The following is a 144,179-nucleotide window of genomic DNA, read 5'->3' on the forward strand; positions in this document are numbered from 1 at the left end:
GTGGCAGTGGGAAGGGCTGTATGTCTGTGCAAGTGGGAAGATGCACAGTGCACACAAGTACAGAAGGAGCGAAGGAGATGAGACCAAAAAGACAAACGCTTATTAAAACGTAAAAATAAAAACCCCGATTCTTGCGACAGGCATTAGGAACATCGCGCTAAAACAAATTTGAATGAATTCGATATATCGCCCAGCCCTACTAACAAGTGGACCATCGATTGGTCTAAGGCGGGGGGTGAGAAAAAATAAACAGCAGTAGCTTGCTTATTACAGATTCTCCTGACAGGGTAACTGAGCGAAAGCTTACCGATGCGTCCAATTTTCATGCCAGAACGAGCCAGGGCACGGAGAGCAGACTGTGCTCCTGGTCCAGGGGTCTTGGTTCTGAAAGGCAAATGTTCACACTGAGTAATGTTGTACACAAGACTAATACATAGTCCATTATAGATAAACCCAGCCAAAATAGACTGCACTTAAAAACGCCCACACCAGTAGAAATCCACTTTTTCGAGCTGAAAGAATAGTGTTGCACAACGATTTAAGTCAAGTCATAGCTTTAGTCAAAGTATGATATATCTGGGCTTGAAGTGACAAATCCAAACTGCCCAATTAGCACAAATCCGTGTGAATGCGTTGTCTTCCTATGGATATACAAATTCTTTTCAGCCTACGTTACGTTTCAGGGATGGGTTTTATTTGAATGGGACCACCCACCAGCATGGCATTGTTTATTCATCAGAAACAGCTGCAAGGTGATTCCTCTACGCAACTGAGATGAGCCAAACAGCCTCGTGTCCACTTGGCTACATGAGCAATGGAGCAAATTTCCTCCAGAAAATTATCATAATCCATGGATAATTTGCAAATGCTTTTATATTTTTTTAGCTTGTCTGTATTCAAAATATATACAGTGCAGTCAGGAAGTATTCAGACCAATTCTCAACATTTTGTTACGTTACAGCCTTACTCTAAAATTGATTAAATAAATTCCTCAATACTCTATGACAAAGCGAACCGGTTTCTATACAATTTTGCAAATGTATTAAAAATAAAAAAACATAATTTTACATAAGTATTCAGACCCTTTACTATGAGACTCGAAATTGAGCTCAGGTTTATCCTGTTTCCATTGATCATCCTTGAGACGTTTCTACAACTTGATTGCAGTCCACCTGTGGTAAATTCAATTGATTGGACATGATTTGGGAAGGCACACACCTGTCTATATAAAAAGGTCCCACAGTTGACAGTGCACGTCAGAGCAAAAACGAGGCCATGAGGTCGAAGGAATTGTCCGTAGAACTCCAAGACAGGATTGGGTCGAGGAACAGGTCTGGGGAAGGGTACCCAAAATTCTGCAGCCTTGAAGGTCCAAGATAATGCAAGACGTTTGGAACCACCAAGACTCTTCCTAGAGCTGGCCACCCGGCCAAACTGAGCAATCGAGGGAGAAGGGCTTTGAGTCAGGGAGGTGACCAAGAACCCGATGGTCACTGACAGAGCTCCAGAGTTCCTCTGTGGAGATGGGAGAACCTTCCAGAAGGACAACCATCTCTGCAGCACTCCACCAATCAGGCCTTTGTGGTAGAGTGGCCAGATGGAAGCCACTCCTCAGTAAAAGGCACATGACAGCCCGCTTGGAGTTTGCCAAAAGGCACCTAAAGACTCTCAGACCATGAGAAACAAGATTCTCTGGTCTGATAAAACCAACAGTGAACTCTTTGGGCTGAATGCCAAGCATCATGTCTGGAAGAAACCTGGCACCCTCCCTACGGTGAAGCATGGTGGTGGCAGCATCATGCTGCGCTGATGTTTTTCAGCGGCAGGGACTGGGAGACTAGTCAGGATCAAGGCAAAGATGAACGGAGCAAAGCAAAGTACAGAGAGATCCTTGATGAAAACCTGCTACAGAGTGCTCAGGACCTCAGACTGGGGCGAAGGTTCACCTTCCAACAGGACAATGACCCTAAGCACACTGCCAAGACAACGCAGGAGTGGTTTCGGGACAAGGCTGTAATCGCTACCAAAGGTGCTTTAACAAAGTACTGAGCAAAGGGTCTGAATACTTAACTAAATTAGCAAACATTTCTAAAAATATATATTTTCTTCGTCATTATGGGGTATTGTGTGTAGATTGATGAGGGGAAAAAAACAATTGTAACCATTTTAGAATAAGGCTGTAACGTAACAAAATGTGGAAAAAGTCAAGGGGTGTGAATACTTTCCAAATGCACTGTATCTGACAATTTTATAAAATGGTATAATTGTGCGATATGGCATTTAGCTCCTCCAAGATGAATGTTTTCACCACTGAAGTTTCGCTTCACTACAGTGCTTTGATAGGTGTAACGTTAGCTAGAAACCATCCAGATAATGCAAAAGTTACATGTCATTTGCAGCGTGCATGATCATGAACAAAGACAATAGCGGTTATTCCCTGGTGATTATTTCCATACACATCATTGTCTCATATACAGGGCCCGCCAACACCCGCGGGTAGATTTTGGCATTGGCAGGTAAGATGTCTATCTCACAAGCCATGTTGGCGGTGGTCAGGGCTCCACAATGTGAGCATTTCACTCGCATTTGTGAATAGAAATAGTCAAGTATGATCACATTTATAGTAAAAGTAATGCTTCAGTAGCTGTTTGTATTTCCGGTTTTGTTTCATAGCTGGTAAATTAATTGCACAAAATCAAAGAGCTACGAATCTATATAGCCTATTCCACCTCGTGCTGCAACACGAGGTGGAATAGTTGGTCTCTTTACTTGAAACAAAAGTCTACTGAAGTGAGACTTTGTACTTGTGTTTCTTGGCTATTTACATTGTTTTGTTCAAAAGCTTGGTTGTTTTTCTAGGTTTGAGTTTCAACTGCAAGGGAAGAGAAGACAAAGCTTCTACTAAATAAATAAATAAATAATTGGTCATTTAGCAGACGCTCTTATCCAGAGCGACTTACAGTCGGACTCAATCTCACAGGTACAAACATGACTAGAGTCGCGGTAACTCCAAGCCCTAAAAGGGACAGGTGAATATTTGTCTCATCTGTGATAGTGGTTAAAAGACTCAGGTCACAAAATGAAATTAAACAATATGCCACATTACTTCTTACCAGTAATACATGTATTGTTTTAGAAACATTACAAAGCATGCTTATCTTTGTGTGTGTGTTGTTGGTGTAATTTCAGCAGGGGGAGAAATATTTGGGCTGGTAAAAAAAACTGAGTGGCTGGTAGATTTATTTTTATTTACCTGCCAGTGGCTGGTGGCCCAAAAATGTAATTTTATGCCCTTCTCATAGTTCTGTTGGCTGGTATTCTGACTACCGGAAGGGCCCAACAGTGGCATTTATTTGTATATAAAAGCACTTCTCCAGAAACTCCCATACTACCGCACTTCTAAATTGGAAATCCAGTTCATATAACACTCAAGACTGGTTGGTTCTAGAGGTTCCGCAGGTCTCCTCAGTTAGGGAAGACTACTTTCAGTTACTATGCCCCTCAGTCCTGTAATGACCTACAGGTCCCAACAACTTTAGTCTTTGGTCCCAAAAGGTGAATTTAGGGCTCTGATAAAATAAATGTTTTGATTGATTGTATACATTGAAAGTAACTAATGTTGTGGTGAAAATGCTTGAATTGTTGCTCACATTGGAAATAAGACCCTGAACTTAATGGTTTCCCCTGGTTATATAAAAGTGAATAAATTAAAAGTAAAAGATAGGCCAGCGGTTTCCATCTGTGGCGAAGTTTTCCCTAAATCAATGCTTACTGCAAATCCATCTCCAGCCATAGAGCCAGCTTGGCTAATCTTTTGATTATGATGTAGTAAAAAAATAAACTGCTACAACGATAACATTAGCAAGATACTGTACATAGACATCTAACTATATAAGGTTAGCATGCTAGCTAGCTACACTGAGCTGTCAGTGACCTATTTGTGATGTTTATCAACTCCACAGGAACTTCCCACACCAGCATTTCCTCTCTAGGACAAGAAATTACATTGTAATAGTGGTCCTTTAATTGCATGGTATATTTACAGATGCAACAAGAGTAGTCAAAGGACAATGTACCAGAACAATTTAGCTGCATCATGCACTGTGGATGTACCAAAGACAAGGTCTGATGGAAAAACACCAGATTGTGCTTCAGATCAGTGAGGGGGGTTCCTTACCTGTTGCCGCCAGTAGCCCTCAACTTGATGTGCAGGGCAGTGATTCCCAGCTCCTTGCACCTCTGGGCGACGTCCTGGGCGGCCAACATGGCGGCGTAGGGGGAGGACTCGTCTCTGTCGGCCTTCACCTTCATACCACCAGTCACACGGCAGATAGTTTCCCTGGAGGGGACAACACATTTGAAACCAATTCAGACAAGGCATTTGCTCTCACAATATGATCATACGACTGATTGCTATTGATGGATAGCAGTGAGATGCATGCACCTTTTACACGCATTAGTTTAACCCAAAAACATCACTGTTCCATTGTATCCAGTACTTACTTGCCCGAAAGATCAGTGACATGAACGAAGGTATCATTGAAGGATGCAAAGATGTGGCAGACTCCAAAAACATTCTCGCCTTCGGCAACCTGGGGTCCCAGGGCAATGACCTGCTCTTCCTTCTTTTCCTTACCCTTACGAGGTGCCATAGCTGCAAAATAGACATTGGTCATCATTGATGGCGTCAGACAAGTCTGGCATTAGCATCCATTCAAGTGCCCCAAATTGGGACCAGGTGGAGTGAGTACCATTGCTAACTAGTTAAGTGAATCACTGTGTATCATATGGACCACCATTAACTAACTTATCGCAACTGACCAATAACCAACTAACGTAAGCTAGCTAAAAAAAACAACGTTTGATACAAAAATCACATGGCACCACAGCAAGTAGCTAGACTAGTTAGCTAACGTTATATCAGATTGTACAACACGACACAATTTCAATACAAAAATAATCCATGTGTGATTGTCACAGCAATGTCAAGACTAAAAACTGCAGTACCCCATCGTTAGCCAACAACTGTAACGTTAGCACTGAATAACCACGACATCAACCTAACTAGCTAACGTTACACTCAACATGTCCCTTCGATATAATTTTAAAGGAATAGGAATTCACAGCAGCAAAAATGCACAAGGGGGAAGACAATATAGTTAACATGGCAAATCACAAAACCCACTCAATGTGCTCCATCCAGTAAGCGAAATTCAGGCCTTCCAATTATGGAAACCGCTGCTTCCAGTCGACACTAATGCGGTCTAATCCAAACTTCTATAGCCAATTTCAGACAAATAGCACATTTTACATACATATCAAAGCTCAGTGTATCAATTAAAAGTACAAAGGGCGCTATATACATAGAGTGAAATAGGATTACTTTGGATTTAAATTCTGCGATATCTTACCTCAATGTGTCTCTTCTAAAGCCGAAACAGGAAAGGAAAGAACAATCGCAACCGGGTTCAGAGTTCAAGCTTTCTTTATCCGGAAGTGGACCATGCACTTCACTACCACCAAGCGGTTCATATGTAGCCTACACAGCACCCCAAAAATATGGTACAGCAACAATTTGCACAAATTTCAACTAGTGAAATTCTGTTGTTAAAAACAAAACAAAATCTGCTATTTAGTCCTGTCATATACCGTACCAAATTATACTATTTATTTTCTGCATTAAAGAATACAATGCCAAATGTCAAAATCCTCTAACTGTATAAAAACCTCCCCCGGAATGTAGGCCTATACAAAGTTGTCATAGTCCATCCCGGAGTCGCCTCTACACTGTTGACGTTGAGACTGGTGTTTTGCGGGTACTATTTAATGAAGCAGCCAGTTGAGGACCTGTGAGGCGTCTGTTTCTCAAACTAGACAGTTTAATGTATTTGTCCTCTTGCTCAGTTGTGCACCGGGGCCTCCCACTCCTCTTTCTAGTTTGCGCTGTTTTGTGAAGGGGGTAGTACACAGCGTTGTACAAGATCTTCAGTTTCTTGGTAATTTCTCGCATGGAATAGCCTTCATTTCTCAGAACAAGAATAGACTGACGAGTTTCAGAAGAAAATTATTTGTTTCTGGCCATTTTGAGCCTGTAATCAAACCCACAATTTCTGATGCTCCATATACTGAACTAGTCTCAAGAAGACCAGTTTTATTGCTTATATAATCAGCACAACAGTTTTCAGCTGTGCTAACATAATTGCAAAAGGGTTTTCTAATGATCAATTAGCCTTTTAAAATGATAAACTTTCATTAGCAAACACAACGTGCCATTGGAACACAGGACTAATGGTTGCTGATAATGGGCCTCTGTATGCCTATGTAGATATTCCGTTAAGAATCAGCCGTTTCCAGCTACAATAGCCATTTACAACATTAACAATGTCTACACTGTATTTCTGATCAATTTGATGTTCTTTTAATGGACAAAACTTTTCTTTTCTTTTGAAAACAAGGACATTTCTAAGTGACCCCAAACTTTTGAACGGTAGTGTATATGTACAGTTGAAGTCGGAAGTTTAAATACACTTAGGTTGGAGTCATTAAAACTTGTTTTTCAACCACTCCACAAATTTCTTGTTAACAAACTATAGTTTTGGCAAGTCGGTTAGGACATCTACTTTGTGCATGACACAAGTCTTTTTTTCCAACAATTGTTTACAGACAGATTATTTCACTTATAATTCACTGTATCCCAATTCCAGTGGGTCAGAAGTTTACATACACTAAGTAGACTGTGCCTTTAAACAGCTTGGACAATTCCAGAAAATGATGTCATGGCTTTAGAAGCTTCTGATAGGCTAGTTGACATCAATTGAGTCAATTGGAGGTGTACCTGTTGATGTATTTCAAGGCCTACCTTCAAACTCAGTGCCTCTTTGCTTGACATCAAGGGAAAATCAAAAGAAATCAGCCAAGACCTCAGAAAAAGAATTGTAGACCTCCACAAGTCTGGTTCATCCTTGGGAGCAATTTCCAAATGCCTGAAGGTACCACGTTCATCTGTACAAACAATAGTACGCAAGTATAAAAACCATGGGACCACGCAGCCGTCATACCACTCAGGAAGGAGACGCGTTCTGTCTCCTAGAGATGAACGTACTTTGGTGCGAAAAGTGCAAATCAATCCCAGAGCAACAGCAAAGGACCTTGTGAAGATGCTGGAGGAAACAGGTACAAAAGTATCGATATCCACAGTAAAACGAGTCCTATATCGACATAACCTGAAAGGTCGCTCAGCAAGGAAGAAGCCACTGCTCCAAAACCGCCATAAAAAAGCCAGACTACGGTTTGCAACTGCACATGGGGACAAAGATCTTACTTTTTGGAGAAATGTCCTCTGGTCTGATGAAACAAAAATAGAACTGTTTGGCCATAATGACCATTGTTATGTTTGGAGGAAAAAGGGGGTTGCTTGCAAGCCAAAGAACACCATCCCAACCGTGAAGCACGGGGGTGGCAGCATCATGCTGTGGGGGTGCTTTGCTGCAGGAGGGTCTGGTGCACTTCACAAAATAGATGGCATCATGAGGAAGGAAAATTATGTGGATATATTGAAGCAACATCTCAAGACATCAGTCAGGAAGTTAAATCTTGGTCACAAATGGGTCTTCCAAATGGACAATGACCCCAAGCATACTACCAAAGTTGTGGCAAAATGGCTTAAGGGCAACAAAGTCAAGGTATTGGAGTGGCCATCACAAAGCCCTGACCTCAATCCTATAGAACATTTAAGGGCAGAACTGAAAAAGCGTGTGCGAGCAAACCTGACTCAGTTACACCAGCTCTGTCAAGAGGAATGGGCCAAAATTCACCCAACTTATTGTGGGAAGCTTGTGGAAGGCTACCTGAAACGTTTGACCCAAGTTAAACAATTTAAAGGCAATGCTACCAAATACTAATTGAGTGTATGTAAACTTCTGACCCACTGGGAATGTGATGAAAGAAATAAAAGCTTAAATAAATCATTCTCTCTACTATTATTCTGACATTTCACATTCTTAAAATAAAGTGGTGATCCTAACTGACCTAAGACAGGGACTTTTTACTTCGATTAAATGTCAGGAATTGTGAAAAACTGAGTTTAAATGTATTTGGCTAATGTGTATGTAAACTCCCGACTTCAACTGTACTTATATGTGTGGATACATATATCTGTATATATGGGCATAATAATTATATGCTCATATACAGTACCAGTCAAAAGTTTGGACACACCCACTAATTCCAGGGTTTTTCTTTCTTTTTACTATTTTTCACATTGTAGAAAATCCCCAAACCATCACACCACCACCACCATGCTTGACTTTTTGTATGATGTTCTTACTGTGGAATGCAGAGTTTGGTTTTCACCAGGCATTACTGGAACCATGTCTTCCAAAAAGACTGTCCATAGAACGTTCTTCCCAGAGTCTTGATGATCATCCAGGTGCTTTTTGGCAAACTTGAGTCAACTTTTTGGACGAGATGGGTCCCATTATGCCTGGCGAAAACCAAACTCTGCATTCCACAGTAAGAACATCATACCAAAGGTCAAGCATGGTGGTGGTGGTGTGATGGTTTGGGGATGCTTTGCTGCCTCAGGACCTGGACGACTTGCCTTAATAGAAGGAACCATGAATTCTGCTCTGTATCAGAGAATTCTACAGGAGACAGTATCCAGCAGATCCCAACATTGCATCAATGGCACTGCCCGTGCGCTTACCGACTCCATTATGAGACAGATACAATGTTGCGATCTCTATACATCTCTATGCACTAACAGGACAGATTTTGAGGAAGAGGCTAGAATCTCGTTTCTTATGATTATCAGTCAATTTTACCTTCAAAAATCTCCAAACTGCACACATAGAAATGGTTTCCATGAGTTCGTCTGACTCTTGGTAAGTAGAGTGAAAAAAGGAAATCTGGAAATCTCGCAGTATCCCTTTAATCCATATCAGTGTCTGCGATAATATTCACCATTCTTTCTGCCATGAGTCATTTATAAGTCATATTCTTTTAAAAACAATATCATGAAGATACCCGCACACTGTCAAATGCTTATTTGTAATCGATGAAGAAAAAACCTACTCACCGGGTATTGTTTCAGGATCCAATTTGTCTTTTAGCTCCCCACCTTTTCTCCTCTTTTAGCTTTGCCACCTAGAATTGTTCAAATGAAATACATTCAATGTGTCATAAATAATTCCCCAAAGCCAAATATTTAAATTTGAGTTAGGTCTAAAGATCATGACTCTGGTTTAGCTGTACAATGCTACAAATAATACATATGTCACGCTCTGGTTCCGGGACTTGGTATTTTAGCCAGAGTGTGTTAAGTATTGTTGTGTTTGGGTTGGTTGGGTGGTTATTGGTTGTTTCTGTGTTTGGGTGAGTGACTCCCAATCAGTGGTAACGAGTGTCAGCTGTCGGCTCGTTATCTCTGATTGGGAGCCATATTTAAACTGTCATTGTTCACCTTGGGGTTGTGGGTTTTTGTTCTATGTTCAGTCGGTGTAACTGAGGACGTCACGGATCGTGTTTTTGTTTTGTCGTGTGTTTCTACATTAAAATCATCATGTTCACTCCCAACGCTGCGCTTTGGTCGTACTTCATTGGCGCCCGTGACAGAAAAACCCACCACAACGAGACCAAGCAGCAGTTGGATAACGAGTGGTGGAGCCAGAAGAGCGAAGGTTGGGAGAGGACTATGGAGGCCTGGTCCACCGAGAGGAGAGACCCCCAGAAAATTTTTAGGGGGCTCACGACGTCGGGGCAGAAGGTGTACGGCCCGGAGGAGTGCAAGAGGTTGGCAGATATGGCCGCCAGTTTAAGGGGGCCACTGGTTACGAAGGGGATGGAAAGTGTGGAGGCACGGCGAGAGGTACTGGGGGGTGTTTCCAGTCCGGTCCGGCCCGTTCCTGATCCCCGTGTAGGGCCAGGGGTGTGTGTCCCCAGTGCGGTTCTGTCTGTTCCTGTTCCTCGCATTGAACCTACGGTGCGCGTCGCCAGCCCGACTCGGCCCGTTCCTGCTCCCCGCACCAAGTCTGTGGTGCGTTTCGCCAGCCCAGCCCGGCCTGTCCCTGCTCAACGCACCAAGCCTACGGGGTGCGTCGCCAGCCCAGCTCGGCCTGTTCCTGCGCCCCGCGCCAGGCCTACGGGGTGCGTCGCCAGCCCAGCCCGGCCTGTCTCTGCTCTACGCACCAAGACTACGGTGTGCGTCGTCGGCCCAACTCGGACTGTTCCTGCCACTCGCACCAGGCTAAGGGGGCGAGTCGTCAACCTGGTTCAGCCTATTCCTGCTACTCGCACCAAGCCAGGGAGGCGAGTCGTCAACCTGAGGAGGTCCGTTCCGGCTCCACGTACCAAGCCGAGGGTGCGTATCGTCGGCCAGGTCCGGTCCATCCCTGTCTCACGCGCCAAGCTAGGGGTGCGCGTCATCAGTTTGGATCCAGCCAGCTGGGTTGGATTGGACCGGGGCCATTACGGGGGGAGTTATGTAGGGTGGTGGTCAAGCCCGGAGCCGGAGCCGCCTCCGAGGAGCAACACCCACCCAGCCCTCCCCTATTTGGGGTTTTGAGGCGCGGTCGCAGTCCGCGCCTTTGGGGGGAGTACTGTCACGCTCTGGTTCCGGGACTTGGTATTTTAGCCAGAGTGTGTTAAGTATTGTTGTGTTTGGGTTGGTTGGGTGGTTATTGGTTGTTTCTGTGTTTGGGTGAGTGACTCCCAATCAGTGGTAACGAGTGTCAGCTGTCGGCTCGTTATCTCTGATTGGGAGCCATATTTAAACTGTCATTGTTCACCTTGGGGTTGTGGGTTTTTGTTCTATGTTCAGTCGGTGTAACTGAGGACGTCACGGATCGTGTTTTGTTTTGTCGTGTGTTTCTACATTAAAATCATCATGTTCACTCCCAACGCTGCGCTTTGGTCGTACTTCATTGGCGCCCGTGACAACATACATATATATACAGACTATACCACAGCCATGGATGTCAATCAAGGGAGCCCCCCACACCTCTCTGATTCAGAGGGGTTGGGTTAAATACGGAAGACACATTTCAGTTGAATGCATTCAGTTGTACAACTGACTCTGTATCCCCCTTTCCCTTTCCATAGTCCCATAGAATTAGAATGAGTAAAACGGACATTCCCATCAGACAGTGTTGGTTTGCGTGAACAGCAACTAGCCTCTTTTCACAGGCAATGTGCCTCCGGTTACCTGTTATCCTTATATGTTCATTCTGAGATGGAGACCCCCCAAAAATGACCCAATGTGATTGGATCTTCTTCAAACTTGGAGACTACAAATTCGACTGAGCCTGAGAAAGCTTCTCCATCACCCGCAAGGCCCAGCCCTTCCATGATCTAAGGGCCTATGCCCCTTATAGTAATTCTAATTCTACGGTCTATACGATCTCTGTACATACCTCTCAGGTTGCTTTTCAGCAACATGTCAACATCAAAAGCACCCAACAGCGCTCTTGTCATGGCAGTGGAACTGTTGGCCTGGTTGCATTAGCGCCCTCCAGGCGTTCTTTGGGACCATAATGTTTGAGCCTGGGTGAATTTTGATCTGCAAAACATGAATAATTCAGTCAGATGCTGTAAAAGACTATAAAGTACTGTAAGTAAAGTAACATAATACATTACCTTTATTTAAAATAGTCATGCTAACTTGACTTGTATTTAAAATATACCATTATCTTAACCTCAGATTATATAAAGGTTAACAATCATGTACTGTTTCAATAAAAATAAATACACATATAAGGAAGCCTGTTTTAACCTTTATAGCTAAATAAACCATAAACCAAATCAGCCATCTCAATACTGAGCCAGCCTACGGTAGCCACTAAGCTAATAGCAATAGACTTAGTGTATACAGTAAATTGTTTTAATAATAATACAACTCTGTAATATATAACACTTGGAATCTGGAGATGTCAGGGCCTAGAAAATATAAACGGAGTAGAAAAGAAACCACAATATTACCTCAGAGGAGCTATGAATCAATAAATTCAAACCAGAATATTAGCTGGCACCATTTCTTCATGTTATTCTATGGGCTAGGCTAGCTTAGCCGCAAACCCAGTCATCTTTATGTCAAGATCGCTTATGGTTTTCACTCGATCAGTTTACACATTTAAACTTTACAAGTTCAACATAAAAGGTAAATATCACTCAGAACACCATTTAAACTCCATCATTTTCTATAGATAATGTGCTTGTGTACAGTAGCGGTGCGTGGGTAAAATCACTGTGGAAGCCAAGCCAGGAAAAAAGCCATATTACAACCTACTGTATGTGTTGTGATAACTGCGTTGTTTGCTCTATAACCTGTTAGTTAATGTGCCTTGCGACCGTGATATATAGGCCTAAGGCCGAGACAATAAGAAGACACAGTGTTAGAATAAATTCAACCACACCTTTGTTTCATCACAAAACTGAAGTTAGAAGAGCAACCTCTGTCCGGTGAAGTCCATAAAGCATGTTGCATGTAACAAACAGTTACAAGACCTACAGTATGGTCAAGCAAGCTAATGTTTACGACATTTTCGGACTACTAAACAACTATTGATTTAGAACCATGGAGAGTTACTGCAAGTCGCAATGAAAACAGGAGCTACCTCCACTATTCCAGCACCATTTCATCTTCAACATTTCAACATTAACAAATCACCTATGCTTAGTCTAATACAGTGAGAACTAAAAGATACCAAAAACAATTTAGTCCAATCAACGTCAGCTAAATATGATGTGGCTGTCCATGGTTCTGATTTCTCTGTGTGCGAGTGTGCGTTCGTGCAAGTAGAAAAAACATGTTGACTCACCCTACTTGTAGAGAAATGCCAATGCCATCCTCCGCTCTTTCATGTTGACGAAACGGTCTATGACTCTGTCATACAGTACATGCTTTTATTTTTTGTTGTCCTAGGCTACCTGGATAAAATGCTTGCTCGCTAGGCTAACTTATTTTCATTGTTAACATTAGCCTTCTACATCTAGCTACATACTTAACTTCCATCCTCTCAGGCCAGGGGCACAATGTATGAATTTATGGTTGGATCAGAATCGACGTTACAATCATTGGCCAGGACAGAGAATTAAGTAAAACCACAAGTCCAAATCCCTATCTCCATCCATTGCTAATTTAGGAAAGGGACAATCTTAGCTAGCTAGCCACCGGAGGACAACAACACAATGAGATGCAACAATTCAAGTTGTTTCTGTCAATTATGTATTGCTCTCTATGTCATGTGATTGGAGTGAAGCCAAATCCAAACTGGCTTCCCTTGACACTTTTTTTTGGTGCGCCAGCACCATTCACAGTTGAGCTCGCTCAGTTTATCTCAACGCTGATTGGCTATTATTTTATACTTCTTTTATCAAGGGAAGCCAAATGCTCGCTGGCTTCCCTTGCATTCAATGCTACAATGTCATACTCTTTTTGACCAGACAGCATCAGATAGATAGCCTACACATACAGAGACAGAGGGGCACTGTTTTGCAATTATAAACCTACAATAGTTGTCTGCCACATCTCAACATGAGATGGCAAGTATCATCTACGGTAGCTACAAGAAACAATAAAGTAGCAATAATGTTGCCTAACACCAAATGCAATGACTAAATCATGAATCCCTACATGTATGTATGGTTTTTAAATATATGTTATGTAAAAAAAAAACTTTTATGGAATACATTTCAAAGCAATAAATGCATTGAACAACAAAAAATATGTTCTGCGTACATTTTGCATGATGAAAATATATATCCATATTATAATTATTTTATATGGGGTTGTGAGATTTATATATGCGTTTTAAATACATTATCATATATTTTAAAATATATGTCACGTTTTTTGATATATATGGCCATACATTACTTTTCCCTATCCTGTTCCGGCAGGATCCGGCTCAAATTAAGCACTGGATTTACTGTTATTTGACAGCTAAGAAGAAAATGTACAGTCACTCACCACGTTTCCATCCAGTTTTTATGCAAGTAAAGTCATACCTTATAAAAAAAAAAAAAAAAAAATGACTGAGCTGTGATGGAAACAGGTAGTTTCAGTACAATTTTATAAATGCCGACAGATTATTTGTTTGTTCGACATGGGATCTTTTTGTGTCAGTGAAATTGAGTATGACAAATTGTGGTGGAAACGCCTTTACGCGCAAATATTGATATAATAACCATCACTTAGAAGTAAATTTGGAGTCACGCGATTATATGTGTGTGGTCCTCCAACTACGACTCTATAGACACAATACAGTTTATTAGGCTACAGATGAAATAAGTTATGATGAACTTCACAGGGTGGTGAAAGTGCAAGATGATCTTAATGCTCCTTTCCCATAAATATCAAGGGTCTTATTCTGGTGACATGATTGATGCTTGCCTGCCGTTTGACAAATAAAACTATTCTCGCTCTTATCCATAATAATCTCATAATGTAAACTAGCCTACCCGCACTGTATCTGCGAGCTGTTCGATAGAGCGCAAATGCCAGGACCAGAGTAGGGGCATTTGCTATTTAACGCAAAAGTTTGACAAACTATCAGTAGAATTGAAAATGCGATGGAAACACATTGAACTTTAATGTTTTATTTGGTACATGAAAATGTAAGCGAAAAAAACGTGTGCATTACGTCATCACGCACTGACTTAAATCCGCAACGAATCTGTTCCGTGCGAAAATGCGCATATTTTCTTTAGGTGGGTTTTACAATATTCACATGAAAATCTGTCGCCAATTGGATAAAACCTAGTTTATGAGCCACATTGGTTTACACAGCTTTCAGGGTGGCTCCCTGTCCTGCTCTTATCACATTACTTGCTCCAAGAGATCGTCATCAACTACAAAATTAAAATGCATGACAAAAGTTAAAAAGACAGTGGTTTCTTTATTTGGAAATTAAAAATCACAAAAATATTAGCTACCAACAATAAAAAATATTAACAACAATTGGTTGATTGTACAGTCCAGATGATTATCATTTCCTTATAGTTAATTAATTATCACTACTCAATGTCCAACATTATCATACAGAGTGAAATTCACTGGGACTTTTGCTGAGTGAGTGGGGTAATGAAGGAACTGCCCACAGACATGGGAACGTGCTCGGCCCATCTCCTGACCATCGTGTCTATAGGCTCAAACAACAACACAACACCCTCCCTGATACTCTGAACCAGAACACTTGTACCATATATTGCATTGTAAAACAGCTCAAAATCAAAGGAAATGACAAGACAAAGGAAATGACAAGACAAAGGATTTGTGAATATATCACAGCTCCTTGAGCAAATTGAAATGAGAGCAGCATTTGTGCATGCGTGTGTGTCACCACACAAGGTGCATGATTCAGTACCTTAAATACAATTAACCTAGAATGGTCCCATAAGACCACACTTGTTTACACGAGTCCAAGTAATACACAATGCTAAATGGACCCTTGTTTTCTGGAGCACTGCAAAATCCCTCAAACAAACAAGGACTGTTCTCTTTAACAGGAAAGTTGTACCAAAACCTTCTTCTTTCACTTAGTGTTGAGAAATAAATATTGTGCTTCTAGGAGAGCATGGATTCAGAGTAGATCATGTGTCTGTACATACTCAATTGTAATACAACAAAGAAACATTAACCTCCCAGATATGTTCTTATTATTTGTATCTGTCTCCATAGCATCTAACAGGAGATAAAACGATGTGAGTTTACATTCCTCTATCCTTGACTAATAAACTGAGAAATGAAAAGGCTCTCAATGTGTCCTGTATAGAAAACTCCAGTTCCTCCAGAGGGTGGGATTAACAGTCTTGAATTTGCAGCTTCAAATCCAATTTCACCTCTTCATTTTCCCCAAAGTCTTTGCAGAACACACCTGATTGGACACTTTGAAATGGGCTAGGGCTATAAGCTGCAGTGATGAATAATGTATGAGGATGACATGGTGCAGTGTGAACCTTTAAGAGCCATCCTACATGGAAGGATACGGACCACTTCTTACAGGCGGCCATTTACACTACCATCTGATTCAGTGGGCTTGCGTTCAAAGGGCATACTAAATACTAAATCAACCACTGCAGAGCTAAATGCTGCAGAGCTAGATACATGTTGCTGTGACCTACGCTCCTCTGGTGTGTTGGTTTGACAACAACATGTGGCAAAGCCATTCCAAGTGAAAGGGAAGACGGTGTTGTCTGTAACTGGACATCACGACACTAGGGCTAAGGGTCCCAGTATACTTCCCAAGTGGAGCCGATCAAAAGATATCCTTCTATTCTGCTCTCACCTATTGTACAGGCACAATATGAGGAACAAATCAGGTGACAGAATGAATAGGGAGGTGATTAAGCTGGAGTCAGATGAGTTGGGAAAGACCATGAGTCAACATACTGCTCTCCTTGCTCTATTAGAGGAAATCAAGAGATGTGCTCGGTACAGTAACACGTTGGATGGCGATGATGATGCCCATCTCCTCGGAGTGATAAATTGCAATGTCCACCTTAAGGCCTTTAAACGTGCAGCTAAATTTCTCATGCCACATTTATGTTCAGTTTGCAGTGTACTCTACAGACATGGTAGGGTCAGCTGTATTTAGGAATGGGTTTAAATATTTCATTATTAAGGCAGTTACAACCAAGGACAAGCGGGAACATTCCACTGACCAATGCAAAGCAAGCTTGTCTCGTTTGGAAATATCATTACAGTTTTCACTTTTTTAACCCACTGTACTGTGGATTCATTAAATTGAAGGCCTTAGAGACCCAAAGGTGATTTGACTTGACTGGATAAAGGTCAGGTGGTCTGTGGGAGCAATACATGGACTCCAGTTATGCTTTCAGATGAACACAGATTAAAAACATGGAACAGTTAAAAGGAACATACAAGTCTCGACAGATGCATTATGCAACCATAACAGCTTGGAAACAAATACAGACATCCAGCAGTATATGAGTGTTAATTATTAAAATATAAATTCAGAAATACTTTCAAATTAACATTCCACTCTGGCACTTGAATATCCATTATTTGCTAGTGTATTTTTCATGACTGGCACAGAGAAACAAAGTCTTTCTCCTCCCTCTGCAAAGCGCACAGAGAGTGAGTGTGTCTGTCTGTCTTTCTGTGTGAGAGACCGAATAAGAACATTGGTTCTCCTTGAGGAAATGATACATCTCTTTGATTCCTCCCTCTTCTCTCTTTGCCCCAGTGTTGCTGTGTGCATGTGCCCATGGTCAAGACGGGCACTTTGTCATTCTTTCTGAGAAAGAAATAGAACAATCCTAAACACAGTTCACGTCTCTCCTTCACCCCTGCCTCTTTTCCCTTCTGAGGCCCACACCCCAAGCTGGGGTCCCTGGTCCCTGGGGGCCACTGGGTTGAGTGGGCATGGAGGGGCTGCTGTGTCTCTCCTACTTCCTCAGCTCCTGGTCACCCCGTGTGGCGGTGACTGGCTGGAGCAGAGGGGAGAGTGCATCCCCTCTGTGTGGGCAGGTTGGGGTGGCACCTCTGTCCTTGTGTCCCCGGCCATGCTGAGGCTACCTGGTGTGGAGCAGCTCCTCCCTGAGCCAGCTGGGCAGAGGCTGGCCCATCTTATAGAGCAGCTTGGACAGCTCTATGTTGTGGTCCCTGTAATGCTCCCTAAGGAAAGAGCGAGACTGCCACAGGACAAGAGGGAGAGAGAGAGAGAGAGAGAGAGACAAATATAGGGTCATATAGTTACAAGAAAAATTCTAATAGACCAATACATCATTTGTAGCTTCCACCCTAGATTCCGTAGTTGCCCATTTAGATGGTGTTCAAATTATACTAAAATCTTCAATGTTATCATGAATATCTAACTCTATGCCCAGGGAACAATACCACATTAAATTTTACATGATCTGTCGTTAACTTAGTGTGCAGAGATTTTTTGCCCAGATACTGAGCAACTCAGGCAGCGGGCACTGCAACTCTGCTCTGTGAGTCTCATGAGCCCTGCCATTCTGACTGAAGCAGAGAGAGAAAAATCACCCGCCATTACCCAGCTAATTACCTCCGAGGTGTCTGTGCCAAAACAGTCAAGGTAACTTCAAGGACCTGAGCTCAGTGCCCACTGCCCACCTTGCCCCCCTCAAAACCCCTCTCTGTCTGCTCATTAGACACTCTACCCGATCTGGTGGCTTTCCAAACCCAGCCTGAAAGGAGCCGAGTCTGTCACAGACAAGCAATGAGATGATAAAGCAGCACTGACTGTAGGAAATACATATTTTTTTCTTCTTCTATAAAATCTATTCTAGGAGAGACAATCCAACTATATAAAAATACTTGCTTTTCAAGGTGACAAAAGTGAAATAAGTGTTGAATAATTTAATACACTTTTATGTTTAGGGAAAGGTTAATAATAAATTACATCTGTGTCCATGTCAGGGTATTTCCGTCCTTTGCTCTTTCCCAAGCATTTGGTCTTCCCTCCATCTAACAACTGGCACCAGAACCCTTTTTTGGGATCAAACCTGGAACAGAGGAACACAGACCCATAAAATGGAGGCGGGCCAGTCAAAATGATGAAAATAAATTCTCAACAAAATCAAAAGGGAACATCCTGAACAGATGGTTTGCGGCTCTTCGTGTTTAGAGAAGAGACACGGGACAAAACATATCCATTGTCTACAGAGGATGTGGCTGACAGATGTTGCTGTTTACGAGGCTGGCTGAGTGATTATGTGGTCAAGCATCAGAGGCAGAAACAGAGATATGGGGGCTGGTGAACAGGGGGAGGCAAAAGAAAGGGTATCGGTTGTCATGGTGATGTCAAAGCGATGGTGATCCCTCCACATGGGAACATTCTGAAAATCACATCAAAGCTGTTCACAAACCAAGCACCTCTGCTCCAAACAGGAAAGATGGGCTCCTCCACAGCCACACTGGTGTTGGCCAGCTCAATACATTAATCTGCATAATGTTACATTTCAAATGGTTAGGGAAACAAAAGCCTTCATTTGCCAAGTGTTGGCTCTAGCAAGTGGGTCTACAGTATTTCCAAGGCCTAATAAGACACTCACGCTAGAATATTGTGGTAGTTCAGTGTGTTTGTCAGCCCAAGGAACTTCTGGATCTTGTCCATCACGGCAAAAGGCTCCGTCCTCAGCACCTGACCATCCAGAACCAGGATCTGAGGAACCAGTTACAACACCACAGTAGGTCAGATAGACAAGATGAGCTGTCTCAAATACAACACCAACAGTCTATACACACCTATACACACACAGTACTAACCATGCTCATACAGTATACAGTGAGGGAAACAAGTATTTGATCCCCTGCTGATTTTGTACGTTTGCCCACTGACAAAGAAATGATCAGTCTATAATTTTAATGGTAGGTTTATTTGAACAGTGAGAGACAGAATAACAACAAAAAAATCCAGAAAAACACATGTCAAAAATGTTATAAATTGATTAGCATTTTAATGAGGGAAATAAGTATTTGACCCCTCTGCAAAACATGACTTAGTACTTGGTGGCAAAACCCTTGTTGGCAATCAGAGGTCAGATGTTTATTGTAGTTGGCCACAAGGTTTGCACACATCTCAGGAGGGATTTTGTCCCACTCCTCTTTGCAGATCTTCTCCAAGTCATTAAGGTTTCGAGGCTGACGTTCTCAATCAGAAAGATTTCTGGCTCCCAGGTGTCTTTTATACAGGTAACAAGCTGAGATTAGGAGCACACTCTTAAAGGGAGTGCTCCTAATCTCAGTTTGTTACCTGTATAAAAGACACCTGTCCACAGAAGCAATCAATCAATCAGATTCCAAACTCTCCACCATGGCCAAGACCAAAGAGCTCTCCAAGGATGTCAGGGACAAGATTGTAGACCTACACAAGGCTGGAATGGGCTACAAGACCATCGCCAAGCAGCTTGGTGAAAAGGTGACAAAAGTTAGTGCGATTATTCGCAAATGGAAGAAACACAAAAGAACTGTCAATCTCCCTCGGCCTGGGGAGATCTCACCTCGTGGAATAGCAATGATCATAAGAACGGTGAGGAATCAGCCCAGAACTACACGGGAGGATCTTGTCAATGATCTCAAGGCAGCTGGGACCATAGTCACCAAGAAAACAATTGGTAACACACTACGCCCTGAAGGACTGAAATCCTGCAGCGCCCGCAAGGTCCCCCTGCTCAAGAAAGCACATATACATGCCCGTCTGAAGATTGCCAATGAACATCTGAATGATTCAGAGGAGAACTGGGTGAAAGTGTTGTGGTCAGATGAGACCAAAATCGAGCTCTTTGGCATCAACTCAACTTGCCGTGTTTGGAGGAAGAGGAATGCTGCCTAAGACCCCAAGAACACCATCCCCACCGTCAAACATGGAGGTGGAAACATTATGTGTTTTTCTGCTAAGGGGACAGGACAACTTCACCGCATCAAAGGGACGATGGACGGGGCCATGTACCGTCAAATCTTGGGTGAGAACCTCCTTCCCCCAGCCAGGGCATTGAAAATGGGTCGTGGATGGGTATTCCAGCATGACAATGACCCAAAACACATGGCCAAGGCAACAAAGGAGTGGCTCAAGAAGAAGCACATTAAGTTCCTGGAGTGGCCTAGCCAGTCTCCAGACCTTAATCCCATAGAAAATCGGTGGAGGGAGCTGAAGGTTCGAGTTGCCAAACGTCAGCCTCGAAACCTTAATGACTTGGAGAAGATCTGCAAAGAGGAGTGGGACAAAATCCCTCCTGAGATGTGTGCAAACCTTGTGGCCAACTACAATAAACATCTGACCTCTGATTGCCAACAAGGGTTTTGCCACCAAGTACTAAGTCATGTTTTGCAGAGGGGTCAAATACTTATTTCCCTCATTAAAATGCAAATCAATTCATAACATTTTTGACATGCGTTTTTCTGGATTTTTTTGTTGTTATTCTGTCTCTCACTGTTCAAATAAACCTACCATTAAAATGATAGACTGATCATTTCTTTGTCAGTGGGCAAACGTACAAAATCAGCAGGGGATCAAATACTTTTTTCCCCTCACTGTATACAGACTGAATAAATAAATGTTTGTTTCCATTTAACCACATGCTTTTGCCCAATCACTTACTGACAACTGTAAACACACATGACTATAAGCATGCACACCTGGGACCCAGATGACCAAACGTACCTGGCTGGGTTGGTAGTGGTTGAGCCAGCGGTCCAGATGGGTGGCATACCAGCCCGGTACCATACAGCGGTTCTGGAGCACCCGCAGCTTGATGGGGGCATCGCGGCCAGCAGTGATGACATCATGGAAAGTATACTTCAGGGCGACTGAGTCGCCATGGGCACGTTGGTGCTGGGGCAGAACAGACAGATATGACATCACAGTCAGCCCATCTTGCCAGATTCATCCACAGCTCTGTGTCCTTGCAGAGGGCATTCCAACTCATTTCACACTCCTACAAACCGGTACATCACCTATTTCTATACCAGGATATTAGATAATTTATTTCCAAGCTCAAGGGAAATCATCAATGCAGCTGACCTGGAAAAGGAGTGAAGCTACCCTCAAGCCACCCACAACATTTCACCCAATTGCTCTCCCTATAATAGAGTCTGATGTTGGAAATGGAACAGTGGGAAGTGTTTTTTCTCTGGGAGGGAGGCTCACCTGGTACCATGAGTAGGCCCTGTCTGCAGGGTTGATCAGGATGGTGATGATTTTGGCCTTGGGCAGGAGGGCGGCTGCCCGCCGTGCAGCCACCTCTGAGTCAAAGTAGTTGGCACTCTTCTCAAAGTAGAAGTCTGAGCTGGTGTTGGAGGGTAGGGGAAAGTACTCCATGTACCTGTTCCAGCGAGGAAAAACAGACAGAGCGGTTTGAATCAGGTTAGATTAATCTTTGTCACCAAAAGACAATTCCTTTGCAGCATTTAAGTACAACATAACAGTATAACAACAACAATTACCTGACAAAAAGGATCAGAATGATTCAAGATAAACTATATAATTCTTGTCCATATAACAAATACCAATATCCTATGTAAACAACACAGACTAGTTTCATTTTTCATCAATAACTATGAAAATTATGAAATGTTTGGGATAAAACATATGACTGCACCGGCATAAACCAGTCACTAGCTGAATGGGAGTAAGAGACTGATTTTCCACAACTGAGCCCACCACACACATTAATCCAATGGTCTGCTTTCTGTTAATCAATGATTGAGCTCAGAGGGGGATGAACCAAAGCCTCTCCCTTTGAAGGATGAAACATTCCTCTAAAGCCAAAAATACTAACTGGAATATGTCTCAAAACTGTGCAACTCAGTTGGTTTAATATACTATGAAAAGCATGGTGGTTAACATGAGCAATTTATCTCTCCATTCCAACATGCTGCCCCCAAAACACAACCAGGACTGTTGGAAATGTCTTGGAGAAGAGGAATTAGTGCCGGAGTGGTGGCAATGCAAATGATCGAGTAGGACAAGGGGAGTCACATACCAGTCGATGCCCCTGTGGTAGTTGTGGCCATTGAAGAACTGGATCTCCTCAAAGGTCTCCTTGCTGGGGTAGTTACTGGTCAGATCAGGATGCATCCCCAGGAACAGATACAGGGCTGTGGTGCCTGCACAGAGACCAGGACTTTTCATGAGTATTGCTGATACAAATATCCAATATAGATACTATTAGGCAATGTATATATGTTAGATATTAGACATAGTGCCTTCAGAAAGTATTCACACCCCTTCACTTTTTGCTAATTTTGTTGTGTTACAAAGTGGGATTAAAATGGATTTAATTATCATTTTTGGTCAACGATCTACACAAAATACTCTATAATGTCATAGTGGAAGAACAATTCTTACATGTATTAAAAATGAATGATAAATAAAACACTAATATACCTTGATTAGATAACTACTCACCCCCCTGAGACAATACATGTTAGTAACACCTTGGCAGCAATTACAGCTGTGAATCTTTCTCTATAAGAGCTTTCCACACCTGGATTGTACAATATTTGCCCATTATTCTTTAACAAATTCTTTAAGCTCTGTCAAGTTGGTTGTTGATCATTGCTAGAAAGCCATTTTCAAGTCTTGCCACAGATTTAAGCCGATTTAAGTTAAAACTGTAACTAGGCCACTCAGGAACATTCAAGTGGCGCAGTGGTCTAAGGCACTGCATCGCAGTGCTAGCTGTGCCACTAGATATTCTGGTTCGAATCCAGGCTCTGTCGTAGCCGGCCGCGACCGGGAGACCCATGGGGCGGCGCACAATTGGCCCAGCGTCGTCCAGGGTAGGGGAGGGAATGGCCGGCAGGGATGTAGCTCAGTTGGTAGAGCATGGCGTTTGCAACGCCAGGGTTGTGGGTTTGATTCCCACGGGGGGCTAGTATGAAGAAATAATACAAAAAATAATGTATGCACTCACTAACTGTAAGTCGCTCTGGATAAGAGCGTCTGCTAAATGACTAAAATGTAAATGTAATGTCGTCTTGGTAAGCAACTCCAGCATAGATTTGGCCTTGTGTTTTAGGTTATTGTCCTGCTGAAAGGTGAATTAATCTCCCAGTGTCTGTTGGAAAGAAGACTGAACCAGGTTTTCCTCTAGGATTTTGCCTGTGCTTAGCTGTATTTTCAGTTTCTTTTTATCCCAGAAAATTCCCTAGTCCTTGCCGATAACAAGTATACCCACAAAATGATGTAGCCACCAACATGCTTGAACATATGAAGAGTGGTACTCAGTGATGTGCTTTGTTGGATTTGCCCCAAACATAACCCTTTGTATCCAGGACAAAAAGTTAATTTCTTTGCCACATTTCTAACTTTAGTGCCTTGTTGCAAACAGGGCAAACAGGATGCATGTTTTAGAATATTTTTATTCTGTACAGCCTTCCTTCTCTCCACTCTGTCATTTAAGTTAGTATTGTGGCGTAACTACAATGTTGTTGATCCATCCTCAGTTAAAGTCACCTTTGGCCTCATGGTGAAATCCCAGAGCGGTTTCCTTCCTCTCCGGCAATCGAGTTAGTAGTAGTGACTGTGTGTATTGATACACCATCCAAAGCCTAATTAATAACTATGCTCAAAGGGATATTCAGCGTCTGTTATTATAATAATTTTTACATCTACCAATCGGTGCCCTTCTTTGCGAGGCATTGAAAAACCTCCCTAGTCTTTGTTGTTGAATCTGTGCTTGAAATTCACTACTCGATTGAGGGACCTTACAGATAATTTTATGTGTGGGGTAGAGAGATGGGGTAGTCATTCAAAATTCATGTTAACCACTATTATTGAACACAGAATGGGTCAATACAATTTATTATGTGATTTGTTAAGCATATTATTTTACTCCTGAACTTATTTAGGCTTGCCATAAAGGGGTTGAATACTTACTGACTCAAGAGGATTTCAGCTTTTCATTTTTTATTAATTTCCAAAAGGTTCTACAAACAAAATTCCACTTTGACATTATGGGGTATTGTGCGTAGATCAGTGACACAAAATCTCAATTTAATTAATTTTTTAATTCAGGCTGTAACACAACGTGGAAAAAATCAAGGGGTGTGAATACTTTCTGAAGACACTGTAAATGCTAACCTTGCATATATTTCTGGTTCTTTACCACAGCTATTTACTACCCCTCTGAAATGTGCTAAAGCTTTAAATAGCAACAGGTCTACCTAGAGGCTGAGAGCCCAAAACACTCAACTAAGTAAGAGATAAAGTGTCAGGTAAAGAGGAGTGGTGAATGTAAAGTTGACAGACAAGATGGCTGACCAAACTATTTGTGAGTGCTGGTGCAGTTTGGTAATTACAATGGTGAAATGTGTAAATTTACTCTCAGACCCAACCCCCTAATCCGTTTTGATTGAAAAGATTAACATGGCCATTTTACAGCAATCTCAGAAGGAGGGCTATCGCTCCCTTAAGACATCTTTAAGAAGTTTAATTAGGCTACTCAGTAAACCTGAAATTCCCATTTAGTGGGGAGCAGTCAAGGTTACAATAAAACCCAATGACTGACTGCTTGCCTGCCTCTGCGGTGATCCTATAAATTAAATAAAGTGTGTGACACTCCGTAAATGACTGCCCATCTGCCATTATCCATCGCTTCTCTCCAGGCTGTCAATAAACAAAGGTTCAAGGCTGCTCCATGCCAGGCAGAGAAGCGCTTGTCTTTCTGGTGCAGTGGATCTAGTACTGTGAGCCACACCCTGGTGGTGTGTAGAGTACACTAACTGAGACATACAGTACAGTATCTATAACCTCCTAGCTGCACCTGGAACGAGCTCAGGTCATGTCTCTCTGGATGTACAGGTAACTGCCAAAATAAAGGAAACACTTGAGTAAATGGGGGATAGCGTTTTCCACCACCATCAACAAAACACCAAGGGATGGGATTTCTCGTGGAAGAAAGGTGTTGCATCCCTCTAATAGAGTTCCAGACACTTGTAGAATCCATACCAAGGTATATTGAAGCTGTTCTGGCTCATGGTGGCCCAACGCCTTATTAAAACACTTTGTGTTGGTGTTTCCTTTATTTTGACAGTTACCTACATTTACATTTTAGTCATTTAGCAGACGCTCTTATCCAGAGCGACTTACAGTTAGTATTTTATTTATTTTTTCATACTGGCCCCCCTTGGGAATCGAACCCACAACCCTGGCGTTGCAAACGCCATGCTCTACCAACTGAGCTACATATCCCTGCCGGCCATTCCCTCCCCTACCCTGGACGACGCTGGGCCAATTGTGCGCCGCCCCATGGGTCTCCCGGTCGCGGCCGGCTACGACAGAGCCTGGATTCGAACCAGGATCTCTAGTGGCACAGCTAGCACTGCGATGCAGTGCCTTAGACCACTCTATGACAGGTTAAACGACTGTCATAGAGTGGAAATGCACATTTAGGTTCCAGCTCCGAGGATACATATTCACAAATTGGGAATATGTTGATAAAGTTGAAAAACATCAACAAATAGGGTACTGACAGCTGTCAGTGTAGCTAGCTAGCATGCTTACATTATCTAGCTAGATAGCTAGCCATCTTGCTAACCTTATCTGGAGCATGTAGTGACGCAAAACCTTAGTGGTCAAAACCATTAATCTTGGGGTGACGGGGGGAGTGGGTTTGCAAAATGCCAACCTATCACGCAATTATACCATTTATAAAATGGTCAGATATATATTTATAATACAGACTAGCTCAAAAATAAGTGAAAATGTAAAAAAGATCCCAATGGATTTTGATAATTTTTATCGTATAAAAAGTGGAGGCGAGAAAACATAAGTTTGCACCCCTTATTTATATGTGCTCAGGCGGCCAATAACTTTGGAATAACTCGGTAGCTGTTTATAATTAATAAACAATGCAATGCTGGTAACAATCAAATAAAACCCAGCCCTGAAACAAAACGTAGGCTGAAAATAATTTGTATGTCATATCATAGGAAAAGACACCGTATTCACACGGATTTGGACGAAGTGGGCCCATCAGATGTCACTTCATGCCCAAATACATCATACTTTGACTAAAACAATGACTTATTGACTTAAATTGTTGTGCAACATCATGGGTAAGCTCTAGTCATCGTCTTTCAGCTCAAAAAAGTGGATTTCTACTGGTGTGTGGGTTTACAACTGATAATTGCTGCGGGTGTGGTTGCATCACTGAACTGAGGTAACCATGTTTATGATATATACAGGTAAAAGTCAGTAAATTAGAATATTTTGAAAAACTTGATTTATTTCAGTAATTGCATTCAAAAGGTGTAACTTGTACATTATATTTATTCATTGCACACAGACTGATGCATTCAAATGTTTATTTCATTTAATTTTGATGATTTGAAGTGGCAACAAATGAAAATCCAAAATTCCGTGTGTCACAAAATTAGAATATTACTTAAGGCTAATACAAAAAAGGGATTTTTTTGAAATGTTGGCCAACTGAAAAGTATGAAAATGAAAAATATGAGCATGTACAATACTCAATACTTGGTTGGAGCTCCTTTGCCTCAATTACTGCATTAATGCGGCGTGGCATGGAGTCGATGAGTTTCTGGCACTGCTCAGGTGTTATGAGAGCCCAGGTTGCTCTGATAGTGGCCTTCAACTCTTCTGCGTTGTTGGGTCTGGCATTCTGCATCTTCCTTTTCACAATACCCCACAGATTTTCTATGGGGCTAAGGTCAGGGGAGTTGGCTGGCCAATTTAGAACAGAAATACCATGGTCCGTAAACCAGGCACGGGTAGATTTTGCGCTGTGTGCAGGCGCCAAGTCCTGTTGGAACCTGAAATCTCCATCTCCATAGAGCAGGTCAGCAGCAGGAAGCATGAAGTGCTCTAAAACTTGCTGGTAGATGGCTGCGTTGACCCTGGATCTCAGGAAACAGAGTGGACCGACACCAGCAGATGACATGGCACCCCAAACCATCACTGATGGTGGAAACTTTACACTAGACTTCAGGCAACGTGGATCCTGTGCCTCTCCTGTCTTCCTCCAGACTCTGGGACCTCGATTTCCAAAGGAAATGCAAAATTTGCTTTCGTCAGAAAACATGACTTTAGACCACTCAGCAGCAGTCCAGCTCTTTTTTTCCTTAGCCCAGGTGAGACGCTTTTCGCGCTGTTTCTTGGTCAACAGTGGCTTGACACGAGGTATGCGGCAGTTGAAACCCATGTCTTTCAAGCGTCTCTTGGTGGTGGATCTTGAAGCCCTGACTCCAGCAGCTGTCCACTCCTTGTGAATCTCCCCCACATTTTTGAATGGGTTTTTTTTCACAATCTTGACTAGGCGCGGTGATCCCTATCGCTTGTACACTTTTTCTGACCACAGTTTTTCCTTCCCTTTGCCTCTCTATTAATGTGTTTGGACACAGAGCTCTGAGAACAGCCAGCCTCTTCTGCAATAACCTTTTTGTGTCTTTCCCTCCTTGTGCAATGTGTCGATGGTCGCCTTTTGGACAGCTGTCAAATCTGAAGTCTTCCCCATGTTTGTGTAGGCTTCAGAACTGGACTGAGAGACCATTTAAAGCCCTTTGCAGGTGTTTTGAGTTAATCAGCTGATTAGTTTGTGGCACCAGGTGTCTTCAAAATGTAACCCTTACACAATATTCTAATTTTGTGACACACGGAATTTTGGATTTTCATTTGTTGCCACTTCAAATCATCAAAATTAAATGAAATAAACATTTGAATGCATCAGTCTGTGTGCAATGAATAAATATAATGTACAAGTTACACCTTTTGAATGCAATTACTGAAATAAATCAAGTTTTTCAAAATATTCTAATTTACTGACTTTTACCTGTATATTGTGACGTCACGAGAGGCTACACAGCTTTCAGCGGGATTGCTCAAGTAGTGCAAGGAGACAAGGTTCAAACAAAACAAGGATTTTATTATAGGTCTTGGGAAATTAACGAAAATATAACAAAATTCTGTTCTCTTGTGGCTCTTTAAGGGTTAACAGTTCAGGGATGTCTCTTCCACATCCAAAATCATAATTCTCACTCGCTCAGATAACTTTTCCCCCAGCCTTACTGTAGTCCACGTTGCAGCTAGTGGCCAACCCAGCAAAAAGTCCTTCCAAATGTCTCTCACGTATTTCCACAGGTGCATATATCCAAAGGTGAGTATTTCCCAAAGGTGAGTATCTCCAAATCCTTATATTCCTCATGGAAGTGGACGTGCAGCACTCTTGTCCTCCAGAGAGCCCAGGTTGGAGACTGTGTCTCTTCACCCCCCACACACTCCCTCAGTGTGTCTCTTCCCTTCCCAAACCTTCAGCTCATCAGCTCCTCATTTGTTTCAGCTGCGTGGGAAGATTGGCCATAGAGGGGTGGAGTTCCCGACCATACCAGCAGATGGAGCCATAGCTGTCTGGGTTTGCAGCCACCTCAGGGGGATGTAACGTCCCTCCAGGACACAGCCTCTCGTGACATCACAATATATATACACACACTACTGGTCAAAAGTTTTAGAACACTTACTCATTCAAGGGTTTTTCTGTATTTTTACTATTTTCTACATTGTAGAATAATAGTGAAGACATCAAAACTATGAAATAACACATATGGAATCATGTAGTAACCAAAAAAGTATTAAACAAATCGAAATATATTTTATATTTGAGATTCTTCAAATAGCCACTCTTTGCCTTGATGACAGCTTAGCACACTCTTGGCATTCTCTCAACCAGCTTCACCTGGAATGCTTTTCCAACAGTCCTGAAGGAGTTCCCACATATGCTGAGCACTTGTTGGCTGCTTTTCCTTCACTCTGCCGTCTGACTCATCCCAAACCATCTCAATTGGGTTGAGGTCGGGGGATTGTGGAGGCCGGTCATCTGATGCAGCACTATCACTCTCCTTCTTGGTAAAATAGCCCTTACACAGCCTGGAGGTGAGTTGGGTCATTGTCCTGTTGAAAACAAATAATAGTCCCACTAAGCCCAAACCAGATGGGATGGCGTATCGCTGCAGAATGCTGTGGTAGCCATGCTGGTTAAGTGTGCCTTGAATTCTAAATAAATCACAGACAGTGTCATCAGCAAAGCAGCCCCACACCATAACCCCTCCTCCGCCATGCTTTACGGTGGGAAATACACATGCGGAGATCATCCGTTCACCCACACCGCGTCTCACAAAGACACGGCGGTTGGAACCAAAAATCTCCAATTTGGACTCCAGACCAAAGGACACATTTCCACCGGTCTAATGTCCATTGCTCGTGTTTCTTTGCCCGAGCAAGTCTCTAATTCTTATTGGTGTCCTTTAGTAGTGGTTTCGTTGCAGCAATTCGACCATGAAGGACGGATTCACACAGTCTCCTCTGAATAGTTGATGTTGAGATGTGTCTGTTACTTGAACTCTGTGAAGCATTTATTTGGGCTGCAATTTCTGAGGCTGGTAACTCTAATGAACTTATCCTCTGCAGCAGAGGTAACTCTGGGTCTTCCATTCCTGTGGCGGTCCTCATGAGAGCCAGTTTAATCATAGAGCTTGATGGTTTTTGCGACTGCACTTGAAGAAACTTTAGTTCTTGAGATTTTCCATATTGACTGACCTTCATGTCTTAAAGTAATGATGGACTGTCATTTCTCTTTGCTTATTTGAGCTGTTCTTGCCATAATATGGACTTGGTATATATGGACTACCTTCTGTATACCGCCTCTACCTTGTCACAACACAACTGATTGGCTCAAACGCATTAAGGAGGAAAGAAATTCCACAAATTAACTTTTAAGAAGGCAAACCTGTTAATTGAAATGCATTCCAGGTGACTACCTCATGAAGCTGGTTGAGAGAATGCCAAGAGTGTGCAAAGCTTTCACCAAGGCAAAGGGTGGCTATTTGAAGAATCTCAAATATAAAATAGATTTTGATTTGTTTAACACTTTTTTGGTTACTACATGATTCCATTTGTGTTATTTCATAGTTCTGATGTCTTCACTATTATTCTACAATGTAGTAAATAGTAAAAATTAAGAAAAACCCTTGAATGAGTAGGTGTTCTAAAACTTTTGACCGGTAGTGTATGTACAGTGGGGAAAAAAAGTATTTAGTCAGCCACCAATTGTGCAAGTTCTCCCACTTAAAAAGATGAGAGAGGCCTGTAATTTTCATCATAGGTACACGTCAACTATGACAGACAAAATGAGAAAAAAAAATCCAGAAAATCACATTGTAGGATTTTTTATGAATTTATTTGCAAATTATGGTGGAAAATAAGTATTTGGTCACCTACAAAGAAGCAAGATTTCTGGCTCTCACAGACCTGTAACTTCTTCTTTAAGAGGCTCCTCTGTCCTCCACTCGTTACCTGTATTAATGGCACCTGTTTGAACTTGTTATCAGTATAAAAGACACCTGTCCACAACCTCAAACAGTCACACTCCAAACTCCACTATGGCCAAGACCAAAGAGCTGTCAAAGGACACCAGAAACATAATTGTAGACCTGCACCAGGCTGGGAAGACTGAATCTGCAATAGGTAAGCAGCTTGGTTTGAAGAAATCAACTGTGGGAGCAACTATTAGGAAATGGAAGACATACAAGACCACCGATAATCTCCCTCGATCTGGGGCTCCACGCAAGATCTCACCCCGTGGGGTCAAAATGATCACAAAAGCAAAAATCCCAAAAATGAGCAAAAATCCCAGAACCACACGGGGGGACCTAGTGAATGACCTGCAGAGAGCTGGGACCAAAGTAACAAAGCCTACCATCAGTAACACACTACGCCGCCAGGGAATCAAATCCTGCAGTGCCAGACGTGTCCCCCTGCTTAAGCCAGTACATGTCCAGGCCCGTCTGAAGTTTGCTAGAGTGCATTTGGATGATCCAGAAGAGGATTGGGAGAATGTCATATGGTCAGATGAAACCAAAATAGAACTTTTTTGGTAAAAACTCAACTCGTCGTGTTTGGAGGACATAGAATGCTGAGTTGCATCCAAAGAACACCATACCTACTGTGAAGCATGGGGGTGGAAACATCATGCTTTGGGGCTGTTTTTCTGCAAAGGGACCAGGACGACTGATCCGTGTAAAGGAAAGAATGAATGGGGCCATGTATCGTGAGATTTTGAGTGAAAACCTCCTTCCATCAGCAAGGGCATTGAAGATGAAACGTGGCTGGGTCTTTCAGCATGACAATGATCCCAAACACACCGCCCGGGCAACGAAGGAGTGGCTTCGTAAGAAGCATTTCAAGGTCCTGGAGTGGCCTAGCCAGTCTCCAGATCTCAACCCCATAGAAAATCTTTGGAGAGAGTTGAAAGTCCGTGTTGCCCAGCGACAGCCCCAAAACATCACTGCTCTAGAGGAGATCTGCATGGAGGAATGGGCCAAAATACCAGCAACAGTGTGTGAAAACCTTGTGAAGACTTACAGAAAACGTTTGACCTTTGTCATTGCCAACAAAGGGTATATAACAAAGTATTGAGAAACTTTTGTTATTGACCAAATACTTATTTTCCACCATAATTTGCAAATAAATTCATTAAAAATCCTACAATGTGATTTTCTGGATTTTTTCTTCTTCTCATTTTGTCTGTCATAGTGACGTGTACCTATGATGAAAATTACAGGCCTCTCTCATCTTTTTAAGTGGGAGAACTTGCACAATTGGTGGCTGACTAAATACATTTTTCCCCCACTGTATGTATGTATAATATTATTTTTGTTGTTGTTGTATTTTATCCCCTTTTTCTCCCCAATTTCGCAATATCCAATTGCAATCCAATTATGATCTTGTCCCTAACCCGGACGATGCTGGGCCAATTGTGCGCCGCCCTATGTGACAGAACCTGGGATGTGACAGAACCTGGGATCGAACCCGGGTCTGTAGTGACGCCTCAAGCACTGCGATGCAGTGCCTTAGACCGATGCGCCACTCGGGAGGCCTCATGAGATAATGTTTTTGTACAATATGATATCTGTTTACTGCTCACCTGTCTTCTGTGGTCCAATGATGAGCAGCTTCGGGAATCGGTCGCATGTCTTCTCTTTGGACCAAATGTCTTTGTGCCTTTTGTCCTCACAGGGGTCCTGTAGGGACAGAGTGGGCAGAGTTAGTTCACCTGGAAGTTCAGTTCAGTAAACGGGAAGGTGCCTCAGGATAAGTTGCCATGGATATGTCTTGTTCTCACACACACACACACACAGACTCTTCAGGCTCCAGTATCATATCTAGCGGCAGTCTGTTTGTAATTAAAGTCTACCACTGACTTGGCCAGGGGACTTCAGAGTTACGGTGTTAAAGCCAGCCAAGAAAGCAGTGAGACCTGTGGGGGGAGTGTACAGACATGCGGCACAATGGTTACAGGCAACTGTATCCACCCTGTGTGACCAACAATGCCAAGCGGAGGATGGGTACTTTTAATTCAGCTCAAATTAACCCAACCAGTCTAGTCCAACAGAGGTTTGGGGGAGCAGACTCAAACATTTGGTTACTGATTCACCCCTTGATCAATTATGCTTCTACAAGAAAGGCCTAGGAAAAGAACCCGTAATCAGTATCAGGCAGGCTGCCTCTTCATTGTTTTTCCTGAGTGTGGAGTAGCCTTCAGTGTATCTGTGTGGCAGATAGTGCAGAGCAGCCCTGCAAGGCGAGCCTCAGGGTCAATCTGCATGTCAAGCTGATGCCAACTGCCTTAAATCTATCTGTCTCTTTCCCTTCAGTCCCCACTGCCATCTGCATGATGGGTAATGAGGCGACCAGGATATCACATTAATCCCAAGACATTTAACACAGTGCTCTGATGAAGAAACCTTTGGACCCAGGCAGGCACAAGTTTGCTCCAAACTTCAAAGGGAGCCGGCCGGCACACGTTAACCTATCCACTTAGTGAGAACTCAATATTGACAGTCAGTGTGAGGAACTGCCAAGATGGCACTTGGACCTCTTAGGGAAGGAAACCTGTCTTTTTTCTGCGTTGATGGGAAACAGTGTCAAAGAGTGGTACTGTGGAAGCAGGAGTACAACAAAACCACAGTTCAAAGAGCCAGCCTCTCCTAGCTGTACCTAACAAAATAAGATTTGCACTGTATGAAGCAATGGCGACTGAGTCAAAAGGCAACATCTCTAGCCTTCTCTAAAATGACAGCCTGGTGTATGATAGTCCCGAGTTCCAAACACCCAGTGACCCACAGCTCTCATGGCCTCTCACACACACAAACACACACACCTGCCAGATGGGGTCCCTCTCCTCTGGGAAGATCTGGAAGTAGCGCTGAGCCAGCTGCACAGGCGCCAGGGTCTGCAGCCGCAGGTTGGTCCACGTCTGGAGGAACTTCACCAGGTTCTTAAAGGTGGACAGACCCAGACGGTCGTTCCCGTAGTTGGACAGGTGGGTCATAAAGATGCTGATCTGTGAGGAAGGAATGAAAAACACAGAACAACATTCAATGCACTGTCTGCAATGTCAATGTCATTTCCAACCACCGTTGCACAAAATGCAAAAAAATTAATGCATAACAAATAAGGCTTTTCAAAGCAACCATAGAGAGATGAGCATTGGTCTCCTGATGCTAGTTATGGAGGTGTGTCTGGTCTCACCGGGTTGAGGAGCACCGTGAGGAAGAGCTCCCCTCCGTTGATGAGTTTGTCCAGCTCCTTGGGTCCTCCAGGATACTCGTTGTAGAAGATGGTGTGAGTGAACAGGCCACACGTCTGCCTGGGCAGCACCTACAGTACATAAAACACACAATCAATATTACATATCAACACATCTGCACAGTGAGTGTACTAATATAACCAGACCCTGATACCCAGTGAATAACTAATCAAATACACAAATGTCCAAACATGGCCAATCGGTCATAAATGCTTGAGGACGCAGCTCAATTTAGTCTGTCTTCGAACCCATTTCTCGATCCTAACACAAAGCCTCTGTCCTAACATTGTTCAAACACAACAGAACAACACGCAATCGGTTGGCATCCGAGCACACAATCACAGGAGCAGAACGGCTGAACGTCTGTTCAGCCGAAGTGCTGAACCCGGTGTATCAATCTGGCCCTGTGATAATAGCTAGCTGGGGCTGTGGGTAAAAATAGCAGCGAAAGCAGCACTGAGATGCTTAGGGAGGGAAAGGAAGGGAAGGCTGGATGTACAGACTGAAGCTCCCAGGCTTATCTCTCTCTCTGATTTTTTAAAAACACAGAGCGGCTAACGGGAGTCACAGACTGCTGATTAAGGGTAAAGAGGGAGTGGAAGAAAGAAGAGGAGGAGGGAGAGGAGAAAAAAAAAATCTATGTTTACACCTCAGAGAGTCTCTGCCAAGTACCCAGTGAATATTTCACAGGGATGTGTTGAGGTCGGAATTAACATCTCCGTGACATCGTCGCACTCCTCCACCAGACAATAAATAAATAAATAAATAACTGAAAAGTGCTGAGTCTAGAAAAGGGTCATTCTAACAAGGATCAGCATTATGGTTAAAATCCACAACACAATGTGTGTAAAGAAAATCCACATTTCTTTAAGCTCTAAAATGTATGAGACATTTGAGCGTAAATATCGTACCCAGGCAAGCTGTTGTTTATGTCCATGCCAAGCATATAGACTTAAAATGAGACTTCGTAGAGATACTGTAAATAAATTGGCATTGACAGCGAGATTAACATGTCTAAAAATGACAACGTTCTCGTCACATCACCAGCCAGCAGTTGTCTTTGTCGATTTTGGCAGGGCTGTCATCGACGGTGAAATTGTCATGTTGAGAGAGCTAAACATAGCAATATCTATTATGATCATTCACACTACTGTCTGTCTGTCAGCTTGCTGTATTTCCGGGGAGGGGAGGGGAGGGGAGGGAGGGGTAAATACTGATAGAGAAGGGGAGTGAATAGACCACGCCACCCTCATGGCGTGGCAGCACGGCTGCTTCCCTTTCCTTTACTCCACTCAATGCTGTGTTACCAAGAGCTAAACCAAAATGTTCAAACACACAAAAAACAAAGCTTTGTCCGTTCAAAGGCACACACCTTACAATACCAAGCACTTACCAGATGCCGGAGCTTTTATCTATTAACATAACTGGGTGAACTCTAACCAGAGTAAATAAATCAAACAACCTCAATTGAATACTTCTAGTTAAATGATTGAGCACAAAACCAAGTCTTGAAAATATCAACTAACACAGATAATTACAAGAACTGCTAGTTTATACATAGAACCTAGTGTGTGTGTGTGTGAGAGAGAGGATGGGGATAGGGGGTGATTGGGCAGAGTCCTTACACTGATGCCACTGTGGTAGAAGCCTCGTCTGAAGCGGGCAGGTTTGAGGTGGGGGTACTCCTCCGTGCTGGTCACCTTGATGCCCCACACCTTCTTCCAGGCGTCGTACAGCTGGACGTGGACGGGGTACACCCCAGAGTGGTGGGGAGCCACCGCGTAGCCCATGTTGGTGGGGATGCCATGCTCCTGGGGGAGAGAACCAGTTCATTCAACACATTCTGATTTAATTCACCCGTGCTATTTGTCTACCTTTTTAATCAACGGTAATGGTGACATTCAAACAGAAATTCATTTTTTGAACAACCACCCATCTCCTAGTATCAGTACAACCCAACCCTCAGTGTGTAGAATGTGTAGTGTGGGGAAAGTCTGAAGAGGACCCCCCAACCTACCTGTGCAAACCTCCTGTTGAGCAGCATCTGTTCGGCCAACACTGATTGGTTGTGGAAAAGGTGGGGCTGCATGTGGCTCCACATGTGGGGGAACCACCAGAACTCCTTCCCATAGGACAGGAGTAGGTCATCACCCAGGTCCTCCTCATCCGTGCCTGGAGCATAGAGACAGAGGGAGACTGGGAGTTTAGTCTAGTCTACACGTATACAGGCATAGGTGTGTGGTGGTGTTGAAAACCTAGCTATATGCGCTGTGAAAATCTGAACCAAGTTCATTCATTAAGCACAAAAATGTGCATAGAAATTAGCATTCAAATGTATTTGACATTTGATCTATGCATTTTCTTGGTGATGTACTTGATGATCAAGACTATGCTCTGGAACATGCAGGACTGGGATTGTCTGTCATGAGACATTGTATTATAAGCTCTGCCCTGGGTTCACCTACACAGTCATACAGTGGGTGACCAAACTGCTTGTCCACTCACCAGTATGGAAGAACTTTCCAGAGAACCCCAGGTTGAACGTGAAGTTGGGGACTAAGGTTCGGAGGTCATTCTGGGTCTCCAGTAGGGCCTGGACAGAGGGGTTAGGAGTCATTCACATGCATTAAATTTTTTAAAATAAATAAATACAATACTAAGTATTCAGACCCCTTGACTTTTCCCACATTTTGTTACGTTACAGCCTTATTCTAAAATGTATTAAATTATTTTTCCTCATCAACCTACACACAATACCCCATCATGACAAAACAAACAGGTTTTTAGAAATGTTGGCAGGGAGATGACCAAGAACCCGATGGTCACTGATAGCGCTCCAGAGTTCCTCTGTGGAGATGTGAGAACCTTCCAGAAGGACAACCATCTCTGCAGCACTCCACCAATCAGGCATTTAAGGTAGAGTGGCCAGACGGAAGCCACTCCTCAGTAAAAGGCACGACAGCCCGCTTGGAGTTTGCCAAAAGGCACCTTAAGACTCTCAGACCATGAGAAACAAGATTATCTGGTTTGATGAAACCAAGATTGAACTCTTTGGCCTGAATGCCAAGCGTCACGTCTGGAGGAAACCTGGCACCATCCCTACGGTGAAGCATGGTGGTGGCAGCATCATGCTGTGGGGATGTTTTTCAGCGGCAGGGACTGGGAGACTAGTCAGGATCGAGGGAAAGATGAACGAGATCCTTGATGAAAACCTGCTTCAGAGTGCTCAGGACCTCAGACTGGGCCGGTTCACCTTCCAACAGGACAACGACCCAAAGCACACAGCCAAGACAACGCAGGAGTGGCTTCGGGACAAGTCTCTGAATGTCCTTGAGTGGCCCAGCCAGAGCCTGGACTTAAACCCGATCGAACATCCCTGGAGAGACCTGAAAATAGCTGTGCAGCGACGCTCCCCATCCAACCTGACAGAGCTTGAGAGGATCTGCAGAGAAAAATGGGAGACACTACCCAAATACAGGTGTGCCAAGCTTGTAGTGTCATACCCACGAAGACTCGAGGCTGAGTAAAGGGTCTGAATACTTATGTAAATGTGATATTTCCGGGGTTTTTTAAGAAACAAAAATGGTATCTAAAAACCTGTTTTTGCTTTGTCATTATGGGGTATTGTCTGTAGATTGATGAGGGAAAAAACGATTTAATCAATTTTAGAATAAGGCTGTAACATAACAAAACGTGGAAAAAGTAAAGGGGTCTGAATACTTTCCGAATGCACTGTATGTTAACTATTTTGTATGTTTTCTTGGAGAGAGCGAGATAGGGTGAAAGGTAGGAGAGAGAGTGCTGAAAGAGCCTTTGCTGGCAGCGGTACATCTTACTTGTGACATAGACTGCAGACCACCCCAGGCCACCACATGTGCATTCTTTATCAGTTACTCAAAGAAGCACTGTAGTTAGCAGTAGTATTCAGTCCACACATTTCCCCCCCGCACAGACAGACAAATGCACTCTCCCCCTCTCTCTGACAAACACACTGATGTGAGTTGTTTATTCTGCCTCCAGCAATTTAGCATCTATCTCATCATCCCTCTATGCTTCATTACCCTGTCCACATTCACTTTGCATCTGGGTCTATTTTTTCTTTTTTTAGGTTTAGTCCCTCTCTGCCACAGCTCAATCAAAGCCTGATTCACATTTAACACTGTGGTGGCAGACAAGACAACACCGCCTTGATTGTCTTTGCGTTTCATTGCCCCCTTCACTGAACAACTCAGAAGATGAGAAAAACAAGAAAAACAATGCAAAGCTGCGTCCGTATCAAATATTCATGCTGTAGGCCAGTCTGCGGACGCCCCTTGAACAGTGACTCATCACAAAGCAAAGCCGAAGACAGTGGTTGAGCTGAGCTTCACACCCTGCTGCTGCTGTGGCAGGGAGGGGGTGTTAAAAGGCCTGGACGGCTAGAAAGGCTGGATGGACAAAGGATGTCCCCTGGGTTGGAGGGAGAGAGACAAAGATGTGGACGAACGCTGGAGGGCGGTTCCTGACCTTTAGTTAGTAATAAGTGTTTGACTGAGGAGGAGGCTGTATGGGATTCCAGTCACACCGAGTCTTATTCTACTTTCAAAGAGGCATTGGATGGAAATACAAGAAAATATATTCTGTTCCACTCCGTTGCATTCTAATCCTTCCTCTCCCCTCCACCCCTCTCTCTCTCTCTCTCTCTCTCAGGCTGTGAAGTAAGGCGCCAACAAAGATGGCGGCTTCGCGACTAGCTCTTCAGAAACTTTGCGGTATTTTGTTTTTTAATGTACTATTTATAAGCATTTCGCTACACCCCCAATAACATCTGCTAAACACGTGTATGTGACAAATAAAATTTGATTTGATATACAGTGACAGCGTGAGGGAGAGACTACCATGGCAGTCAGGCCAGCTGTGTCCCCCTGTCCTGTGTCCTCAAGACGGCCCCCCTGGGAAGAGACATGTAGGTGGTTGCACCTGTACCCCTCTGTCACTGTCACATCTTCCCAACTCTGGCATGGGCTCACTCACACATGGTAAAGTCACCTGTCTGTCTCCCTCCTCCAAGGTCAGCTCTGCCTCTGGCACGGACACCTGAATGACTCACTGCTTATTATAGTTTAGTGTTGTTTTTTTATTTATTTATTATAAATTCAGTTTAGCTTCAGTTGGTTTTCAGACCTGATTTGGTATTTTTTCATTTAGTTAAAGTTTTATAAAAATATGTATATTATGTTTTTATATTATTTAGTTTCAGTTTTAGTTTCAGGGTTCGGGACAGAAGGTATGCGTGGGAGGCTAGGAGCCATTTGGGTTGTATAGTTTTAGTGTTTTTTGGGACACCACTATGGGGCGGTAATACATAAAAGGATGGGGTCAGGTTTAAATTATAAAGTCAATATCAATGTGACTTGAATTTAAAAGGAATAGCGCCTAGACTGGTGCAAGGAATATGCTAGAAGGAAACTCTCTCGCCTATGTTTATACCAATCCAATGCTTTTTAACTTTAGTAGTACATGTAAGAAGAATCAAGAACCGTTACCTTTATCTGACAGAAAGTTCTCAAAGTAATCCTATTCGGGGCTTTGCTGTTATCGACCGACCACTGGAGGTTTAGGGTTTGCTGTCGCTATTGCTTAAGCTCTGCCTCGCCCTTTGGCTAGGCCATCTACCTAGCGGATTTCTTCACTGTTAGCTAGCTTGTGATGCACAAGCAAGGTCTATTTCAAACCTCACCATCTCCAGGCAACATTTACCAACCAGATTCAGAGGCTTGAAAACCCCCCAAAAAGCTTGAAAACCCCATGAATGTTTTGCACACAGTTTAGAAAAAAACTAAAACTGAACATAATTCATGGTTTTTATTTTAGTTCGTTTTACAGTCAAAGATAATTTCAGTATAGTTAGTTTTTAAAACGAGTTTGTTAATTATTTTATTTTAGTTTACAATTTTGTTTTTTTTGTTTTACTAGTTTCAGTCTTAGTTTACTATAATAACATTGGCACTGTCACACAGTAAATCTCTCTGGGAATATGTATGCACCAGCAATAGAATAGGGCAGATTGATATGCAACAGATAATGAGTGATTAGCAGAGTTGTGGACTCGAGTCATAAAACTTAAACTGGAGTCTGATTACTTGATAAAACATTTTTTTACTTGAGACTTGACTAGGAACCTCAAGACTCGAGACTGATGAGACTGATGACTTGAAGTTATCTGGCCAGGTTTAACAACGTTTCGTCACTCATTTTGTAGCACAGTCTCCTTGGATTAGGGTAATGTGGGGTAACAAGCCCCCCCCCCCGAGAACAATGTCCAATTGCTGGCAAAAAAAAAGCAAAGTTTGGTAAACACGTGGCATGTGGATGATGGTCAGGCTTAGGCAAACAAACTAGGAAGGGAAATAAGTGGCTACACTTTAGTTATTTCATTTAAATGTTTTTAGAAAAGGGGCGTTTTCCCCAAGTATCGGGGTAACTGCGTCTTGAATGTTGACCAATGACCAGTCATCAGCATTGGCATGCAAAGGCAGGAGCACATTAGTGACCAGAAATCACTTGTTTAATTTTCTCTGGTTTTTCCTGGCAAAAACAGAGTAGTCTATGCCTACCTATATTAATATTATCTATATAAAGTACCATTTAGCAATCTGCTACGGACGCATCTGTCCCACAATAATAGGTACCTGGTGATTTCATTGATCATTTTCATATTTCAGTTAGGCTTAGTTTGAGTGGGTTATAATTATATACCTCAGTGGTGGTACTGGCTTTGTCTAAAGATAGCTGTAACGTCGCTCTACCTTCAATACTTATAGGATAAAGATGTAACTAGGGCTGTTACGGTGACCGTATTACCGCCACACCGGCGGTCACGAGTCATGACCGCAGTCAAATTCCACGTGACCGTTTAGTCACGGTAATTAGGCTTCTCCAAGCTCTGATGTTGCTGATGGTCTATTTTTCTCTACTTTCCTAATATTAAGCACATTGCTTCGCTTTTCAACAGGAGTATAGCCTACCTGGCTGGCATGAAAATGAACCATGGGAAAAGCGTCCTCCATTCGCTATTTAAGTGCATAGATGACTGGTCCATTTTAAATCAAAACTAAATTTCACACATACATTATTTAGTATATGTAAAGACAAGATTAAATTAAGAATAGTCTGATGGGTGACAATATTAGCCAATCACTGAATGACATAATATCCCTTGTGAATGATGCCCAGCATGTGTATTAAGGCAAGAAACAGTGCATGCCTTTTTTTTGCGACTTTTTCTAATCATAGTCACACACCTCATGTATCCTAGCCCATAGCCCTATATATTTTGATAAGGTTTGTATCACAACTAAAGTGGCCAAATAACTTATTATAATTAAGCACATTAATCCGCTTTACAACCAGTGTAGAGCCTAACTGGCATACAGAGGCGGCGCGTGAGTTTCAAGTTTGGGGAAGATCATTTTCACCATAGAAATGTACCTTTATAATAAAAAATGACATGCATAAATCGCATTTGCGGTCACTTTTGAGAATGGTGTTTTCCCACTAATGGATTGCACTTTGGAACATTCGCGCTTATAGCCTACTGCCGTGTGCGCATTGCTGCGCTTATAATGTGAAGAAATAGCCTAATAGTTTATCAACATTTTAAGCTAAACATTCTGATCTGTTGCATCAGCCCCACTGCTTTTAAAACATTTGATGCAAGTGGTTGTATTAATTTGGAATCTCTCTCATCCCACAACTGTCCCAGACTATGTTTGGAATATTTATTTATCACAATAGAATAGGTAAACTTTTGTATTATGGGGGATAGTAGATTGACATAGACTAGTGCTTTTGCTGTTCGTTAGGCCTACTCATCTTGTTGGCTGACAAAAAGTAAAATGTGGACAGTTCTAACATCTAATGATTTCAATAAGGACGCGCGCAGTTGCGTTCCCGATGTGTCGATCTTCACTTGTAGCCTACTTCGGAGCTGAGATGCCTGTGAGAAGGACCTGATCACGTGACGGGCATTGGCTAATAATACAGTGAGGGAAAAAAGTATTTGATCCCCTGCTGATGTTGTATGTTTGCCCACTGACAAAGAGATGATCAGTCTATAATTTTAATGGTAGATTTATTTGAACAGTGTGAGACAGAATAACAACAAAAAAATCCAGAAAAACACATATCAAAAATGTTATGAATTGATTTGCATTTTAATAAGGGAAATAAGTATTTGACCCCTCTGCAAAAAATGACTTAGTACTTGGTGGCAAAACCCTTGTTGGTAATCACAGAGGTCAGACGTTTCTTGTAGTTGGCCACCAAGTTTGCACACATCTCAGGAGGGATTTTGTTCCACTCCTCTTTGCAGATCTTCTCCAAGTCAATAAGGTTTTGAGGCTGACGTTTGGCAACTCGAACCTTCAGCTCCCTCCACAGATTTTCTATGGGATTAAGGTCTGGAGACTGGCTAGGCCACTCCAGGACCTTAATGTGCTCCTTCTTGAGCCAGTCCTTTGTTGCCTTGGCCATGTGTTTTGGGTTATTGTCATGCTGGAATACCCATCCAAGACCCATTTTCAATGCCCTGGCTGAGGGAAGGAGGTTCACACCCAAGATTTGACGGTACATGGCCCCGTCCATCGTCCCTTTGATGCGGTGAAGTTGTCCTGTCCCCTTAGCAGAAAAACACCCCCAAAGCATAATGTTTCCACCTCCATGTTTGACGGTGGGGATGGTGTTCTTGGGGTCATAGGCAGCATTCCTCCTCCTCAAAACAAGGCGAGTTGAGTGGATGCCAAAGAGCTTGTTTTGGTCTCATCTGACCACAACACTTCACCCAGTTCTCCTCTGAATCATTCAGATGTTCATTGGCAAACTTCAGACAGGCCTGTATATGTGCTTTCTTGAGCAGGGGGACCTTGCGGGCGCTGCAGGATTTCAGTCCTTCACGGCGTAGTGTGTTACCAATTGTTTTCTTGGTGACTATGGTCCCAGCTGCCTTGAGATCATTGACAAGATCCTCCCGTGTAGTTCTGGGCTGATTCCTCACCGTTCTCATGATCATTGCAACTCCACAAGGTGAGATCTTGCATGGAGCCCCAGGCCGAGGGAGATTGACAGGTCTTTTGTGTTTCTTCCATTTGCGAATAATCGCACCAACTGTTGTCACCTTCTCACCAAGCTGCTTGGCGATGGTCTTGTAGCCCATTCCAGCCTTGTGTAGGTCTATAATCTTGTCCCTGACATCCTTGGAGAGCTCTTTGGTCTTGGCCATGGTGAAGAGTTTGGAATCTGATTGATTGATTGCTTCTGTGGACAGGTGTCTTTTATGCAGGTAACAAACGGAGATTAGGAGCACTCCCTTTAAGAGTGTGCTCCTAATCTCAGCTCGTTACCTGTATAAAAGACACCTGGGAGCCAGAAATCTTTCTGATTGAGAGGGGGGTCAAATACTTATTTCCCTCATTAAAATGCAAATCAATTTATAACATTTTTGACATGCGTTTTTCTGGATTTTGTTGTTGTTATTCTGTCTCTCACTGTTCAAATACATCTACCATTAAAATTATAGACTATCATCTCTTTGTCAGTGGGCAAACGTACAACATCAGCAGGGGATCAAATACTTTTTTCCCTCACTGTAATTGCGATATCTGAGAGAGCCATGTGAGTGAGAGGTTCTTCATGGCACGGCGATTGGCAGCCGGAAGAAGGGAATTATTATTATTATATTCAGCCCAAGGGCACAACGGCCGCAAAAGGCATGGATGTTTTTGGGGGCATTACAGCTACACAAGGGGGATGCCACCGGGAAATTTGAGGCATTTATCAAGTGCTTGTGAAATTGTGCAAGAAACAAAGCAGAGCTCATGTCTTTCATGCAACTTTTTTCCCTCATCAAGCTACACACAACACCCCATAATGAAAAAGAAAAAACAGGTTTTTAGAAATTGTTGCAAATGTATTAAAAATAAAAACAGAAATATCACATTTACATAAGTATTCACACCCTTTACACCTTTGGCAGCGATTACAGCCTCGAGTCTTCTTGGGTATGACGCTACAAGCTTGGCACACCTGTATTTGTAGAGTTTCTCCCATTCTTCTCTGCAGATCCTCTCAAGCTCTGTCAGGTTGAATGGGGAGCATTGCTGCACAGCTATTTTCAGGTCTCTCCAGAGATGTTAAATCGGGTTCAAGTCCAGGCTCAGGCTGGGCCACTCAAGGACATTCAGAGACTTGTCCCGAAGCCACTCCTGCGTTGTTTTGGCTGTGTGCTTAGGGTCGTTGTCCTGTTGGAAGGTGAACCTTCGCCCCAGTCTGAGGTCCTAAGCGCTCTGGGTCAAGGATCTCTCTGTACTTTGCTCTGTTCATCTTTGCCTCGATCTGGACTAGTCTCCCAGTCCCTGCCGCTGAAAAACATTCCCACAGCATGATGCTGCCACCACCATGCTTCACCATAGGGATGGTGCCAGGTTTTCCTCCAGACGTGACGGTTGGCATTCAGGCCAAATAGTTCAATCTTGGTTTCATCAGACCAGAGAATCTGGTTTCTCATGGTCTGAGATTCTTTAGGTGCCTTTTGGCAACTCCAAGCGGGCTGTCATGTGCCTTTTACTGAGGAGTGGCTTCCGTCTTGTCACTCTACCATAAGGCCTGATTGGTAGAGTGCTGCAGAGATGGTTGTCCTTCTGGAAGGTTCTCCCATCTCCACAGAGGAACTCTAGAGCGCTGTCAGAGTGACCATCAGGTTCTTGGTCACCTCCCTGACCAAGGCCCTTCTCCCCCAATTGCTTAATTTGGCCGGGCGGCCAACTCTAGGAAGAGTCTTGGTGGTCAAAACTTCTTCCATTTAAGAATGATGGAGGCCACTGTGTTCTTGGGGACCTTCAATCCTGCAGAAATCTTTTGGTACCCTTCCCCAGATCTGTGCCTCGACACAATCCTGTCTCGGAGCTATACGGACAATTGCGTCGACCTCATGGCTTGGTTTTTGCGCTTACATGCACTGTCAACAGTGGGACATTATATAGACAGGTGTGTGCCTTTCCAAATCATGTCCAATCAATTTTAATTTACAAACATTTCTAAAAACCTGTTTTCACTTTGTCATTATGGGGTATTGTGTGTAGATTGCTGAGGATTTTTTTGTATTGAATCCATTTTAGAATAAGGCTGTAACGTAACAAAATGTGGAAAAAGTCAAGGGGTCCAAATACTTTCCGAAGGCAGTGTACATTTGCGCAGCGATTGTGCGCGCGTTTGCCCTGTGCCCGATTGCATGTGCACGCGCATGAGTCGCAAGCTTTGAACCACTCCTTTTTGGGGGTCGAGGGTCAAAAAGTTTGAAAACCACTGAGCTATCGAACAGATTGCTGATTTGCTGTACAGCTATAGGATCGGGTGCAGCGCAAAATACAAATTGTAGGGAGAGAGGATTGCCACAAATGAACATGCAGCTCCCCAAAAATGTGTCCCCTGTAGCTCAGTTGGTAGAGCATGGCGCTTGCAACGCCAGGGTTGTGGGTTCGTTTCCCACGGGGGACCAGTATGAAAATGTATGCTAAAATGTAAAATGTGATCAAGAATATGAACCATTTACTTACCAGCAATGGGGCATCAAGTAACAATTACTAGCATAGACCTACTGGTCTTTTGGTATGTAAAAATTGCTTGAAATTGATGATTTACGTATGAAGCTTGCAATTAGAATTTGTTGAAATGAATTATTATATAATCAAAATGTGTTGTAGACCAAATAATGAATGCAAGCATAATTTGTTAGTTCAACAAGTCATTGCCTGTATAGATTTGCTCTTAGAATGCACGACTTGGACTTGACTTGAGTCTCGACCCGTTCTACTTGGGACTCGACTTGAGACTTGTACCTTGTGACTTGAGACTTGAGACTTGCTTGTGACTCGGCCCCACCTCTGGTGATTAGCCTACTCACTGAACTAAATATAAATATATACACAGTCATACCACGCACAGAAACATACCAACACAAGTAAACCCACTTCATAAACAAAATCCCCTTACAAAGACCAATAAACTGCGGATGCCTACCTTGACGTCGGAGACCTTCATGCGGGTGCCCTCCTTGCCCACGAAGATGTCGTCGATGTCCACCAGCAGGTAGCGATCTAGAGCCAGAGACAGCCTCTTGCCCGTCAGGAAGGCTACAGCGTCCACAAACACCAGCTTGTGCAGCCAGAAGTTGAGGTTGTTGCCGAAGAGCACCCGCTGGATGCCGTCGTGAAGCCCCAGGTCCTGGACCACAGAGGCATGGAGGGGGGGGCCGCCTACCCCCACCCCCGCCCCTGATGGGCCCAGGTCAGGCACCCGGGTCCTGGCTAGGAGAACAGGCTCGTAGGTGGAGTGGTTGGACTGGAAGACGGTCCAGTCGTCCCCGGGTAGGGGGCCTCGCTCCACCTCCCGGGCCTTAGTGATGAGGAGCAGGGGGGACTTGGGATTGACGCTGCAGTCCCTCAGGCCCAGGTTGGAATGGAGGAAGAGAGGGAAGCCCTTCAACTGGGCACTGAGCAGGCTGTTCTCATTCGCCTGGGAGAGAGGAGAGATGGAGCCAGGTCACGTCAGCTGCATTTCAGTTTACAGTTAATTTCCTCCACAATTATGTGGCCTCAAAATTCTCTTCCAATGCTGAAAACATTTGCACACTTTATCCTTTAAATTATTACATAACTGGCAATATGTTAATTAACTAACTCTCCTACACACAATATAAACTCTGATTCCCAGATTATTTACCAAAGAGTTAAGGGCTCTGGCTATGCGTGGGTCGTGTGTAAATCCCTGTTTTTGTGTGCATTTGTGCAGGGGCGAAATAAATACGCAGGTGAACCCTCTGCCCCTTATTTGTTCATTTACATTCTGAGCAGGAGCCCCATAACTGTTGTATCGATTGGTGATAAACAGCATTTGGCAATTCGACACAATCACAGTCACAGCCATAGACAGTCTGAGCCTGGCAGACTCCCATCCAAACCAAACTAGCAAATCATAATTCAATGGCTTAGCAAATGCTGCTCTACGCTCAGAGCCACTGGCAATATGTGACTTTGGAAAATATGATTTGCTATCCATCTATCCGGCTGGATATCACCTATTAGGCCTAGCCTTCAGTGCGTGCCAGTGGTGGGAAACGTAAAACATTGTCATACTTGAGTAAAGTAAAGTACAGATACCCAAAAAGACGACTTAAGTAGTATTTTTTGTTAAGTACTTTAAACCACTGGTCATGGCAACTAGCCCAGGGATACTACTGGGTTGATTGGCCAAACGCCCACAGCAAGAAAATGGGGCAGTTCTTAATATAGCCTAGCCCTGGGTGAATTATGAGGAGACTGACTAGTGCTAGTTCAGGAGGGGAGGATTTATTCCAATTACACAGCAACAACATGGATATGGGATTAAGCTCAAGGACTAATGGGAGGACGAGAGGGGCTTAAAGCAGCCTCTATCCCTGCCTGGGTGTAATTAAAAGTGAGGGTGCTGGTTAGCCATGGCCCTGGCTGGCCTCTCAGGTTGTGATAACCCTGCTATAGCACTTTGACTTCCCATGTACGTCAGCTCTGGGACCAGGCTGGGCGAGGCCACTTAGCCCGAGTGTTGTGGTTCTAACAGGAGGGGGTTTCCTTCAGACCCCACCAAGGGGAATTAGGCAGACCAAGTTACTTTAGCAGCCAAGCAGCTGAGTGAGTCCCACTCCCACCCCTGGTGAATTTGCTGAGCCGTTCCAGCAGGGCCATTATCAGCTAAGCTACGGGCCTACGGTCGATGAGCCATGACAGAACCACCGTACTAGAGGAACGGCAGGGTAGCAGCCAACCACAGGCACAGACTCTGTTGATAGACCTGTGTGTGTGTGTGTGTGTACTGTATTATACTGTACACGCTAAACACAGAGCTAGACTTCCAGGTTAGACGACACCCTCAAGGCCCGCCTTTTACACAGTCGGGAGTCATTTAAAATTAACGAGCGCACATTTCATTCAGACACTTTTATTGCAAACCACTGAATTCCCCCTCGGCTTCAGGGCGGACCGGAGAATTCTGCAGTCTTGCAGCTCACAGTCCACTTTCCTACTCATCCGACTATGTACTTAAACAAACCAGTCTAGGTGTCCACTTTCTCTGACCTGACCTCCAGCAATGCCTGCATATCCCAGACTATGAGAGGATGCTTAGTGCTTAGGAGGACCTCTTCTAGTCTACATTGTGATTGTAGCCTGATGCAGAAAGAGGGCCAGGGGCAAAGTCAGGGTGAGGAGACTCAAGAGTAGAGGCATGATGATAAGTCTGATTACTTATTCAGCATGATGAACCAGGGATCAGACTGAACACACAAAGGTCTGACACAATCAGCACAAGTGCTCCTACCCGGCAAATCAGTATAATGTCTATAGCGTTTCATAGGACGTATTGTTTGTTTATACAGCTGATTTAAGACACTTGAGATTGATAAGAAATGTACATCAATCTTACCAGCCTGCAATCAGTGACTGGCTCTTACCTTACAAATAACCCTATGACGCCCACTCCGTACTCCACACAGTACTAACCTTAAACACTAGAAAAGCCTGGCCTTGTTGGACCCCCCTTCGGGCCAATGACGCCTCTTTTGAACATCAACATTCTAACAGTCTAATAAATAGATTTCATATATGAGATCGCAAAAATAATCATTTGGTTGTGTTTATGAAGGTCTTAGGGATCAGAACAAGGGAAAAAAACAATTATTTAAAATAACATAATAGCATTCATTAGTTTATGTTACTGTAATAACAAACAAAAAAACACTAAAACCACCGCAGTTCAAGAGTTAAATACGTCACAAAAAAATCCATTATAATTTACTTAAGAAACATTATGGAAATAAGAAAATGTACTTAAAAATAACATATCATATTTTAATAGTGCTGACTGATTAACCAACATTTTGGTTATTTTAAAACAACTAATTGACGACGACGGTTCAATTATTTGAATTCCGTTTATTAATTTTCCTGTGAGTGCAATGCAGAGTTTCTCTAGAGATAAATCAGATCAAGCCTGAACTGTGCGATGTAGTATGGAGTTGTAGTTTCCAACAGGCCAATACTCTACATAGTTTAGTGCAGAAACCGTGGTAATTAACTACAATGACCATAATGCCATGGTGCGCCTACTTGTCCGGTCTGAGACTGAGGGTAGACACAGAAGAACGTGTGATCGAGAGGTATAGAGAGCAGTTGCTTCGTGAGGTACAGTGCCTTCAGAAAGTATTCACACCCCTTCACTTTTCCCACATTCTTGTGCTACAAAGTGGGATTAACATTTATTTAATTGTAATTTGTTGTCAACGATCTAGACAAAATAATCTGCAATGTCAAAGTGGAATTAGAATTATTACATTTGTAAAATATTTATGAAAAATAAAACACTAATATATCTTGATTACATAAGTATTCAACCCCCTGAGTCAACACATGTTAGAATCACCTTTGGCAGCAATTACAGCTGTGAGTCTTTCTGGGTAAGTCTTTAAGAGCTTTCCACACCTGGATTGTACAATATTTGCCCATTATTCTTTAACATATTCCTTAAGCTCCGTCAAGTTGGTTGTTTATCATTGCTAGAAAGCCATTTTCAAGTCTTGCCATATATTTTCAAGCCGATTTAAGTTAAAACTGTAACTAGGCCACTCAATGTCGTCTTGGTAAGCAACTCCAGCATAGATTTGGCCTTGTGTTTTAGGTTATTGTCCTGCTGAAAGGTGAATTGATCTCCCAGTGTCTGTTGGAAAGAAGACTGAACCAGGTTTTCCTCTAGGATTTTGCCTGTGCTTAGCTGTATTTTCAGTTTCTTTTTATCCCAGAAAATTCCCTAGTCCTTGCCGATAATAAGCATACCCACAAAATGATGCAGCCACCAACATGCTTGAACATATGAAGAGTGATTCTCAGTGATGTGCTTTGTTGGATTTGCCCCAAACATAACCCTTTGTATCCAGGACAAAAAGTTAATTTCTTTGCCACATTTTTAGCAGTTTTACTTTAGTGCCTTATTGAAAACAGGATGCATGTTTTCGAATATTTTGAGCATTCTGTACGGGCTTCCTTCATTTAGGTTAGTATTGTGGACTAACTACAATGTTGTTGATCCATCCTCAGTTGTCTCCTATCACAACCATTAAAGGGGGAGGAAAAATGGCATGTCGTCTTAAAACTATAACACAAATTCTGTTTGTGATATTAAGATTCTAACAACGACAGTCTGTTATATAAACTTATTTAGGAAAAGTAAAGGGGGGGAGGGGCATTACTTAAATGGCAGAGTAATTAAAAAAGTACAATTTGTTGAGTCATTATGTCCCTCCGTACTCCACACAGTACTAACCTTAAAGAAGCCTATGATGCCCACTCCGTACTCCACACAGTACTTGTCCAGTAGATCTCTGTTCCAGGCGTCCAGGTTGACGTATTTCAGGATGTTCTCGTAGATCACCAGCGTGAAACGGCCTCGGTCCTTGTCTGTCAGAGTGGGCATGTCCCCCTTCCCCGGGGCGATCTCGGTCCGGTAGCGGAAGCGGCCAGACTCTAGGATGGCCACAATGTCCTGGCCCAGCTGGGAGTACAGGCTCTCAACAAACACCAGCACCACAGGGTCGGTGCGTGACGCGTCTGAGGGCCTGGCCGTGCGTGGAGGGAGCGCTCGAGAGGAGGCGGAGGGGGTGGCGGCCCGGGGGTCGTCCCAGTCGGCAGTGCCTTCCTCCGACCCTCCCACGCCCCCCGCAGCCGGCTCCAGCTCCCGCTTGACTCCGTAGAGGAAGTAGGCGGAGACCAGGACGCTGACCATGCAGAAGAGGAAGAGGAGCAGCAGGCTGGTCTGGAGAGTGAAGGAGTGAGAGTGACGGAAGAGCCGCCGGAGGCGACCGCATGACGGCAGCAACATCACCCTGCGCAGAATCAGTCACAGAGTGCACGGTGAAAGCAATCAGAATGCAACAGTAGCTTTAGAGGTGGCAGAGATTCTTCTTCCAAAATACAATAGGCTCCTCCACATCACATACTCTCATGTCACCATTGCAGAGGGGTAGTGGGAGCGACATGGGCAGGGGACACCATTAGGGTGGGTGGGTGGCTCTCTGGCAGAAGGGATGTGTGCCTTTACTCCATCCACCAGCCCAGGTCCCCTGCCCTCCCTCCCTACCCCCCCACCCCCCTACTGCTCACACTAAGTCTTTGGGCTTTCTGCAGCACTGACAGAGGGGCGGAGGTGGCGATGGGGTAAATATGGTTCTCTGGGGTCACACGGGTCGTCCAGCAAGGTGCTGCTCTTCCAGCAGTTCATCCCCAAAACATTATCCTGGAGACCTGGAGGACAAAGACAAATATACACACAGTTTAGAATAGGACTGTTCAGTGTTCCAGTTCTCTCCTCCTTTTACTGAGCTCAACCTCCATCCCCCTCTGCATTTCTTGATTGCATCTTTGATTCATTGTTTTTAATGTTGTTTAATGACATCCATTTTGAATTAACTAAAAACAGTTTCTCTCTTAAGCTAGGCCACCCTGATCAAAATTAGTCGGAATTGTGCCTGTGTCTACCTGATTGTTCAAGGAAACCGTGTTCAACCTGCTCCCAGGGACATCAACAAGCTAACGTCAGATCCCTAGAAAGAGGCACATTCCAACACGTACAGTAAGGTGCTGATTCCGCTGGTTGCTGCACCATCACTTTTTCATACCGTTTGACAAAAGAGAAATGTATAATGGGTTTTTAAAAAGAGAGCAGAAGACCCAGTCAGCGAACCAATGTGCTGATGTCATGAGATCCCGACGTTCAGGCGTTCCTCTCAGAGAATACCAAGAGGATCCGGGAGAGGCCAATTCTGGATTACAGGGTAATGACAGCCGCTTGAATTGATTAGCAGGGGCTTTCACAAATGATCCTTGCTCTCTACCATTCACTTCAAAGGAACTGAATTGTCTTGTTTTTTTCATCTGTAAAGTTATAAAACTAAACTTTAAGAAGCGAGTGTGGTACAGGTAAAGAGAGAGGGGGGTGGAGCGGAATGGGAATGACTTCTAGTTTCTAGAAGCCTGCATCACTGCCAGGATGGACTGCCCTGTCCACAATGTCTCCATCATGACTCTGGAAACCAAGCACCCATCCAGGGTCACTTCATTGTATAATAGAAGTTGCTTGCATACTGTTCATGTACGGTCATTTGGGCAATTTCAGCTGGACATTTCTCTACGAGCCTAATCTGTTATGACATTTTGGTTTGAAATGAACCCAAAAAAAGGTAGAGAGAGTCTATAGTGAAGCTAACAAACACAGGTCTGCAAACAGAACTTCTATTTACCCACAGAAACAATTCAAAACACACACAAAAACTGGTACATTTAACCTGCCCGGGCCTATTCTACAGGGTTCTCTGTTTAGAATGGCCCCACCTTGTTTTTATGTCTTCTACAAAGCACCAATTTTCAGAGGATAAATACACAAGCTTAAAACGAGAGCTTGTTCAATCGTTGGAAAGGGTGAGGCGACAGGGAGACAACAAGATCCAGCATGCCTGAGGTGGGATCCAGCCAGGCACCACAGATCCATTAATATATGGAAGGTGGGAGGGCGCATGGGAAAAGAGTGTAGAACAAAGAATCAAAGCCTTGCAGGGGTACGGGGATAAAAATGCATGAATACCAAAGCAAAGCAAAAGAGCACAAAAGTACATTTATAAAGATGAAAACACAGGCAAGGCCAGGGAGAGGATAGGAGAGGAGGGCCAGGGAGAAAGCCATTTCATCACTTCAAAAGGGTGCTGGGAGCAGAGCATATGAAAGACGCCCGAGTCGCCCTCCCTTTGGTGAGACGCAGCTGTTCGTGTTCTAGTCCTTTAGCGTGATTCAACATCCCCATCAGACATTTTAGAGGAGGGAAAGGGGGCTAGTTTTAGGAAGCAACAAAGCAATAGTACATTCCAGAAGGGGTTGTAAGGATGACGTGCAGGCATTTGAGTCCTTTACCCCACTCCCCGCCCCCTCCCCAGTCCCCACACCAAGAGTCTAAGCTCCAACCACAATACCTGTCACTTGGCTCCCATTGTGGCCACGAGTGTGACGTGAAGGCCTGTCACCATGTCATCTGGGCCAGGATTAAAAGGGACGGGGGCTCTGCTATTCATCCACAAGTTATTTAATATGCACCAGGCAGCCACCACAACGGGAGTAGCCAACCCTTTTAAATGTGAAAAGGATTATGAAAACCCAGTATGATTCAGATGACACAATGCATTTGTAAAGTGAAACAGAGGGGATACACCCAGAAAACAGGGAGCGCCAAAGCTGCTCGGTCATAGACAGTAGGTTCTACTGTAGGACAGGGCTGGGCTACACAAGGTTTCACACGGTAGCTATAGCTAAAGCGCTTATAAAGTATACATTATTTTATTTTATTTTTTATTATCCTCTAAACTACTGCTACTAGTTTGATGGTTGCAACAATCAATTGTCCCATTAACAATCACCCATATGAATCAAATCAAATCCAATTCTATTGGTCACATACACATTTAGCAGATGTTATTACGGGTGTAGCGAAATGCTTGTGTTCCTAGCTCCAACAGCGCAGTAGTATCTAACAGTTAACAACAATACACACAAATGTAAAAGTAAAAGAATGGAATTAAGAATAGAATACAGTGGCTTGCGAAAGTATTCACCCTTACAACCTGGAATTAAAATGGATTTTTGGGGGGTTTGTATCATTTGATTTACACAACATGCCTACCACTTTGAAGATGCAAAATATTTTTCTTTATTGTGAAACAAACAAGAAATAAGACAAAAAAACAAAACTTGATCGTGCATAACTATTCACCCCCCCAAAGTCAATACTTTGTACAGCCACCTTTTGCAGCAATTACAGCTGCAAGTCTCTTGGGGTATGTCTCTATAAGCTTGGCACATCTAGCCACTGGGATTAATGCCCATTCTTCAAGGCAAAACTGCTCCAGCTCCTTCAAGTTGGATGGGTTCCGCTGGTGTACAGCAATCTTTAAGTCATACCACAGATTCTCAATTGGATTGAGGTCTGGGCTTTGACTAGGCCATTCCAAGACATTTAAATGTTTCCCCTTAAACCACTCGAGTGCTGCTTTAGCAGTACACTTAGGGTCATTGTCCTGCTGGAAGGTGAACCTCAGTCCCAGTCTCAAATCGCTGGAAGACAAAACAAGATTCCCTCAAGAATTTCCCTGTATTTAGCGCCATCCATCATTCCTTCAATTTTGACCAGTTTCCCAGTCCCTGCCGATGAAAAACATCCCCACAGCTTGATGCTGCCACCACCATGCTTCACCGTGGGGATGGTGTTCTCTGGGTGATGAGAGGTGTTGGGTTTGCGCCAGACATAGCGTTTTCCTTGATGGCCAAAAAGCTAAATTTTAGTCTGACCAGAGTACCTTCTACTATATGTTTGGGGAGTCTCCCACATGCCTTTTGGTGAACACCAAACTTTTTTTCTTATTTTTTTTCTTTAAATCAATGGCTTTTTTCTGGCCACTCTTCTGTAAAGCCCAGTTCTGTAGAGTGTACGGCTTAAAGTGGTCCTATGGACAGATACTCCAATCTCAACTGTGGAGCTTTGCAGCTCCTTCAGGGTTATCTTTGGTCTCTTTGTTGCCTCTCTGATTAATGCGCTCCTTTCCTGGTCCGTGAGTTTTGGTGGGCGGCCCTCTCTTGGCAGGTTTGTTGTGGTGCCATATTATTTCCATTTTTTATTAATGGATTTCATGGTGCTCCGTGGGATGTTCAAAGTTTCTGATATTTTTTTATAACCCAACCTTGATCTGTACCTCTCCACAACTTTGTCCTTGACCTGTTTGGAGAGCTCCTTGGTCTTCATGGTGCCACTTACTTGGTGGTGCCCCTTGCTTAGTGGTGTTGCAGACTATGGGGCCTTTCAGAACAGGTGTATATATATACTGAGATCATGTGACACTTAGATTGCACACAGGTGGACTTTCTTTAACTAATTATGTGACTTCTGAAGGTAATTGGTTGCACCAGATCTTATTTAGGGGCTTCATAGCAAAGGGGTGAATACATATGCACGCACCACTTTTCCGTTATTTATTTGTTAGAATTTTTCGAAACAAGTTATACTTTTCATTTCACTTCACCAATTGACTATTTTGTGTATGTCGATTACATGAAATCCAAATAAAAATCCATTTAAATTACAGGTTGTAATGCAACAAAATAGGAAAAACGCCAAGGGGGATGAATACTTTTGCAAGGCACTGTATATACATATGAAATGAGTAAAGCAGTATGTAAACATTATTAAAGTGACCAGTGATTCCATGACCAGTGATTCCATGCAGCAGCATATAAAGGTGCAGGGTTGAGTAACCGGGTGGTAGCCGGCTAGTGATGGCTAATTAACAGTCTGATGGCCTTGAGATAGAAGCTGTTTTTCAGTCTCTCGGTCACAGCTTTGATGCACCTGTACTGACCTCGCCTTCTGGATGACAGCGGGGTGACCAGGCCGTGGCTCGAGTTTTTATGTCATTGATTATATTTTTAGCCTTCCTGTGATATTGGATGCTGTAGGTGTCCTGGAGGGCAGGCAGTGTGCCCCGTTGATGCGTTGGACAGACCGCACCACCCTCTGGAGAGCCCTGCGGTTGCGGGCGGTGCAGTTGCCGTACCAGGCAGTGATACAGCCCGACAGGATGCTCTCAATTGTGCATCTGTAAAAGTTTGTGATTAGGGGCCAAGCCGACTTTCTTCAGCCTCCTGAGGTTGAAGAGGCACTGTTGTGCCTTCTTCACCACACTGTCTGTGTGGGTGGACCATTTCAGATTGTCAGTGGTGTATACGCCGAGGAACTTGAAGCTTTCCACCTTCTCCACTGCGGTCCCGTCGATGTGGATAGAGGCGTGCTCCCTCTGCTGTTTCCTGAAGTCCACGATCAGCTCCTTCCTTTTGTTGAGGGAGAGGTTATTTTCCTGGCACCACTCCGCCAGGGCCCTCACCTCCTCCCTGTAGGCTGTTTCTTCATTGTTGGTAATCAGGCCTACTACTGTTGTGTCATCTGCAAACTTGATGATTGAGTTATCAAACTTATTATGTGACTTGGTAAGCACATTTTTACTCCTGTGCTTATTTAGGCTTGCTATAACAAAGGGGTTGAATACTTATTGACTCAAAGACATTTCAGCTTTACATTTTTAAATAAATTGTAAACATTTCTAAAAATATTATTCCACTTTGACATTATGGGGTATTGTGTGTAGGCCAGTGACAAAAAAGCTCAATTTAATCAATTGTAAATTAAGGCTGTAACACAACCAAATGTGGAAAAAGTCAATGGGAGTGAATACCTTCTTAAGGCGCTATACGTGACATGAACCAGAGTGCCTGTGGCAAATAGCAGACAAAAGAACAGATAACTTTCACATCTCATCCAGATCAATACACCTTTTCCTTGACATCAATTGTCTCTTCGGAGAAACTGAATACCAGGCTGAGATGACGGCAGATATTCTTACAAGACAAGAGTGACAACGGCTTTCAGGAGTTTTCTTTTTGTTCCATGTACCAGACAAAAACGGGGAGGGGGGAAGGAAAAGTTTTATTCCTGGCATTTGAGTCTTGTGTATCTGAAGCGCAGAAAGTCGATCCTAACTTTGAGAAATGAAACCTTTAGTAATAATATAATGAGCAATATTAATGAGTAGAGACTGGCTGTCTGGTTCACCAACACACTGCTCATTCCACCATGCTCACAAGTTTCAAAAGCCTCCGCAATGACATACCAAATATGCTGAGATTGAGAAAAGTAAAGGAAGACGGGAAAAAAACAGGACTTTTAGAAATGTAGGAAAACGAGGACCTTGACATTTAAGAATAAGTCACCATCTCCCAAGTTCCTACAGTTTTTTCTTGCAGTCAGAGAGTTCTGAAAGACGTGTGAAAAAGAGCTGAGGGCCTCCGGGAACACACAGCCATTTTCTAGGAGCAGGATCAGTGCTAGCACACACCCTGCCCTCAGGGCATCACATACCTCATGCATCATGTGTTCCTAGAGAGGGACAGCAATATGCTCTTAGCTCTACCCTGACCCAGCAACATACAGTACAAAGGCCCTTACAACACATTAGCTACATGCTGAACAGATGTGGAGAGAACGATTAAGCATGACTCATATTCCACAAACTCTAGGAATATCATCTATCAAAAGTGGCTATCAAAATGAGGACAATAAATCGTATTTTAACGTAGGCCGCCTATTTTAATTGTTTTAATGTTATTGTCATCATAACCTCAGGTATGTGAGGAATCTGTATCAACCACCCTTATTAAAGTAGTTACAATTGGAACACCGCTGCACCTAATCAAACGTGTTACTAGAATGCAATAGATGATGGTCAAAGCTCTTAATGTGCTGGAATTACTGGTCATCCGATTCAACCAATCAATGGGATTTTATTGGAGAATAGAGACTAGAAGAGAGAAGAGGCTAGAATATCAACACATTTAGGAGACTGAGTCCTTCTGGCATGTGAGGGGCTGTATGACACCTCAGTGGAATAATTTAAGACAGAAAAAAGGTTCAAAGATCGAGTCTTCAAAGCCTCTCTGCTTTTTCTTTATCTCAGTCAAGGTTTCTTCTCAATCCTTTCTTTTTTATTGGACAGTGGAGATTGGCTACTGAAATAAAAAAGATAATGTGAAAAAACAAAGAATAGAATATTAGCGAGCCACTGATTGGAGTGTAGGGCCAGTAACACCGGAACACTTCCTGTAATGAGCACCGTGGGTAACTGCGCCAGAGGCTTGGGCTACAAGACAATCCCTGGCCGCTGGCCCTGGATGGCTAGCCTTGCAGGACTGCTTTCTCTTAGTCTCAGGCAACCCTAACTTCAGATTCACAGAGTGTACCCAGGCCTACTCCCCTGGGCCCAGTGCCATTTCACATTCACAATGACAGACATTGTTTGAAGCACATGACGACGGCCGGAGAATCCGGTCCTTGCTCATGCATGAGGAGTTAGCAGACTGAGACTAATGCAGGTTTTAATGGCCTTCCCTTCCTGCCTCAGCTTTCGTCTCCACTGTTCACCTAAAAAGAAGTCAGGGTGGATCTAGTCAATGGAGGCAGAGGAGTCGGTTGGCTCATGGGGTTTGGTGGCAGTACAATAGAGGAGCAGCATGTTGTGGTAGACATCAGAGGACATACATTATAAAATAGCTCTTCAAAAGCCAGATGTGGACAGTGATTTGTTTCCTGTTCCAGAGATTATGTTGCGTTATTGCAGTTCTTGCAATCAAGACATCTATAAAGGAAAGGAAATAGTGGAGAGTTGGTGCAGAGTGAGGAATATGCTCATTATGTTAATGCTTGTACTTTCTAAAATGCATCTGCCAGCCACTAATTATGTGCAATTAGCCAAGCTCTGTATCTAAGGCACTGGGATAGTTACCGCTAATTAGTCTTCGGACTAACTACTATCATCACCGAGGTCTGACTCATTTCACAAGAAGTTGTGAATGTTTGTGAATCACCACAGCGTTGGACTGTCTGGGGTATGGGTAATAAGACCATGCTTAGGTTTACAGATAGATTCGTTTAATTATGCTTGGTTAGGAACCAAAAGGGTTGCTAAGGCTAATCACAACCCAGGTGAATAGCCATTACAGAGGGATCCATGCTAACTGGATAACATAGGCTTTTACACATAGACCTATTGTATGTTTTGAGGCCGACTTACATCACAGAGGGAGGGATATGACTAAGAGCCTGGAATTCTTCACATGGATGACCTAATTTGAGATATTCGGGATACCTTAGAAGTCTCACATGGGCGAGAAATCTATTTCTGCCAACACATACATGAAGAACATAAATATTGCTGTCTGTGGGACAGTATCTGTACTGTACATATGAAAGACAGCACTAACCCAAAGATGTAGCCTACCTTTGTTAACCCTTTACACTCGTACACGGGTTGAAAATTGCAGATTTGGGCACTGATAAACGCCTAAATCGGACGCAGTGGCTTTACAGTAACATGCTATACACGACGTCAGAGCTCTGGCTCTGCGCTTCACAGTGCTGTATGGGTTTTGACTGACAGCCGTTCGGAAATTGAGCAACTCACGCATATAATTTTCCCCATAATCTTTAAACTGTTCCCCTTCAATTGCTACCATGGTTATGCATATGCATTTCATATTTCTTCTGTAAGAAACATTACAATTTAGCACTAGACATATAGGCCAATTCCCATGAGTGTAAAGGGTTACGTAAACAAGGGGAAGACATACACGATGTGAAACACAGGGCTAAAAACAAGCTTTGGTTGGATCAACTGTTCCAGCTACCACTTCTAAGGAAAAGTACAAACCACATCATCCTTCAGAAAGCAGAAGTAAAACTGTGTCCTATATCAGACATCACCACAAAGTCTCCCATCTCCATATGAATTTGAATTATTTTGTGGAGAGCTGGCAACTGCCATCCGTGAAAACAGACACCACAAAACTTCAGACGGAGATTGTGCAGAGAAATGTGATCAGCCGCTGTAACAGACATAAGTAAAAAACTTAAGAGCGCCAATGCTTTCTGATAGCGTCGAAAATCGGTTTGACTGAGGAGCCTCAGATCCCAGCGCTGAAGTTGTATCTATCGCACAAAGGAATTTCTTAGTTGTCTGTGCATTTGAATATGATATGCCATGAATGTAGAGCACCATAATAACTACAAGAGCATGTGATCTTTACTATGGTCTAACTGAAAAATAAGATGACATCCCTACTTCTAACACCGTTGTCCTCACTTCTCTCTTATTAATAGGCAATAAAAGTCAGAACCACAATGCAGTTTACTGCCTTCACGCAGCCATTCATTTAGCGCAGTCACAATTCTTGCTTGGTAAAACTGCAATTTCGTATTTGTATGCACAGATTGAGGGGTACCATGAAATGGCCCAAGGAGAAGCAATTTTCAAAACTAACAAGAAAAACCACTGAATATAAAACCAATACCCATTCAAATACTGTGAGACACAGAATCATATCCGAATCATTTCAGGTCATCAACCACCCAATTGCATATCAATCAATGTGGCATTGGGTTGGTAGTCACCTCGGTCTGAGGCAGGGTTAAAACAAAGCATTAGCAATCTGAAGGGCCTAAACTAGCACAATATGGGGAGGGTCAGGGAAGTGTAATCCTAAATATCTAATCCTGTTTATCTAGACTGGACCAAATGCGCAAACAAGCGGCAGATGAAGACAGACTGAGCAGAGTCAGTGGCCACAACCTGGTGTCCAACATGGACTCCTGCATAGATGGATCCAGAACATTTCCAGTAAACAAAATAAATCAGCTTGAACTCTAAGACATCAATGTGAACCAGTGAATAACATTTGTTCAATATAGCCTAAGCATACAGTGCCTTCAGAAAGTATTCATCACCCTTGACTTATTCCACATTCTGTTGTGTTACAGCCTGAATTCAAAAGGGATTAAATAAATATTTTCTCACCCATCTATTTACACACAATACCCTATAATGACAAAGTGAAAACATGTTTTTAGACATTTTGGCAAATGTATTGAAAATGAAATATCTCATTTACATAAGTATTTGGCAGCGATGACAGCTGTCAGTCTTTCTGGGTAAGTGTCCAAGAGCTTTGCACACCTGGTTTGTACAATATTTGCAATATTCAAGATCTGTCAAGTTGGTTGTTGATCATTGCTAGACAACCAATTTCAAATCTTGCCATAGATTTCCAAGCCGACTTAAGTCAAAACTGTAACTAGGCCCCTTAGGAACATTCAATGTCGTCTTGGTAAGCAACTCCAGTGTATATTTGGCCTTGTGTTTTAGGTTATTGTCCTGCTGAAAGGTGAATTTGTCTCCCAGTGTCTATTGGATAGCAGACTGAACCACGTTTTCCTCTAGGATTTTGCCTGTGCTTAGCTCTATTCCGTTTCTTTTAATCAACAAAAAAAAAAACTCCCAAGTACTTGCCAATGACAAGCATATCCATAACATGATGCAGCCACCACTATGCTTGAAAATATGAAGAGTGGTACCCAGTGATGTGTTCTGTTGGATTTTCTCCAAACATAACACTGTTTTCAGGACATAAAGTTAATTTCTTTGCCACATTTCTGCAGTTTTACTTTAGTGCCTTATTGAAAATAGGATGCATGTTTTGGAATATTCTGTACAGGCTTCCTTCATTTCACCCTGTCATTTAGGTTAGTATTGTGGAGTAACTACAATGTTGTTGATCCATCCTCAGTGTTCTCCTATCTCAGCCATTAAACTCTGTAACTGCTTTAACGTCATCATTGCCCTCATTGTGAAATCCCTGAGCAGTTTCCTTCTTCTCTGGCAACTGAGTTAGGAAGGACAACTATCTTTGTAGTGACTGGGTGTATTGATACACCATCCAAAATGTAATTAACAACTTCACCATGCTCAAAGGGATATTCAATGACCGCTTCTTTTTGGAAAACCTCCCTGGTCTTTGTGGTTGAAATTCACTGCTGAACAGAAGGAACTTACAAATAATTGTATGTGTGGGGTACCGAGATGAGGTAGTCATTCAAAAATCAACTTAAACACTATTATTGAACACAGAGCGAGTCCATGCAACTTATGTGACTTGTTAAGCAAATATTTACTCCTGAACTTATGTAGGCCTGCCATAACAAAGGGGTTGAATACTTACTGACTCAAGACATTTCAGCTTTTCATTTTTAATTAATTTGTAAACATTTCTAAAAACATAATTCCACTTGGACATTATAGGTTATTGTGTGTAGGCCAGTGACACAAAATCTAAATTGAATCCATTTTAATTTCAGGCTGTAACACGACAAAATGTGTAAAAGGTCAAGGGGTATGAGTACTTTCTGAAGGAACTGTAAATGCCAAACCTCCATAAGACCATACAATCACATTTCTTCTCAATGGAGCTACTCTGCAGGAAAGCATCAGCCACAGTACCTTGTGAAGCGCGTCTGGAGAGCTCCATCCTCCCATGGCCACCTCTGCACCTCGAGGGCCCTCCAGCAGCCTGTGTGCCCTGCCAAGCCAGTCTCTGTTTGTGCTCCTCCACTCTCCACCCCGCTAGCTAATGCTGCTGCCTACCTCCACAGGCTCTCTGCTCTACTCTGCTCTCAGAGCTTTAGCACCACTTCACCACCAGCCTCACTCACTCTGCTCGGCTTTGAGCTCTCACACTCACAGCACACACACTGCTGCTTACATCTGGTGACAAAAACACACAGAGTCCGCCAGCCAGCCCAGTCTGCCAGCCCAGCGCACACTGTACCACCACTAATGGTGCACGGGTCAGCTGTTCGTTCACCGCAAATGCTAATAACCCACCCGTAACCACCCGACTATATGTGATAAAGTGAAAATCTGAGGCCCGCACCCGGACCCTAACAGATAATACAGAAAAGGTGCTGTATGCTAGTCATAGACGGCGGAACAATTTTTTGACATGGGACGCAGGATTTGTTTAGCCTGATTTAGATATGTTTCCGCTTATAATTGTAAACATTTTGGTAGGCTATTTGTTAGTCAACTTGCCTATAATTAGAACATGCAGTTTCTCTTCTGTCATTATATGTTGCCCCAGAAGACTAAATACACCCGCTGCTCAACAGAATATATTTTTTTTTAATCGATATAATTAATGCTTAAATCTAGTTGACATTGGTAAAATTCTCTGTCATCTGCTTCTTTTGCGGAGCAAAGACAATTAGGGACCGGGTACAAAATGCAATAAAAAAAAAATATATATAATAAAGATTTGATGTCCAAAATGTCCAAATGATATCAGTTTGACCGGTTAAGGAAATAGAAAGCTTTGAAAACGACCCAACATGTTTCTAATAAGATTTCAGTTTGGCTTAGATGCAGATTTTATGTGGTTGAAATCCTAAAATCGGCTTTTATGATGCTGATAAAGATAGCAACTCTACAGATGGTATCTAACTGTGCATTCCCTTTCTCTCAAGATGCTGAAAGAAAGAAATCATATTTCTACACGCCCGTTCCCAAGTCCAAATTTTGCCTACCTTTGGTGTATCGCTTTACTGCAGAAAATGCTTAATTCTGCAGGAGTGAATATTAAGGCTACGTGAGAGGTTATAGACCTACAGTCAGTGTCCAGATTTCAGTTTCCAATTAACCCATCTAAACAGTAGGCTACAGTTCCATTGACGTGCCATAGGCCTATTTGAAGTCCCCATCTTGTGACTGTCAAAGTTTGTATAGTGCCTCAAAAATCATCACACATAACATAGCTGGCACTGATATCTTCTTTTACCACTTGACCAAATCTTTCCCAAACGTCACATTAATTTACCATCTTTATCTTCAACTCTCCATGTCTTTTCTCTTATTGAATTCAACTCCGACATTGTCCTTTTAGCCTCCGTTGATCAATGTTAACTTTTTCTGCCCATTCCCAAAAGCATTTGGCTGTAGGCTATTTGGCACGCGTACAGCAAGGCCCTAAAGCTTAGGCTTCTGCTCTAATGCCAGATTGCCTAAAATAATGAAAGAACAACCTCAAAGTATAAATTGCACAAGAATGATACATTTATTACATTTTAGTAGTTTAGCAGATGCTCTTATCCAGAGCGACTTACAGTTAGTGAGTGCATACATTTCTTTCTTCCATACTGGCCCCCCCGTGGGAATCGAACCCACAACCCTGGCGTTGCAAGCGCCATGCTCTACCAACTGAGCTACACGGGACTGTATTCATTGATTTAAGGTATTGTTTTCTCTTTATTCAATCCGCCCGCCACTCATCCACACAATATGTCATGACCCTAAACCTTCCCACCCCGTGGATATACAGTAACTGCGGGGACTGCGGGTTATAAGTCAACCCACGCATCAATAAGCACCACCACTGCTCTGCCAGCCCTCAGAGAGGACTTACTTGGCCAGAGCAGGTTCAACCCCCACAGCACGGCCAGTGTTTGGTGTGAGCGGCGAGCCTACCACGCTGCTTATCTAATGTGTGCTAATCTCCTGTCATTGGGGCGGTGCTAACCCTGTGAGCTGTACCCCTGACGTAATCCCCCTATGGACTGACTCCGGCATGATGGTAAGGGGATTACTGCCCGTTTGGAGGTGTCCTGTTTGTCTCCTGAAAACGAATGAAGGGAGAGCAGAAGACAGGTGAAACGTCTGCGGTTTCAGAGATAAAGACTGGGGGAAGCTGTGGGTCTAAATCCAATATGACACACCACTGCACGCTTGTGCAATGCAGTTTACTTCGAACGCTCTAATGCAGCAGCACAAATATGAACCATGAAAAAGACAGTACACTGAAACAACAACAGTCAGAATTCCAGTAGCGTTCAACAACCACTTGGCTGTCATAAAATGCATCATTTAATTGGTTCGCACTCAATCCATCTGTGACTGTGATGAAATATCGTGCCCACAGATGGCCTGACAAGCATATGGACAGACCGATCCCAACTACTGCTGCTGTGGCTAGCGATGGATGTAGTAAATGTGGTTACAGCATGCAATCACACTTAAATAAAGCACTATGGAGAAACAAAGGTAGGAGGCTAAATCAGTTCCAGCGGATAAAACGGAGCTTGCTGCTGTAGCTCTCACATCTCCACAGTCACTCTAAGAGGACTATTGATGTGACGTCCATTCAATACACTCCTCATCTCAACCACTACAAAAGGTTGAGAGCAAAGAATAAGTACCACCTCTTGTTCTTTTAAATTCATTTTCCTTTGGAAAGAAGAATATAGCATTCCACTGGCTATGAAACAGTCATGTTTTAGAGTTAGAACATTTCCCATCCTGCAGTGCAGTACGAAGAGGCTGTGCTGCCGCCACTTCAAATGCCTTATACCTTTCGATTTTATGTCATGTGATGATGCAGTGATCATTTCGGTCTGTCACCTCCATTTGGGCAATATAGCCTAAAAAACATCTCCATTAAAAAAAATTTATGGCCGATTCACGATTTATACATTACCGGTGAAAAGTTTTAGAACACCTACTCATTCAAGGGTTTTTCTTTATTTTTACTGTTTTCTACATTGTAGAATAATAGTGAAGACATCAAAACTATGAAATAACACATATGGAATCATTTACAGTGGCTTGCGAAAGTATTCACCCCCCTTGGCATTTTTCCTATTATGTTGCCTTAAAACCTGGAATTAAAATGGATTTTTGGGGGGTTTGTATCATTTGATTTACACAACATGCCTACCACTTTGAAGATGCAAAAATATGTTTTATTGTGAAACAAACAAGAAATAAGACAAAAAAACAGAACCCTTGAGCGTGCATAACTATTCACCCCCCCAAAGTCAATGCTTTGTAGAGCCACCTTTTGCAGCAATTACAGCTGCAAGTCTCTTGGGGTACGTCTCTATAAGCTTGGCACATCTAGCCACTGGGATTTCTTCCCATCCTTCAAGGCAAAAATGCTCCAGCTCCTTCAAGTTGGATGGGTTCCGCTGGTGTACAGCAATCTTTAAGTCATACCACAGATTCTCAATTGGATTAAGGTCTTGGCTTTGACTAGGCCATTCCAAGACATTTAAATGTTTCCCCTTAAACTACTCGAGTGTTGCTTTCGCAGTATGCTTAGGGTCATTGTCCTGCTGGAAGGTGAACCTCCGTCCCAGTCTCAAATCTCAGGAAGACTGTAACAGGTTTCCCCTCAATAATTTCCCTGTATTTAGCGCCATCCATCATTCCTTCAATTTTGACCAGTTTCCCAGTCCCTGCCGATGAAAAACATCCCCACAGCATGATGCTGCCACCACCATGCTTCACTGTGGGGATGGTGTTCTCTGGGTGATGAGAGGTGTTGGGTTTGCCCCAGACATAGTGTTTTCCTTGATGGCCAAAAAGCTCAATTTTAGTCTCATCTGACCAGAGTACCTTCTTCTATATGTTTGGGGAGTCTCCCACATGCATTTTGGTGAACACCAAACGTGTTTGCTTATTTTTTTCTTTAAGCAATGTTTTTTTTGGCCACTCTTCCATAAAGCCCAGCTCTGTGGAGTGTACGGCTTAAAGTGGTCCCATGGACAGATACTCCAATCTCCGCTGTGGAGCTTTGCAGCTCCTTCAGGGTTATCTTTGTTGCCTCTCTGATTAATGCCCTCATTGCCTGGTCCGTGAGTTTTGGTGGGCGGCCCAAATGCCATATTATTTCCATTTTTTAAATAATGGATTTAATGGTGCTCCGTGGGATGTTCAAAGTTTCTGATATTTTTTTATAACCCAACCACGATCTGTACTTCTCCACAACTTTGTCCCTGACCTGTTTGTAGAGCTCCTTGGTCTTCATGGTGCCGCTTGCTTGGTGGTGCCCCTTTCTTAGTGGTGTTGCAGACTCTGGGTCATTTCAGAACAGGTGTATATATATACTGAGATCATGTGACACTTAGATTGCACACAGGTGGACTTTTTTAAAAACTAATTATGTGACTTCTGAAGGTAATTGGATGCACCAGATGTTATTTAGGGGCTTCATAGCAAATGGGGTGAATACATATGCACGCACTACTTTTACGTTATTTATTTTGTAGAATTATTTGAAATTTTTTATTTTTTTCATTTCACTTCACCAATTGGACTATTTTGTGTATGTCCATTACATGAAATACAAATACAAATCCATTTAAATTACAGGTTGTAATGAAACAAAATAGGGAAAACGCCAAAGGGGATGAATACTTTTGCAAGGCACTGTAGTAACCCAAAAAGTGTCAAACAAATCAAAGTATACAGAAGATAGCCCTATTTGGTAAAAAACCAAGTCCATATTATGGCAAGAACAGCTCAAATAAGAAAAGAGAAATGACAGTCCACCATTACTTTAAGACATGAAGGTCAGTCAACCCAGAAAATCTCAAGAACTTTTATAAGTTTCTTCAAGTGCATTCGCAAAAACCATCAAGTGCTATGATTAAACTGGCTCTCATGAGGACCGCCACAGGAATGGAAAACCCAGAGTTACCTCTGCTGCAGAGGATAAGTTCATTAGAGTTTCCAGCCTCAGAAATTGCAGCCGAAATAAATGCTTCAGAGTTCAATAACAGACACATCTCAACATCAACTGTTCAGAGGAGACTGTGAATCAGGCCTTCATGGTCGAATTGCTGCAAAGAAACCACTACTAAAGGACCCCAATAAGAAGAAGAGACAAGCTTGGGCCAAGAAACACGAGCAATGGATATTAGACCGGTGGGAATGTGTCCTTTGGTTTGGAGTCCAAATTGGAGATTTTTGGTTCCAACCGCGTGTCTTTGTGAGATGCGGTGTGGGTGAACGGATGATCTCCGATGTGTATTTCCCACTGTAAAGCATGGAGGAGGTTGTGTTATGATGTGGGGGTGCTTTGCTTGTGACACGGTCTGTGATTTATTTAGAAAACAAGGCACACTTAACTAGCATGGCTACCACAGCATTCTGCAGCGATACAACATCCAATCTGGTTTGGGCTTAGTGGGACTATCATTTGTTTTTCAATAGGACAATGACCCAACTCACCTCCAGGCTGTGTAAGGGCTATTTTACCAAGAAGGAGAGTGATGGAGTGCTGCATCAGATGACCTGGCCTCCACAATCCCCCGACCTCAACCCAATTGAGATGGTTTGGGATGAGTCGGACGGCAGAATGAAGGAAAAGCTGCCAACAACATTCCAGGTTGTAAGGCAACAAAATAGGAAAAATGCCAAGGGGGGTGAATACTTTCGCAAGCCACTGTAGATGATTCCATATGTGTTATTTGTTTTGATGTCTTCACTATTATTCTGCAATGTAGAAAATAGTAAAAATTAAGAAAAACCCTTGAATGAGTAGGTGTTCTAAATCTTTTGACCGGTAGTGTCTCAACATTTTTTATGTTTTCTCTAAATAAGCTTTGTTGTACGATTAAAAAAGGTCAAATACACTGCATTTCAGACAGTGAGCAATAATCTAATGAATTCAGGGCTTGTGAAATTAGCCTCCCACTAATAATGTAATTATTTTATCAAAATTGTTTAACCTGCTTTTTTCAATAATCACTGATATGGCTTTTGAAGTCTGTTTATGAAAATTCCCTTTTCGTTATTTGTAACCAGAACCATGCATAATGCACATTCACAAATAATGACTAAGTTCTTGTAGCAGGCATTAAAGAAAATTAACACAGGTCTCAAACAATCTCTCAAGCACAAGCCCACGTGCTAGTGAGTAGCCAGCTACTCTTTATATTTCAAGTTTAGCCAACTTGGACCTATTTGCTAGTGAACAAGGTAGAACAGTTGAATTGTTATAAACACACCCTTCTGTCCGTCTCCAACTGTTTGAACAGCATGATAGCCTGTCCACTTTGTTCAGATGTTGAAATCAAGTGGCCTACCTTATTTCTCAGCATGAGAACGAGTTGCCAATTCCTTATATAATTGTGTTTTATGCTTATTGCACATTTATAAAAAAACAGACTAGACAGCTAGTATAACAGTCTTTGGCTAAATGCAGCAAGCAGTACGTGGTACCGTAATGCCGCACAATAATATAATATAATATGCCATTTAGCATTAATATTCCAGAATCAATGTCAAATCAAATCAAATTTTATTGGTCACATGCGCCGAATACAACAGGTGCAGACATTACAGTGAAATGCTTACTTACAGCCCTTAACCAACAGTGCATTTATTTTTTACAAAAAAAGTAAAAATAAAACAACAACAAAAAAAGTGTTGAGAGAAAAAAGAGCAGAAGTAAAATAAAGTGACAGTAGGGAGGCTATATATACAGGGGGTACCGTTGCAGAGTCAATGTGCGGGGCACCGGCTAGTTGAGGTAGTTGAGGTAATATGTACATGTGGGTAGAGTTAAAGTGACTATGCATAAATAATTAACAGAGTAGCAGCAGCGTAAAAAGGATGGGGTGGGGGGCAGTGCAAATAGTCCGGGTAGCCATGATTAGCTGTTCAGGAGTCTTATGGCTTGGGGGTAGAAGCTGTTGAGAAGTCTTTTGGACCTAGACTTGGCACTCCGGTACCGCTTGCCGTGCGTAGCAGAGAGAACAGTCTATGACTAGGGTGGCTGGAGTCTTTGACAATTTTGAGGGCCTTCCTCTGACACCGCCTGGTATAGAGGTCCTGGATGGCAGGAAGCTTGGCCCCAGTGATGTACTGGGCCGTACGCACTACCCTCTGTAGTGCCTTGCGGTCGGAGGCCAAGCAGTTGCCATACAAGGCAGTGATGCAACCAGTCAGGATGCTCTCGATGGTGCAGCTGTAGAATTTTTTGAAGATCTGAGGACCCATGCCAAATATCTTCAGTCTCCTGAGGGGGAATAGGCTTTGTCGTGCCCTCTTCACGACTGTCTTGGTGTGTTTGGACCATGATAGTTCGTTGGTGATGTGGACACCAAGGAACTTGAAGCTCTCAACCTGTTCCACTACAGCCCCGTCGATGAGAATGGGGGCGTGCTCAGTCCTCTTTTTTTTCCTGTAGTCCACAATCATCTCCTTTGTCTTGGTCACGTTGAGGGAGAGGTTGTTGTCCTGGCACCACACGGCCAGGTCTCTGACCTCCTCCCTATAGGCTGTCTCATCGTTGTCGGTGATCAGGCCTACCACTGTTGTGTCGTCGGCAAACTTAATGATGGTGTTGGAGTCGTGCCTGTTCATTGATACTCCCGTTTTAGTAGTGTCTGCTCTGCACGTAATTTGAGACGTTGAGACATAAAACGGGTATTGTTAGAAAGGTTAACTTCTCCTCTATTACAGTAAAATAATGTTTCTTTCCATATGACTGATTCTGTTGGCTTTGTAGGATACCCCTCTGGTCCAGTCCCGCAATAACTCACCAAAAGCGTACGGGCAGAGCATGCAGAGCGAGGTGGTGGAAAGGACGAGACAGGCAGAGCAGTGACTGAGTACACCAAACATCAGGAACACCTTAGCATGTGTTCTTAATGTTTTGTACACTCAGTGTATGCTAGCAGGATAGTCCATATCTCCAATCATCTTTGCTGATAGCGATATTGACTTTCCATAAGTGGATTAATTGGTCTAATTTAGCATTTACAGTGCATTCGGAAAGTATTCAGAGCCCTTCACGTTTTACACTTTGTTACGTTACAACCTTATTCTAAAATGGATTAAATAAATAAAATCCTCATCAATCTACACACAATACCCCATAACGACAAAGCAAATAAAAAACATTTATGTAAGTATTCAGACCCTTTGCTATGAGACACGAAATTGAGCTCAGGTGCATCCTGTTTCCATTGATCACCCTTGAGATGTTTCTACAACTTGATAGGAGTCCACCACTGGTAAATTACATTGATTGGACATGATTTGTAAAGGCACACACCTGTCTATATAAAGGTCCCACAGTTGACAGTGCATGTCAGAGCAAAAAGCAAACCATAAGGTCAAAGGAATTGTCCGTAGAACTCTGAGACAGAATTGTATCGAGGCACAGATCTGGGGAAGGGTACAAAATCATTTTTGCAGCATTGAAGGTCCCCAAGAACACAGTGGCCTCCATCATTCTTAAATGGAAGCAGTTTGGAACCACCAAGACTCTTCCTAGAGCTGACCTCCCGGCCAAACGGAGCAATCGGGGGAGAAGGGCCTTGGTCAGAGAGGTGACCAAGAACCCGATGGTCACTCTGACAGAGATCCTCTGTGGATAAGGGAAAACCTTCCAGAAGGGCAACCATCTACGCAGCATTCCACCAATCAGGCCTTTATGGTAGAGTGGCTAGACGGAAGCCACTCCTCAGTAAATGGCACATGACAGCCTGCTTGGAATGTGCCAAAAGGCACCTAAAGGAATCTCAGACCACGAGAAACAAGATTCTCTGGTCTGATGAAACCAAGATTGAACTCTTTGGCCTGAATGCCAAGCATCACGTCTGGAGGAAACCTGGCACCATCCATATGGTGAAGCATTGTGGTGGCAGCATCATGCTGTGGGATGTTTTTCAGCGGCAGGGATTGGTAGACTAGTCAGGATCTAGGGAAAGATGAACAGAGTAAAGTATAGAGAGATCCTTGATGAAAACCTGCTCCAGAGCGTTCAGGACCTCAGACTGGGGCGAAGGTTCACCTTCCAACAGGACAACGACCCTAAGCACACAGCCAAGACGATGCAGGAGTGGTTTCTGGACAAGTCTCTGAATGTCCTTGAGTGGCCCAGCCAGAGCATATCTGGAGAGACCTGAAAATAAATGTACTGCGACGCTCCCCATCCAACCTGACAAAGCTTGAGAGGATCTGCAGAGAAGAATGGGTGAAACTCCCCAAATACAGGTGTGCCAAGCTTGTAGCTTTCAACATTTACATTTTAGTCATTTAGCAGACGCTCTTATCCAGAGCGACTTACAGTTAATGAGTGCATACATTTTTCATACTGGCCCCCCGTGGGAAACGAACCCACAACCCTGGCGTTGCAAGCGCCAAGCTCTACCAACTGAGCTACAGGGGACCTGTAGAGGGCAACGGTTAATTTTTTTGGGACTGATTTGTTAATCAAAATCAATTTGCGCGCCGTATTGTGTCATGGTCTGCTATAGCCAGACAACGTCACGTCCCTTATCCGTACGTAAAACATGCTGACCCTCATCTCCATCCTACTCACTGTCTCTGTCAAAAGTATTCCCCTAGGAGCAAAGACCGAGGAAATAACTTAAGGAACAACAATAGGAACCATTTTGCCATTCTGTCTCCAATTTTTAACTGGCTAAATTGATTCTGGGAACAAAACGCCAGAGCTATTACCATAAATCAAGCGAGGATTGGAACATGACTGTCTCAGACAGACACAAATCTACATTGTTCACTCTTGTTTACTAAAAGTGGGATGTATATTTCTTCACTAACCTTCATAAGAATCTTGGGAGGCGATTTCTATTACATTGTTCTTCTTTTGTTAAGTAAAAATGTTTTTATCAGGGAGTGTTCCTTTAAAGTTGTATTAACTTCAGTCCGTGATTCCTCTGAGAGAACCCTTGGAAGAGGATGTTGGAGGATCACACGTTACTGGGGATAATTGGAAGCGGTGTGCAAATACTAGTGCGTATGAACAGGGCAGCCATTCCGCGCCAAGCCCAGATGCTTGGGAGCATCTTCATCCCTCTCCTCTTAATTAGGCTGCACAACACGGCAAAAGACCCGCTATTTATAGATGCTTTAACAACTGACAGACAGCACCCAGAGGCAGAGGCAGGCTGGGGAAACACAAATCGTACCTTTATTTCAGAGAACACTGGCACTTTTTTGCTATGGCCTCTGAATTACATTTTTACATTTAGGTCATTTAGCAGACGCTCTTATCCAGAGCGACTCACAAATTGGTGCATTCAACTTAGGATAGCCAGTGGGACAACCACATCTTGATCACAGTAAGTACACTTCTTCAAAATGTAGATTCAGGCTACTGTCACAGAGTTGTGGCAAGTCACACCTAAAATCTTATTTTCCGAGCGGTTGGGTGGGTACAACGCATACCTGCCATTGTTAACCAAATGACAAGACTGCACTATACCGTTTGTAGTGACACTTCTACATACCCGGCCCAGTATGAGACAATGGTCTTTAAATGATTAATTCATAATCCCTGTAATGACATCCTAGACATTTTTGTGCCCTTGACCTGTCTGGATTACATCGCACAACAACTCATTAAACAGCTTCTATCTGGCTGAGACCAGCCAGCCGTCTGAGTGATGCCAGGTAAGGCCCCCAGAGGAAGATGTATACATACACACATCACAGACAGAACTAAACTTACCCTGATCCCATAGCTTTACATCCAGCTCTATTGATTGGAACCAACTGCACAAATAGCACACACGTACATGCCTTTTCTTTACCCATTTTGGGGGTTTTGTTTAAATAAGACAAAAGGGAGCCATCTGTTCCATTGCTGGTAATTAGCTAGGGCTAACATGACTGTTTTAGGCGTCAGCATGCTTCAGTTCGGCTGCCGGCTAGCCGAAGTCGGCTAGGAAAACCAAACGAGTGTGCTCACATACTCCCTTAAAAGACCTTTCGCTTGAAAAATGAAAAAAAAGCAGCAATAGTAATGTATGTCCATTTTTAGATGCCGTAGCCAGTATACACTTCCTCAAAATAGTCAGAATGAATCTAAGATAACAAGAAAGCTGTCATTTATTTTGACATTTTTGCCGAGGAGATTTTAGTTGTGCAATTTTACCTCTAAGATGTTTGGTGCAGTATTTAATAATAATAATAATAATAATAATAATAATAATATGCCATTTAGCAGACGCTTTTATCCAAAGCGACTTACAGTCATGCGTGCATACATTTTTTTGTGTATGGGTGGTCCCGGGGATCGAACCCACTACCTTGGCGTTACAAGCGCCGTGCTCTACCAGCTGAGCTAATGAAAACATTTGCATGAAAACAAGTAATCTCTTGTTGAATGAAAACAAAGACTTTCCTGAAGAATCCCTACTGTTGACCAATCATCGACGAAGGGCCGATCAACTGAAAAAAAAAAAATACCGAAGTCCAAAACGTCACAAAATGTCTTTATAATATATGCACAAACTCTACCGAACTTTTTTGTCTGGGAAGCATGTGGACACCTTAAGTGGATTGCTCTGAGTGCGGGTGTGCAGATCTGAGGCAATAGCACTGTATTCAAATAATGGCAGAGGGCTGCAGATCCGTAGGTAACAGCCCCGTCCCGCCCCCCTGGATCCCTTTTCCCCAAAACTGAAGATCCGAATCACGTTCTGCGTTTTGTGTTTCATTACCTCTACTTTACGCACCAATTTTTTGGGTCATCCTCCCTTCACATTTCACACTGTTAATCTTGAATGATAATTCTTCAAGTTTTACCGGTGAAACGCCCATGCAGCATCTGCATGCCAACCATTTGATCTCAATCAGTTTCATGGGGATATGCATTTATATCTTGAGTTATACAGTGTTGTTTTGAAGTAAACCAGTGTTGTTTTGAATTAGGTACAGTGAGTGAATATTAGAGCAAATGGTGTTAAAATATAGCATAGTCTACCTGTGTTTAGCTTCAATCAATGCACATATTTTGCCTAGTGGCGCATGCTGTTAAGTTGTGGCCACATGAGAGAAAAATAAGACCATTTGCACAATCACCCTAAAATCTCATAATACATGGAGGTGGTGTTTTTAGTCTTACAGTAACGTTATACTATGCTATTATATTTGGTTCTCTTATGTACAATACTATCATTATGTGTTCTTACAGACGTTGATGAAACTTTATTAAACGAGCACCATTCGCCAGAGTAGCCTGTTCTCTTGGCAGACGAACGAGTAGAGCGGAGACTGCGTAAAGAACCTCGCCTTTTACTGTCGGGATGAGGGTTCGAGAGAACTCGGATCCGCAGCCTCTCTGTTAAAATAATAGGCTTAACTCTTTACTCTGAACTACTTGTATTATTTTAATTTCCAGTTAATCAGCTCCCCTCTACCTCAGAGGCAGTCATCATCAGCTTTAGTTAGATGTGGAATTAAGCTTTGATTTTCCCCATAACAGCAAGCTTTCAGTGGGAGAAGCCAACATACAACTGAGGCCTCTGTGGGAGTTCAGCGATAAGCAACACATTTCTGTAGAAAGGGCTAGGAATGAATGCAGTCCAATTCACCCATACTAGCTTGGATGTGTGGGGCTTGGATGTGTGTCCGTTGTAAGGCTACAAGGTGAGAATTATGGAAAACGTGTTGCTCATCCTACTGACCCCCCCTCTAAACATTAGAGGAGAGCCAATTTACAAAATCTATTTTGGTCCCAGCTGGCACCCGCACTTCATCATTAATCTTCATTTCGGAGAAGTGGAAGAACAGATATCACCTGATACTGGTAACCTTGTTAAACCACCATGAAACACAACACAGACAAATACAAAAATAAGTTCCAAGATGACACTCAATTCATTCTAGAAGAATGTGTGCATTCTTTAACCCGGGGCAGGAGATTAATATACATTCCATCGTAAAATGAAAATCGAGGGTCCCGCTACAGGAAAACATCCACAGCACTAGTGTTTTTGTCAGCTTCCATATCCCCTCTAGCTGTAGACAATGAACAGGCAGTGAATGAAGGAAAGGAGAGAGAGAGAGAGGGGGAAGTATACTATACTAGGCCCAGAAGAAAAAGGTGTGAAGGTTAAAGAGAAAAAAGCTGAGGAAAGCCAAGATTGATTCATCAGTTTGTCATGATTCAAGCGTGAGGGAGGCAGAGTTTACTCTAATGGATTGTAAAGGAAACCAATAGGATTTTCCTTCCCAGAGATGTATCACGAGCACTACCAATTCAAACGTCAGGAGCTCTCACAGCCATTGATCTTTTACAGGAGAAACCTTTTGTTACACCTTCATTGATGCATATAGGTTTACAAAGTACTGCAGCTGGGGGAAACCAACAACTGCAGACAACTCTTAGTCTTCCGTTGTATGGAGATAACTAATACGTGGCAGTTTGGCCTCCTCGAAACCTCGGCTCAGTTCTCTGAAAATTCCATCGCACACACCGCCACCCCCCAAAGAAGTGGCATATTGGGTCTTGCCAATAGCCCTCAAACAGCGCCTGTAGATTTGCAACAGTGGAAAACCAAATTTGTGCTGACAAGCACAGCAATACAGATTAATTAAGAAGAGTTGAGAGGTTCTTAGAATTGGCCCATCTGTGGCATCGGTTTAACAAACACAGACTTAAGAAGCAATTAAATAATCACCAGCTAACAGATGGTAGGCCAAGCACTGGCATACCTACCTGCTTCCCTCACCTTATTGCTTTAGGTGGTTTGTACACAGTCTGTCCTGAGGACACTTACTGTCACTCAGAGACAAGGCACCATAGTAAGCAATGCTCACACAGCCCTGACAATAACCACTTGCCAAAACATGAGCTTCTTCTATAGTCTATACCAGCAGTGGTCAACTCTTACCCTACGTGATCCGGAGCCTGCTGGTTTTCTGTTCTACTTGATAATTCATTGCACTCACCTGGTGTCCCAGGTCTAAATCAGTCCCTGATTAGAGGGGAACAATGAAAAAAACGCAGTGGAACTGGCTTCGAGGTCCAGAGAAGAGTTTGAGGGGTCTATATAGCTGCGTTTGTTATCTTATTGGCTGAAAAAATGTGGTGTGCATCTCAAATTACAGTGGACAATAAGACGGAAGGGGACGGGTTGGGCATTTTCAACATCCCCAAACAGCTCCCTTGGCGTCCATTGTTTAAGTCTATGATTGAAGCATGCGGACTGTTTATCCTCACTGGCACTTGTAGTCAGTGTCCTGTTTGAAACTCATGACCGTGCATTTCGAAATGGAGCAAATAGCGTTGGAACCACAGGCATGGGCTGCACCACTAACCCGTTATCATATCCATTAGCAGTGTTCCCTGTGGAGACGATATACTGGTACTTTATTAAATACCAGATGCCATACATTCTTTCTTAAGGCTGTGGTGAGGGGGTTGTTTCTCCCATAACTCTGTTCTCACCTCCTACCTTCTCAGGGGCAAATTGACTGTTTCCTTAACTATCCATTAGGCCTATAATCTTTACTCTGCTGGCTTTGACTTTTGGCTCAGTTAAACCACTACAAGTCTGTTTTGTAGCAAACTGAGGCTAAAAGAACGATGCTCTCACTTTAATGGAGCACAGTCAATAAGAACAAAGGAGGGAAAATAGGGCTGGAAGAGTGGATTGAAGGTACATAGCGGCATTGGAAACGTGTTGATTACACGCCAGCCTTTTCCCAGAACTCTGAGTGGGAGATAGACAGCAGTGAGATTTATGATTGCACGTCTTCTAGAATCAGCGATGCCTTTCTGAAACACTAGGGCTGGCTCGGGCTGCAGCACGCATCTTAAAACATCCAGATCAATGACACTTACTCTTGGCTCCTCCAATCACAACGCAGGGTAACTGCCCCACCTTTTCTCTTCCACTCTATATCCTCTCTTACACTGACCAAACAGCAAACGCACCACAACCAATATCTTCCACTGCTTTGCTGAGTCCCTTATCTTAATGACTGAGATCCGCTTACACTTGGACAGATCAGATCAAACTCAATAGCTACTACATATTTCGACCCTGAAAAATGAATTCATTATTTCATGAGTAATTCAGAATGTGCAATCCTTGCTTTGTCAGTAGGCGCACAGCAAATGTACATTTTAGAGCCACTTGCAGCCACCAGTCGATTTCCCTTAATGGATAACAGCAATGTGCTGTTATACTGAATACTACTAACCCCCATTTCCTCTCCTTCTATTGTGTGTCCACCATGATATGGATACTATATAAGCCCTAGGCTTTTCCAACTACGTATATATATAAAACATTTAGGGGGTAGATCAGCTTTAATATTGCAGATAGATTGTGGCTTCCATCAATGTTATTGTCTGCATCATTTCCAATCCCCCATATATTTTTAGTAAATATACAGTGCATTCGGAAAGTATTCAGACCCCTTTACTTTTTCCACATTGTTACGTTACAGCCTTATTCTAAAATTGAATAAATTGTTGCATTTTTTTCATCAATCTACACATAATACCCCATAATGACAAATCTAATTGGTTAAAAATAAAAAAAACTGAAATATCACATAAGTATTCAGACCCTTTACTCAGTACTTTGTGAAGCACCTTTGGCAGCAATTACAGCCTTTAGTCTTCTTGGGTATGACGCTACAAGCTTGGCACACCTTTATTTGGGGAGTTTTTCCCCATTGTTCTCTGCAGATCCTCTCAAGCTCTGTCAAGTTGGATGGGGAGTGTCGCTGCACAGCTATTTTCAGGTCTCTCCAGAGATGTTCGATCGAGTTCAAGTCCGGGGTCTGGCTGGGCCATTCAGAGACTTGTCCCGAAGCCACACGTGCATTGTCGGCTGTCTGCTTAGGGTCGTTGTCCTGTTGGAAGGTGAACCTTCGCCCCAGTCTGAGGTCCTGAGAGCTCTGGAGCAGGTTTTCATCAAGGATCTCTCTGAACTTTGCTCCTTTCATCTTTCCCTTGATCCTGACTAGTCTCCAAGTCCCTGCCACTGAAAAACATCCCCACAGCATGATGATGCCACCACCATGCTTCACCGTAGGCATGGTGCCAGGTTTCCTTCAGACGTGACGCTTGGCATTCAGGACAAAGAGCTCAATCTTGGTTTCATCAGACAAGAGAATCTTGTTTCTCATGGTCTGAGAGTCCTTTAGGGTGCCTTTTGGCAAACTCCAAGCCAGCTGTCATGTGCCTTTTACTGAGGAGTGGCTTCCGTCTGGCCACTCTACCACAAAGGCCTGATTGGTGGAGTGCTGCATAGATGGTTGTCCTTCTGGAAGGTTTTCCCATCTCCACAAAGGAACTCTGGAGCTCTGTCAGAGTGATTATCGGGTTCTTGGTCACCTCCCCGACCTTTCTCCCCCGATTGCTCAGTTTGGCCGTGCGGCCAGCTCTAGGAAGAGTCTTGGTGGTTCCAAACTTCTTCCATTTAAGAATGATGGAGGCCACTGTGTCCTTGGGGACCTTCAATGCTGCAGAAATCTTTTGGTACCCTTCCCCAGATCTGTGCCTTGACACAATCCAGTCAATTCCTTCGACCTCATGGCTTGGTTTTTGCTCTGACATGCACTGTCAACTGTGGGACCTTATTTAGACAGGTGTGTGCCTTTCCAAATCATGTCCAATCAATTGAATTTACCACAGGTGGACTCAAATCAAGTTGTAGAAACATCTAAGTTGATCAATGGAAACAGGATGCACCTGAGCTCAATTTCGAGTCTCATAGCAAAGGGGCTGAATACTTATGTAAATAAGGTATTTCTGTTTTGCAAACATTTCTAAAAAACCTGTATTCGTCAAGGGGTCTGAATACTTTCTGAATGCACTGTATATATAAATTATATATATATTTTGTAATATATTTTCCCCTAACCCTACCATCCCTCCCCTAATTGGAGTAAACTAATGGACAACAACAATTAGGCTTTACTTCCAGCTTATACATACTATATACATTTTACGGACACAGTATATTTTACAAATGTTCGTTTTTAGATCCCCATTCTTCACTACATATTTTGACTACATTCTATTGAAAAATAATGCCAGCTTCTGGAGCAATCCATAGGATATAAAGGGAGAGTAGGAGAGGGCATTCCGTACATTATATCTGTGGAGTAAAATACTCACAGCGATTAGAGGCCTTGACTGTTCAGTGTGGCCTCACTATCGAACTACACAGTGATACAAAGTTACACCACTGCACAGAGTCTCGAGGTTAAGATGACAAGGCGTTGGGACTGGAGAAGGAGGGCGTCAATGCACTTGGGAGCAATTGGCATCATGGCAGCAGCATATCTCACTTAAATGGGGTCATCTCACCCTGAAGTTCATCCACTTTAGGCCATTACATTTACCTTGCTCCAATCGTGTCATAGTTGGGGAGAAGAGGAGTCGAACGGTGGGGTGATGGACTCGAAACACACAGGGAGTCCAGTCTGGTGGGGAGGGGGGTCTGCAATAACACTCCGCTGGATGAGGCATGTTCAGAGATAGCTGACAGGAGCACACCACAGGGAGAAAACGATTAAGTGGAGGTTGCATTTTCCTCAGAACAGAAAAATATTATTTTTTCCATCACTCAATCCCCTTTCAGTGCTCCTCACATCAGCAATGGTGTGCTCCAGTGTTCTATGCAAAACACATTGAAATAGTAATTTAAAAACAAAATGGTGGAAAAACAGTAAGACTTTGCTAAGTCTTTATCCCTTGATACATGGTGTGCTTTGATTCAATGAACATTGATATTTTTCCTAGTCAGGAGATTAGAATTTCAAATGAACGTGAACAATATTCTCATGACAACACAATCTGTTGGCATTACACCAATATGAGAAACACAGACTTCTCTTTTTATCACATATATAAAAACTACAATTGTTCAGACATAGCTTGAGCCACCAACTTGAGCATATGTGACTAAAGCAGGATTACCACACAAAATATCCTTACATAACTCCCATATGCACATCATTCTGTAAAAATAATACCAGACATATAAAATACAACCAAAACGAAATAACAGGAGAATAGAAGCCTGGCATGGACTCCGAGCGGGAGTATAGAGGGAGAGCAAGAGAAAGAAAGGGGGTGAGGAGAGTGAAAGAGAGTGGAGAGTCACCTTTACTATTTCATTTGGCTTTGGTGCATTGGGAGGGGTAGTTTAATGTGGACCCCTCCTCCCCCCATTGTAATTGTCAGCATGCAGAGAATTCCTAAACACAACAAGCCATTATTAAAAGGGTACAGGCTAGTACTCAGCCATTCAGTTAATTGAGTTGAACAGCAGCTGAGGAAAGTGGCGATGGGGTCTTGTTTGAGCAGTGCCGTGGGGGTAGGGGTGGAGGCGATGGAAACACTTTCCCAGCATAACTAACGAAGTTCATGGACTGCTTTTTCTTCTCCCAGTGCGTTACGAATATGGAACCAATCTCCTACGTGTCAGAATTTGGCTCTGAGCGTACAATGAAAAATTAATGATGTGAATGAAGACTGCCTTAATGCTCGGGGAGCATTAAGGATGGAACCCAAAGAGATGGAAACCAAAAGAGCTGGTGATAAAAATCAGAGCCTTGCAATAGTATTATTGTCTCTCTCTGTGTGTGTGTGTGTGTGTGTGTGTGTGTGTGTGTGTGTGTGTGTGTGTGTGTGTATTCTAAAAGAAAAGGCATGCACATTAAAACATTGGAACAAGGTGTAAGATTACCTTTCAGTGTCAAGCAAGCAGGTATTAGGCCTATAATCAGCAGCAGCATCTCACTCTCTTAAAGTGGGCTATCCTTCCATTCTCCCTTTCCTGCATCTAGTGCTGAGCAATTAAAGAGCATTTATTTAATTTTTTCGGTTTTTAAAGAAGTAATTGACCGACATTGGTTCAATTATTTGAATTCCATTTCGTTCAGTGTTTTTCTATGAGCTCAATGCGCAGTTTCTCCAGACATAGTTCTACAGTGCGACCATTTGACTTGTATTTGCGGCTAAATATGTAGCTGTGCGACCTGGAATTTTAATTTAGGAGCACCAGTGCGGCTAGAAAAATGTATATCTCAAATACACTGAGTGTATAAAACATTATGAACATGACAGACTGACCAGGTGAATCCAGGTGAAAGCTATGATCCCTTATTGATGTCACCTGTTAAATTCACTTCAATTAGTGTAGATGAATGGGAGGAGACAGGTTAAAGGATTTTAAAGCCTTGAGACAATTGAGACATGGATTGTGTATGTGTGCCATTCAGAGGGTGAATGGGCAAGACAAAATATTTAAGTGCCTTTGAACGGGGTATGGTAGTAGGTGCCAGGCGCACCAGTTTGTGTCAAGAACTGCAGCGCTTCTGGGATTTTCACGCTCAACAGTTTCCCGTGTGTTTCAAGAATGGCCCACCACACAAAGGACATTCAGCCAACTTGACAACTGTGGGAAGCATTGGAGTCAACATGGGCCAGCATCCCTGTGGAACGCTTTAGACACCTTGTAGAGTCCATGCCCAGATGAATTGAGGCTGTTCTGAGGGCAATATTAGGAAGGTGTTCTTAATGTTTTATACACTCAGTGATCATGTGATCGAGAGCAGTTGCTTGACTGCTTCGCAAGATATCTCTGCCTGAAAATACATGATCTAAGTGATTGATAGTTGGGATTCAGCAGTCATAAAAGTATGCCTTATTTACTTTGAAGAACTACTAAAATAGTGATTTTGTCAGACAGCAGCTCTATAGAGATGAGATGATGACTTGGAATGAAATAATAAAGTCATCAAATAAAACAAATGTAATATGTACACAACTGAAACATTTTAAGTAATGTGAATAAATTATGGTTAATAAGTGATAAGCAGTAATGGGCAGTCACTACCATCATGGGACTTCCATTCATTGTTTTACTCTGTGTTACAGCATCCAACTCACATAATGCATAGTGGATTTAATGTCAAAATAATAAACCGAAATACAAATTTTGTAATAATCTAACTGAAACGGACCTCAAAAAGCACTAATCGCTCAGTACTACCTGCATCTCTTCCCAATGGGTAGCCTAACCTTTCTCCACCAAGCGTCAACTCGGGAGCTGTCCACTCGGGAGCTCTGCTGTGCTCTCATTCACAACAGCTAGATCAGTTCTGATGTCTGGGTAGCAAAGCAACCTCTCTTGTGGAACACATTCAGGTCAAATTGAAGGACGGCTGGTGGGGGCGACATGCTGTCATAATGGAACAGGTGCTGCAGCACATACCGTACCTGCAGAAGAACTAGGCCATTCGGAACACAATTGATCAATCAGGGCAAACAAGGGAGAACAGGGACGATGTCAAAGGCTGGCCGGCTGGGGCGGGCTAGAGGGCACAGCAGAGCAACCCTCACACGCCCAGCACAGAGACCATCTGCCAGCTAGCGGTCTGTCGAGGGGGCATGGATCTATAGAACGCCACACCACGCCGCTGGCGATGCTCAGAATAACCTGCTTAAAGGCTTGTTTGTCATTTGCCTCCCTGCTGATCCCTCAAAACCCCCTCGCCAAGTGTAATTGGGTTCAGTGTCAAAGACGCTAATATTTTGTAGAGACCCTATTAACGGTCTTGTCTTTAATTGTGCGTCAAAGCTGAACGGCTGTGATTTAGCTCTAGCCTACTACTTAAACTGACACAGCTCCATCCAGTATTAAGCCTGGCGGTGCTAAGTCGGAGTTGAATACAAGACAGTTTAATGATTCTATATGACACATGCACATTTAGGCTAGTTATTGGAATGCACTAGCAGAACTTCTGGTTATCACCATGTGCTCCCACTCACTCAAGCGTTTATGTATTCTGTGTGAGTCAAGGCCCATTTTCAGGGGTAAAGCCAAAAGGCAAGTAAAACTCCCACTAGAGTGATGCCGCTGACCTCGTCTCCTCAGCTCTATCAAGCCTTTCTGCATGTAAACGCCAACCTTCTGACTGGCTTGTCAGTATGAACTATCACACTGGCCTCTGCAGTTTAGTGCCACCTGGGTCCCATCAGTTTAGTGGACGTCCTCTGCATCTTTTCTCCTGTGTGAGCATTTGTGTTTTAAAGTCCCCCCTGAGGATTAGAAAGCGCTGAGCTGGCGGTTTGGAACAAGGCCCGAGAGCCACAGGTACTGAGTCAGGGACTGAGGCTAGGTGCCCAGATTACGGCCAGACAGACAGCAGCCGTCAGGCCCCCTTCTCTGACTAAGTCCAAAGTATCGCCTTTAAATGCTCATGGATTGTAGGTTGGGTGAAAGAAAGAGTGAAAACAGGGGTAGAGTGTAGAAGATGTACCATGTCTGTTTGGATATTCATTTGGCCCATGTATCTGTGGTTGTGTGCTTGCATATGTTTTTCGGCGAGATTGCTTATTAATTATTCATGTGTAATCATGATAGCGATGGCCTCCGAAGTTTTTATGACTGGAAAACAAGTCTCCACACTTGGGTCAACTAAGTGTGGTGTATCTGTACCTCTTCTATGGTAAAGTAGGTGAGTTTGGCCTGTGCCTCTACCGAGATGCTGGTCCAATTATGATCAAAGGACCTCATGAGGTCTTGAATATGTATCATCTGACAAAGTTATGTCTGTCCAGACTGAAGCAGCCTTGCAGGATCCGGCAGTGTTGTGAGTTAATCCCAGCTCAGCAACTGGCGATGCCTTTCTCTCACATTAATTATTAAAACCTGCCAATTGCTTTCAATTATTCATGAAAGTTCATAATTCATCCTCCTCCATCACTTCCCTATAGAAGGTGAAGAAAATTTCAAGTCGGTGAATGCCAATGGTCCAAATGCAATTTCTTTCATTAATGAAGTACACATGAATAGTCAAAGAACTTAACTGTGGTGTAGTACAACAAGTACTATAACTTTGTATTTGTTAACACCAGACATTTAGAAATTGTGTTCCTAAGAGGATATAAATAGACTGGGTAATACATCAACCCAACAACAGGCTACTATTAAATAAAAGCTAGATCAGGGATGGGCAATAATTGATGGGGGTGGAGGCCACAAAAAAATCAGAACTTATCATGTGGGGGCCACAGTGGCTCATGGGTCAGCATTCCCACATCCATACCCACACATGCAGTCAGAGCCAGCCCTAGCCTTTTGGGGGCCCTAAGTGAAATGTGAAGTTGTAGCGCTAATTTCCTGCAATTCTACACATTTTGCCATTTAGCAGTTTTAAAGCACGTTTTCTGCAAATCTACACATTTTGCTATAGGGTAGAGAGAAATGTTTGCAGTTTTTAATATGATATCTGACTGATAGTGACAGAAAAAATCAATTGGGGGCCCCACTGATTGGTAATTCGACCATGATTACTACAAGTTTAGATAGCTGGTATTAGTGCTTAATTTGAGCTGGATCCTGCCCGAACAGAATCCGGCACCTCTCAATTTTGGACTGTTTTGTTCCGGAACCCATTTGCCAGGATCCGGTACCGCTCTTGGAATTAAAAATAATTTTTCACTGTTTGCAATGTAAAAATTATAATAAAATCAGAGTGAATTAAAGTTACCTCCTCCGTGATTCTCCTGCCCCCTAAAAAACAATGTGAAAAGGTGCCTGATATTCTAAGAATTGATTTGTGTTAGGCCAGTCCGAGTTTATGGTTTGCCCAACATTATGGTTGTGAGAGAGAAGTGTGCTTGTATCTCTCACAGAACTAGAATGAGATTCACTTTCTATGATCTCACTCCCCCTCTCTGGTCTGATAGACATGAGCCTGAAACTTTCATCTCTCCAGCGTTGCAGTGGGTCTAGGGTGACAGGTAAGGTAGAACCGTTGCATCCCCGACGCGTCTGTCTTCACTAGTAGCCTACTTCGGCGCTGCAATGCCTGTGAGAAGGAACTGATCACGTGACGGGCATTGGCTAATAAGAATTTAGATATCTGAAAGGGTCATGTTAGTGAGAGGTGCTTCGTAGCATGGCGATTGGCAGCCTGGAAAAGGGAATTATAATTATTATATTCAGCCCAAGGGCACACTGGCCGCAGGGCATGGATTTTTTAGGGGGCATTACGGCCACACAAGGGGGCATCGATGGACATGGCCGTCGATGCCACTGGGAAATTCAAGGCCTGCTATAGACAGATTAGTATTCTCTTTTCAGCAGAATTCATTTGCTTTCCAACCTGTGTTTCACCGCAATTGTATTTGAAATATTGTGAAAGGCCTGTTCACTGACAGATTTGATGCAAATTCCCGTCTGTAGGCATGCCTGTGGTCCTCTGTAGCTCAGCTGGTAGAGCATGGCGCTTGTAACGCCAGGGTAGCGGGTTCGATCCCCGGGACCACCCAAAAAATGTATGCACGCATGACTGTAAGTCGCTTTGGATAAAGGCGTCTGCTAAATGGCATATCATATTATTATATTATATGCCATGTGATTGGGCTACACACAATCCACAACCAGGCTATTTAAAATAAAAAATAAAAAGCTATTGATCCACTGTGGCTATTGATCCAACCCTGATAAATTATAGGCCTACTCCTGGTGTAGTATTCTGAACTATTTCATTTATTTCTATAACTTTGGCAAATGTATTTCAATTTATCAGGGTTGCTGTGGCACCTCCAGCACCCTTCCCGAGGTTGTGATTCTATAAGGAAATAAATGATGAAGTGCAACGCTGGAGAGATGAAAGTTTCAGGCTCATGTCTATCAGACCAAAGAGACGGAGCGAGATCATAGAAAGTGAATGTCATTCTAGTTCTGTGAGAGATACAAGCACATGAAATGAGTTTGTAAAAGGACAACATTTTCCCTAGACGTAAAAAAAAAAAAAATCCCCATGTGTGCAACTTCTGCAAGCGCCTCTACTCTACTGCTCTGTGTCAGCATGCAAAAGCAATGATATCCATGCAATGCATTATTATAAAAGTGACTTTGTGTATTCTACCTCTCAACAGTAAATTGAGACCCCGACTGGGTTTATCCGTGGGCCGCCAGTTGCCCGTCCCAGAGCTAGACAGACCAAGTATCTTGGCAATGGCCCAAATGGGCAAGGGTCTTTTGACCGCTCCATTTTTGTTTTTATCCTTTTGCCCAAGTCCAATATTAAATTTCCACTCGAAACCCAATACTCTATTTCCTGCATTCGATGCTATCCAATATCAGTGTTAACTGCGACTCCAAGTTGACGGGATCTTTTGTGTAAACGTACCAAGATCAAGCCGCCAAGGTTAGAATGCCTGTTGAACATGCTGCTACTAGCATACCACTGGTGCACAACCCCAGCCCTAATGGCAAGTGATGGGTACTTCCACCTCCCACATAAGCACTGGGTGCGTTGTCTTATTAGTGGAGGGAGGCCTAGTGCCTCCTGTTTCAGTGCTGAATGCCCCTCGGTCTAGGAGATCTGCCACATCTGCCATTCAAACAAATCATTCTCTCTTCCATTCTCCCCCTCTCCCTAAAGCAGAGAGGGTTTGGTAAAACGCAAAGCTTTGAGCTTTTGAATCATGGTGTCCAGGGTTGGAAATGAACACCCACCATCTGCCAAATGTGGGTAGATTTTGTCATTGGCGGGTAAGAATGTCTATTTCACCAGCCACGTTGGTGGGTGGTCACACAGCATTGGGGAACAGTGTTTTTTTTAATTAAAAACCCATATGTAGAAGTTGGTCAAATTGACAAGAAAGGCTACTAAAGTGTTACTTTGTCTTTATGTTTTCTTTGGCCAGTTACATAGTTTTATTCACATGCTAGGTTGTTTTTCAATGTTATTTTGAGTTTGCTTCAACTTTCTGCTGCTAGGAAGACATCACGCAGTCTGAGATTTTTTCCCCATCACAGACAAGGGAGTGCCCAAGTTACCACGGTTACAGCCTATCCCTTAAAGGGGCAGCCGCATTTTTTGGTCTCGCCTAATGATTGTGCTTGATTGAGCATGGATCACTCCCAAAAACGTTAATTCATGAACTTTTAGTCGTTGTTCTCCTAGATTTATTGGTGTGCTTCTACATTTCTACTTAGGAGCACATCATGTACTCCTTGTAAAAAATGTCAGCGTAGAGCCCTGAACAACAATATAAAGGAGCTGTATCACTCAGCATTTTGTGGCAGGACAGGCACTTTGTTGATTCTTTGATGTTCAGTTGCAAAACTGTTTCTGTTTTTATTATTGTATGTAGATTATTTATTTTAACATAATTGGTTAAAAGTGAAAAATTGTATTAAGCAATATACCCCATTACTTCTTATTAGTAATACATTCCTTGTTTTAGAAACATTACAAAGCATGCTCATCTGTTTTTAGATTTTTGGGGGGTGTAACTATGGCGGGAAAGATATTTGGCTGGTAAAAAAAAAAAAAAAAAGACTGGCTGGTAGACCAAAAGTTAATTTCCCACCCTGATGGTGTAGAGTTAGAAATGGTGGGTTTAGGCTAATCATTGCTGCGCTGACATAGAGAATGGCAACAAGAACAGCCCAAAGACAACCAAAATGATTGGCTAGCTCATGTTTATAATAAAATAACTCGCCATACAGTTTGATCCAGAAAGGTACCTTTTTTTCTTGAAAGAATACACACTTAAGCTCAGAGTTTAAATATCTCTACACACTGCTTCCTGTCCTGAGCTTCCTTCCCAACAAGCATGGGAGTAATTAGGCTGAGCATGGAAATGTGATCATAATGATAGAACAAGTCCATTAGAGTTACCATGGTGATACTCTCCTTCCCATTGAAGCCTCTCTCCTGTTTATGTAGTGTGAGGGAGCTAGACGTAGCCTACAACCCCTGGACAGGACGCTAGTCTGGATGAAAGTTCTTACCCTTTTCCAAACAGTGGAGTGAGTGTAGGGGTATCTTCCCTAGAAGTCCCCAGCCACAGTGCAGTGGTACTCTCTCTTCTGGAAGAGCATCAGATATGAACAGGCTTCAAGTCAGGTCAGGGGACCCTGGTGTTCCTCTCAGACGCACCACAGTCAGGCACTAAGAAGAAAAACACAAGGAGAAGACATTCATTAATGAGATGTGATATATAACAATAAGAATATAAGCCATTTCGCAGACACTTTTATCCAAAAGTGACTTACAGTGATGCATGCATCTTTTTTTGTCCCGGGAATCGAACCCACTATCCTGGCATTGCAAGCACCAAGCTCTACCTAACTGAGCTACAGAGGATCACCCTTGCAATGCATGTAGCCTATGCATGAGAAGAGTCTGTATGGAGGATACAGAGCAACATTGGTTTAAGAGTAGGAAACAAAGCTCCATTGCAAATAATTATGAAGTTGGAGGGGTTACACATCAACAGTCATGTGGGTTGGGACGACATGGCATAGCTCGTATCAGATTTAACAATATTGTTGTCGCTTTCATGAAAATACTTACGAAGTGGACCTACATTCAAAACAATTCAATAACACATTTGATTGCATGGGTATACAGTGGGGGGAAAAAAGTATTTAGTCAGCCACCAATTGTGCAAGTTCTCCCACTTAAAAAGATGAGAGGCCTGTAATTTTCATCATAGGTACACGTCAACTATGACAGACAAAATTAGAAAGAAAATCCAGAAAATCACATTGTAGGATTTTTAATGAATTTATTTGCAAATTATGGTGGAAAATAAGTATTTGGTCAATATCAAAAGTTTCTCAATACTTTGTTATATACACTTTGTTGGCAATGACACAGGTCAAACGTTTTCTGTAAGTCTTCACAAGGTTTTCACACACTGTTGCTGGTATTTTGGCACATTCCTCCATGCAGATCTCCTCTAGAGCAGTGATGTTTTGGGGCTGTCGCTGGGCAACACAGACTTTCAACTCCCTCCAAAGATTTTCTATGGGGTTGAGATCTGGAGACTGGCTAGGCCACTCCAGGACCTTGAAATGCTTCTTACGAAGCCACTCCTTCGTTGCCCGGGCGGTGTGTTTGGGATCATTGTCATGCTGAAAGACCCAGCCACGTTTAATCTTCAATGCCCTTGCTGATGGAAGGAGGTTTTCACTCAAAATCTCACGATACATGGCCCCATTCATTCTTTCCTTTACACGGATCAGTCGTCCTGGTCCCTTTGCAGAAAAACAGCCCCAAAGCATGATGTTTCCACCCCCATGCTTCACAGTAGGTATGGTGTTCTTTGGATGCAACTCAGCATTCTTTGTCCTCCAAACACGACAAGTTTTTACCAAAAAGTTCTATTTTGGTTTCATCTGACCATATGACATTCTCCCAATCCTCTTCTGGATCATCCAAATGCACTCTAGCAAACTTCAGACGGGCCTGGACATGTACTGGCTTAAGCAGGGGGACACGTCTGGCACTGCAGGATTTGAGTCCCTGGCGGCGTAGTGTGTTACTGATGGTAGGCTTTGTTACTTTGGTCCAAGCTCTCTGCAGGTCATTCACTAGGTCCCCCTATGTGGTTCTGGGATTTTTGCTCACCGTTCTTGTGATCATTTTGACCCCACGGGATGAGATCTTGCGTGGAGCCCCAGATCGAGGGGAGATTATCAGTGGTCTTGTATGTCTTCCATTTCCTAATAATTGCTCTCACAGTTGATTTCTTCAAACCAAGCTGCTTACCTATTGCAGATTCAGTCTTCCCAGCCTGGTGCAGGTCTACAATTTTGTTTCTGGTGTCCTTTGACAGCTCTTTGGTCTTGGCCATAGTGGAGTTTGGAGTGTGACTGTTTGAGGTTGTGGACAGGTGTCTTTTATACTGATAACAAGTTCAAACATGTGCCATTAATACAGGTAACGAGTGGAGGACTGAGGAGCCTCTTAAAGAAGAAGTTACAGGTCTGTGAGAGCCAGAAATCTTGCTTGTTTGTAGGTGACCAAATACTTATTTTCCACCATAATTTGCAAATAAATTCATAAAAAATCCTACAATGTGATTTTCTGGATTTTTCTTTCTCAATTTGTCTGTCATAGTTGACGTGTACCTATGATGAAAATGACAGGCCTCTCTCATCTTTTTAAGTGGGAGAACTTGCACAATTGGTGGCTGACTAAATACATTTTTTCCCCACTGTATACCAAAGTGATTGTCAATATTCACTGTACAGCTTCCTGCAAAATGAACATTACAGCAACAACAAACCATCCTGCTGATATGGTGTTCTCTTTGGTTTAATTATCTAAACCCCCTTGCTTAATATAAAGGAAAGGGTACTATTTTAAAAGAGCAGTTCCAGCAGCCGTCAATTACAATTGGGTCTACTCAACTCTCTCCATCTTCTGTGCATTTCAGCACAATAACAAGAATGAAAGTGGAATCGGGAATAAGGCAGTGTCAATTTTGGCACACTTTTTTAGGTTTAGTCTAGTCTTAGTCATTTTGACAAAAATATTAGTATGTCTTAGTCACATTTTTGTCATTTGAACAATGATTTAATCTAGTTATTGTCAAAATGATGAAAACAGTGGGCCATTTTAGGAAACTAAATGCCATTTAATTTGTCGCATTTGTATTGCCTCATGAACCTATAGTAAACATAAATCACTGACTTCCATGCCAACAAACATACATAGCCTTGTCCTACCAACAAAAAACAAAAATCACACCAGACTAACATTTTCCCCTGGTGGCACTGACTAACTTTTTCAGTTGGTGGCACCAGCCCATGATTTGCTCACAACAAACTTTTTCCGCGGCGTCACGCAATAGAAAACATTTGTGATCACCTTATAAAGTCATTCACAGTGCTTTAGACTGAATATGACTATTGAGATCGTAGGCTATTCAATAAATATGTTGTTTCATCCAACATGCATGATTCAAGATATTTTGATGTACAACCGAATCCAGTGATTGTCATGAATTGTGGGTTGACAGTAGGGTATTGTTGTTATATTTGACTGTTAAAGTAGGGCTCCAGAATTTTCTGAATTTTGTTGTTCAAGAGATTAATTTGCCTACATCTTTATGTGCACTAATATCATAGGCTGATTTATTTTGGGGCTAATTCACCACCAGGAAGTGAAAACTCAAAATACATTAGCTAGATCGCTAACACTAAATATAATACCCACTGCTAGTAGTCATGTCTTAATTTAACAGTACATTTAAAATGGCCAACATTGCAGTTGTAGCTTGCTACCCTATGCACTCGCAATGGCCGATGTGCAATTGCGCATTTCGTACCTTAAAGACGTATCAAATATCTTGGTTTTAAAATAGTTGCTATTGAGGCGCTCAATATAAAGAGATGACAATTAAAAATAATATACCCACAGAAAGCTGCGAACAACAGTAGTTTCTTCCAAAGCCTTACACTGCTCAAAAAAATTAAGGGAACTCTTAAACAACACAATGTAACTCCAAGTCACACTTCTGTGAAATCAAACTGTCCACTTAGGAAGCAACACTGATTGACAATACATTTCACATGCTGTTGTGCAAATGGAATAGACAAGAGGAGGAAATTATAGGCAATTAGCAAGACACCCCCAATAAAGGACTGGTTTTGCAGGTGGTGACCACAGACCACTTCTCAGTTCCTATGCTTCCTAGCTGATGTTTTGGTCACTTTTGAATGCTGGCGGTGCTTTCACTCTAGTGGTAGCATGAGACGGAGTCTACAACCCACACAAGTGACTCAGGTAGTGCAGCTCATCCAGGATGGCACATCAATGCGAGCTGTGGCAAGAAGGTTTGCTGTGTCTGTCAGCGTAGTGTCCAGAGCATGGAGGCGCTACCAGGAGACAGGCCAGTACATCAGGAGACGTGGAGGAGGCCGTAGGAGGGCAACAACCCAGCAGCAGGACTGCTACCTTCGCCTTTGTGCAAGGAGGAGCAGGAGGAGCACTGCCAGAGCCCTGCAAAATGACCTCCAGCAGGCCACAAATGTGCATGTGTCTGCTCAAACGGTCAGAAACAGACTCCATGAGGGTGGTATGAGGGCCCGACGTCCACAGGTGGGGGTTGTGCTTACAGCCCAACACCATGCGCCCTGTGCTCTTCACAGATGAAAGAACGTTCTCCACGGCGTCTGACAGACGTGACAGAGTCTGGAGACGCCGTGGAGAACGTTCTGCTGCCTGCAACATCCTCCAGCATGACCGGTTTGGCGGTGGGTCAGTCATGGTGTGGGGTGGCATTTCTTTGGGGGGCCGCACAGCCCTCCATGTGCTCGCCAGAGGTAGCCTGACTGCCATTAGGTACCGAGATGAGATCCTCAGACCCCTTGTTAGACCATATGCTGGTGCAGTTGGCCCTGGGTTCCTCCTAATGCAAGACAATGCTAGACCTCATGTGGCTGGAGTGTGTCAGCAGTTCCTGCAAGAGGAAGGCATTGATGCTATGGACTGGCCCGCCCGTTCCCCAAACCTGAATCCAATTGAGCACATCTGGGACATCATGTCTCGCTCCATCCACCAACGCCACGTTGCACCACAGACTGTCCAGGAGTTGGCGGATGCTTTAGTCCAGGTCTGGGAGGAGATCCCTCAGGAGACCATCCGCCACCTCATCAGGAGCATGCCCAGGCGTTGTAGGGAGGTCATACAGGCACGTGGAGGCCACACACACACTACTGAGCCTCATTTTGACTTGTTTTAAGGACATTACATCAAAGTTGGATCAGCATGTAGTGTGGTTTTCCACTTTAATTTTGAGGGTGACTCCAAATCCAGACCTCCATGGGTTGATAAATTAGATTTCCATTGATAATTTTTGTGCGATTTTGTTGTCAGCACATTCAACTATGTAAAGAAAAAAGTATTTAATAAGATTATTTCATTCATTCAGATCTAGGATGTGTTATTTTAGTGTTCCCTTAATTTTTTTGAGCAGTGTATTTCCCACAATTGGATTTTGAAATGTTATACAATCAGAAGCCTTTTCTCTCTCTCCGGAGTGCACATCAAGTGGATTGCTCATCACAGCAGCAGGCCCCAGCAAAACAGGCCCAGGGTCTAGGCAGACAATTTCATTAAAGGAATCATGAGGATAATGCACTTTACAGTTGACCAAATCATGGTTTTAGCCGCCCAAAAAAATATGTTTTGAAACTTCTGAGTGTACTCGCACAGCCAAGTCAAAAGGGTGGTAATCAAAGTTCTGTCATAAGTAGTGGTCTGATAGGTTTCAGCAAACTACTAGCTAGCATTATCAATCTGTTATTACCTTAGCGTATACACTGAGTGTACAAAACACACCTTCCTAACATTGAGTGGCACCTCCCCCTTTTGCCCTTAGAATAGCTTAATTCGTCGGAGCATGGACTCTACAAGGTGTCGGAAGCGTTCCACAGGGATGCTGGCCCATGTTGACTCCAATGCTTCCCACAGTTGTGTCAAGTTGGCTGGATGTCCTTTGTGTGGTGGACCATTCTTGATACACACGGGAAACTATTGAGCGTGAAGTTCTTGCAGTTCTTGACACAAACCAGTACCCTGTTCAAAGGCACTTAAATCATTTGTCTTGCCCATTCACCCTCTGAATGGCACACATACACATTTCATGTCTCAATTGTCTCAAGGCTTAAAAATCCTTCTTTAACCTGTCTCCTCCCCTTCATCTACGCTGGATGAAGTGTATTTAACAATTGACATCAATAAGGGATCATAGCTTTCACGTGGATTCACCTCGTCAGTCTGTCATGGAAAGAGCAGGTGTTCATAATGTTTTGTACACTCAGTGTATATTGGGATGATATGCTTTCAGATGTCGAGGTTTGTAGTATTTTTCCCTGTCAACTTGTGGGTGCAAACACGGTCTTCTCCCCTGGAAACGTTGGTATTGTTTGAAGCTACACGATAAGTAGAGTGGCCCATTTTTCTACAAGGAGATTGTACCACGAGAGAGTAGCCATGGCGTGTGCCTTATCAACGATTTGTTGCCGCCAGATTGGAGAACAGTTGCGGGCAAGTGAATGACCTGAGCATGGTACACTATATAACCAGTGAGGGAAAAAAGTATTTGATCCCCTGTTGATTTTGTACGTTTGCCCACTGACAAAGAAATGATCAGTCTATAATTTTAATGGTAGGTGTATTTTAACAGTGAGCGACAGAATAACAACAAAAAAATCCAGAAAAACACATGTCAAAAATGTTATAAATTGATTTGCATTTTAATGAGGGAAATAAGTATTTGACCCCCTTCTCAATCAGAAAGATTTCTGGCTCCCAGGGGTCTTTTATACAGGTAACGAGCTGAGATTAGGAGCACACTCTTAAAGGGAGTGCTCCTAATCTCAGTTTGTTACCTGTATAAAAGACACCTGTCCACAGAAGCAATCAATCAATCAGATTCCAAACTCTCCACCATGGCCAAGACCAAAGAGCTCTCCAATGATGTCAGGGACAAGATTGTAGACCTACACAAGGCTGGAATGGGCTTACAAGACCATCGCCAAGCAGCTTGGTGAGAAGGTGACAACAGTTGGTGCGATTATTCGCAAATGGAAGAAACACAAAATAACTCAATCTTCCTCGGCCTGGGGCTCCATGCAAGATCTCACCTCGTGGAGTTGCAATGATCATGAGAACGGTGAGGAATCAGCCCAGAACTACACGGGAGGATCTTGTCAATGATCTCAAGGCAGCTGGGACCATAGTCACCAAGAAAACAATTGGTAACACACTACGCCGTGAAGGACTGAAATCCTGCAGCGCCCGCAAGGTCCCCCTGCTCAAGAAAGCACATATACAGGCCCGTCTGAAGTTTGCCAATGAACACCTGAATGATTCAGAGGAGAACTGGGTGAAAGTGTTGTGGTCAGATGAGACCAAAATCGAGCTCTTTGGCATCAACTCAACTCGCCGTGTTTGGAGGAGGAGGAATGCTGCCTATGACCCCAAGAACACCATCCCCACCGTCAAACATGGAGGTGGAAACATTATGCTTTGGGGGTGTTTTTCTGCTAAGGGTACAGGACAACTTCAACGCATCAAAGGGACAATGGACGGCGCCATGTACCGTCAAATCTTGGGTGAGAACCTCCTTCCCTCAGCCAGGGCATTGAAAATGGGTCGTAGATGGGTATTCCAGCATGACAATGACCCAAAACACATGGCCAAGGCAACAAAGGAGTGGCTCAAGAAGAAGCACATTAAGGTCCTGGAGTGGCCTAGCCAGTCTCCAGACCTTAATCCCATAGAAAATCTGTGGAGGGAGCTGAAGGTTCGAGTTGCCAAACGTCAGGCTCGAAACCTTAATGACTTGGAGAAGATCTGCAAAGAGGAGTGGGACAAAATCCCTCCTGAGATGTGTGCAAACCTGGTGGCCAACTAAACGTCTGACCTCTGTGATTGCCAACAAGGGTTTTGCCACCAAGTACTAAGTCATGTTTTGCAGAGGGGTCAAATATTTATTTCCCTCATTAAAATGCATTTTTGACATGCGTTTTTCTGTTTTTTTTTGTTGTTATTCTGTCTCTCACTGTTCAAATAAACCTACCATTAAAATTATAGACTGATTATGTCTGTCAGTGGGCAAAACGTAAAAATTCAGCAGGGGATCAAATACTTTTTTCCCCTCACTGTACACAAAAGTATGTGGGCACCCCTTCAAATTAGTGGATTTGCCCATTTCAGCCACAACCATTGCTGACAGGTGTATAAAAATCGAGCACACAGCCATGCCATCTCCATAGACAAACATTGGCAGTAGAATGGCCCGTACTGAAGAGCTCAGTGACTTTTAACCTGGCACCGTCATAGGATGCTACATTTCCAACAGCTTAGTTTGTCAAATTTCTATGAGCAACAATGGCCCAGCCGCGAAGTGGTAGGCCACAAAAGCTCACAGAACGGGACCGCCAAGTGCTGAAGCGCATAGCGGTAAACATCATCTGTCCTTGGTTGCAACACTAACTACCGAGATCCAAACTGCCTCTGGAAGCTACGTCAGCACAAGAACTGTTCGTCGGGAGCTTCATGAAATGGGTTTCCATGGCCGAGCAGCCGCACACAAGCCTAAGATCACCATGTGCAAAGCGAAGCGTCGGCTGGAGAGGTGTAAAACTTGTCGCCATTGGACTCTGGAGCAGTGGAAACGCATTCTTTGGAGTGATGAATCACGCTTCACCATCTGGCAGTCCGACGGACGAATCTTGGTTTGGCGGATGCCAGGAGAACGCTACGTGCCCCAAAGCATAGTGCCAAATGTACATTTTGGTGGAAGAGGAATAACGGACTGGGGCTGTTTTTCATGTTACGGCCTAGGCCCCCTAGTTCCAGTAAAGGAACATCTTAACGCTCCAGCATACAATGACATTCTAGACTATTCTGTGCTTCCAACTTTGTGGCAAGTTTGGGGAAGGCCCTTTCCTGTTTCAGCAGCAAAGGGGGACCAAGACCATATTAATGCCCATGATTTTGGAATGAGATGTTCGACGAGCAGGTGTCCACATACTTTTGGTCATGTAGTGTATTTACAGTTGAAGTCGGAAATTTACATACACCTTAGCCAAATACATTTAAAAACTCAGTTTCACAATTCCTGACATTTAATCCTAGTAAAAAATTCCCTGTCTTAGGTCAGAAATAAATCATTCCTTCTTTCATCACATTCCCAGTGGGTCAAAAGTTTACATACACTCGATTAGTATTTGGTAGCATTGTCTTTAAATTGTTTAACTTGGGGCAAACGCTTTTGGGTAACCTTCCACAAGCTTCCCACAATAAGTTGGGTACATTTTGGCACATTCCTCCTGACAGAGCTGGTGTAACTGAGTCAGGTTTGTAGGCCTCCTTGCTCGCACACGCTTTTTCAGTTCTGCCCACAAATGTTCTATAGGATTCAGGTCAGGGCTTTGTGATAGCCACTCCAATACCTTGACTTTGTTGTACTTAAGCCATTTTGCCACAACTTTGGAAGTATGCTTGGGGTCATTGTCCATTTGGAAGACCCATTTGCGACCAAGCTTTAACTTCCTGACTGATGTCTTGAGATGTTGAATCAATATATCCACATCATTTTCATATATTTTGTGAAGTGCATCAGTCCCTCCTGCAGCAAAAACAAAACTACAGCATGATGCTGCCACCCCCGTGCTTCACGGTTGGGATGGTGTTCAAGCTTGCAAGTTACCCCCTTTTTCCTCCAAACATAACGATGGTCATTATGGCCAAACAGTTCTATTTTTTGTTTCATCAGACCAAAGGACATTTCTCCAAAAAGTACGATGTTTGTCCCCATGTGCAGTTGCAAACCGTAGTCTGGCTTTTTTTATGGCGGTTTTGGAGCAGTGGCTTCTTTCTTACTGAGCGGCCTTTCAGGTTATGTTGATATAGGACTCGTTTTACTGTGGATATAGATACTTTTGTACCTGTTTCCTCCAGCCTCTTCACAAGGTCCTTTGCTGTTGTTCTGGGATTGATTTGCACTTTTCGCACCAAAGTACGTTCATCTCTAGGAGACAGAATGAGTCTCCTTCCTGAGTGGTATGACGGCTGCGTGGTCCCATGGTGTTTATACTTGCGTACTATTGTTTGTACAGATGAACGTGGTACCTTCAGGCGTTTGGAAATTGCTCCCAAGGATGAAACAGACTTGTGGAGGTCTATAATTCTTTTTCTGAGGTCTTGGCTGATTTCTTTTGATTTTCCCTTGATGTCAAGCAAAGAGGCACTGAGTTTGAAGGTAGGCCTTGAAATACATCAACAGGTACACCTCCAATTGACTCAATTGATGTCAATTAGCCTATCAGAAGCTTCTAAAGCCATGACATCATTTTCTGGAATTGTCCAAGCTGTTTAAAGGCACAGTCAACTTAGTGTATGTAAACTTCTGATCCACTGGAATTGGGATACAGTGAATTATAAGTGAAATAATCTGTCTGTAGACAATTGTTGGAAAAAATTACTTGTGTCATGCACAAAGTAGATCTCCTAACCGACTTGCCAAAACTATAGTTTGTTAACAAGGAATTTGTGGAGTGGTTGAAAAACGAGTTTTAATGACTCCAACCTAAGTGAATGTAAACTTCCGACTTCAACTGTATGTTCCACTAACAGCATTGCAAAGAGAAAGCCTGACAATTCTGCTAATTAGGCTTGGGCGGTATCCAGATTTTCATGTCCTCTCATCCCGGGATTTACGTATTACCGATTTAGCACACAAGGGGGCGCTAAAAACGCAAGAAAAGCCCATTGAGCATAGCAGAAACTAATCTCTCTCTCGAAAAATCTAACTGGGTAACCAAAAACCCCAAGTAAAATGTGCCATTTTCCTGTTATGATAGAAGCCCATTTAAAATGATAACATCTATCACTTCAAAACTCCAGTGTTGGAACAAAATAAGTGATTTTGCCAATGACCACTCTTGTCCCAGTGAAAAGGTTATAGGACGGTCCACATCCCTGGCAGTTTACTGGGACCACAAGGTCTCATCTGCCTGACCTGCTGACAGCCAGCATGCCTCCCCATGTGACAACTTTCCATTGCACATGCCAAGCCTGGACAGTGAGCATGAGCAGATAAAATAAAATACTTCTATTCCATGGGGAGAGAGGGGGGATACGGGTAACTTTTGGGTGGCATGCGGAAGGTTATTTTAGCTGTTCAGGGCTAGGACCCCTTTATTTTGGGTTGGCATCTGTCATTTTTAGAGTATCGTAACACTTCGTAGGTGAGAGAAGGGGACAGCCACACAAGGCCAACAATAACGAAACCACTCTGGACAGTAGTCAGAACTCACAGCTGACGCTATCTGTCACCAGCTCTACTGATGGTAAAGTTGTCTGATTGTTTTGTCCTTGGTTTCAGGATGAGGCGTTTTATCTATGAATCAAATCATAAGAAATATTTGACTACACTATCCCACATTCTCTCTATCCCTACAGCTATCAGATTTTTTCTAAACGCTGTTGGCAAAATAATAAAAAAAAGGTACCCTGAACACAAACCATTGTCAGAAGAATTGACTAGTTAAATGGATACTTCAGGATTTGGGGAATTCATTTTTCCTACTTACCCAGAGTCAGATGAACTCATGGATAAAAATGTTATGTCTCAGTGTACAGTTTGAAGAAAGTTGAAGGCAGCATATCGTTAGCTTAACGCAATTGCTGTTAATCTGCAGGAACTACTAGCCAGCTCATCTCAGAAGCAGGGAAATGGACCTAACTACCCTACATGAACAAAAGTATGGACACCGGCTCGTTGAACATCTCATTCCAAAATCATGGGCATTAATATGGAGTTGGTCCCCACTTTGCTGCTATAACAGCCTCCACTCTTCTGGGAAAGCTTTCCACTAGCTGTTGGAACATTGCTGCGGGGACTTGCTTCCATTCAGCCACAAGAGCATTAGTGAAGTCGGGCACTGATGTTGGACGATTTGGCCTGGCCTGCAGTCAGCGTTCCATCCGCACAGAATCGTCTAGAATGTAATTGTATGCTGTAGCGTTAAGATTTCCCTTCACTGGAACTCTGTAGTGAGTGTTGCAACTGAGGAAAGACAACTTTTATGCGCATCAGAACTCGCCGGTCCCGTTCTTTGAGCTTGTGTGGCCTACTTCGTGGCTGAGTCGCTGTTGCTCCTAGACGTTTCCACTTCACAATAACATCACTTACAGTTGACCGGGGCAGCTTTAACAGGGCAGACATTTGATGAGCTGACTTGTTGGAAAGGTGTTATCCTATGACGGTGCCACGTAGAAAGTCACTGAGCTTTTCATTAAGGCCATTCTACTGCACATGTTTGTCTATGGAGATTGCATGGCTGTGAGCTCGATTTTACACACCTGTCAGCAACGGGCTGAAATAGCCGAATCCACTAATTTGAAGGGGTGTCCACATACTTTCGTATATATTGTGTACTTCAAAGTTGGTTATTTATAGTCAAAGTTACACAGGATTTCCTATTTTGTACGAGGTAACCTAAATCCTTCAGCACATATGGAAAGACATATGGGCTCACTATTCACATCTAGGAAGTATGTAGTTTAGGAAAGGTGTGGAGTGAGAAAGGCATAGAGAGAGAATCCGACTTGCATGACAAGAAAAGCTAAATCACCTTTGTGGAAGGAATGAAGGTGGATGGAATCATAATTCAACTTTTACATTTTCTTTAGATTGCTACTCATTTAATTTTGGACTGTTTTGTTCCGGAACCCATTTGCCAGGATCCGGTACCGCTCTTCGAATTAAAAATAATTTTTCACTGTTTGCAATGTAAAAATTATAATAAAATCAGAGTGAATTAAAGTTACCTCCTCCGTGATTCTCCTGCCCCCTAAAAAACAATGTGAAAAGGTGCCTGATATTCTAAGAATTGATTTGTGTTAGGCCAGTCCGAGTTTATGGTTTGCCCAACATTATGGTTGTGAGAGAGAAGTGTGCTTGTATCTCTCACAGAACTAGAATGAGATTCACTTTCTATGATCTCACTCCCCCTCTCTGGTCTGATAGACATGAGCCTGAAACTTTCATCTCTCCAGCGTTGCAGTGGGTCTAGGGTGACAGGTAAGGTAGAACCGTTGCATCCCCGACGCGTCTGTCTTCACTAGTAGCCTACTTCGGCGCTGCAATGCCTGTGAGAAGGAACTGATCACGTGACGGGCATTGGCTAATAAGAATTTAGATATCTGAAAGGGTCATGTTAGTGAGAGGTGCTTCATAGCATGGCGATTGGCAGCCTGGAAAAGGGAATTATAATTATTATATTCAGCCCAAGGGCACACTGGCCGCAGGGCATGGATTTTTAGGGGGCATTACGGCCACACAAGGGGGCATCGATGGACATGGCCGTCGATGCCACTGGGAAATTCAAGGCCTGCTATAGACAGATTAGTATTCTCTTTTCAGCAGAATTCATTTGCTTTCCAACCTGTGTTTCACCGCAATTGTATTTGAAATATTGTGAAAGGCCTGTTCACTGACAGATTTGATGCAAATTCCCGTCTGTAGGCATGCCTGTGGTCCTCTGTAGCTCAGCTGGTAGAGCATGGCGCTTGTAACGCCAGGGTAGCGGGTTCGATCCCCGGGACCACCCAAAAAATGTATGCACGCATGACTGTAAGTCGCTTTGGATAAAGGCGTCTGCTAAATGGCATATCATATTATTATATTATATGCCATGTGATTGGGCTACACACAATCCACAACCAGGCTATTTAAAATAAAAAAATAAAAAGCTATTGATCCACTGTGGCTATTGATCCAACCCTGATAAATTATAGGCCTACTCCTGGTGTAGTATTCTGAACTATTTCATTTATTTCTATAACTTTGGCAAATGTATTTCAATTTATCAGGGTTGCTGTGGCACCTCCAGCACCCTTCCCGAGGTTGTGATTCTATAAGGAAATAAATGATGAAGTGCAACGCTGGAGAGATGAAAGTTTCAGGCTCATGTCTATCAGACCAAAGAGACGGAGCGAGATCATAGAAAGTGAATGTCATTCTAGTTCTGTGAGAGATACAAGCACATGAAATGAGTTTGTAAAAAGGACAACATTTTCCCTAGACGTAAAAAAAAAAAAAAATCCCCATGTGTGCAACTTCTGCAAGCGCCTCTACTCTACTGCTCTGTGTCAGCATGCAAAAGCAATGATATCCATGCAATGCATTATTATAAAAGTGACTTTGTGTATTCTACCTCTCAACAGTAAATTGAGACCCCGACTGGGTTTATCCGTGGGCCGCCAGTTGCCCGTCCCAGAGCTAGACAGACCAAGTATCTTGGCAATGGCCCAAATGGGCAAGGGTCTTTTGACCTCTCCATTTTTGTTTTTATCCTTTTGCCCAAGTCCAATATTAAATTTCCACTCGAAACCCAATACTCTATTTCCTGCATTCGATGCTATCCAATATCAGTGTTAACTGCGACTCCAAGTTGACGGGATCTTTTGTGTAAACGTACCAAGATCAAGCCCCCAAGGTTAGAATGCCTGTTGAACATGCTGCTACTAGCATACCACTGGTGCACAACCCCAGCCCTAATGGCAAGTGATGGGTACTTCCACCTCCCACATAAGCACTGGGTGCGTTGTCTTATTAGTGGAGGGAGGCCTAGTGCCTCCTGTTTCAGTGCTGAATGCCCCTCAGTCTAGGAGATCTGCCACATCTGCCATTCAAACAAATCATTCTCTCTTCCATTCTCCCCCTCTCCCTAAAGCAGAGAAGGTTTGGTAAAACGCAAAGCTTTGAGCTTTTGAATCATGGTGTCCAGGGTTGGAAATGAACACCCACCATCTGCCAAATGTGGGTAGATTTTGTCATTGGCGGGTAAGAATGTCTATTTCACCAGCAACGTTGGCGGGTGGTCACACAGCATTGGGGAACAGTGTTTTTTAAATTAAAAACCCATATGTAGAAGTTGGTCAAATTGACAAGAAAGGCTACTAAAGTGTTACTTTGTCTTTATGTTTTCTTTGGCCAGTTACATAGTTTTATTCACATGCTAGGTTGTTTTTCAATGTTAGTTTGAGTTTGCTTCAACTTTCTGCTGCTAGGAAGACATCACGCAGTCTGAGATTTTTTTCCCATCACAGACAAGGGAGTGCCCAAGTTACCACGGTTACAGCCTATCCCTTAAAGGGGCAGCCGCATTTTTTGGTCTCGCCTAATGATTGTGCTTGATTGAGCATGGATCACTCCCAAAAACGTTAATTCATGAACTTTTAGTCGTTGTTCTCCTAGATTTATTGGTGTGCTTCTACATTTCTACTTAGGAGCACATCATGTACTCCTTGTAAAAAATGTCAGCGTAGAGCCCTGAACAACAATATAAAGGAGCTGTATCACTCAGCATTTTGTGGCAGGACAGGCACTTTGTTGATTCTTTGATGTTCAGTTGCAAAACTGTTTCTGTTTTTATTATTGTATGTAGATTATTTATTTTAACATAATTGGTTAAAAGTGAAAAATTGTATTAAGCAATATACCCCATTACTTCTTATTAGTAATACATTCCTTGTTTTAGAAACATTACAAAGCATGCTCATCTGTTTTTAGATTTTTGGGGGTGTAACTATGGCGGGAAAGATATTTGGCTGGTAAAAAAAAAAAAAAAGACTGGCTGGTAGACCAAAAAGTTAATTTCCCACCCTGATGGTGTAGAGTTAGAAATGGTGGGTTTAGGCTAATCATTGCTGCGCTGACATAGAGAATGGCAACAAGAACAGCCCAAAGACAACCAAAATGATTGGCTAGCTCATGTTTATAATAAAATAACTCGCCATACAGTTTGATCCAGAAAGGTACCTTTTTTTCTTGAAAGAATACACACTTAAGCTCAGAGTTTAAATATCTCTACACACTGCTTCCTGTCCTGAGCTTCCTTCCCAACAAGCATGGGAGTAATTAGGCTGAGCATGGAAATGTGATCATAATGATAGAACAAGTCCATTAGAGTTACCATGGTGATACTCTCCTTCCCATTGAAGCCTCTCTCCTGTTTATGTAGTGTGAGGGGAGCTAGACGTAGCCTACAACCCCTGGACAGGACGCTAGTCTGGATGAAAGTTCTTACCCTTTTCCAAACAGTGGAGTGAGTGTAGGGGTATCTTCCCTAGAAGTCCCCAGCCACAGTGCAGTGGTACTCTCTCTTCTGGAAGAGCATCAGATATGAACAGGCTTCAAGTCAGGTCAGGGGACCCTGGTGTTCCTCTCAGACGCACCACAGTCAGGCACTAAGAAGAAAAACACAAGGAGAAGACATTCATTAATGAGATGTGATATATAACAATAAGAATATAAGCCATTTCGCAGACACTTTTATCCAAAAGTGACTTACAGTGATGCATGCATCTTTTTTTGTCCCGGGAATCGAACCCACTATCCTGGCATTGCAAGCACCAAGCTCTACCTAACTGAGCTACAGAGGATCACCCTTGCAATGCATGTAGCCTATGCATGAGAAGAGTCTGTATGGAGGATACAGAGCAACATTGGTTTAAGAGTAGGAAACAAAGCTCCATTGCAAATAATTATGAAGTTGGAGGGGTTACACATCAACAGTCATGTGGGTTGGGACGACATGGCATAGCTCGTATCAGATTTAACAATATTGTTGTCGCTTTCATGAAAATACTTACGAAGTGGACCTACATTCAAAACAATTCAATAACACATTTGATTGCATGGGTATACAGTGGGGGGAAAAAAGTATTTAGTCAGCCACCAATTGTGCAAGTTCTCCCACTTAAAAAGATGAGAGGCCTGTAATTTTCATCATAGGTACACGTCAACTATGACAGACAAAATTAGAAAGAAAATCCAGAAAATCACATTGTAGGATTTTTTATGAATTTATTTGCAAATTATGGTGGAAAATAAGTATTTGGTCAATATCAAAAAGTTTCTCAATACTTTGTTATATACACTTTGTTGGCAATGACACAGGTCAAACGTTTTCTGTAAGTCTTCACAAGGTTTTCACACACTGTTGCTGGTATTTTGGCACATTCCTCCATGCAGATCTCCTCTAGAGCAGTGATGTTTTGGGGGCTGTCGCTGGGCAACACAGACTTTCAACTCCCTCCAAAGATTTTCTATGGGGTTGAGATCTGGAGACTGGCTAGGCCACTCCAGGACCTTGAAATGCTTCTTACGAAGCCACTCCTTCGTTGCCCGGGCGGTGTGTTTGGGATCATTGTCATGCTGAAAGACCCAGCCACGTTTAATCTTCAATGCCCTTGCTGATGGAAGGAGGTTTTCACTCAAAATCTCACGATACATGGCCCCATTCATTCTTTCCTTTACACGGATCAGTCGTCCTGGTCCCTTTGCAGAAAAAACAGCCCCAAAGCATGATGTTTCCACCCCCCATGCTTCACAGTAGGTATGGTGTTCTTTGGATGCAACTCAGCATTCTTTGTCCTCCAAACACGACAAGTTTTTACCAAAAAGTTCTATTTTGGTTTCATCTGACCATATGACATTCTCCCAATCCTCTTCTGGATCATCCAAATGCACTCTAGCAAACTTCAGACGGGCCTGGACATGTACTGGCTTAAGCAGGGGGACACGTCTGGCACTGCAGGATTTGAGTCCCTGGCGGCGTAGTGTGTTACTGATGGTAGGCTTTGTTACTTTGGTCCAAGCTCTCTGCAGGTCATTCACTAGGTCCCCCTATGTGGTTCTGGGATTTTTGCTCACCGTTCTTGTGATCATTTTGACCCCACGGGATGAGATCTTGCGTGGAGCCCCAGATCGAGGGAGATTATCAGTGGTCTTGTATGTCTTCCATTTCCTAATAATTGCTCTCACAGTTGATTTCTTCAAACCAAGCTGCTTACCTATTGCAGATTCAGTCTTCCCAGCCTGGTGCAGGTCTACAATTTTGTTTCTGGTGTCCTTTGACAGCTCTTTGGTCTTGGCCATAGTGGAGTTTGGAGTGTGACTGTTTGAGGTTGTGGACAGGTGTCTTTTTATACTGATAACAAGTTCAAACATGTGCCATTAATACAGGTAACGAGTGGAGGACTGAGGAGCCTCTTAAAGAAGAAGTTACAGGTCTGTGAGAGCCAGAAATCTTGCTTGTTTGTAGGTGACCAAATACTTATTTTCCACCATAATTTGCAAATAAATTCATAAAAAAATCCTACAATGTGATTTTCTGGATTTTTCTTTCTCAATTTGTCTGTCATAGTTGACGTGTACCTATGATGAAAATGACAGGCCTCTCTCATCTTTTTTAAGTGGGAGAACTTGCACAATTGGTGGCTGACTAAATACATTTTTTCCCCACTGTATACCAAAGTGATTGTCAATATTCACTGTACAGCTTCCTGCAAAATGAACATTACAGCAACAACAAACCATCCTGCTGATATGGTGTTCTCTTTGGTTTAATTATCTAAACCCCCTTGCTTAATATAAAGGAAAGGGTACTATTTTAAAAGAGCAGTTCCAGCAGCCGTCAATTACAATTGGGTCTACTCAACTCTCTCCATCTTCTGTGCATTTCAGCACAATAACAAGAATGAAAGTGGAATCGGGAATAAGGCAGTGTCAATTTTGGCACACTTTTTTAGGTTTAGTCTAGTCTTAGTCATTTTGACAAAAATATTATTATGTCTTAGTCACATTTTTTGTCATTTGAACAATGATTTAATCTAGTTATTGTCAAAATGATGAAAACAGTGGGCCATTTTAGGAAACTAAATGCCATTTAATTTGTCGCATTTGTATTGCCTCATGAACCTATAGTAAACATAAATCACTGACTTCCATGCCAACAAACATACATAGCCTTGTCCTACCAACAAAAAACAAAAATCACACCAGACTAACATTTTCCCCTGGTGGCACTGACTAACTTTTTCAGTTGGTGGCACCAGCCCATGATTTGCTCACAACAAACTTTTTCCGCGGCGTCACGCAATAGAAAACATTTGTGATCACCTTATAAAGTCATTCACAGTGCTTTAGACTGAATATGACTATTGAGATCGTAGGCCATTCAATAAATAAGTTGTTTCATCCAACATGCATGATTCAAGATATTTTGATGTACAACCGAATCCAGTGATTGTCATGAATTGTGGGTTGACAGTAGGGTATTGTTGTTATATTTGACTGTTAAAGTAGGGCTCCAGAATTTTCTGAATTTTGTTGTTCAAGAGATGAATTTGCCTACATCTTTATGTGCACTAATATCATAGGCTGATTTATTTTGGGGCTAATTCACCACCAGGAAGTGAAAACTCAAAATACATTAGCTAGATCGCTAACACTAAATATAATACCCACTGCTAGTAGTCATGTCTTAATTTAACAGTACATTTAAAATGGCCAACATTGCAGTTGTAGCTTGCTACCCTATGCACTCGCAATGGCCGATGTGCAATTGCGCATTTCGTACCTTAAAGACGTATCAAATATCTTGGTTTTAAAATAGTTGCTATTGAGGCGCTCAATATAAAGAGATGACAATTAAAAATAATATACCCACAGAAAGCTGCGAACAACAGTAGTTTCTTCCAAAGCCTTACACTGCTCAAAAAAATTAAGGGAACTCTTAAACAACACAATGTAACTCCAAGTCACACTTCTGTGAAATCAAACTGTCCACTTAGGAAGCAACACTGATTGACAATACATTTCACATGCTGTTGTGCAAATGGAATAGACAAGAGGAGGAAATTATAGGCAATTAGCAAGACACCCCCAATAAAGGACTGGTTTTGCAGGTGGTGACCACAGACCACTTCTCAGTTCCTATGCTTCCTAGCTGATGTTTTGGTCACTTTTGAATGCTGGCGGTGCTTTCACTCTAGTGGTAGCATGAGACGGAGTCTACAACCCACACAAGTGACTCAGGTAGTGCAGCTCATCCAGGATGGCACATCAATGCGAGCTGTGGCAAGAAGGTTTGCTGTGTCTGTCAGCGTAGTGTCCAGAGCATGGAGGCGCTACCAGGAGACAGGCCAGTACATCAGGAGACGTGGAGGAGGCCGTAGGGAGGGCAACAACCCAGCAGCAGGACTGCTACCTTCGCCTTTGTGCAAGGAGGAGCAGGAGGAGCACTGCCAGAGCCCTGCAAAATGACCTCCAGCAGGCCACAAATGTGCATGTGTCTGCTCAAACGGTCAGAAACAGACTCCATGAGGGTGGTATGAGGGCCCGACGTCCACAGGTGGGGGTTGTGCTTACAGCCCAACACCATGCGCCCTGTGCTCTTCACAGATGAAAGAACGTTCTCCACGGGCGTCTGACAGACGTGACAGAGTCTGGAGACGCCGTGGAGAACGTTTCTGCTGCCTGCAACATCCTCCAGCATGACCGGTTTGGCGGTGGGTCAGTCATGGTGTGGGGTGGCATTTCTTTGGGGGGCCGCACAGCCCTCCATGTGCTCGCCAGAGGTAGCCTGACTGCCATTAGGTACCGAGATGAGATCCTCAGACCCCTTGTTAGACCATATGCTGGTGCAGTTGGCCCTGGGTTCCTCCTAATGCAAGACAATGCTAGACCTCATGTGGCTGGAGTGTGTCAGCAGTTGCTGCAAGAGGAAGGCATTGATGCTATGGACTGGCCCGCCCGTTCCCCAAACCTGAATCCAATTGAGCACATCTGGGACATCATGTCTCGCTCCATCCACCAACGCCACGTTGCACCACAGACTGTCCAGGAGTTGGCGGATGCTTTAGTCCAGGTCTGGGAGGAGATCCCTCAGGAGACCATCCGCCACCTCATCAGGAGCATGCCCAGGCGTTGTAGGGAGGTCATACAGGCACGTGGAGGCCACACACACCACTACTGAGCCTCATTTTGACTTGTTTTAAGGACATTACATCAAAGTTGGATCAGCATGTAGTGTGGTTTTCCACTTTAATTTTGAGGGTGACTCCAAATCCAGACCTCCATGGGTTGATAAATTAGATTTCCATTGATAATTTTTGTGCGATTTTGTTGTCAGCACATTCAACTATGTAAAGAAAAAAGTATTTAATAAGATTATTTCATTCATTCAGATCTAGGATGTGTTATTTTAGTGTTCCCTTAATTTTTTTTGAGCAGTGTATTTCCCACAATTGGATTTTGAAATGTTATACAATCAGAAGCCTTTTCTCTCTCTCCGGAGTGCACATCAAGTGGATTGCTCATCACAGCAGCAGGCCCCAGCAAAACAGGCCCAGGGTCTAGGCAGACAATTTCATTAAAGGAATCATGAGGATAATGCACTTTACAGTTGACCAAATCATGGTTTTAGCCGCCCAAAAAAATATGTTTTGAAACTTCTGAGTGTACTCGCACAGCCAAGTCAAAAGGGTGGTAATCAAAGTTCTGTCATAAGTAGTGGTCTGATAGGTTTCAGCAAACTACTAGCTAGCATTATCAATCTGTTATTACCTTAGCGTATACACTGAGTGTACAAAACACACCTTCCTAACATTGAGTGGCACCTCCCCCCTTTTGCCCTTAGAATAGCTTAATTCGTCGGAGCATGGACTCTACAAGGTGTCGGAAGCGTTCCACAGGGATGCTGGCCCATGTTGACTCCAATGCTTCCCACAGTTGTGTCAAGTTGGCTGGATGTCCTTTGTGTGGTGGACCATTCTTGATACACACGGGAAACTATTGAGCGTGAAGTTCTTGCAGTTCTTGACACAAACCAGTACCCTGTTCAAAGGCACTTAAATCATTTGTCTTGCCCATTCACCCTCTGAATGGCACACATACACATTTCATGTCTCAATTGTCTCAAGGCTTAAAAATCCTTCTTTAACCTGTCTCCTCCCCTTCATCTACGCTGGATGAAGTGTATTTAACAATTGACATCAATAAGGGATCATAGCTTTCACGTGGATTCACCTCGTCAGTCTGTCATGGAAAGAGCAGGTGTTCATAATGTTTTGTACACTCAGTGTATATTGGGATGATATGCTTTCAGATGTCGAGGTTTGTAGTATTTTTCCCTGTCAACTTGTGGGTGCAAACACGGTCTTCTCCCCTGGAAACGTTGGTATTGTTTGAAGCTACACGATAAGTAGAGTGGCCCATTTTTCTACAAGGAGATTGTACCACGAGAGAGTAGCCATGGCGTGTGCCTTATCAACGATGTGTTGCCGCCAGATTGGAGAACAGTTGCGGGCGAGTGAATGACCTGAGCATGGTACACTATATAACCAGTGAGGGAAAAAAGTATTTGATCCCCCTGTTGATTTTGTACGTTTGCCCACTGACAAAGAAATGATCAGTCTATAATTTTAATGGTAGGTGTATTTTAACAGTGAGCGACAGAATAACAACAAAAAAATCCAGAAAAACACATGTCAAAAATGTTATAAATTGATTTGCATTTTAATGAGGGAAATAAGTATTTGACCCCCTTCTCAATCAGAAAGATTTCTGGCTCCCAGGGGTCTTTTATACAGGTAACGAGCTGAGATTAGGAGCACACTCTTAAAGGAGTGCTCCTAATCTCAGTTTGTTACCTGTATAAAAGACACCTGTCCACAGAAGCAATCAATCAATCAGATTCCAAACTCTCCACCATGGCCAAGACCAAAGAGCTCTCCAATGATGTCAGGGACAAGATTGTAGACCTACACAAGGCTGGAATGGGCTTACAAGACCATCGCCAAGCAGCTTGGTGAGAAGGTGACAACAGTTGGTGCGATTATTCGCAAATGGAAGAAACACAAAATAACTCAATCTTCCTCGGCCTGGGGCTCCATGCAAGATCTCACCTCGTGGAGTTGCAATGATCATGAGAACGGTGAGGAATCAGCCCAGAACTACACGGGAGGATCTTGTCAATGATCTCAAGGCAGCTGGGACCATAGTCACCAAGAAAACAATTGGTAACACACTACGCCGTGAAGGACTGAAATCCTGCAGCGCCCGCAAGGTCCCCCTGCTCAAGAAAGCACATATACAGGCCCGTCTGAAGTTTGCCAATGAACACCTGAATGATTCAGAGGAGAACTGGGTGAAAGTGTTGTGGTCAGATGAGACCAAAATCGAGCTCTTTGGCATCAACTCAACTCGCCGTGTTTGGAGGAGGAGGAATGCTGCCTATGACCCCAAGAACACCATCCCCACCGTCAAACATGGAGGTGGAAACATTATGCTTTGGGGGTGTTTTTCTGCTAAGGGTACAGGACAACTTCAACGCATCAAAGGGACAATGGACGGCGCCATGTACCGTCAAATCTTGGGTGAGAACCTCCTTCCCTCAGCCAGGGCATTGAAAATGGGTCGTAGATGGGTATTCCAGCATGACAATGACCCAAAACACATGGCCAAGGCAACAAAGGAGTGGCTCAAGAAGAAGCACATTAAGGTCCTGGAGTGGCCTAGCCAGTCTCCAGACCTTAATCCCATAGAAAATCTGTGGAGGGGGAGCTGAAGGTTCGAGTTGCCAAACGTCAGGCTCGAAACCTTAATGACTTGGAGAAGATCTGCAAAGAGGAGTGGGACAAAATCCCTCCTGAGATGTGTGCAAACCTGGTGGCCAACTAAACGTCTGACCTCTGTGATTGCCAACAAGGGTTTTGCCACCAAGTACTAAGTCATGTTTTGCAGAGGGGTCAAATATTTATTTCCCTCATTAAAATGCATTTTTGACATGCGTTTTTCTGTTTTTTTTTGTTGTTATTCTGTCTCTCACTGTTCAAATAAACCTACCATTAAAATTATAGACTGATTATGTCTGTCAGTGGGCAAAACGTAAAAATTCAGCAGGGGATCAAATACTTTTTTCCCCTCACTGTACACAAAAGTATGTGGGCACCCCTTCAAATTAGTGGATTTGCCCATTTCAGCCACAACCATTGCTGACAGGTGTATAAAAATCGAGCACACAGCCATGCCATCTCCATAGACAAACATTGGCAGTAGAATGGCCCGTACTGAAGAGCTCAGTGACTTTTAACCTGGCACCGTCATAGGATGCTACATTTCCAACAGCTTAGTTTGTCAAATTTCTATGAGCAACAATGGCCCAGCCGCGAAGTGGTAGGCCACAAAAGCTCACAGAACGGGACCGCCAAGTGCTGAAGCGCATAGCGGTAAACATCATCTGTCCTTGGTTGCAACACTAACTACCGAGATCCAAACTGCCTCTGGAAGCTACGTCAGCACAAGAACTGTTCGTCGGGAGCTTCATGAAATGGGTTTCCATGGCCGAGCAGCCGCACACAAGCCTAAGATCACCATGTGCAAAGCGAGCGTCGGCTGGAGAGGTGTAAAACTTGTCGCCATTGGACTCTGGAGCAGTGGAAACGCATTCTTTGGAGTGATGAATCACGCTTCACCATCTGGCAGTCCGACGGACGAATCTTGGTTTGGCGGATGCCAGGAGAACGCTACGTGCCCCAAAGCATAGTGCCAAATGTACATTTTGGTGGAAGAGGAATAACGGACTGGGGCTGTTTTTCATGTTACGGCCTAGGCCCCCTAGTTCCAGTAAAGGAACATCTTAACGCTCCAGCATACAATGACATTCTAGACTATTCTGTGCTTCCAACTTTGTGGCAAGTTTGGGGAAGGCCCTTTCCTGTTTCAGCAGCAAAGGGGGACCAAGACCATATTAATGCCCATGATTTTGGAATGAGATGTTCGACGAGCAGGTGTCCACATACTTTTGGTCATGTAGTGTATTTACAGTTGAAGTCGGAAATTTACATACACCTTAGCCAAATACATTTAAAAACTCAGTTTCACAATTCCTGACATTTAATCCTAGTAAAAAATTCCCTGTCTTAGGTCAGAAATAAATCATTCCTTCTTTCATCACATTCCCAGTGGGTCAAAAGTTTACATACACTCGATTAGTATTTGGTAGCATTGTCTTTAAATTGTTTAACTTGGGGCAAACGTTTTGGGTAACCTTCCACAAGCTTCCCACAATAAGTTGGGTACATTTTGGCACATTCCTCCTGACAGAGCTGGTGTAACTGAGTCAGGTTTGTAGGCCTCCTTGCTCGCACACGCTTTTTCAGTTCTGCCCACAAATGTTCTATAGGATTCAGGTCAGGGCTTTGTGATAGCCACTCCAATACCTTGACTTTGTTGTACTTAAGCCATTTTGCCACAACTTTGGAAGTATGCTTGGGGTCATTGTCCATTTGGAAGACCCATTTGCGACCAAGCTTTAACTTCCTGACTGATGTCTTGAGATGTTGAATCAATATATCCACATCATTTTCATATATTTTGTGAAGTGCATCAGTCCCTCCTGCAGCAAAAACAAAACTACAGCATGATGCTGCCACCCCCGTGCTTCACGGTTGGGATGGTGTTCAAGCTTGCAAGTTACCCCCTTTTTCCTCCAAACATAACGATGGTCATTATGGCCAAACAGTTCTATTTTTGTTTCATCAGACCAAAGGACATTTCTCCAAAAAGTACGATGTTTGTCCCCATGTGCAGTTGCAAACCGTAGTCTGGCTTTTTTTATGGCGGTTTTGGAGCAGTGGCTTCTTTCTTACTGAGCGGCCTTTCAGGTTATGTTGATATAGGACTCGTTTTACTGTGGATATAGATACTTTTGTACCTGTTTCCTCCAGCCTCTTCACAAGGTCCTTTGCTGTTGTTCTGGGATTGATTTGCACTTTTCGCACCAAAGTACGTTCATCTCTAGGAGACAGAATGAGTCTCCTTCCTGAGTGGTATGACGGCTGCGTGGTCCCATGGTGTTTATACTTGCGTACTATTGTTTGTACAGATGAACGTGGTACCTTCAGGCATTTGGAAATTGCTCCCAAGGATGAAACAGACTTGTGGAGGTCTATAATTCTTTTTCTGAGGTCTTGGCTGATTTCTTTTGATTTTCCCTTGATGTCAAGCAAAGAGGCACTGAGTTTGAAGGTAGGCCTTGAAATACATCAACAGGTACACCTCCAATTGACTCAATTGATGTCAATTAGCCTATCAGAAGCTTCTAAAGCCATGACATCATTTTCTGGAATTGTCCAAGCTGTTTAAAGGCACAGTCAACTTAGTGTATGTAAACTTCTGATCCACTGGAATTGGGATACAGTGAATTATAAGTGAAATAATCTGTCTGTAGACAATTGTTGGAAAAAATTACTTGTGTCATGCACAAAGTAGATCTCCTAACCGACTTGCCAAAACTATAGTTTGTTAACAAGGAATTTGTGGAGTGGTTGAAAAACGAGTTTTAATGACTCCAACCTAAGTGAATGTAAACTTCCGACTTCAACTGTATGTTCCACTAACAGCATTGCAAAGAGAAAGCCTGACAATTCTGCTAATTAGGCTTGGGCGGTATCCAGATTTTCATGTCCTCTCATCCCGGATTTACGTGTTACCGATTTAGCACACAAGGGGGCGCTAAAAACGCAAGAAAAGCCCATTGAGCATAGCAGAAACTAATCTCTCTCTCGAAAAATCTAACTGGGTAACCAAAAACCCCAAGTAAAATGTGCCATTTTCCTGTTATGATAGAAGCCCATTTAAAATGATAACATCTATCACTTCAAAACTCCAGTGTTGGAACAAAATAAGTGATTTTGCCAATGACCACTCTTGTCCCAGTGAAAAGGTTATAGGACGGTCCACATCCCTGGCAGTTTACTGGGACCACAAGGTCTCATCTGCCTGACCTGCTGACAGCCAGCATGCCTCCCCATGTGACAACTTTCCATTGCACATGCCAAGCCTGGACAGTGAGCATGAGCAGATAAAATAAAATACTTCTATTCCATGGGGAGAGAGGGGGATACGGGTAACTTTTGGGTGGCATGCGGAAGGTTATTTCAGCTGTTCAGGGCTAGGACCCTTTATTTTGGGTTGGCATCTGTCATTTTAGAGTATCGTAACACTTCGTAGGTGAGAGAAGGGGACAGCCACACAAGGCCAACAATAACGAAACCACTCTGGACAGTAGTCAGAACTCACAGCTGACGCTATCTGTCACCAGCTCTACTGATGGTAAAGTTGTCTGATTGTTTTGTCCTTGGTTTCAGGATGAGGCGTTTTATCTATGAATCAAATCATAAGAAATATTTGACTACACTATCCCACATTCTCTCTATCCCTACAGCTATCAGATTTTTTCTAAACGCTGTTGGCAAAATAATAAAAAAAAGGTACCCTGAACACAAACCATTGTCAGAAGAACTGACTAGTTAAATGGATACTTCAGGATTTGGGGAATTCATTTTTCCTACTTACCCAGAGTCAGATGAACTCATGGATAAAAATGTTATGTCTCAGTGTACAGTTTGAAGAAAGTTGAAGGCAGCATATCGTTAGCTTAACGCAATTGCTGTTAATCTGCAGGAACTACTAGCCAGCTCATCTCAGAAGCAGGGAAATGGACCTAACTACCCTACATGAACAAAAGTATGGACACCGGCTCGTTGAACATCTCATTCCAAAATCATGGGCATTAATATGGAGTTGGTCCCCACTTTGCTGCTATAACAGCCTCCACTCTTCTGGGAAAGCTTTCCACTAGCTGTTGGAACATTGCTGCGGGGACTTGCTTCCATTCAGCCACAAGAGCATTAGTGAAGTCGGGCACTGATGTTGGACGATTTGGCCTGGCCTGCAGTCAGCGTTCCATCCGCACAGAATCGTCTAGAATGTAATTGTATGCTGTAGCGTTAAGATTTCCCTTCACTGGAACTCTGTAGTGAGTGTTGCAACTGAGGAAAGACAACTTTTATGCGCATCAGAACTCGCCGGTCCCGTTCTTTGAGCTTGTGTGGCCTACTTCGTGGCTGAGTCGCTGTTGCTCCTAGACGTTTCCACTTCACAATAACATCACTTACAGTTGACCGGGGCAGCTTTAACAGGGCAGACATTTGATGAGCTGACTTGTTGGAAAGGTGTTATCCTATGACGGTGCCACGTAGAAAGTCACTGAGCTTTTCATTAAGGCCATTCTACTGCACATGTTTGTCTATGGAGATTGCATGGCTGTGAGCTCGATTTACACACCTGTCAGCAACGGGCTGAAATAGCCGAATCCACTAATTTGAAGGGGTGTCCACATACTTTCGTATATATTGTGTACTTCAAAGTTGGTTATTTATAGTCAAAGTTACACAGGATTTCCTATTTTGTACGAGGTAACCTAAATCCTTCAGCACATATGGAAAGACATATGGGCTCACTATTCACATCTAGGAAGTATGTAGTTTAGGAAAGGTGTGGAGTGAGAAAGGCATAGAGAGAGAATCCGACTTGCATGACAAGAAAAGCTAAATCACCTTTGTGGAAGGAATGAAGGTGGATGGAATCATAATTCAACTTTTACATTTTCTTTAGATTGCTACTCATTTAATTTTCTTCTCTCATTTTGTCTCTTTCACACGCACACACTAAGCTAGAACAAATAAATGCACTTAAGGCAGGAATTAGAAAGAAATATTTCACTGCTCCATTTAACTACCAAGTTATCTGAAATCACCCACTGATTAATTTGTAATTTTTGTAGATTAAAATCGGTTTTTCAGCTAGTAATATGTCAATATTTATCTTTAGAAATTAGCGAGGCATTTTGCCAATTAATATATAACGCAGCTTTGGATTTTACCCATCTCAAAAGTGAATGGTTTAGACTGTTTGGAGGATTTCCCGCTCCGACCAATGAATGAATGAATGCGATCATGCGCAGCTGGCAAAAATGATTGCTGTCCTTTATGAAATGACCCTGTTCATGTAAAAATGACCAAATACACTGACTGTTTAAAGCAAAACCACCAAAACTATTTCTTATGATGAACAATCTAAATAAAATCTGAATGATTTAAAAGCCCAATTAGCAGTTGGATGGGAGTTGCGTCCACTCCGGTAGGCCACACAACTCCGGTAAAACAATTTTCTACAGCACATTTGGTAACAATGACCCAGCAAATTACATTGGTTGTCACTCAACTAATAAAGCTGTGCTATCAAAGACAGCGTTTCCCAAACTCGGTCCTCGGGACCCCAAGGGGCACATGCCAATCAGAATACGTTTTCCCCCACAAAAGGGCTTTATTATAGACAGAAATTCTCCTCAGTTTCATCAGCTGTCTGGGTGGCTGGTCTCAGACAATCCCGCAGGTGAAGAAGCCGGATGTGGAGGTCCTGGGCTGGTTTCACGTGGTCTGCGGTTGTGAGGCCGGTTGGACGTACTGCCAAATTCTCTAAAACAACATTATGGTAGAGAAATTAACATTCAATTCTCTGGCAACAGCTCTGGTGGACATTCCTCCAGTCAGCATGCCAATTGCACACTCCCTCAAAACTTGAGACATCTGCGGCATTGTTTTGTGACAGAACTGCACATTTTAGAGTGGCCTTTTATTGTCCCCAGCACAAGGTGTGTAATGATCATGCTGTTTAATCAGCCTCTTGATATGCCACACCTGTCAGGTGGATGGATTACCTTGGCAAAGGAGAAATATTAGGCAGCCACTGCCTAACTTCAGTTCAATTTTAATAGGAGAACAAGTGGCTGCCTAATAGTCACATGTATTCCTAAAATCAGAATATTGAGAATCCACAACTGTTATGGATGTTACCTATATTATAATGCCAAAAAAGGACACTGGCAATGAAGAGAGAAACCAATTATAGACAAAGTAAGCTTTACAGAGAAAGTGTCAAGACGATCCGAAGTAAGCTGCATGTAAAAAAAAGAATAATGGATGTTACATTGCCTGTCCCAGTCACCCGCATATCTTTACAAGATTGTAGAACACGTAAACAAAACTCAAGACATTTCAATATGGCTCATGGTTCTAACCCCCTTCCATAGATTTACACAGTAATTATGACGACTTACGGAGGACGTCCTCAAACCTATCAGAGCTCTTGCAGCATGAACTGACATGTTGTCCACCCAATCAGAGAATCAATCTAGTACTGAAAGAATAAGCTACAGCTAGCTAGCACTGCAGTGCATAAAATGTGGTGAGTAGTTGACTCATAGAAAGAGAAGGACAATAGTTGAACAGTTGTGAACAAATACATTTCTTAAAACATTGAGAAGCAGCAGAGAAAGCGAGAGAGAGATCTTTAATTGCATTTTTGTTCACTTTCACAGCGAGCTAATGCAGCTAGCTAATTTAGCCTACTTAAAACACCTGGCTAAAACAGACAGGAATGCTATTTATGTTTGCTAGCTGGCTAAGGCTATCCAACACTGGAACTCTTCCAAGTCAAGGTAAGCTTTCGGTTTTGTTATATTTATTGCAAGCGGGGCCCGCCGGTGTAACTGCTAAACTGCTTGCTGTACACTGTACTGCGTGATTGTAGCGGGTTAACTAAACGCGTTAGTTCTAGTAGCTATGTTGATTATGACGTTAACCAATATGGTGACAACGATGTAGGCTGTATGTAGCGGTTAGCGGTTAAGGTATGAAGATTTGGCTTGGAAAGGTTTTTTCCGCCTGGTCACAGACAGCAGTTCTGTTGTGCACTGAAGTCCACAAGCGAAGGGAAAAGGAGAGAGGAGGAGAGCGTGTAGATGCAAGAAGGAATTATAGAACGAACAAAGTGACGATGTGGTTTGTATGTGGCTGCTATGAAAGTGAACTGTGGTGCGGGTGATCAGGGGTGTATTCATTCCGCTGATTCTGTTGAAAAACATTTCTTAAAAACGGAAGCAAACGAAGCAGGGATAAATCTGAATTTGTCCAATAAAACTCTCATTTGCAACTGTTTGGACTGATGATTACACCCAAATCAGCTAGATGCAGGCAAGTGTGTGCAAGGCGGTATTGAATGTGTCCCTGTCCGTCACCTTGATTACTTCAATTTGTCTCTCAATGTGTGTACCTACGATATAAACTTTGATTCGTAGGCTGTTGTAGCAACCTCATGATGGGTATAGGGAAAATTCAAGTATCATGTAGTGGCCTAAACCTATCGATGTTACATTGAGCTGGGTGAATGGAATATGAATGACAGTCATCCAATATGCTGTAACAGAAATAAGGGCATACTCAAAAATGTTTATCGTCCTCCCTAATCTTACACTGCCCTACACTAAACCCTAACTTTAACCCCTACCCCATCCATAACCCTTACCTAACCCGAACCTTAACCCTTACGTAAGCATTTTTCATTTCTACATCAATTGGGTAGGGACGTCCCAAGGATTCCAGATAGCAAAGAACGTTCACCAAGGCAACGCTTTGGGCAAGAGGCAGCAGTGCCAGCGGCAAATTTTGTTATGTTTTTCCTTTCAAGTGAGAACCAATGTTTCCTCTAAGCTGCGCCTGCGCACAGCTCCCCCGGGACTGCCGCGCAGAAGAAATATCAGCAGGCGCAGAGAAGCACGCACGCAGCTTAGAGGGAGAGTTTTCCCCCTTACTTAACACTATCAACGATTCCATTTACTGTTGGAATTGTGATAGAGTCAACGCAATATTAGCCAATTTCAATGCAACACACCGAAACAAAACTAACTATGCAAGATATTTTGTTGTAGGCAGAACGCAAGTGGAGTAGGATTCTATTGCATTGGGATGCACAACAGCCATTCTCTACACAGACCGCTGCGGCATAACCAATCAGAGCTGCAGTAGGCCTATATGTAAATAGACCATTGTCATATATGGATCTGTGCCATTGACTTTGAACTGGACTGTGTTTACAGCATGATCTTTGAGATCAAAGCGAGAACTGCATGTAGCCACGTGTGCACATTTTGCTCACACCCTTTACTAGTTAGTGAGTTATTAGTCCAGTTATAGATAATTTGTAGTCAGTGCTTCCTACAAGAGCACAAAACATTTCTAGTTATCTTTGAAAAGCGAGTCTGGTAAAGAGCTTCTTTTTTTTGGTCTTAAAATGCAGTGTTGTATTTTGAGACAGGCTTGAATAAGCTAAGTAGCCAATAGGCAGAGGGAATAATGCATTTGATATTGGAAAGTGGTTTCTTGCATTAAACAACATTTTCAGTCACCTCCTTGTCTGAAGGACAAGTGGATAAACAGGTTAATGTCAAGCCCTGTATGTTTATTTTCAAAAGTCATGGAATGTAGGCCTACAGTGAACACCACACATTGGCTTCTACTGTAGGCTGAATGATAGAACAGCTATTTCCGTGTTAAAATGTTATGAGATGCGTTTATTGTAGGTCACTCTGGTAGGCATACATTATGATATGATCAAATAGCCACAGTAGCCTACTTGACCATTGTCTGAAACGAACTTAAAGCGGGTACAGCCTCAGTGTTCACAGCAAACGCACACTGAAAGTTGCACAGAATTTTCACAACGTTTGAGTTTGCGCTCAGCAGACCTGAAATTTGCTCAGTGCTGGAAAAAATTAAAGGGAACATTGGTGACAACTACCAGAATTCAGTTGCTACATACAGCCCTACAATCGATGAAAACATAGCTAAATACCAATACATTGAAAATGTGTCCCATGTCATTGTTTTCCAGATGGCTAGCATGAGGCAGATCAGTCTTCAGAGTTTAGGCAAATGTTTTGCTGGAATTAGTGCAGTTTATCCTCCTTTCACTAGAGTAACACACATATTATCAATTTTTGTTTTTTAAACTCATCTTTCTGGGGCTCCTAAATTTTATGTGGTGCTTACATTAATGCTCTTTCCTCAAATTTAAGAAATCAGCTTTCTGAGTATCTTAGTAAGACTGTTTTTATATACACTACCAGTCAAAAGTTTGGACACACCTACTCATTCAAGGGTTTTTACATTGTAGAATAATAGTGAAGACATCAAAACTATGAAATAACACATATGGAATCATGTAGTAACCAAAAAAGTGTTAAACAAATCAAAATATATTTTATATTTAAGATTCTTCAAAGTAGCCACCTTTTGCCTTGATGACAGCTTTGCACACTCTTGGCATTCTCTCAACCAGCTTCATCTGGAACGCTTTTCCAACAGTCTTGAAGGAGTTCCCACATATGCTTAGCACTTGGCTGCTTTTCCGTCACTCTGCCGTCCGACTCATCCCAAACCATCTCAATTGGGTTGAGGTCGGGGGATTGTGGTGGCCAGGTCTTCTGATGCAGCACTCAATCACTCTCCTTCTTGGTAAAATAGCCCTTACACAGCCTGGAGGTGTGTTGGGTCATTGTCCTGTTGAAAAACAAATGATAGTCCCACTATGCCCAAACCAGATGGAATGGCGTATCGCTGCAGAATGCTGTGGTAGCCATGCTGGTTAAGTGTGCCTTGAAGACAGTGTCGCCAGCAAAGCACCCCCACACCATAACACCTCCTCCTCCATGCTTTACAGTGGGAAATACACATGCGGAGATCATCCTTGTCTCAAAAAGACACGGCGGTTGGAACCAAAAATCTCAAATTTGGACTCCAGACCAAAAGGACACATTTCCACCGGTCTAATGTCCATTGCTCGTGTTTCTTGGCCCAAGCAAGTCTCTTCTTCTTATTGGTGTCCTTTAGTAGTGGTTTCTAATTCGACCATGAAGGCCTCCTCTGAACAGTTGATGTTGAGATGTGTCTGTTACTTGAACTCTGTGTAGTATTTATTGGGCTGCAATTTCTGAGGCTGGTAACTCTAATGAACTTATCCTCTGCAGCAGAGGTAACTCTGGGTCTTCCATTCCTATGGCGGTCCTCATGAGAGCCAGTTTCATCATAGCGCTTGATGGTTTTTGTGACTGACCTTCATGTCTTAAAGTAATGATGGACTGTCATTTCTCTTTGGTTATTTGAGCTGTTCTTGCCATAATATGGACTTAGTCTTACCAAATAGGGCTATCTTCTGTATACCACCCCCACCTTGTCACAACACAACTGATTGGCTCAAATGCATTAAGGAGGAAAGAAATTCCACAAATTAACTTTTAAGAAGGAACACCTGTTAATTACAATATGCAACTATAGGTCTAATCAATGTTAATTAGTAAGCGAGTTAAAAAGGCAGGTAAGTAACCATAGCAGTTGTATTTACATATGACAGCTTACAGCTCAATTCCCACACCCACCAAAAAGAAACTAAACCCACAGCAATCTTCCTCTGGAAAACAAAACCTAGATGGATACAAGAGAACCTCTCCTAGCAACATCACCAAAACAGTATAAAACAGCTATTGCACCTAAATGAAGCAGAAACAGCGTCAAGCTGAGCTTAGGGCTCCTCTAAAACAACACCACAACATTCCTGTGCTACAAGAATGAGGGTTTAGACTTAATGAGAAAAACAATGTTTGTGTGAAGATTTAAAGTATCCCACAGTGCTAGCTTATCCTGAATAGGTCAAGACTGAGGCAGCAGCTGAGGCAAAAGCAACCTAGAACTAACTCACGCATGGATGAGGAGCTTCATCAAAAGCACATTCTGGAAGGAGGTCATATGCGTGTATGACGAGTTTACTGACAACTGGCCTAGATGCTCAAGATTAAAGAGCCAAACTTACAGGAGTGCAGCTCATCATTTCCATGTATGGCCCCAAAACAAACAAGCTCTAACCCATATCTGTGTGTGGTCCCCTGAGCCAAAGAGCCATGTACCAATCGAATCTCAGAAAATGTAGAAGAGCTTCACCAGCTCAGAGTGGCTAAAACAGTTTCCTATAATGAAGGATGTCGACATCCATTGATTGCAGCTCACATTTAGTGCCCCATGCTATGTCGGCTAAACATAATGTAAGCTTTGCCACAAAGCCTATTACCCAACTCCCACAGAACCTTGATCGCACTGTTCTCTCTCAAGAGCGCTAGTCTGCTTTCTTAACAGGTTTTCATATTTGGATTTATATAACACATTCTAAGTAGTAAGTGATGCAATATTAACCCAAATTACATTCCAAAGTAAACTTTATAATTCCAAAGTAAAATTTTCAAAGGAAGTAGCCTCATGTTTGTAACTGATAAGTGGAGCTTGTCTCCCAACTGAGGACCCAGAGGCAAATGAGGAAAATACAGTATCTTCCAGGTGGCACATTCAATCTCTTCCCCATGCACTCCCAGACAACAGAGGGAAGCAGGAGAAATTACACACACAGAACCAGTGTCGCTCCATATCGGATGTGCCCATGGGGTGCAAGATAGTGAAAACTAGAGCAACAAAGGCAGACACTTAAAAAAATCAGATGGGGGAAAGGAAACCGTCCTTGAGTCAGCAGTTCTGCAGAACAGAACATGCGACAGGCTAACAATCGGGGCTGAGATCATGGGCTTATTTTGATATACAGTAGACTGAGGGAAGCACGTGGGTCTGCAGAAAGGCCCAGGGCACCTGCTTAGGCATATACGGGGCACATGCTGATCATGTTGTGCTTTAGGGAATAAAACAGAACATCAACTTTTCGATTGCAACAACATTGAGTCTCCAGAGATAATAATAATAATTAAGCCATGTTAATGAACTAGAAAAATTAAAAAGAGGCTAGGAAGGGTGGGGCTGTACTGCAGCAGTATCCCCTTCATCTAGACTCTCACTTCTTCTTACAGTACTTTGAGAGAGAAGGGGGGGATGAGCAAAATGTGAGCACAGACACAAAAATGTATTGCAACAGCGAGCTCAAATCTGTCTTTCCCAGAAGACAGAAAAACATGCATTTTGGAAAAATGTATCGGAAGATTGGATAGGACATTCCAGCACAATGTAATAAGAAAATGAATCAGATGTCCATGTGAGGGGTGTGTTCCAGTGTGGAGGGGCTCTGGTACAACCAAAGGTCTTAGGCTCCACGCCAGCCATAGCAGTGGAATTACATCATGTGGAGAATTGTCTCTGGCGTTAGAGGGGCTGAGAGGCTTGAACTGCAGCCTTGTCTCTCCTCTACGTTTCATCAACCTTTCCTCCCCATGACAACTCCACTTTTGTCAGCTCTCCAGTGAAATAACACAGACAAGGAAGCAAAAACAAGTCAGTCATTTTGTCACCGCTCTTGACATTTGAACCCAATTTCTTCCATCCAGCAGCAATATAATTCAAACAGCTTGCTTGCCTGGCTGGAAGAGAGAAGTATATCACAGACAGAAAAAAAGCAGGTGACAGAAATAGCCATCTGCGCGTCGTGTGCAAGCACTGAGATGAGCAATATCAGTTATCCAAGCACACGTTCTGTGTCTGAGCAAGTTAGAGCAACCCATTTTGAAAAACGATTTTACTGCGACAAAGTGCCAATTCTGGCCTTGACCCTGTCTGAAACTGAATATTTCTTCCAGGCATAAGCTGTGTGATGCAGTGACCTTTCTCTGCTTGCTCCCATTGTTTTCTCTGTCTGCACTCTCTGCCCTCAGCCCTGTTTAAACACATTGACACAATCTCACAGGACACCAACTGGAATGGAACAAGTACACAGGCTGCACAATCAAATTATTTGATTAAATTCCACTAATAGGAGCAATTGCTATGTAATGTTTATGACCACCTTTCAAAACAGCCCCATTGTTACCTCTTTCTTGTTGGCATTCGCCTTCTATAGAGCCATTGCTTAGCCGACATCTGAGCAAGAGACATTAATCTTTGACCCTATTGTTGCAATCGTTGTCATGGTAACCTGACATGACAGTAAGCAGTATTGATCAAGTGCTAAATTCATCAGACAGAATGCATGGCTTTCATTTCTTCACAACAGTTGTTAGAATCTCGCCATACTTAATAATTTCCTTGTAATGTGTAAATTTTTCTGTTATGGTGAATAAAAAGTTGGCTACAGTTAAATTCAAAACGTTTTCAGATATGTTCTGGTAATTATATGAGCTGGCTGGCTGGCCAGATAGATAAGATAGATAAGATAGCTACTTAAAACATTGACTAGAAAGTTGTCGGTTTTAGTTGCTGTATTTTTTGGTGCAACAAATTTTTGCAAGTAACATTGCTATTTGAACCAGGCTGCTGTTATGCAGACTGCCGTTGTGTTTATATTTTTTCATAATGACAAGGACAACTTTGATGTCGGACAACAACAAAATAAGGTTCATGATCTAATGCGTGACAAAGCCGGTAAGATGAAAGGCCATGTTTATACTGAGGGGCTGGCGGGACTTTTAAAAACATTTCCGCAATCACGGCAAGGCCGAGCACACCCCCACTCACAAAATATTTGGCACGGGCCCTCAGATCCTCAAAAAGTTATACAGCTGCACCATTGAGAACAGCTGCACCATTGAGAGCATCTTGAAAGCAGAATACCTGCTTGGTATGGCAACTGCTTGGCATCCAACCACAAGGCACTACAGAGGATACTGCGTACGGCCCAGTACATCACTGCCATCAAGGACCCCTCTATACCAGGCGGTGTCTGAGGAAGGCCCTACAAATTGTCAAAGACTCCAGACACCGAAGTCATAGACTGTTCTCTCTGGTACCACACGGCAAGTACGATCTTTGTCCCCATGTGCAGTTGCAAACCGTAGTCTGGCATTTTATGGCGGTTTTGGAGCAGTGGCTTCTTCCTTCCTGAGCGGCCTTTCAGGTTATGTCGATACAGGACTCGTTTTACTGTGGATATAGATACTTTCTGTACCTGTTTCCTCCAGCATCTTCACAAGGTCCTTTGCTGTTGTTCTGGGATTGATTTGCACTTTTCGCAACAAAGTACGTTCATCTCTAGGAGACAGAACGCGTCTCCTTCCTGAGCGGTATGGCGGCTGCGTGGTCCCATGGCGTTTATACTTGCGTACTATTGTTTGTACAGATGAACGTGGTACCTTCAGGCGTTTGGAAATTGCTCCCAAGGATGAACCAGACTTGTGGAGGTCTACCATTTTTTTTCTGAGGTCTTGGCTGATTTCTTTTGATTTTCCCATGACGTCAAGCAAAGAGGCACTGAGTTTGAAGGTAGGCCTTGAAATACATCCACAGGTACACCTCCAATTGACTCAATTGATGTCAACTAGCCTATCAGAAGCTTCTAAAGCCATGACAACATTTTCTGGAATTTTCCAAGCTGTTTAAAGGCATTGTCAACTTAGTGTATGTAAACGTCTGACCCACTGGAATTGTGATACAGTGAATTGTAAGTGAATTAATCTGTCTGTAAATAATTGTTGGAAAGATTACTTGTGTCATGCACAAAGTAGATGTTCTAAACCGACTTGCCAAAACTATAGTTTGTTAACAAGATATTTGTGGAGTGGTTGAAAAACAAGTTTTAATGACTCAAACCTAAGTTAATGTAAACTTCCGACTTCAACTGTAGGTGCCAGGCGCACCGGTTTGTGATAAGAACTGCAACGCTTTTGGGCTTTTCACGCTCAAGAACGATCCACCACCCAATGGACAACCAGCCAACTTGACACAACTGTGGAAAGCATTGGAGTCAACATGGGCCAGCATTCCTGTGGAACTTTTTCGACACCTTGTAGAGTCCATGCCCCAACGAATTCAGGCTGTTCTGAGGGCAAAAGGGGGTGGAACTCAATATTAGGAAGGTGTTCTTAATATTTTGCACTCTAAGTGTAAGTACAGGCATTGTTGCCTGCAATACCTTTCAGATATAAAGAAAAGCAAAAAGCGGCATGCTAAAGTTGGCGGGTTTTTGTCTTTGTTTGAAAGGGGTATAATTGTAAAACAGTGAATGATAATCTCTTCAGTTTTTGATTTATTTAAGTGGACCACTGCTGAATGCAGAGCAAAATGCTCAGCCGCATCTGCTTTCTGCAGCTAATACCCATGAAGTCATTGGTGCCTGACTGGCTCATCATTAGGGATGTAGGGATGAGTTGAGCTGCTTGTTAAGACACAAAGCTACTTACTGCACAATCTACGCAAGGCAACTTTCAATTTCCATTTCAATGGAGAATCCATTTACTGGCGCGGACAGGGCTGCATACCAATAGAGGTACTGACTGCACAAGACACAAGGGGACAGCAGGCAGTTCCACATCCATGTGGGAATACAGTCTATTCCTGCTGAGAGAGACCTGTCCTACAATCTCTGACTGAATGCTTTTCATCAATTATTCACATTTTCAGAAAAATACATACAATAATTTCCCTGACTGCTCAAATAAATCTCAAACTAGCTTGAAACGTCACTCATTGTGACAGTTCCATACTCTGGCACAAGAGAGAGGTGGAAGCCTGGCCTGGGAGACTGATGTAACAAGGGAAACCTGAAGAGTAAGGCTGGGCGAAATGGCTAAAAATCCCAATAATTTTCTATCAATAGAATATGGGACGGCAGAGACATAAATATGTAATATTTGTGTGTAGAATAAATAGCATGGTGTAAATTTTATTGTAATATTATAGAACACTTAAATCACACAAACCCAATAAATACATTGCTAAGCCCTACTGCAGACTGGTACCATCATGCCAATCTCACCTGGGGGGAAATGAACTAGCAGCAGATTTCCTACTGCATCACGGCTGACTGAAAATGAAAGGAATGGCACTCTGATACCTGGGGGGTGGTATGTCACTGTGTGTGTGTTTGGCGACATTTACAGAGTCAAAGGCATGCAATTCACGCTGGCTGCGCGGACATGTGCTTATCTGGATCCATGTGATTACAGATGCAGGGCTAATACAACCCCTGGCAGTGGTCGAGCTGCAAGGCTCATGCCCACCGGATTATCGGATCATACTCAGACTAACATCATACTCCGCATTATTCCTGTGTCATTTTCACTGCTGGCCTGGGCAATGACAATGGTGCTAGCATGTGCTTTTTTAGACCTCACTGGTTTGTCAGATCAGTGGATTTGACATGACGGTAAATACCTGTTGTTGCGATTGACATTACCAGTATGTGTTGTTGTTATAGCCATTTAATAAGTATTACAAAGTGAAAATGTACATTGGTATTGAGAGAGCATGCATTGAAAAGTGTGTTTATGAGAGCATTGTTGTTCAAATAAAAGTTGGCGCAACTGTGAGTGCAAGCTGGGGCAATGGCCAATTGAGTAAACAGCAGACCATCTAGCCTAAATGCTGTGCTAGGGTCACTAATCATAGGGGTTCACTAATGTGTCAGAGGCTCTTTACTTTGTCAACAATGCTGTTCACATCAGCTGTGATATGAGAGGGGGAAAAAAAAAAAAAACATGTGGTTGTTATCCAAATGCTGCCCATCTGTCAGGAAATGTAGAGACATTTTTCAGCCAAATCTAACTCGGCGCACAGATTTGTTGGTGAGAATCTTCTCTGATCTATCCTAATGAAATCAATCTGGACCTGCATGCCAGACGCTCTGCCGGGTCAAACAGGACTAATCAGAAGACACAGGCACAAACACTATTGGATAAAGGAAGAACCATACTGCCAACAAACTTAATTAACTGTAGTCTCCACAGACGAATAAGTGACTCAATAGCACATTCTTACAGCATTTAGAGTCACTCTTTGCCATAACACCATAAACTGCATTCCAAACATGCAAGCAGACAGCGTGTCTCCATTTTTCTATCCAGCTACTCTCAATAAATCCTTATTCCATTTTAACCAGTCAAAAGAATCCAGTAGTGTAAACCTAAGGAGCTGATCTCTGCCAAACAAATTACATGAGTGTGGTTTACAATAGTAGCAAGGACCCCTGGATAATCATTAGTCTAACATGATGGATCAACAGAGTAATCCCAGTCATTACAGAGAATCAGCTAGTTGGCTCCTCACATGCGCAAACACAGAACCAGGACTTTGAACACAGCATGTCTGACTTGGAGGGTTTTACAACAGATGGAGGCTAGGCCTTCATCTAACTACAAGCTAACTGTGGCAAACTAGGCCTTTCATTTGCCCTGAGCCTTACTTTAGAGCAGTTAGACATCATATCGTTATCCTTCACTGTCTGAACTTTGACCCCACACACTTCCAGAACAACACATGTACCTTATTAATGAAGTCAAGTGGCTCACTGTGCCAAGAGATAAGAGGCCAGCTGCTGATGTATTCTACCGCGAATGAGAAGGAGTTGATACTTGGGCGAGTTGAACACAAATATCCCTGTGTTGACAGAGAGGCAAAGTGACAGCTTGCTCAGTGTCGGTTCCAGCAGGGAGGGTGGAGAGATACTGGGCCAGGCAGAACTTGGCAGTGCCCCTGCGAAGAAGACAAATTGTTATGCAGTCCCTAGATTTGGCACGCTCCTCCTGGAGATTAATTACTCTTTCCTCCGTGTCGAACAGAATGAGAGCGAGGCACTGGCTGGCTGGCAGCATGGGGACTGGGGAGAGGACCAGTGACAGGCACAGAGGCATTATGTGGGCCCGTCCCTTTACTTCTGGTTACCAACAGCCACAGGCAGGGACAACCAACCTTCCTCCTGACCACTACTAATCACAAGTGGCAGTTATGTGGTTAAGTTATAGCCATTTAATTTGGTGTCATTTTGGTAAATGGTTTTGCTTTGGAAGGAAGCGTTCTGCCAGAATGTGGAATATCATGACAAGAGTACATCATATTACCGGTACTACTTTTGCTCAATCATGGACCATGTAGAACACACCCTGACGTAAATAGGCTCTGTAGGACAATAGCCTTTCTGAATGGGAGATGAGGTACTTAACTTGCATTCACCATACATTACAAATTATTGGAACATTACTGCCCAATCAAACAACAATAGATGGCTTCACAGCCTCAGTGGTTCTTTAAAGCTGCAAAATGGAACACAGAAATATATGTTATAGATCTGTAACTCTCATTGAAAGCAAGTCTAAGAAGCGGTAGATCTGTTCTATGTGCGCTATTTCTATGCTTCCAGTTTGTGTGTCTTTTACTTTCGGTTTTGTATATCAGCTTCATACTGCTGAATTAAAAATATATTTCAAGCGGTTTAGATGGTACACCGATTCTCTACACTGCTTGTTTTGTCATAAACTGAAAATAGGTGAACTATTAGAAATTTTGCAACCTGGAAATTGCAGAGCAATTTCTGCATATTGCACCTTTAAGTAGATTGTTTCACCATCAATTAGGCATACATTAGAACTCAACTGACCAATATTGCAACCTGACACGTCATGGAAGCAGGGACTGTGATGACACTAATCTGAGGAGCATATCAATCTGCAGTACACTATTACATAACCATCTCGGGTAACAGTTTAATGGAATATACTAATGGATATTGCACAAGTGGAGGATGATCTTGATCATACCTCCAAAAAGTGGGCTTTTTAAGAGCATTTAAAACGCTGAGGTATAATTCTCAAGTACACTAAAATCTCCAGTCCGGGCCATAAAACATATTCAAAGATTACTGTGTAAAAACAGCGGCTGTTCATTTTGATAAAGGTCCATTACACAGATTACACCACCACAATATAGGCCGAAATGTAATTGCATATGGCCAAAAAGTCACTAATGGTGGCTTAAGGAGAGTCTTGGATATTATTTACTATCCATTACAATCTCTACAATCCATCCCATAGGTGAAGCGTTACCATGGTTAAACTCAATTAGTGAAATTGATTAATGATATTTTTTGATCTCCAATTTCCCTGGATAAAAAGGGAAAAACTAGTGTAGCCTATGAGTCCTGGAAACCATGATGAAAGGTATGATCACGTCATTAGTGGGGCGCTCTGTAACTACTGTACAATGACTGTGGCCAATCAACTACAGGCCTGTAACATCCAGCAGCATGTATTGCAGATGTGTTCACCAGCCTAACATCACAGTGAAGTCTAGAGGCAGAAAGTTGGCAGAGCAAAGGGACTCTCTCCCTACAATGATGTGTTCCATCACAGGCGAGCAATTCATTAATGTCAGTGCTTCATGTCAGGCAATCAAAGTGCCTTATGAGAGGGGAGCATACATCATGGACTTTGGAGGGCAGAGGGTGGGGTTTGGGTTTCAGGACAGTCAGAGCATAGGCTAATGCAAAAACTGGAAACCAACATCTGTTGAATGCAGTAAAATACCAATTCCACATAGTGGTTTACAATAACACATAATATTTGTGCATGTACAGTACCATTGTCTAATGCTATGGCATGAGATATGAGTGAGGGCAGATTTTTGACAAATAAAATGGTAGTTAGTTGTAGTTAGTTGTAGTTAGGTATTGTATTTATTATAGGTTAGTATTGTTGTTATTGTAGGTTTCCGTAGGTAATTGTAGGTTAGTATCGAAGCACGAGGCTAGCTAGCTAGCAGGTAGCTACTGGTAACGATTAGCAACGATTAGCAACGGTGGAGAGCTTCTCATATGGTGTTGAGTAAAGCTTAACCATGTATTAGATCGTAGGTTGGTAGTTAGTTGTAGTTAGGTATTGTATTTATCATAGGTTAGTATTGTTGTTATTGTAGGTTTCCGTAGGTAATTGTAGGTTAGTATCGAAGCACGAGGCTAGCTAGCTAGCGGGTAGCTACTGGTAACGATTAGCAACGATTAGCAACGGTGGAGAGCTTCTCATATGGTGTTGAGTAAAGCTTAACCATATATTAGATCGTAGGTTGGTAGTTAGTTGTAGTTAGGTATTGTATTTATTATAGGTTAGTATTGTTGTTATTGTAGGTTTCCGTAGGTAATTGTAGGTTAGTATCGAAGCACGAGGCTAGCTAGCTAGCGGGTAGCTACTGGTAACGATTAGCTGTTTCCAATGTTAAATGTGCTGCTAGCCAACGTTTAATTTTTGCTGCGTTATGCGTTATGAAAGGAACTAGACACGGACATGAATTATCTGTTTAGTGTGCTAACACACTCTTGGCAGTTTGTTGTAACCAAGTATTGGTGCTAAATTGTGTGTTAATGGATGCTAGCTTGCTAGTTAGCTACGGCGTCATAGCTAGGTATCGTGGGTAGTTACTGTGTCTTGGCAGTGTCTTCCGCCGTGCCGGCTGTAGCACGAAGCGAGCTAACTAGACGTTTTTTCGAACAGAGTCAGAGTCAACACAGTAGCCATTGTGTGCCGGGTGTAGCACGAAGCTAGCTAGCTAGCCGTTCTTCAAACAAAGTCAACACAGTGGCCATTGCTAGCTACCCAACACGACCAGCGAACTGTACGGTAGTAGCTAATTACAATATACTTGTCCTAGCTAGCCAACGTTGAATCATTGCTGCGTCATGAAAGGAACTTGACACAGACACGAATGATCTGTTTAGTGTGTTATCACACTATTGGTGGTTTGCTGTGACCAAGTGTTTGTGCTAAACTGTGTGTTACTGGATGCTAGCATGCTAGTTAGCTAGTTAACACACTATTGGTGGTTTGTTGTGACCAAGTATTGGTGCTTAACTGTGTGTTAAACTGTGTGTTATTGGATGCTAGCATGCTAGTCAGCTATGGTGTCATAGTTAGCTAGCTGAATAAAGTGGGTTGAGTCTATTCCTTTAAACATTGAACAACTGTGGTTCACAACAATTTCTGATTTCTAAAGGTGGAAGTTGGGAGAGTTTTTGTTCGGGTGGTTCAGTGAAACAATTTTAGTTTCTGAGGTAGAAGTTTTTGGTGAGGGAGGCCCCCTCTCTCCTCTCCCAGATGCTTAGCTCATTTCATTCCGATCTCCTCTGCATTTTTGTAGCCATTTGCTACAGCCTGTCAACTATGCCTCTGCCTATCCCTGTTCTCTCCTCTCTGCACAGGCTACACAAACAACGCACCACACCGCGCGGCTGCTGCCTCTCTAACCTGGTGGTCCCTGCACGCACCCCTCACCTGGAGTTCCAGGTCGCAGGCAGCCTCTGGAACTGCCGTTCTGCTGCCAACAAAGCTGACTTCATCCCAGCCTATGCCAACCTCCAGTCCCTCGACTTCCTGGCGCTGACGGAAACATGGATCACCACTGAAAACACGGCTACTCCTACTGCTCTCTCCTCGTCTGACCATGTGTTCTCGCATACCCCGAGAGCATCTGGTCAGAGGGGTGGTGGTACAGGAATCCTCATCTCTCCCAAGTGGACATTCTCAATTTTTCCCCTAACCCATCTGTCTATCTCCTCATTTGAATTCCATGCTGTCACAGTCACTAGCCCATTTAAGCTTAATATCCTTGTCATCTATCGCCCTCCAGGTTCCCTTGGAGAGTTCATCAACGAGCTTGACGCCTTGATAAGTTCCTTTCCTGAGGATGGCTCACCCCTCACAGTTTTGGGGGATTTCAACCTCCCTATGTCCACATATGACTCATTTCTCTCTGCCTCCTTCTTTCCACTCCTCTCCTCTTTTGACCTCACCCTCTCACCGTCCCCCTACTCACAAGGCAGGCAATACGCTTGACCTCATCTTCACTAGATGCTGCTCCTCTACTAATCTCACTGCAACTCCCCTCCAAGTCTCCGACCACTACTTTGTTTCCTTTTCTCTCTCGCTCTCCTCCCACACTACTCACTCTGCCCCTACACAGATGGTAATGCGCCGCCGCAACCTTCGCTCTCTCTCTCCCACTACTCTCTCCTCTTCCATCCTATCATCTCTTCCCTCTGCTCAATCCTTCTCCCTCCAATCTCCTGATTCTGCCTCCTCAACCCTCCTCTCCTCCCTTTCTGCATCCTTTGACTCTCTGTGTCCCCTATCCTCCCGGCCGGCTCGGTCCTCCCCCTCCTGCTCCGTGGCTTGATGACTCACTGCGAGCTCACAGAACAGAGCTCCGGGCAGCGGAGCGGAAATGGAAGAAAACTAAACTCCCTACCGACCTGGCATCTTTTCACTCCCTCCTCTCTACATTTTCTTCATCTGTTTCTGCTGCTAAGGCCACCTTCTACCACTCTAAATTCCAAGCATCTGCCTCTAACCCTAGGAAGCTCTTTGCCACATTTTCCTCCCTCCTAACCACTTTGAAAAGAAGGTTGACGACATCCGATCCTCGTTTGTTAAGTCTAATGACACTGCTGGTCCTGCTCACACTGCCCTACCCTATGCTTTGACTTCTTTCTCCCTCTCTCTCCAGATAAAATCCTGCGACTTGTGACTGCAGGCCGCCCAACAACCTGCCCGCTTGACCCCATCCCCTCCTCCCTTCTCCAGACCATCTCCGGTGACCTTCTCCCCCTACCTCACCTCGCTGATCAACTCATCCTTGAACGCCGGCCATGTCCCTTCCGTCTTCAAGAGAGCGAGAGTTGCTCCCCTTCTCAAAAAACCAACACTCGACCCCACTGATGTCAACAACTACAGACCAGTATCCCTTCTCTCTTTTCTTTCCAAAACTATTGAGCGTGCCGTCTTTAGCCAACTCTCTTGCTATCTCTCTCAGAATGACCTTCTTGATCCAAACCAATCAGGTTTCAGGACTGGTCATTCAACTGAGACTGCTCTCCTCTGTGTCACGGAGACTCTCCGCACTGCTAAAGCTAACTCTCTCTCCTCTGCTCTTGTCCTTCTAGACCTGTCTGCTGCCTTTGATACTGTGAACCATCAGATCCTCCTCTCCACCCTCTCCGAGCTGGGCATCTCCGGCGCGGCTCACTCCTGGATTGCGTCCTACCTGACCGGTCGCTCCCTACCAAGTGGCGTGGCGAGAAGCTGTCTCCGCACCACGTGGTCTCACCACTGGTGTCCCCCAAGGCTCAGTTCTAGGCCCTCTCCTTTTCTCCCTATACACCAAGTCACTTGGCTCTGTCATATCCTCACATGGTCTCTCCTATCATTGCTACGCTGACGATACACAACTAATCTTCTCCTTTCCCCCTTCTGATAACCAGGTGGCGAATCGCATCTCTGCATGTCTGGCAGACATATCAGTATGGATGACGGATCACCACCTCAAGCTGAACCCTGGCAAGACGGAGCTGCTCTTCCTCCCGGGGAAGGACTGCCCGTTCCATGATCTCGCCATCACGGTTGACAACTCCGCTGTGTCCTCCTCCCAGAGTGCGAAGAGCCTAGGCGTGACCCTGGACAACACCCTGTCGTTCTCCGCCAACATCAAGGCGGTGACCCGCTCCTGCAGGTTCATGCTCTACAACATTCGGAGAGTACGACCCTGCCTTACACAGGAAGCGGCACAGGTCCTAATCCAGGCACTTGTCATCTCCCGTCTGGACTACTGCAACTCGCTGTTGGCTGGCCTCCCTGCCTGTGCCATTAAACCCCTACAACTCATCCAGAATGCCGCAGCCCGTCTGGTGTTCAACCTTCCCAAGTTCTCTCACGTCACCCCCTCCTCCGCACACTCCACTGGCTTCCAGTTGAAGCTCGCATCCGCTACAAGACCATGGTGCTTGCCTATGGAGCAGTGAGGGGAACGGCACCTCTGTACCTTCAGGCTCTGATCAGTCCCTACACCCAAACGAGGGCATTGCGCTCATCCACCTCTGGCCTGCTGGCTCCCCTTCCTCTGCGGAAGCATAGTTCCCGCTCAGCCCAGTCAAAACTGTTCGCTGCTCTGGCACCCCAATGGTGGAACAAGCTCCCTCACGACGCCAGGACAGCGGAGTCACTCACCACCTTCCGGAGACATTTGAAACCCCACCTCTTTAAGGAATACCTGGGATAGGATAAAGGAATCCTTCTACCCCCCCAATTGTAAAGTGGTTATCCCACTGGCTATAGGGTGAACGCACCAATTTGTGAGTCGCTCTGGCTAAGAGCGTCTGCTAAATGACGTTAATGTGCCCTTGAGCAAGGCACTTAACCCTAATTGCTCCTGTAAGTCGCTCTGGATAAGAGCGTCTGCTAAATGACTAAAATGTAATGTAAAAATGTAAATGTAAAATAGATGAATTTAGATCAATTTGAAAAATGTACCTTTAGATAAATATGTAAAATAAATAGTCAAAAACAGAATAAATAACATTATGTAAGACTAACTAATCAGGTCAGGTGATCCTAAAGTAAACAATATTTTAATAAATGTAATGTCAACACCCTTCTGCATAGACTTATGTAACATCCGAACCAAATGTATGCATTGCAATTTTATTTATGTAGCCCAAATCAACATCGCTCTACAAATAAGTCATCTCCCAGGGAGGTAGAAAGCAATATTCTGGGGAGAAATAGGGCTATGAGCACATTCTGATTCATTTGCCTAAGTGCTGGTGGTGGACTGTGACCCACTACAGGAGAGAGAGGAGCACCCTGTGGAGCAGCACAGCAAGAGGGAGGTGAGGGAGGTTTAGACTAAGGTCCAAGGATTGGAAGGTTGACTGAGTCCAATCCCATGATAAAGGAAAGATTAACATGACACAGTGAGGGGAAATGTTCTGTGTTGCATGTGCAGTGTAACAGAGTTAAGAACTTATCATGAGCTCACTCCACAGCTAGCTTGAAATGTCACCGATGGAGCTATCGAAAAAAAAATACAATAAAAATTTGATAGCAAATTAGATAGCTCAAACAGTTAGTAAAATGTCTAGGATGGCGGTCACCTATGTCTGCGAGCAGAGGATCACTGGTTCGAGCCTGGTATGGGGACAGGACAGTGGAGGAAGCTAAACTGTTAGCAGCACACTGACGTCCGTTTCACAGCATGAAAAAAACACATTGCTTGGTGTAAGTATGCAAAGGGGACCTCTTGATGCTTATAAGTTAAAACAATAAATAACATAGATCACACTTTATTTGGAAATAAAATAAACCTAAGGTTTAAAAACATTGCAAAATACAGCCAAATGAAGTGATAACTCCTGAAAGTGTTTGGCAGAAAGCAATCTGACCCAGTGCACTGACGACTGACCAACAGGAACAGAACGAAGTAGGCAAAGCATATTTCTATAGGAAATGGCCTATGCCCGAATCTAGAAACGTAATCTTGTGCTACTTTTCATAGAAAATGAATACAATATGTCCAAAACTGCTCTGCTAAATCAATTTCAAGAGGGTGGGTGACCGAGGCAAAAACATATTGCATATCCTCTGAGAATATAAGTGCAAAAAAAAAAGAGCTCTTAAGCATATACCATCCAAAAATGTATTTGTAGTTGGGTATACCTCTATTATAACGCTCAAACGGTGTGCATAATTTAGCAACATTGCCAGCTAGTAACGTTACCTAGCTAGGGCCAAGTATAGACAAAACAGGACATGTTGCTGTTTATGTGTGCATTGCATTGCAGTAGTAGGCTCCATCACTGGGATTCTCTCACATTCTCTCTAAAGTGTGCATTAGAAACCGGTCTGGTTACATTTAAGCACTGGCATAATAAGATGCATTAAAATGCATTCAACATAGCTATCCGTGTTACTTTGTTGTTTTATATTCATCACCACAAAGTGAATCTTCTAGACAAAAATTATAATCACTCAGCAACTGTGCATGGACACAAAAGCTGTAACTACAATGTACGCAAATGCTATCCTCCCTGGCTAGTTAGCTTGATCGATACTGTACCCCGACAATAGTTGGCTGTTTTTTCAACTCATGATTTAGCTGGCTAGCGGAACTAGTTAGTTGGCAGGCTAGCTGAATCAGTGTGAAGCTAACGTTACCAGATAAGCTAGCTATAATCATGCATTAGCATTACAGTTTACCAGGTTAATAAATCAGTGTACTCTGTTTTGTTGTTATATAGGTTGCGAGCAACCGTAGTTAAGATTTTAGACACTACCATTTAAACGGTTAACATATCTAACTAGCGATGCCCTCGTTGCTCTGTCGTTGTAGCTAGCTGGCACCCACTTTTGAGAGTCGAATTTGGAGACGCGGGGACTTTCAGAGGCTAACGTTAAATACAGTAGCGTTCCCCGGGAACGCGTGTGCTTCCCTGCCGCACGCTTACTACACAATCCCAAAGAACAAAATAGCAACTTACCCACTTGATTGTTTCATCGACACGACCAACACTTTGTGTATAAAAGAAGGATTTGAAGTTCGGCTTTAGGCAGTAGCTTTACTAGAATTGGGGCGTCCCGGTTTAGATATAGACTGTTCCTAGTGGGCGAGAGAAACACGAGTGGCCTCGCCGCCCTCCTTCTACTGGGGTATATTTATTAAGCTGATTCTGTTGTTAAACGTTTTACAACAGAACCCGTTTACTCCAAACGGGAAATGCTTTGCAACGAAAACGTTTCTATTGGACAAATTCAGGTAGGTCCCGCTACGTTTCGTTCCGTTTGCTCTGTTTGGTTCTTAAATGTAAACGGTTTCCGTTTCAATACGCAATGAATACACCCCTGGTCGCCTTCTCGGAGAGTACCGAATGGTCGCCAGATGGGGCTACTCCCGCCTCCAGTAATTGATCTAGAAGTGTTGGAGAGACTACAGAAAGATAGGGAGGGGGTTGATCCAGCTGATTTCTTTAAGAGACGTCTGGAAACTGTGTATCAGGATTTTGTGGCCATTTACACAGATGGTTCAAAAGATCCAAGGACAGGACGTACTGGGTCAGCATTTGTAGTGCAGGAGTGTGGGGTGGAAGTCAGGAAACGTATTACAGATCATCTGGCTGTATATAAGGCGGAGCTGATGGGCATACTGTTGGCCTTGCAGTGGGTGGAGGAAGTTAAGCCAGACAGAATAGTTATTTGCTCTGATTCATGTGCAGTGTTAATGAGTCTCCAGTCTTTTAGCTCAGGTAGCAGACAATACCTGCTTTATGAGGTGCTGCAAACCCATGGCAGGATTAAACAGATGGGTATTCAGATAAGATTTACTTGGGTCCCAGCCCATGTCAGGGTGGAGGGGAACAAGGCAGTAGATGAACAGGCTAAACAAGCACTTAGTAGTGGGGATGTTGAAGTGTCACTGAGCAAGGCAGAGACAAAAATACTGATATATACAGTGATGGTGCAGAGATGGCAGGAGCAGTGGAATAGAAATAATAAGGGAAGGCATTTATTTCAAGTACAGAGGAAAGTCGGGGAGGGGAGGACGGCAGGAAGGGACAGAAGAGAGGAGGCTATTTTTACAAGGTTAAGGGTGGGACACCGGCAGTTGAATAAGACATTAAACGTGATAGGAAAGCATCCATCAGGAAAGTGTGATTATTGTCAGGAAATAGAGACTGTGGAGCATGTATTGCTACAGTGTGGGCAGTATCAGAGGGAAAGAGAGAGGATGAGATCTAGTATGAGGGAGAAGAGGATACAGGAAATTAGATTAAAGAGTATATTGAGCAGAACGGCATTAGATATAGTCTCAAATATTTTGTTATCTTTTTTAAGAGAAACGGGGTTGGCAGGTAGGATTACTTTTCTCCATGTCTCTGGCCCACATTCCAGTACGGTAGGTGGCGGTAATGCACCATAATGTTGGATGCCAACCGCCGATAAACCCCACTGAAGAAGAAGAAGGTCGCCAGATGACGTAACAAACCTCGAGTGATTTCCCCCCCACTAAAAACAAAACGTCAACAACTGATGAGTCTAATTGCAACATTCGATGTTTTGAAAAAATATATATTTGTTGTATTGTTGTTTTGTTTAAATATAGGCTGTAAATAAAAATTACTCAAATCAATTATGCTTATATGGCATTCCACTGAACATTCACGATGGTATAAGAATCACAATAATCTGTATCTCTTCTCTCTCTCTCTCTCTCTCTCTGAAGGCATGGGTTTCATACTATATAGATGCCTTCTGACACTAATGGGGCAGGGACCCGAAGTCCTCTGAGATAGTTGGTCCATTGCTCTTCAACAGAAACATGCCTCTTTACACCTGTGCCTGCCATAATGCATTTATGAAATCACTAAAATACATAAGTGTGTTGATCCCTAATCTTGGTTATTCTCATGGCCTCACAGATAAATAGTAGGCTATCTTTGACCTCCGCTCAGGCCATGCTGCTAATCATCACGGTCATGGCCCAGTTTTTCAAAACTTTTTATCTGGATCAGAATGATCCGGATTTGTAATCCTATTTTTTGCTATCCAGGGTAAGATCTATCTGGCGGTTTTTGAGGCGGTTTTTCTGAAAATAATCAGATAGGATAATTCTGATCTAGATACGACAATATCAAGATCACACAATCCGGATTTTCAGTGCTTTGAACAGGCCATCTACTGGACAGATTGTGATATGCTACTACTTCTACACTGTCAGAGGAAAACAGAGATGACTAAACCACATGAATAAAGGTATGGTTAGTGCTAATGGGGATCCTTGGGACGTACACACCCTAAACCCTATCCATAACCCTTACCTAGCCATAACCCTAACCTTAAGCATTTTACATTTCAACTTCAATGGGGTAGGGATGTCCCAAAGATAAAATAATTATATAACCCATTTACTTGCATTAACCTTTGGTTTTCAGATGTAAGAAAACAAATTTAAACTCCTCACCTTAGTTACATTAACATTTATTGGTTGTAGTGCCTTTCACCTTTCTAAATCCACCCTTCCAGTGGGATCAAAACAATCCAGATTTTCGGTATCAACATTTTCCTAATCACTATCTTTGAGTTTTGAAAGACGCAACAACAACATACTTTTATTTGTATTTATTTATTTATTTCACCTTTATTTAACCAGGTAAACCAGTTGAGAACAAGTTCTCATTTACAACTGCGACCTGGCCAAGATAAAGCAAAGCAGTGCGATAAAAACAACAACACAGAGTTACATATGGGGTAAAAAAACATAAAGTCAAAAAATACAACAGAAAATATATATACAGTGTGTGCAAATGTAGCAAGTTATGGAGGTAAGGCAATAAATAGGCTATAGTGCAAAATAATTACAATTAGTATTAACACTGGAATGCTAGATGTGCAAGAGATTATGTGCAAATAGAGATACTGGGGTGCAAAAGAGCAAAATAAATAACAATATAGGGATGAGGTAGTTGGGTGGGCTAATTTCAGATGGGCTGTGTACATGTGCAGTGATCGGTAAGGTGCTCTGACAACTGATGCTTAAAGTTAGTGAGGGAGATAAGTGTCTACAGCTTCAGAGATTTTTGCAATTCGTTCCAGTCATTGGCAGCAGAGAACTGGAAGGAATGGCGGCCAAAGGAGGTGTTGGCTTTGGGAATGACCAGTGAGATATACCTGCTGGAGCGCAGACTACGGGTGGGTGCTGCTATGGTGACCAATGAGCTAAGATAAGGCGGGGATTTGCCTAGCAGTGATTTATAGATGGCCTGGAGCCAGTGGGTTTGACGACGAACATGTAGTGAGGACCAGCCAACAAGAGCGTACAGGTCACAGTGGTGGGTAGTGTATGGGGCTTTGGAGACAAAACGGATGGCACTGTGATAGTCTACATCCAATTTGCTGAGTAGAGAGTTGGAGGCTATTTTGTAAATGACATCGCCGAAGTCAAGGATCGGTAGGATAGTCAGTTTTACGAGGGCATGTTTGGCAGCATGAGTGAAGGAGGCTTTGTTGCGAAATAGGAAGCCGATTCTAGATTTAACTTTGGATTGGAGATTCTTAATGTGAGTCTGGAAGGAGAGTTTACAGTCTAACCAGACACCTAGGTATTTGTAGTTGTCCACATACTCTAGGTCAGACCCGTCGAGAGTGGTGATTCTAGTCGGGTGGGCGGGTGCCAGCAGCGTTCGATTGAAGAGCATGCATTTAGTTTTACTAGTGTTTAAGAGCAGTTGGAGGCTACTGAAGGAGTGTTGTATGGCATTGAAGCTCGTTTGGAGGTTTGTTAACACAGTGTCCAATGAATGGCCAGATGTATACAAAATGGTGTCGTCTGCGTAGAGGTGGATCTGAGAGTCACCAGCAGCAAGCGCGACATCATTGATATACACGGAGAAAAGAGTCGGCCCAAGAATTGAACCCTGTGGCACCCCCATAGAGACTGCCATAGGTCCAGACAACAGGCCCTCCGATTTGACACATTGAACTCTATCTGAGAAGTAGTTGGTGAACCAGGCGAGGCAGTCATTTGAGAAACCAAGGCTATTTAGTCTGCCAATAAGAATGCGGTGGTTGACAGAGTCGAAAGCCTTGGCCAGGTCGATGAAGACGGCTGCACAGTACTGTCTATTATCAATCGCGGTTATAATATCGTTTAGGACCTTGAGCGTGGCTGAAGTGCACCCATGACCAGCTCGGAAACCGGATTGTATAGCGGAGAAGGTACGGTGGGATTCGAAATGGTCGGTGATCTGTTTGTTAACTTGGCTTTCAAATACTTTCGAAAGGCAGGGCAGGATGGATATAGGTCTGTAACAGTTTGGATCTAGAGTGTCACCCCCTTTGAAGAGGGGGATGACCGCGGCAGCTTTCCAATCTCTGGGGATCTCAGACGTTACGAAAGAGAGGTTTAACAGGCTAGTAATAGGGGTTGCGACAATTTCGGCGGCTAGTTTTAGAAAGAAAGGGTCCAGATTGTCTAGCCCAGCTGATTTGTAGGGGTCCAGATTTTGCAGCTCTTTCAGAACATCAGCTGTCTGGTCAGATTGGGTTACCAAATCCTTAACAGAATTAATGTTTTTAAGTTTAAAAAAACCCAATTCTAACATTTAATCCTATTTGATTGCCGAAACTAGGCCCACATGAGAGACTTGGGGTAAATTACTTTACGGCTTTTCGCAATGAACAACCCCTATATACGCACAACCATGCGGGGTAGAATTATTCACCATACACATTAAAATGATCATACACATACAGATAATTAATTGTTGAAGATGTTGTTTCGACTGTGAAATAATAGTTATACACTTTAATAAAAGCGTGTGTTTTTGGTCTGATCGCGTGAGACGCCTTTTGCTGCGTTGCATACTGGGAAGCAAGCTTTTTGAAAATGGCAACATCTTTAGGAGCTAATATTTACAACAGACAAAATTGGGAGGACGCGGTATGTTTGAAATTACATTTTCAGTTAATCTGAATTATTTAAAAGGAACGTGTGTAAGTGTTATTCCGTGACATTGATTGTGTCAATAAGCGGTGGTAGCGTTGTACTGGACAAGTAACTTATTGTCCTGTGAGCTCGCCTAGCTAGCTAATAGATATCTAGTTAGCTGGCATGGAATCGCCCAATAATAACAGTGCAAATCAGAGATGGTTTCTAGCTGGTTTACAAAGTCGTTGCGCTAGCAAAATAAAACAAACATTCACAGCTACATAGCTAGCTAAAAATGTGTACACAAATAGGTTATAGCTAACGTTAGCAAGTTTGCTAGCTGACGTTAATTGTTTTGTTTGATACTGTACTAATCTTCCCTTCCACATAGGATTTTCCTATTCTCTGCCAGACATGTCTTGGAGAGAATCCTTATATTCGAATGGTAAGTTTAATCAATTGTCTTTGGGTTAATGTTCTGTAGGAGCTAATTGTTAACCATCTTTTTGCTACATTTCATATGGCCATGTAACGTTAGCTGAAACCATATCTCTATGGCTGAAACGTGTTATTTTGATTGGCATGTTCTTCTAGTTATAGTTATATATATAAAAAAAAATCACCCTGTATCACACTTTCTGTTTGATAGACCAAGGAGAAATATGGCAAGGAGTGCAAGGTAAGAAATTAAGTTAATTAATTCTTAGTTGGATAATCAGTCACTGTTTACTCATATAGTAGAGTTCTCAAATTTAGGTTCTGAGGAGATACTGGGTGTGCAATCCATTGTTCCAGCCCACACATGATTTTAAGAACTTACCTAATCAAGGTCTTCAATCAGGTCCACCACTAGCTGATGTGTTTGTGTTAACTACTGCTAGGCTGGAAAGAAAGCCTGCACATACATCAGCTGTCCAGCACTAGAGTTAGAGAACCTTATTAAAGTACAGGGTATGAAACTGTGCAATCTTGACTCACACCCTGCTTCCGCTATGTCCTGCTTAGATATGTGCCAGACCTTTCACAGTGTTCCGATGGTGTCCTGGGACCCGCATGCGATTCAAAAAGACAGAGGTGTGCCAGACGTGCAGTAAGATGAAGAATGTCTGTCAGACGTGCCTACTGGATCTAGAGTATGGTGAGTCAACAAAGACAGTGTTTGGAACACTCATCCTCTGGGCCAGGTTATGCCTGTTACCATCCAGAGAATGAACACACACAGAGTTGTACGGGTATATGAGAGAGATTGCACTTCAGACACGTTCAGAGTGGCTGTTGTCTAAATGGGCGTTACTCCTTCATCTAGGCTTGCCAATACAGGTCCGAGACACTGGGCTGTCAATCAAGGACGACGTGCCAAAATCCGACGTGAACAAGGAATACTACACTCAGAACATGGAAAGAGAGGTGATGTATTTTTCCTTATTTAAGATAAAAGGTCATTCCTACATTAAGATCCGAGTCCTGTGAGTAAACGTCTAATGGTGTCGGTAATGTTACCAGACAGATCAACGTTTACATTCTGTCATAACTCAGCTTGCTTTGTAAATATCCTTACAGTATGTTCATGCCAAGAAGGTTCAGATAGCACCCTTTGACGTTTCTCATTTTCCCTTGGAAAGATTCCAGACAATGTTTACTCACTGATTTTATTAGTACCACCCAAAAATATCTGGTCTTTGGTCCTCTGGTCTGAGTTGTGTACCTTCATTACATTTACATTTTAGTCATTTAGCAGACGCTCTTATCCAGAGCGACTTACATGAGCAATTAGGGTTAAGTGCCTTGCTCAAGGGCTCATCGACAGATTTTTCAGCTAGTCGGCTCGGGGATTAGAACCAGCGACCTTTCGGTTACTTGCACAACGCTCTTAACCACTAAGCTACCTGCCGCCCATTCATCTTTATTTCATTCTTCATCCTGGTAAATCTAACACCCTGGTTTTAATTAGAGCCCGACGGATATATATTTTAGTTTCACTGATATTATCAGCCGATATTGGCCTTTTACCAATAGGATGTTAAAAGGAAATATCATGCTTATCTGAATACTTGTTGAATAGGTATCCACTTTAGCAGTGAGCACTGCCAATGATGCATTTATCAGTTTGAATTGTAAGTAGAGGGCAGAGGTA

General features: G+C 43.1%; 3 protein-coding genes across 4 annotated transcripts in view; 1 reads left to right on the top strand and 2 right to left on the bottom strand.

Moving 5' to 3' along the window:
* The window catches only part of LOC121579660 (40S ribosomal protein S14), an 8,838-nt gene extending 3,326 nt beyond the window's left edge, over positions 1-5,512 (bottom strand). Inside the window, exons 1-4 of the mRNA XM_041894447.1 lie at positions 5,412-5,512; positions 4,504-4,654; positions 4,178-4,339; positions 308-384 (exon numbers count right to left, since the gene is read on the bottom strand). Of these exons, the coding sequence (XP_041750381.1) occupies positions 308-384; positions 4,178-4,339; positions 4,504-4,652 (388 nt within the window). The 5' untranslated portion in view covers positions 4,653-4,654; positions 5,412-5,512. The remainder of the gene's footprint in view (positions 1-307; positions 385-4,177; positions 4,340-4,503; positions 4,655-5,411) is intronic.
* A 9,359-nt stretch (positions 5,513-14,871) lies between these two features.
* ndst1b (N-deacetylase/N-sulfotransferase (heparan glucosaminyl) 1b) lies at positions 14,872-88,157 on the bottom strand. 2 transcript variants are annotated; one of them, XM_041894449.2, is made up of 15 exons: positions 88,003-88,157; positions 50,473-51,449; positions 46,141-46,635; positions 36,592-36,679; positions 36,104-36,258; positions 35,712-35,897; positions 34,029-34,157; positions 33,658-33,840; positions 32,422-32,518; positions 22,465-22,588; positions 21,630-21,804; positions 21,144-21,314; positions 19,036-19,145; positions 18,384-18,486; positions 14,872-17,649 (listed from the first exon to the last, which is right to left on the bottom strand). In XM_041894449.2, the coding sequence occupies exons 2-15, from the start codon at positions 51,025-51,027 to the stop codon at positions 17,530-17,532; spliced, it is 2,691 nt and encodes an 896-aa protein (XP_041750383.1). In that variant the 5' UTR covers positions 51,028-51,449; positions 88,003-88,157; the 3' UTR covers positions 14,872-17,529. The 2 variants fall into 2 exon arrangements, with proteins under 2 accessions (XP_041750383.1, XP_041750384.1); XM_041894450.2 differs by lacking the exon at positions 88,003-88,157 and adding an exon at positions 62,120-62,294.
* A 53,756-nt stretch (positions 88,158-141,913) lies between these two features.
* The window catches only part of LOC121579662 (pre-mRNA-splicing factor RBM22), a 5,403-nt gene continuing 3,137 nt past the window's right edge, over positions 141,914-144,179 (top strand). The window contains exons 1-5 of the mRNA XM_041894451.2: positions 141,914-142,057; positions 142,437-142,490; positions 142,695-142,724; positions 143,051-143,183; positions 143,352-143,452. Coding sequence (XP_041750385.1) covers positions 142,004-142,057; positions 142,437-142,490; positions 142,695-142,724; positions 143,051-143,183; positions 143,352-143,452 — 372 coding nt within the window. The 5' untranslated portion in view covers positions 141,914-142,003. The remainder of the gene's footprint in view (positions 142,058-142,436; positions 142,491-142,694; positions 142,725-143,050; positions 143,184-143,351; positions 143,453-144,179) is intronic.

This window comes from Coregonus clupeaformis, chromosome 13 (genome assembly GCF_020615455.1).
Source record: "Coregonus clupeaformis isolate EN_2021a chromosome 13, ASM2061545v1, whole genome shotgun sequence".
Taxonomy (NCBI): domain Eukaryota; kingdom Metazoa; phylum Chordata; class Actinopteri; order Salmoniformes; family Salmonidae; genus Coregonus; species Coregonus clupeaformis.

Bases quoted from the DNA above. Each gene is read 5' to 3' on its own strand.
- ndst1b (XM_041894449.2), bottom strand. From the start codon at position 51,027: ATGTTGCTGCCGTCATGCGGTCGCCTCCGGCGGCTCTTCCGTCACTCT. The intron at 46,636-50,472 runs GTTAGTACTGTG...CCTCTCTCCCAG, and splicing joins GCATCATAGGCTTCTTTAAG to GCGAATGAGAACAGCCTGCT. The intron at 34,158-35,711 runs GTAAGGACTCTG...TATGTACTGTAG, and splicing joins TCTACCACAGTGGCATCAGT to GTGCTGCCCAGGCAGACGTG.